Source organism: Chiloscyllium punctatum, chromosome 26, assembly GCF_047496795.1.
Source record: "Chiloscyllium punctatum isolate Juve2018m chromosome 26, sChiPun1.3, whole genome shotgun sequence".
In the NCBI taxonomy this organism is placed as follows: Eukaryota; Metazoa; Chordata; class Chondrichthyes; order Orectolobiformes; family Hemiscylliidae; genus Chiloscyllium; species Chiloscyllium punctatum.
Genome location: NC_092764.1, coordinates 70837239 through 70981417, shown reverse-complemented (window position 1 = coordinate 70981417; position 144179 = coordinate 70837239). Strand labels below are relative to the sequence as shown.

Below are 144179 nucleotides of genomic sequence, written 5' to 3'. Positions count from 1 at the left end.
GGGTCCCCAATGCTGTGAGGCAGCAGTGCTAACCTGCTGCATTTGCTAACCAAATGGGGCATCAAACTTTTGATTCAGAAGTTAGAGTGCTAACTGATCCAAACTAAGCATAATTACATCACATTTAAACTCTTGCTGTGTGTGTATCTGTACTTGCTCAAATCAGCACGTGTACTTCTTTTAAAAAGTAGGAATATTGGAAATGCTCTCGTTGAATGGGCAAACAATTCATGGGGCTGATGGCCTCCTGTTTCTATGCGATCTGGATTTTGAAATCATAGGAGTGATATTGTTAATAAATGCATTAAAGGCTCCAAATAACATTTCTTAATCTCCAAATTTAACCAGTGTGTTACACAACTATGAGGTTATCATGCAAATATTTATCCACATGGTCATAGATTTGGTATTAAAATGTCGCTTAATGTGATTTCAACTTGCATTGTAAGAAAGAAAATGTTAGCTTCTGAAAAGAATATGCAGCCTAATATTTGTGCTGTGATTCCTACTAACTTCACTTCACTTCATCACGAAAATGTGTTGTTTCCCGATCCAAATGCTCACAGGTATTATTTAAAATTGGGCTATTGAACATAAAAATGAGAGATGACTGGTACACCCCCTTCTCAACCGTCCCTGACCTGTTTCCCCGAAAATAGGTGAGGGGGCGCCAAAGTTGGCAGCCGACTTTCCAATTTTTTGTAAAAGAAACTAATGGGTAGATTGAGCTGTTAACAAGTCAGTTGATTCATAGAGTCATGGAGTTGTACAGCACGGAAACAGGCTCTTCTGTCCAATTTTCATGGACACAACAAGATGCCTTTAAAATGTTGTAATTGTACCAGTCTCCACTACTTCCTCTGGCAGCTCATTCCAAACACATACCACCCTCTGCATGAAAAGATTGCCCTTGAGTCCCTTTTAAATCTTGCCCCTCTCAACTTAAACCTAGGTGTTCTAGTTTTCGACTCCCCAACCCTAGGCAAAAAACCCTGACTATTCACCCTGTCCATGCCCCTCATGATTTTATAAACCTCTATAAGGTCACCCCTCAGCCTCTAAGGCTTTAGAGAAAGTAGCCCCAGTCTATTCAGTCTCTCCCTGTAACCCAAACCCTTGGACCATGGCAACATCCTTGTAAATCTTTATTGAACCCTTTCAAATTTAACAACATCTTTCCTCTTGCTGGGAGAACAGAATTGAACACAGTATTCCAAACTCAAATATTGTGGTTGGCATGAGCGCACAGGTGGGAGTTTGAAGGCCTTTTTTTTGTAACCCAAATGAGTATAAGAGAGTAATGGTGGGTACATCCTTTGTTGCATATCCTATGTCTGTCCAGTCACCCCTCCAAACTGTCATACCTCCCCAACACTTCTTCACTTCCGACCTGACCACCAAAACCCACCTCACCCCTCCACCCAGCTCCCCATCCATCCCTGACCTCGCTCTCCCTGAGAGTGATATTGGTGTTATTGCAGAACTGCAGAGTTCTGATGCTGCTGGCGTTTTTGAATATTGCAATATACCTTACTCCTAACATGCGTAAACACTGCAAAAACATTTTGACTTGAATATGACAGGACTTGTTAACATGTCGCTAGACAACATAATTCACTTGACCCAGTTGTAACAGTCTTAATATTTACAAAGTCAGGTAAACAGTCAGAGAGCAAAACATTTCCAGATGGAACATGCAATAGATCTACATTTCTGTATAGAAGATAAGGTGCCTCATTACGTTATCCATACCCTTGATGTACTGTATACATTCTTTGTAAAGTACACAGTCCAAGGAGTTTGACTATTTCTAGCCTCTCGGTTTACTGTGCTGAAAGGTCCTCAGCAGCATCCTTTCCTCATTGCATCATTGTTGTACTTACCTTAGGACCTCCTAACTATATCCCCAGCACCTTCAGGTAATCTGACCTGACAGTGAAGTAGACAAAGGATTAGTCTACCCAGTTCCCAAAGAATATTGTCATTCTTGCCTTGATTCATCTTGACACCTGAAAATCGACTCCACTACCCCGGAGAGTCAGCCCTCATACGCTCATAACCTTCCCGATGGGTTCAGCAAAAGGTTATATACGACGCGGGACAGGAGAGAGGGCAGCCCTCGGAACACTTCAACTCCAGGGCATCGATGTCGATTTCACCAGTTTCCTCATTTCCCCTCCCCCCACCTTACCCCAGTTCCAACCTTCCAACTCAACAATGTCCTCATGACCCGTCCTACCTGTCAATCTCCCTTCCCACCTATCTGCTCCACCCTCCCCTCTGACCTATTACCTCCAACCCCACCCCATTCACCTATTGTACTCTTTGCTACCTTTCCCCGCCACTTATCTCTCCACCCTGGAGGCTCCCTGCCTCTATTCCTGATGAAGGGCTTTTGTACGAAACGTCCATGCCGACCATATATCCCAACCCAATCTAGTCCCACCTGCCAGCACCTGCCCCATATCCCTCCAAGCCCTTCCTATTCATATACCCATCCTAATGCCTTTTAAATGTTGTAATTGTACCAGCCTCCACCACTTCCTCTGGCAGCTCATTCCATACTCGTATCACCCTCTGTGTGAAAATGTTGCCCCTTAGGTCTCTATCATATCTTTCCCCTCTCACCCTAAACCTATGCCCTCTCGTTCTGGACTCCCTGACCTTAGGGAAAAGACTTTGTCCATTTACCCTATCCATGCCCCTCATAATTTTGTAAACTTCTATAAGGTCACCCCTCAGCTTCCGACGCTCCAGGGGAAAAAGCCCCAGCCTATTCAACCTCTCCCTGTAGCTCAAATCCTCCAACCCTGGCAATATCCTTGTAAATCTTTTCTTAACCCTTTCAAGTTTCACAACATCTTTCCGATAGTAAGGAGACCAGTAAAGTGAAAAGTTTACAAGTTGCCACGGATTCTTAAATTAGCAAAATTAGAAAAATGAAGAAATAAAAACACCAGCACTAGGTTAAAAATACAAAAACAGAGGAATAATTTTAAAAATAGAAATAAAATGTTCAGAATTACAGTGCTTCCATCCTGGTCTCCAGACTGCACCAGGGACTTACCTCCGGTCTGCAATGGGGACTCACTGTCCAAGGTAAGTTGAAAGGGAAAAGCAATAGAACAAGCAAAAAGAGAAAAAAGAAAAATAACAGACGGAGGCGATGAGCTCCAGCTATCTTGAATCTTGAACAACGTAGAACAACACAGCACAACACAGGCCCTTTGGCCCTCGATGTTGTGCTGACCTTTTATCCTACTCTAAAATCAAACTAACCTACATACCCCTCATTTTACTATCATCCATGTGCCTATCCAAGAGACGCTTAAATGTCTGTAATGTATCTGACTCTACTATCACTGCTGGCAGTGCAATCCACACACCAACCACTGACATCTTCCGTAAACCTTTCCCCAATCACCTTAAAATTGTACGCCCTCATGATAGCCATTTCCAACCCGGGAAAAAGTGTCTAGCTATCCACACTATCTATGCCTCTCATCATCTTGTACCCCTCTATCAAGTCACCTTTCATCCTTCTTCACTCCAGTTAGAAATGCCCTAGCTCTCTCAACCTTTCTTCATAAGACATGCCTCCAGTCCAGGCAGCATCCTGGTAAATCTCCTCTGCGCCCTGTCTAAAGCCTCCTTTCCTATAATGAGGTGACCAGAATTGAGCACAATATTCCAAGTGTAGTCTAACCATGGTTTTATAGAGCTGCAGCATAACCTCACGGCTCTTAAACTCAATCCCCTGCTACTGAAAGCCAACACACTATAAGGCTTCTTAACAACCCTATCAACAGTGAGGGATCTATGGACATGGATCCCAAGATCCCTCTCTTCCTCCACACTGCCAAGAATCCTGCCTTTAACCCTGTAATATGCATTCAAATTTGACATTCCAAAATGAATCCCTTCACCCTTTTCCAGGTTGAACTCCATTTGCCACTTATCAGCCCAGCTCTGCATCCTGTCAATGTCCCGTTGCAATGTACACAGCCCTCCACACTATCCACAACTCCACCAACCTTCGTGTCATCTTCAAACTTACTCAATCACCCTTCTACTTCCTCATCCAAGTTACTTATAAAAATCACAAAGAGCAGAGTTCCCAGAACAGATGCCTGCGTAACATCACTGGTCACCGAGCTCCAGGCTGAATACTTTCCATCTACTACCACCCTCTATCCTCTATGGGCAGCCAATTCTGTATCCAGTCAGCCAAATTTCCCTGTATCCATGCCTCCTTACTTTCTGAATGAGCCTACCATGGGGAACCTTATCAAATACTTTGCTAAAATCCATCAATACCACATCCACTGCTCTATCTTCATCAATATAGTTTGTCACATCCTCAAAGAAATCAGTAAGGCTTGTGAGGCATGAGAGTAGCCATGCTGACTATCTCTTATCAAACTATGCTTTTCCAAATAATCATAAATCCTCTCTCTCAGAATCCTCTCCAATAATTTGCCCACCGATGACAAAAGACTGACTGATCTGTAATTCCCAGAGTTATCCCTATTCCCTTTCTTGAGCAAGGGAATAACATTTGCCACCCTCCAATAATCTGGTACTACCCTAGTGGACAGGGAGGACACAAAGATCATCGCCAAAGGTGCAGAAATCTCTTCCCTCCCTTCCCATAGTAACCTTGGGTATATCCCATTTGGCCCAGGGGACTTAACTATCCATGTTTTTCAAAATTTGCAGCACATCCTCCTTCTTAACATCAACCTATTTGAGCATATCAGCCTGTTTCACGCTGTCTTCACAAACAATAATGGCCCTCTCACTCTGAATACTGAAGTGAAGTATTCATTAAGGACATGCCCTACCTCCTCTAATTCCAGGCACAAGTTCCCTCCGCTATCCCTGATCAGTCCTACCCTCACTCTGGCCACCCTCTTGATCCTCTTGTTCCTCATGTAAGTGTAGAACACCTTGGGGTTTCCTGTCAGTGTGTACATGACAGAAGTTGATAGCTTTCTAGACACCAAGTGTTATGGGATTGTGTGGGGAAAATGGTGCTGAGGCTGAATTGCTCACACCCTATCATGTTGCTTGTAAATGGAAGAGAAGAGGTGAAAGACAAAGAGCGAGGGGGTTGAAAATTATTAGAGGAAAGGGAGTAGTGAAGAGCGAAATGGGAAATGAAAGGATGGAGACCAATACGGCAGAGAGAAGAGGACAATGTAAAAAACAGAAACGTAGGGAGGCATCAAAAGAGGCAAGCAAGATTGAGAAAAGGAACACAGAGGCTCAGGAACCAGACAGAAGACAATGGGGTTCTCTTACCTTGAACAAACAAGGAATTTCATCATGACAGAGAGTTACAGCGAGAACCCTCTGTTATGAAGGTCCAACATGCTTCAATAAAGCAGGCATGTTGTCCCAATGGAGCAGGGACTCTGACCAGAGACAGTGAATCCCTGCTAAACATTGACTGACTTAATGTTATTTTGCCTTAATGTAGGCAATATAGTACTGTCAAGATAGTGTCTTCTTTCACATTGTTACTTGTTCTGTGGCTTATGATGCACCTGTTGTCTTTCCTACACTACTTCTGCTCCCGCTGCCTAGTGCCGAAGTTCCTGTTTCTCCATTACTCCCAGCTCCATTGCAACCACCGGGGATTTCAGCTGCCGTCCCGCTCCACCATGCCTGCTAGACTTGCACCTACTCCTGCCCTTACCCTCACGCTCCACCTCCCAGCTCCAGGTCCCACCCTATGCTTTTGCTGGTTGGTATAAATAATCCTGATATTTCAGCTACGACTTGCACAAATCGCCTTCTGCACTGGCTAGAGCTGCTCAATTCATGGTACTGCATTGTCCTTTCAAACATTTCACTCTGTATTGTACTTTATAACTTATGTCATTTATAATTGGTTTTATTTTGAAAGTTATTTCAACTAGGAATGCACAGTCCTGCTACAGTGTGGTACAATAATTCAACTTATACCATTGTGTTCCTGGTGAGACATGTCTGAAGGAACTTTACTTCGGCTTTAACATTGATTTTTATGGAAATCTATGATTCACTTAAAAGTTGTTGTTCACTTAAAGGGATGCAACCAAAATTTTCTGTTGTTCTATTGTCCACTAGAGCTCTAGAGCATTTCTGTTCATTGGGTCACAACACATATTGACCACTTTGTCTAAGCATCCATTCTTAGATAGTGCACACGTTCCACTGCGTAGCAGTACTGGAGGGAATAAATATTGATGTTATTGGCTAGGGTATTGATTAAGTGGACCACTTTGTCCTAAATGGTGTCAAAGTTCTAAATTTGTTAGAGCTGCACTCATCTGACAAGTGGAGTGTATTTCATCACAAACCCAACTCGTGCATTTTAAGTGTTGGAAAGTTTATGATAAGTCAGGAGGTGACTTATTTGAACAAAGAAAATTACAGCCCAGAAACAGGCCCTCTGGCTCTCCAAGCCTGTGCCAACCCATATCCTCTATTTAAATCTGCCGCCTATTTTCTAAGGATCTGTGTCCCTTTGCTCCCTACATCTCTATGGAAAAAGTGAGGACTGCAGATGCTGAAGATCAGAGCTGAAAAATGTGTTGCTGGAAAAGCGCAGCAGGTCAGGCAGCATCCAAGGAGCAGGAGAATCGACGTTTCAGGCATCAGCCCTTCCTCATGCCCGAAACGTCGATTCTCCTGCCCCTTGGATGCTGTCTGACCTGCTGCGCTTTTCCAGCAATACATTTTCAGCTCCCTACGTCTCTATGCCTGTCTAAAAGGCAGATCTAGGCTTCCCACCTCTGAGGTGCTTCTGTAGGCACAGCATTCGCATGACTGACCCAGGTATGTTTCTGGTCAATGATGTCCTCCAAGTTTCGAGATCTTCATTGCCTGGCAATTACATTCTTTATCACTTAGCAGCCCAAGTTTGATTCAAAGACAAACTTCACAGCAGCTCTTTTGATATTGTGTTTCATGGTAACAGGTTTGACTTGACCTCTATGTCAATCATTCTGTTTTATTCCAACTTTACTCTTTCTTCAGCTTATTTTCAGAGAACTGCAGACAACAGCTTTCTGGGTTTTAATTAAACACAAAGTGCTCATTTATTACAGAATGAACCAAGCTCCAACTATCGGCTTTGAAGCAGACGTGGGCAGCCGCACAACGCACCACTTCATGTACCCAGAGAGTGCAAAAAATCTCGCACCAAATGTCAGCTTTGTTTTGGTTCCCTTTAAAACTTTGGACCTCCTGTGGATCACCAGCGCCTTGTCAATGGGGGAGATCAGATTGTAAGTACAGCTCAAAACTATCTGACTGCCTTTTCCCTCCACATACTTATACTCGCTGTAGGAAAAATGTTGTGAAACTTGAAAGTGTTCAAAAAAGATTTATAAGGATGTTGCCGGGGTTGGAGGGTTTGAGCTATAGGGAGAGGCTGAATAGGCTGGGGCTGTTTTCCCATGAGCATCAGAGGCTGAAGGATGACCTTGGAGAGGTTTATAAAACCATGAGGGGTATGGTTAGGGTGAATATTCAAGATCTTTTCCCCAGGGTAGGAGAGTCCAAAATTAGAGGCCATAGGTTTAGGGTGAGTGGAGAAAGCTATAAAAGAGACCTGAAGAGCAACTTTTTCATGCAGAGGGTGGTGTATGTAATGAGCTGCTAAAGGAAGTGGTGGAAGCTGGTATAATTACAACATTTAAAGGGTACCTAGATGGGTATATGAATAGGAAGGGTTAAGGGGGACATGGTCCAAATGTTGGCAAACGGGACTAGATTAATTTAGGATAGGTTGGCATGGACAGTTGGACCAAAGGGTCTGTTTCCATGCTGTACAACTCTATGACTGCATGACATGTTACTGAACCTAATTGACCTCTTATGATCAAAGATCTCCAAAGCAACTTATACCGCAGCCAACAATGGATGTGGACTATAATGGGGTACATCTCAAATCCTAAGGAAAACATAGCTCCAGTTTGGAGGATGAAGATGTAGAACTAGCACTGTTTATTAACTCTGGTTATCAAGGTTGTGAATGTTAATGGTATTGGTAAAATCTAGGAATAGTGGTCAAAGAGACAATATAATTCCAGGAATAATGATATGTGCTTTTGTTTCAGTGGGTATTCAACACATTACAGTTGAGACTATCACCGATCTCCAAATAGATGTTCCCAGTATAACTACCAATCTGTTAAACCTATTAGTTTTGACTGTATTGATGGATTTATTCAGAATTTGTGTGTAGTGGGTGGGAGGGCCAACTGATGTTGTCACCTTGAGCTACAGCAAACTCTGTTCTAACCCTCACTCGTTGTGGGTATACATTTCCAACAGTCAAAATGGACAGCTTAGTTTGAAAGGGCTGTTAACCTACTAGCAAATATTCTTGCACCAAGAATTTATTTTTAAGTTACATGTTTGAATCTTCTTATCTTGACTTAACAGTTTTACAAGGTAGATTGCCCAAAACAGGCAGAAACTTCATTAAAATGTTGACCTGGAATTCGCAGTAATGTAATCGGGTTTCTGTGTGTCAAAGAGTACAATGAAAGAGGAAATGATGGAGTAGGTGACTTGTGCCATGTTATAATTTCCAGAACCTTCTGTGTCCCTTCCCTCTCACCTTTGGCTAAAATGGGTAATTCTAATAGATGGAGGCAATAGCAATCCTGAATTAATGCTACTACTCTGCCGTTTTGAACAAAATAATAAACCCTTAGTGATTTGCCAGCAGCCTGATTTATCGCTGTAAAACTGTCCTCCGTTATACATATTTTCAACGTTCAAATAAATGATTTATAATCAGCCTGAGCCACAAGATTTGAGCCAGCAGCATTGTACCTCTGCAGTGCTCATTGTGCGCTTGAAAGAACAATTTAAAATGTTAATGTTTGCTTTATCCAAAGACATTAGCAACCCTCTCTTTGATTTTTGGTACATGAGTGAGACTAATGGGCACAGCCCTGAGCCAGTTGATCGATGCTGAATTTGCAGCAGCTAGGAAGGTTCTTTCAAGGTGATCAGATCAAAAACACCATACAGTACTCCTTTCTTTAGGAGGTGGAGGTGAGTACTGCAGATGCTGGAGATTAGAGTGGTGCTGGAAAAGCACAGCAGGTCAGGCAGCATCTGAGGAGCAGGAAAATTGACGTTTCGGGCAAAAGCCCTTCATCAGGAATGATGAGGGATTTTGCCCGAAACATCGATTTTCCTGCTCCTCGGATGCAGCCTGAACTGCTGTGCTCTTCCAGCACCAGTCTAATCTTGACTCATTTCTTTAGTAGTCATTCCTGTTATAATTGATGGGTTCTGGCAGTTGTCAAGTATCAGGAACTCCAATAATAAACAATGTACACTTCTGATTGCTACGTCTTTTGTTTCCAGTAGTCCTGACGTAGAAACTTAACAGGGACTGGATAAATTATTTACTTTCGTATGGCAGGAAATCTGGGGCAACACAATGTCTCAGTGGTTAGCACTGCTGCCACACAGCACCAGGGACCTGGGTTCAATTGTAGCCTCAGGCAACTGTCTGTGAGGACAATAGACAATAGGTCCAGGAGTAGGCCATTCTGCCCTTCAAGCCTGCACCACCACTCAATATGATCATGGCTGATCATCCTTAGTCAGTATCCTGTTCCTGCCTTATCTCCATAACTCTTGATTCCACTTTCTTTGAGAGCTCTATCCAACTCTTTCTTAAATGAATCCAGAGACTGGGCCTCCACTGCCCTCTGGGGCAGAGCATTCCACACAGCCACCACTCTCTGGGTGAAGAGGTTTCTCCTCATCTCTGTCCTAAATGGTCTACCCCGTATTTTTAAGCTGTGTCCTCTGGTTTGGCACTCACCCATCAGCGGAAACATGTTTCCTGCCTCCAGAGCGTCCAATCCTTTAATAATCTTATATGTCTCAATCAGATCCTCTCTCAGTCTTCTAAACTCAAGGGTATATAAACCCAGTCGCTCCAGTCTTTCAGCATAAGGTAGTCCTGCCATACTAGGAATTGACCTCGTGAACCTATGCTGCACTCCCTCAATAATCAGAATGTCTTTCCTCAAATTTGGAGACCAGAACTGCACACAGTACCCCAGGTGTGGTCTCACCAGGGCCCTGTACAGCTGCAGAAGGACCTCTTTGCTTCTATAGGTAAAAACAATGACTGCAGATGCTGGAAACCAGATTCTGGATTAGTGGTGCTGGAAGAGCACAGCAGTTCAGGCAGCTTCCAAGACCCAGCTTCTATACTCAATCCCTCTTGTTAGGAAGGCCAGCATGCTATTAGCCTTCTTCACTACCTACTGTACCTGCATGCTTACCTTCATTGACTGGTGTACAAGAACACCCAGATCTCTCTGTACTGCCCCTTTACCTAAATTGATTCCATTGAGGTAGTAATCTGCCTTCCTGTTCTTGCCACCAAAGTTATCCACATTAAACTGCATCTGCCATTCATCTGATCACTCACCTAACCTGTCCAGGTCACCCTGTAACCTCCTAACATCCTCCTCACATTTCACCCTGCCACCCAGCTTAGTATCATCAGCAAATTTGCAAATATTACTAATACCATCTTCTATATCATTAATATATATTGTAAAAAGCTGCAGTCCCAGTACTGATCCCTGCGGTACCCCACTGGTCACTGCCTGCCATTCCAAAATGGGGCCGTTTATCACTACTCTTTGTTTCCTATCAGCCAACCAACTTTCAATCCAAGTTAGTACTTTGCCCCCAATACCATGCGCCCTAATTTTGCTCACTAACCTCCTATGTGGGACATTATCAAAAGCTTTCTGAAAGTCCAGGTACACTACATCTACTGGATCTCCCTCATCCATCTTCAGAGTTACATCCTCAAAAAATTCAAGAAGATTAGTCAAACATGATTTCCCCTTCATAAATCCATGCTGACTCTGACCTATCCTGTTACTACTATCCAGATGTGTCGTAATTTCATCCTTTATAATAGACTCCAGCATCTTTCCCACCACTGAGGTCAGACTAACTGGTCTATAATTTCCTGCTTTCTCTCTCCCACCTTTCTTGAAAAGTGGTACAACATTAGCCACCCTCCAATCCGCAGGAACTGATCCCAAATCTATCGAACTCTGGAAAATAATCACCAACGCATCCACGATTTCTTGAGCCACCTCCTTCAGTACCGTGGGATGTAGACCATCAGGCCCTGGGGACTTATCAACCTCCAGACCTAACAGTCTCTCCAACACCAATTCCTGGCAAATATAAATTCCCTTAAGTTCAGGTCCTTCAGCCACTGTTACCTCAGGGAGATTGCTTGTGTCTTCCCCAGTGAACACAGATCTGAAGTACCAATTTAATTCTTCTGCCATCTCATTGTTCCCTATAATATATTCCCCTGTTTCTGTCTTCAAGGGCCCAATTTTAGTCTTAACTTTTTTTTTTGCCTTTCACGTACCGAAAAAAGCTCTTACTATCCTCCTTTATATTTTTGGCCAGTTTACCTTCGTACCTCATTTTTTCTCTGTGTATTTCCTTCTGAGTAATCCTCTGTTGTTCTTTAAAAGCTTCCCAGTCCTCCGTTTTCCCACTTATCTCTGCAATGTTATACTTTTTCTCTTTTAACTTTATATGTTTCTTAACTTCCCTCGTCAGCCACGGCCACCCTTGCCTCCTCCTCAGATCTTTCTTCCTTTTGGAATGAACTGACCCTGCATCTTCTGCATTATACACAGAAATATCTGCCATTGTTCCTCCACTGTCATCCCTGCTAAGGTATTGCACCATTGAACTTTGGCCAGCTCCTCCCTCATAGCTCCATAGTTCAACTTTATTCAACAGAAATATTGTCATTTCCAATTGTACCCTCTCCCTCTCAAATTGCAGATTGAAGCTTAATGTATTATGGTCACTACTTCCCAATGGCTCCTTCACTTCAAGGTCCCTGATCAATTCTGGTTCATTGCACAATACCAGATCCAGAATTGCCTTCTCCCTGGTAGGCTGTAGCACCAGCTGTTCTAAGAATCCATCTCGGAGGCACTCCACAAAGTCTCTTTCTTGAGGTACAATACCATCCTGATTCTCCTGGTCTACCTGCATGTTGAAATCCCCCATAACAACTGTAGTGACATCTTTGCGACAGGCCAATTTCAGCTCCTGATTCAACTTACATCCGACATCCAGACTACTGTTTGGGGGCCTGTAGATGACTCCCAAGAGGGTTTTTTTACCCTTAGTATTTTGCAGCTCTATCCACACTGACTCTACATCCCCTGATTCTAGGTCCCCCCGCGCAAGGGACTGAATATCATCCCTTACCAACATGGCCACCCCACCTCCTCTGCCTGTCAGTCTGTCCTTACGATAGCACGTGTAGCCTTGAATATTCATTTCCCAGGCCCTATCCACTTGAAGCCATGTCTCAGTTATCCCCAAATTATCGTAGCTGCCAATTTCCAAAAGAGCCTCAAGCTCATCCATCTTATGTCTAATGCTTCGTGCATTCATGTATAGTATTTTTAATTTGTTACTGTCCTCACCCTTCCCATCAACTCCTATTTCACTCAACCTTACAGCATGATCCCTTTTTGAGTTTTCTGCTTCATTGATACAGTTGTCTTTCTTGACTTCCCTTGTTCTAACTTTCCCTTCAATTTCCTTCTTAAACATCCAGTTTGTCCCCTCGCCTCCCCCCGCCCCCCGCTACTTAGTTTAAATGTAGCTGAGTTGTAGTAGCAAACCTGCCTGCCAGAATGCTGGTCCCCACCTATTAAGATGCAAACTGTCTCTCTTGTATAATTTATGCTTACCACAAAATATACCCCAGTGATCCAAGAGTTTAAATCCTTGCTTCCTGCACCAGTTCCCCAGCCACAGGTTCAAGTCCATTATCTCCCTGTTTCTGGCCACACCAGCCCGAGGAACTGGAAGCAAACCAGAGATAGCCATCCTGGACGTCCTGCTTTTCAGCCTTCTTCCTCGTTCTCCGAAGTCCCACTGTAATACGTTCCTCCTCTTCTTCCCAACATCATTTGTGCCGACATGTACCACCACCTCTGGCTCTTCACCTTTGTCCTGTACATTCTCCCTGTATCTGTGTGGGTTTCCTCCGGGTGCTCTGGTTTTGTCCTACAGTCCAAAGATGTCCCGGTTAGGTAGATTGGCCATGCTAAATTGTGCATAATATTCATGGATGTGAAGTTTAGTGGGTTTGCCAGGGGAAATGTAGGGTTTTGGGGATAGGCCGAGGGGGGGGGGGGCTGGTGGGAGTGCTCTTCAGAGGGTCAGTGTGGATGCGATGGGCCAACTAGCCTGCTTCCATACTCTAGGGATTCTATGATCTGCGTTCTGATTGAGCATCCATGGATTTGCTGGTTGTCTCCCTTTATTTAGCTGGGCTTCCCTGGATCTCGGTTTCCATTCAGTTTTATTCTGGCATTATTAACATGAAACAATTCTCAACATCAGACTCCTCTTCAGGAAACCTTCTGTCCTGAAAGGCTGTCCACCCATTATGGGAGGACACAGACCTTAAATGGTGGTTGTCTGAAAATCATTCGCAAAGATTGGGAGGGCAGGCAAGGGAGAGGTCTTTGGCCACTTCAGCGACATTGCCCCCTGGTGACAGAACTGGACTCCCAGAAGTGGGTGGTGCTCTCAGGTGTGGGTAAGAACCCTCAATGGCACAACCTGAAGAAGGAATAGCAGTACATCAGCAAACAGGGCATTGCCAGAGGGCTAGCACCATGGATATGCCAGCAAGGGAGGATAAGATACACTGACCACTGATGAAGGCGAGTGAATGTGTCTGCCGTGCCAACAACCTTCTCGCTCTGTTCAGTGTCACCTCCCACTGATGCACTTACAAAATTGGCCAGTAGTTGATTGAACAGCAGCAGTTCAAGACAGCAGCTTATTACCACCTTCTCAAGGGCAACTCGGGACTACCAATAAGTACTGGGACAACCAGCGACTCTATCATTTAAGAGAGAATAGCATAAGAGTTGAAAAAAAGGGTACACTGAAACACGTTCATTGCTGCCTATCCTTGACCTCTCAACAATCCAGCAGTTTCAGTCTCGAAAGTTGCATCTGACCCAACACACAGAGCCCCTTGAGGGCATGAGTTCCAAATTCCTGTCGTCATCTGTGTGCAAAAAAGTGTGATTCCTTATTTCACTCCTGAATGGCTTTGCTCTAAATTTAAGAAACTGTCCCCTTGTCGGCCTAACTAACCTATCAAATCCTTTTTTATCACTCATACTCCTTGAGATTTCAATCTCAGTGGAAGAGAGGCCAAGTTTGCACAACCTGTCTTCATAATGTAACCTCTTAGCAAGCCTGCACAGCCTTCCCTTGATATAACCACCAAACAGAATGCAGACACCCAGATGTGATCTGACAAGGTGTTACATAATTGCGTCGTCACTTGCTCAATCGGTAAAGACCAGTATTCCATTTGACTCTTTGATTGCCCTTAGCTTCCAAATCTCTCTGGACTTCCACAGTTTCCAGCTTCTGACCACTGCAAAAATATTCCTGCTTGCCTCTTTCAGGTCCAAAGTGGACAGCCTCACACTTTGCCACATTAGAAGCCCTGACCTGCTTATTTTTGCACCTTCTAAAATGCCCACGTGACCGGTGTGTGACTTTGCCTGCAGTGTTTTTGATGTTTCTCACTGGATTGGGTTCACAAAGCATCTTGCAAGCCATGCTGCCTAGCACCAAGAGTGTGGATGCAAGGGTGGGCCAGTTAGAACGATACAGCAACCCAGATCCTGATTTAATTTAAATCCCAAATAATCTAAATATTGTCAACAAATGTAAAGTAACAGAAAATCACATCAAAGGCATATTCTGTTGTTACAACTTCTTAATAGTTTCTTTCAATCATTCTTGAATTCATGTTACCTCCTGAGCTGAAGCCATTTTAAGTTTTTCAAACCCATCCTAGTATTTATAATGGCTACAGCTGTCATAACAAAACCTTCCAGATACATTGCCTGAAACTGTTGGAACTGATCCTATGTGAAAGCAGACAGGTTATCAGTCAGTAAATGGGAGCAAATTGTTTTCAACCTTTGTTCCAATCAAGTTGGTTAAATTAGGGCTTGTACCAACTAGACCTGTGTGTTGATTTAAATCACAATAGCATGGTGGCTCAGTGGTTAGCACTACTGCCTCACAGCGCCAGGAACCTCTTTGAATCCAGCCTCAGGTGACTATCTGTGTGGAGAATGCATGTTCTCCCCCTTGTCTGCGTGGGTTTCCTCCAGGTGCTCCAGTTTCCTCCCACAGTCCAAAGATGTGCGGGTTAGGTGAACTGGCCATGCTGAGTTTCTGGACTAAGAGTCCAGTGATAATAACATTAGACCATTGCCTCCCCAATAAGTACTATGATATATATCAACAATTAAACAGTGCTGGTCAATATAACAGTCAATTTACTTGGCAGGACAGATCCCAGGACGAATGAGCCGCATTAAAAACACATCAACATTACAATGTAGCATCTAGTATGGATGGTTGAATGCCTCAAAAAAATTTACACTTACTTTTCAGAATGTTCACGAATCATCAGATGTCCCCCAGTGGTCATAAGTTCTCTTCTTTCTGGGGTTTACTAAACCCACACTAGCACATGAAAATAATATGTGGTGACCCTCAGGTTAAACCACCACCAGTCACATCTCTCTAATGAGAGAGCAGCCCTATGGTCTGGTAAGACTATGGCGACATTACCTGTTTTAGTATTCATTGTTTCTCTACAGAATATATACTGCTGAATAAACATGGAAGTGATATGACTTTGCATGGAGGGTCTGAGGAGCAAGTTGGAGTGAGCCGAAGACATGGGTTGGCCTGGCGGGTTGAACAGCCATTTGGGTTGGGTGTGGAGTGACATAGGCAAGATCTTTTGAAGTTATCAATTTACGGTCCTCAGAGGGACCATAACCTCAGAGGGACAATGATCCACAAGTCTTGAAGAAGGAGTGGCACTGTGGCTCAGTGGTTGACTGACAGCGCCAGGGAGCCAGGTTCAATTCCTGCCTTGGACAACTGCCTGTGTGGAGCTTGCACATTCTCCCCCGTCGGCATGGGTTTCCTCTGGGTGCTCCGGTTTCCTCCCACAATCCAAAGATGTGCAGGTTAGGTGAATTGGCCATGCTAAATTGCCCATAGTGTTCAGGGATATGTAGGTTAGGTGTATTAGTCTGGGTAAACGTAGAGCATAGGGGAATGGATCTGGTGGGTTACTCTTAGGCCTGTTTCTACACTGTGGGGATTCTATAAGCTGAGCTGAAAATGTGTTGCTGGAAAAGCGCAGCAGGTCGGGCAGCATCCAAGGAGCAGGCGAATCGACGTTTCGGGCATGAGCCCTTCTTCAGGAAAGCCCTTCATTCCTGAAGAAGGGCTCATGCCCGAAACATCGATTCTCCTGCTCCTTGGATGCTGCCTGACCTGCTGCGCTTTTCCAGCAACACATTTTCAGCTCTGATCTCCAGCATCTTGCAGTCCTCACTTTCTCCTCGAAGATTCTATAAGCTGACCCAAACTCCAAGACTCAGTGGGGGTGGGGCAAGGTTGGCTAGGAGATGCCTGCTGTTGCACTGGTGCCAGCCAAGTGGGCAATGAGGGTGTAAGTCCATTGGTGAAAAGTGGGAATGCTGAGAATGGGGGTTGGAAATTCCAGAAATTCCAGAAGCAGATCCCATCCACTATTTCTTAAAGGTCCATGGAGTCGATTTGAATCAGCTGAGTATCTCAGTTCATTCTCAGGGAAATCACTTGGAAACATTGACAGGAGGAGGGAACAAGAAAGGTTGCCATGTTTGAAAAGCAGGAATGAAAACCTATAGGAAGGCAAGAACTCGGAGTGGGAGTTATCATCTCAGCCTCAACTCCATTTTTCTGTCTGCTCTCCATAACCCTTTAATCCATTACTAATGAAAAATATGTCCACCTCCTCCTTAAATTTATTCAGTATCAGAGAATCCACCGCATTCTGGGTAGTGAATTCCACAGATTCATGAGTCTTTAGGAGAAGTAATTTTTCATCATCTGTTTTAATCTGCCACCCTTTAGCCTAAAACTGTGACCTCTCATTCTGGATTCCTCCAGACGACGAAACATCAGTCTAATTCGTCAACCCCACTTTAGCATCATGTATACCTCAACTAGATCTCCTCTCATCTTTCGAAACTCTAGCGAGTATGCCGAAACTGCTCAATCTCTCCTCATTAGATTCTGGAATTAACCCAGTGAATAAAGCACCGATCTGCACTTATTCAACTGGCAAAGCAATGCCCAGTATTGACATGAATCCAGAAGGTGACTGACCCTGATCTAGTGAGTTACCTGAATCAGCCAGGCCTGGAGCTAAAATATTTTTATAGATCCTGTTCCTGAGGAACATTCCAATTATTTCTGCAAAGTCAGGGAATGCCTTCATTGATCTCAGTTGGAAGGTTAATAATCTTTCTTTACTTCCCAGATGGTGGAAGTTCTTCGGTCTTCACTGCCAGTGGTCTGTCAGATACCATATATATTTTTTTAAAACTTATTGTGATTTCTTTAACAGGCACCTCATATTCTACAGCACTCACCGTATAAAAATATTTTGGTCTCTCAATTTGAACTGAATGCAGTCTTTTTTTTATGAGCACCATCAATCTCAGTATCACTCCAAGAACTTTAATTACATTATACCATAGCATGACAGCAATCAGCCACCGCTTCCCGTTCCATTACAGCACAATTTATTGTCCCCGTGCTAAAAGGGGATGTGAATAATTTATACAGTTAACTGCGTGCTTTAAAACTGAGCCGAATGATGAAATTGGCAGCACTGGGTCTGAAAAGATCGGAACGACATCTGGTCAAGATAACATTCAGCTCCTCAGCAATCACAGCAGAACTATTTAAAGCAGGGGGCAAAAGAATGGACACTCCATGAGTGGTACCAACCCCTTCTTTCTCAAGAAAATAAGGCTGAAAAGAAACCATGCAGCTGTTAAGAGCCTGTCTTTTTTAGTTTTTGCTTTTTAAAACTCTGGACTGAGCTGAGAAAGAACTGTTGTAAAAACCAGACTGGCTGTATTTTTGGAGAGCGACCCCCTAATGCACATATTGGGTAAAACAACTATTTAAATAGGAAATAATTGAACTTGCAGTTGCAAATTCAGTTGGGAGCTAAGGGATTGTGCAGACAAACAGTACAGAGGAGAAGGTTTTGCTGCAGTTGTACAAAGCCCTGGGTTAAATCACATTGGAGTACAGGCTACCATTATTAGCACTGCACCTTTGAAAGGATATATTAACTTTACAATTCATGCACCGCAAATACACCAGAGTGTTACCCAGGCTCCAGGTATTAGCTGGAAAGTTAAGTTGACAAAAACTAGACTGAAAACAAAAAATACTGGAGATCACAGTGGGTCAAACAACATCCATGGAGGGAAAGCAAGCTAACGTTTCGAGTCTGGATGACACTTCGTCAGAACTGCTAGACTCATCCAGACTCGAAACATTAGCTTGCTTTCTGCCCATGAATGCTGCCTGACCCACTCTGATCTCCAGCATTTTTTATTTTCAATACAGATCCCAACATCTGAAGTAATTAGCTCTTCCATAAACTAGACTTGTACTCACTGGAATAAAGAGGTTTGAGGAGCAACTTAATTAAGAATGTTTAGTCTTCAAATGGATGTAGGTTTGCTTGCTAAGCTGGAAGGTTCATTTTCCGACGTTCCATCATCATACTAGATAACATCATCATTGAGCCTCCAGATGAAGCACTGGTGGCATGGCCCGCTTTCCATTTATGTGTTTAGGTTTCCTTGGGTTGGTCATGTCATTTCCTGTGGTGATGTCATTTCCTGTTCTTTTTCTCAGGGGGTGGTAAATGGGATCCAAGTCAATGTGTTTGTCGAGAGTTCCAGTTGGAATGTCATGCTTCTAGGAATTCTCATGCGTGTCTCTGTTTGGCCATGCCACCAGTGGTTGGAAAGCAGGCTGTACCACCAGTACTTCATCCGGAGACTCACTGATGATGCTGCCTAGTATGGTGATTAAACATCTGAAAACTAACCTTCCAGCTCAGCGAGCAAACCTACATCCAGAATCGCAATCTGAGCTAAAAATCTTCTCAAAACTCACTGACTTCAAATGGAATTATTGTGATAGCTAGGCAATATTATTTTTCTTTATGTCAAGAACATTGGGACCTTAAAATTCAAGCTCAGGCATTAGGAGCTACTTCTTCAGTCAGAATGAAAGAAGTGTAAAACTCTGCTCCAGAAAAAGCATTGGACACTAACTAGTTAATCAAAATTTAATCTGAGATTTTTGCCCACCAGTTTTATTTAATGGATCTGAAGCCAAGATAAATGGACTTAGGTATCTATCAATCATGATCTCTTTGAATGGCTGTCCAGGTTCAGGAGCTGAATGGCACATTTACGTTTCTATATTTTGCCAGCAACAACTTAGTGCCTTCAGTATAACGATACCTCACAGTATTTCAGTTCTGAGTTAGCAAAACAAATTCGACACTGAGTTAAACAACAAAAGCAGATTTTAAAGAGTGTGCTATGGGAGAAAAGAGGTGCAGAGATTTAGGAGGAAATTGCAATCTAAGATGTGGACCACCTAAAGCACAGCTACCAACAGTGAGTGAAAGAAATCAGGGGCGTGCAAGGGACCACTGTTGGAGATGCACAAGATCACAGAGAGTTGTGGGCTGGTGAAGATTACACAAATGGGGAGGAACAAAGGCATGGAGGGATTTGAAAATTATATGGAGCAAGGAAACCCAGGATTAATGGATTGGACAGCATTTAAACCTTAACATGTTATTCTTCCAGAACAGAGAACAAATGGCCAATTCATTTCACCTTTGTTAACCTAGAGCATTTAGATTCTATCAGCATTAAAGGCAAAAGCGCCTTAAGTAAGTCTCTTAGGAGCAGCGTCTTTATCCATACTGTGGTAACAAATGCTTCATTCATTAGCTGAGGTCAATAGCAAATAAACATTTTCTAGAAAGCAGGCTAAGAACTGCAGTTGCTGGAAATCTGAAAGTAACACAGCGAATGCTGGCAAAACTTAGCAGGTCTGGCAGCATCTGTGACGAGAGAATCAGAATTAATGTTTCAGGTCTCGAATAACTCTTCTTCAGAATTCTGGGTTCAGGGCTGTAAAGAAGAGTCATACTAGACTTGAAATGTTTCTGTCTCCACAGATGCAGCCAGACCTGCTGAGTCTCTCCAGCACTTTCTGTGTGTATTTAAGGAGAAACTGGTTTAGCTACAGGGTGGGAGGAGTAAAAACACTAACATGGGTCTGTTAGGCTGAATGGCCTTCGAAACTGTAGATTCTATTCAATTCTATGTATGTAATTAAACCGAAAGTGGCCTTGCCAGACCATTAAATATTATGTGCGATGTCATTATCTTTATTCTTATTATCTCTGAATACATGGACTAGTTTAGTCTCACTTAGAAACATAGAGATGTACAGCAGGGAAACAGACTGTGGTCCAATTCATCCATGCCGATCAGATATCCTAAGTTAATCTAGTCCCATTTGCTAGCATTTTGCCCATATCCCTGTAAACCCTTCCTATTCATGTACCCATCCAGATGCCTTTTAAATGTTGTAATTGTACCAGTCTCCACCACCTCCTCTGGCTGCTCTTTCCATACACGCACCACCTTCTGCGTGAACAAGTTGCCTCTTAGGTCCCTTTTAACTCTTTCCCCTCTCACATTAAACCTATGCGTTCTAGTTTTGTAGCCCCCTACCCTGGGAAAAAGACCTTGGCTATTCACCCCATCAATGCCCCTCATGATTTTATAAACCTCTATAAGATCATCCCCTCAGTTTCCAACACTCCAGGAAAATTAGCCCCAGCCTCTCCCTCTAGCTCAACTTTTAATAAGTACGGTCACAATAATATTACCACAAAAACGTTTCTGTTACACATGGGTGAAAATTAAATGACACTCTTCAGTTTGGTTTTTCAACATGCAACTTGATGGACAGATGCCACATCCAATGTAGTACTCAGTCACGGTCCCAGAGCCTTTAAGCCTGGCAGAAGTTGGGGAGTTGCAATATGAAGCAACAAATCGGCCAGGGATTCTGCTGCTGCTTATTGCTTCTGGAAAGTGCTGGTGTGTATATTTTAAAATCACAGCAGGATTGTGATGCTAACACAATCAAATGATCAATTGTCCAACATCTTCTATAATTCCTGACCACTTAAATAAACTACTTGAGGACTCTTACCTATACAGATTTTGTGCCTTGAGTAGATGTAGAATGTAAAAGGACAGTTTTTTCTTATTCATTCACAGGCTGTAGGCATCGCTGGCTGGGCCAGCATATATGGCCCATCCCACAGTTAAACGTCAACCACATTGGAGTCACATGGAGGACAGGCCAACTAAGGGCGATAGTTTTCTTCCCTAAAGGCTGTTCGTGAACCAGATGGCCATTTCCAAAAATCAGCAACGATTTCATGACCACCGGTAGACTCTTAACTCCAAATTTTTATTAGATTCAAATTCCACCATCTGCCATGGTGGGAATCAAACCCAGGTCCCCATGACATTACCTGGGTCTCTGGATTAATCATCTAGCAATAATATCATTAGGCCATGACCTCCCCTCAGTATGTTACAGGTGTCTGTGTAAAGATCCTGACTCCCATGGATATTGTTCTCTCTCGCACGATCCAAAAGAGCCCACGGCATAATTAGAATTAAAGTATAATACTTAAAACTTAAATTCAAACTTCATGTTCCTTCAGATTCCTGCATATTCAGTTTAAGTGCCTCAATTCTACATTGTATGTATGCCGGTTGCATATTGATGAATATCAGTTAATGATACAAAATTGACATATTCAGCAGATTAGTTTAGCTGCCTAGCATCAGACATCTGCCTTGTACACAGTCTTTTCCTTTGCCAATTTGTGAACATGAGCAATAAGTGACTTTACAGAAACGCAGCCACAGATCCCAGCTTGTAGATTTGTCGGCTGCTGCACCCATGGAGATGTCGCGATTAGACTCATTGGTCCATGCATCGGGGATGGGGATAAGGAGGGATAGCACTGCACCAACATGATGAAGGGCTCCAGCCCGAAATGTCGATTCTCCTGCTCCTTGGATGCTGCCTGACCTGCTGTGCTTTTCCAGCAACACACTCTCGACTCTGATCTCCAGCATCCGCAGACCTCACTTTCTCCCTGCACCAACATCAGTCAGTCGACATTCATAGACAGAGGTGCAATGGTAGTGTTCCTGCCTCTGAGCCAGAAGACTGAGGTTCAAGTTCTGCCAGCTCCAGAGGTGTGTCAGAGCAGGTCCCCAAACATTGGTTAAAAATGCTCACACTCACAGAGAAGAAATGACCACTTCCTGCTCTTGTGGGAGTAAGCTTCTGGATGGGAGAACAAGCGATCAAATCAGGGAAGAATTCTTTCCATCGTAATGTCTAAATACCGGTTGGTCACAAAGAAAGGATTTGCCTTGTATTTTCGTAAGAATGTTAACTTTCCAGAATGCTTGTCTGAAAATTCCCTCAAATTCTAGGCTGAATGATCCAAAATAATTCAAGTGCTGTGTGTCAAGGTTTTAATTGTAATTAGTGGCTTTCATACGAGCTCTCAGACAGGTATGTTTCCCCTCAGGGCACTCCATGACCATCCTGCTCGTTTTCTCAGGCTGAGAGTTTCATTAGGAGCTGCAAACCATCCATTCCGTCCATTTCACTGGGAGCGATAATATTTTGGCACCTGTACACTGCCCTCCCTTAGTGACCAGGGTTTCACAGATCAGAATAGCAGTTTCCATCTGCAGTCAGTGAAGTATCAGAGATGCGGCAGTTCCAGTAGAACAGTTCAAACAACATTCAGAGCTGAAGTAGACTTTACTAAAGATCTAATCTTCAGAAATTCAGCATTAGCTTCCCTTGACCTTAATGTGTCTCTTTTCTTCACAGCACTTACGCACCTGTCAAACAGTTTCTACGGGTGGATAAAGACAAGGTGAGTGAAAGTGGGTTTACATTGGTATTGACTGACAAGGAGATTTGGTGCAGCTAGGTTGATTATTACAAGGGCTTGAGGCTCCAAACTTCATTTGAATGGTTGCTGCAGCCAAGAAAGATTTGGGACAATTATTACCGTCCTCTCGTCCCATCCAGGCTTTAGGAAAGGAGAGGGACACTACGAACACTGTGGTTAAGGAGGAGGAATATGTAATATTGAATGGGATAAACAGAGTGAGAGAGAATATATTCGGGGGTTTAACATCTTTGAAAACGCATAAATTGCCGGGGCCTAATGAAATGCATTCCAGGCTGTTAAAAGCAGCAAGGGAAGAAATAATTCAAGCTCTGACAGTACTTTCCACCCCTCTCTGGCAGAAGGTGTGGTGCCAGAGGACCCTTACATTGCACTAATGTTTATAAATGCACAAGTGAAAGATGGTCCATTGAGACGTTCGACCTAGTCAGAAAATGATTGGAAAAAGTTCTGAGTCATGATATTAATTTAGAAAGACCTAAACTACTCAAGAACAGTTGCCTGGGTTTGTAAAGGGAAGGTCGTGTCTTGACTCACCTGACAGAATTTTTGAGGAAGTCTCACATGGGGTTTGGTAAGGGTCCTCTGACAATGCATGGATTTCAGTAAGGATTTTGTCAAAGTCCCCACATGGGAATGGTGTGAGCCATGGCATCCCAAGGCAATTGACAATTTTGATCAAAAATCAATTGCAGGAAGCACGTTTTGGTAAGTTACAGTGGGCTCAGTACTGGATCTCTTCCCTTTTGTGTCATGAATCAATGATTTAGCCTTAAATGGAGAGTGCCTGATTGAAAAGTTTGCAGGCGTTTATAACGAAATTTAGATTTGTGGTTGATTGAGTGTGAACCGCAGCAAGATGTGAATCAGGTGAACAGAACAGAACTGTGGACAATGGAATTCAGTCCAGAGATTTGCAAGTATTTCAGGAGATTTGACAAGATAAGGATACCCCAGATTGCTAAGTGTGGTAGAGCAACAGAGGTCCCTGGGATCCACCGATTCCTTAAGAAAGCAGTACAGATTAGTGGCTAAGGATACAGACAGAGTACTTTTATAAGGCAAGTCATTGAACGTAGGGAGCAACAAGGTTGTGTCAAACACAAATTAGACCACAGCTAGAGTACTGCCTGTAACTCCAGTCACCACATTACTGGAAGGACCTGGTTGAAAGAGAAAAGTTACAGAGGAGATTTACAAATCTCTGGCCTGGTCTGGAAACTTAGAGACATGAGGAAAGATTGGACAGGTTGGAGTTGTTTTCTTTGGGACAGAGGTAGCTGAGAAGAGATTTAACTGAGATGTACGAAGTTAATGGGTCTAAGTAAAATGGAGAGGAAGAATTTATTTCTGTTTGCAGAAGCCAGTTACAGAGCCTCAGATTTCATGTTCTTGGCAGGAGGATTAGAGAAAAGGCTGAGGAGAAATATTTTCACCCAGAGTGCAGTGGAGCCCTGGAACTCTCTGCCTGAGAAAGTGGAAATGCAATTGAGAAACGTGAAACAAGAAGGCTGTGTACCAAGAGGGGGAAAGAGGGATTAGGCAATAGCATTGACAAGATGGGCTGAACGGTCTCCTTGCATGTCTTAAATTTCCAATTATTCTAACCTGACTCAGCAAGTAATGGTTAAGTCTGTGTTTGAATTTCGATTTATTCGAGTTTTAGCCAATTAGCATTTTGGGGCACAGTCTACAAGTGAAGAATATACTAATGGAATAAATAAATCTATTTGTTTTATAAAGTTTGATCTGCTCCTTTTCCTTACCTTGGAGATCCAGCATGGAATGTGTGGAACAATTTCATCAGTCAAAGGGAAGCTCCTGATCTTTTTAAAGTATTTCCAGGAAAGGCTTTTTTCCTCTGGCAGCCCTTGCGCATCTTGCGCTTTGTTTTTCATACAATTAGACTGACCCAGATTTAAACAGAGATTTCCAAAGTCAAAAGGACATTATTAACTCACTGAACCATCCTGTGCCCTGGCCAATATCATTTTACCATTGAGTGCTAAACTGCTAACGGAGTAACTCATCCACACTGCCCAACAGCGTAGGAGAGTAGAATATAGACATTGAGCCCATTGAGATTGCTCCACTATTATGTACAATAGAGGCTCATCAGACACTTCAAGGTCTTTTACTCATGCTGCCACCATAATCCTTTACACCACAAATCATCAATATCTAATTTAAGCATGCTCAAAGTCTGAGCTTCACACAGCCCTCTGGGATAATGAACTCCCTCTGCTTAAAAACAATTTCTCCACATCTCAGACCTAAGTGGTTTCCCCCTTATTCTTAAATTGTTGCCCCGATGCTAGGCTCCCCAAGTAAGAGGGAGACCTCATCTGCAACCATTCAGTCTATCCTTGTAAAACCATTTTGCAGGTTTCAGTGAGATCGCCTGCCATTCCTCAAGACTCTGGATACCAGCCCAGTTTACCTAATCTCCCTTCATAGGTCAGTCCCACCATCTCGGGAACAAGTTTCGTGAACTTTAGTTGCATTCTGTCTGTGGCAATAATACGTTTCCTCAGATAAGGAGACCAGCACTGCACACGGTACTCCAGGTGCCCTTTAACTCAGCTCCTACATAATTGAAGCAACATTTCATGACTCAAACCCTCTTGCAATAAAGGCTTAAATTCTGTTAGTCTCCTGAAGAGCTTGCTGCTCTGGCATGTTAGCTTTCAGTGAGTTATCGACAAGGATCCAGGTCTGTTTGTACATCGACACTTTCCAACCTCTTACCATTTAATAGATCCACTGTACATCTGTTTCTCCACATTTTTCCACATTGTATTCCGTCGGCTGCATTCTTGCCTATTCACTAGCCTTGTCCAAACCGTCCTGAAAATGTCTTACACCTTCCTTGGAACACACATTCCTGGTTGGCTTTGAATCATCTGCAGGCGTGTCGATCCATAATGCAAGTTTAATGCCAAAGCGACAAGTGGAAAATCAACCTTATTTTACCTTCGTCCCAGCTCAGTGAGAACGCCTAGACGGCACCAATCTGAATTTCCCTACTCCCTTCACAAATCAAGATCCTAGCAACCTCTCTGAAAAAGTCCCTATTTGCTGTAGGCCCACCAGCTGTAAAAACTGAGGTGAACACGTCAAAACTTATTTCATATAGGCCTAGCACAGAGAAAACTTTCATCACATTATCTTCGGCTGCCTTGAAATTCTGCTGCTCTTGATGTTAATGACCTGTGTTTAATTCTCTGTTGTACCACTACTTCCCAATACGAGAAGATCATTAGTAAATGGCTTAGTGAATCCCAACAGCCTGAAGATTAGGTTTTATGGGGAGGCAATGGTGAGGTGATGTTATCACTGGACTATTAATCAAGCGACCCGGGGACCTGGGTTCAAATCCTGCCATGGCAGATGGTAGAATTTGAATTCAATAAAAAAATCTGGAATCAAACAATTACTAGGCATGGGCAATAAATGCTAGCCTAGCCAGTGATACCCACATCCAGTGAATGAATAAAAACCGCATATGATAAAAATACTGGGAAGTGCACTGCTCAGTGTAACACAAAGCTGTTTAAAACAATGATTCATCCCCAGTTTGAAGCCGAATTCAGTATGTAGCAGTTTGGCCTCCGCACCAGCCAGTCCTGGGTTGAAAGCTGGCTAGGATTCATAGAATCATGCAGTACTGATGAGGCCCTTCAACCCGCTGAGTCTGTTCCGCAAGAAGTGCACTGAATCTACACTGGTCCTACTTTTCCATAGCTATCAAGTGCTCATGCAAATACTTTTTAAAGTTTGAGAGGTTACCTGCCTTAACTACATTCTTAGGCAGTGCATTCCATATACTCACCACCCTCTGGGTGAAAAAATGTCATTGGTGATGCAGGATGTAAGTGGTCTGCCTGTGTGACCACCAGCTGATGGCAGCACTGGGTTCATGCATGACACTGTCTGGATGAGTACATCGAGTGATCTGGTATTAAACTGGTTAAATATTGTTGTTTAAGGTCTGACCTTTAACCTTTGTTAATTAAACTTGTTAAAGACAGTGGTTTAAAGTCTGACCTCTAATCTACACTCAGGTACAAATCTACAACCCAGCATTCTTCAAGTATATCCATGACAAGTGGACAGAGCATCATGGGAGATATCCATCAACGGGAATGCTGGTCCTGTTTTTTGCTCTCCACATCTGTGATGAGGTAAGAGCCATAGCTTGAGGCAGGAACAATACTTTCAATTAAAAGGCCAGGTTGAAGAGTCAAAGGCACAACAAAAGTGGATGTTGACAGAGAGAGAGGACAACTTTAATCATTCTCTTTACTGAATGCTGTCACTCATTAACTGCATGGCTCACGCCTCTGAATAGTACTGAATGGAGATGTATAAAACTAATTATGTTGAGAAATTGACATGAGATCGTGATAAAGTGGATTTTAAAAAGACTGGAGATTGGTCAAAGAAGGAAAAGCTGAGACAGGTAAGAAGCTCCATGGTCCGAAGTCTTGGGAAGAATTAAAGGTGGAGGGATGGGTCTGTAAGTTAAAGAATAGAGTTCTGTTAGAGTCTTCAAAGAAAAGTGGCTCATAGAATAGATGTTGCTTGACTTTAAATTTCCAAAATTCCCTAGATTTGGGAAAGATCCCATTAGATAAGAATACAATGAAAGTAACTCCTTTATTCAAAAGGGCAGAAGACAGAAAGCAGGAAACTACAGGCCATTTAGCTTAACAGCTGTCAGAAGGAATTTTCCTAAGAAAGCATTAATAAATAAATATAGCTCGGTCTTAGATCCATTCGAGGTAATCAGGCAGGGTCATAGGATCCCAATAGTGTGGAAGCACGCCATTTGGCCCTCTGAGTTCACAGCAACCCTCCAAAGAGCATCCCACTCAGACCCTGTAACCCTGCATTCCCCAGGGCTAATCCAGCTAGGCTCCACACTACGAGACAATTTAGTATGGCAAATCCACCTGACCTGCACATCTTTGTCCTGTATGAGGAAACCAGAACATCCAGAGGAAACCTGCGCAGACACGGAGGAAGTGCATACTCCACACAGTCGCCTGAGGTTGGAATCGAACCCACTTCCCTGGTACTATGTGGCATCAGTGCTAACCACTAAGCCACTGTTTCATAGAAATGTACAGCATGGAAACAGACCCTTCGGTCCAACCTGTCCATGCTGATCAGATTCCCAACCCAATCTCATTCCATCTGCCAGCACCTGGCCCATGTCCCTCCAAACCCTTCCTGTTCATATACCCATCCAGATGCCTTTTAAATGTTGCAATTGTACCAGCCTCCACTGGCAGCCCGTTCCACACATGTACCACCCTGCATGAAAAGGTTGGCCCTTATGTCTCTTTTATACCTTTATACTCTCACCCTAAACCTATGCCCTCTGGTTCTGGACTCCATGACCCGAGGGAAAAGACCTTGTCTATTTATCCTATCCATGCTCCTCAGCCTCTGATGCTCCAGGGAAAACAGCCCCAGCCTGTTCAGCCTCTCCCTGTAGCTCAAATCCTCCATTCCTGGCAACATCCTTGTAAATCTTTTCTGAACCCTTTCAAGTTTCACAATGTTCTTCCGATAGGAAGGAGACCAGAACTGCGTGCAATATTCCACAAGTGGCCTAACCAATGTCCTGTACAGCCGCAACATGACCTCCCAACCCCTGTACTCAATACTCTGACCAATAAAGGAAAGCATACCAAACACCTTCTTCACTATCCTATCTACCTGCAACTCCACTTTCAAAGAGCTATGAATCTGCACTCCAAGGTCTCTGTTCAGCAACACACCCTAGGACCTTACTGTTAAGTTTATAATGCTTGCTAAGATTTGCTTTTCCAAAACACAGCACCTCGCATTTATCTGAATTAAATTCCATCTGCCACTTCTCAGCCCCTTGGCCCATCTGATCAAGATCCTGTTGTAATCCGAGGTAACCTTCTTCACTGTCCAGTACACCTCCAATTTTGGTGTCATCTGCAAACTTACTAACTATACCTGTTTTGTTCACATCCAAATCATTTATATAAATGACAAAAAGTAGTGGACCCAGCACCGATCCTTGTGGCACTCCACTGGTCACAGGCCTCCAGTCTAAAAAACAACCCTCCACTACCACCCTCTGTCTTCTACCTTTGAGCCAGTTCTGTATCCAAATGGCTAGTTCTCCCTGTATTCCATGAGATCTAACTTTGCTGACCAGTCTCCCATGGGGAACCTTGTCAAACACCTTACTGAAGCCCATATAGATCATGTATACCGCTCTGCCCTCATCAATTCTCTTTGTTACTTCTTCAAAAAACTCAATCAAGTTTGTGAGACATGATTTCCCACTCACAAAGCCATCTTGACTATCCCTGAATAGTCCTTGCCTTTTCACATACATGTAAATCCCATCCCTCAGGATTCCCTCCAACAACTTGCACACCACTGACGTCAAGTTCACAGGTCTATAGTTCCCTGGCTTGTTCTTACCATCTTTCTTATATAATGGCACCACATTAGCCAACCTCCAGTCTTCCAGCACCTCACCTGTGACTATCAATAATACAAATATCTCAGCAAGAGGCCCAGCAATCCCTTCCCTAGCTTCCCACATTGTTCTTGGGTATTCCTGATCAAGTCCTAGGGATTTATCCATTTTTATGTGTTTCAAGACATCCAACACTTCCTGTAATATAGACATTTTTTCAAGATGTCACCATCTATTTCCCTACATTCTTTATTTTCCATGTTCTTTTCCATAGTAAACACCGATGCAAAATACTCTTTTATTATCTGCCCCATCGCCTGCGGCTCCACACAATGGCCACCTTGCTGATCTTTGAGAGGCCCTATTCTCTCCCGAGTTACCCTTTTGTCCTTAATGTATTTGTAAAAACCATTTGGATTCTCTTTACATCTGTTTGCCAAGGCTATCTCATGTCCCCTTTTTGCCGTCCTGATTTCCTTCTTAAGTATACTTCTACTGCCTTTATAAGGATTCACTCAATCTATCCTGTCTATTCCTTCTTTTTCTTAACCAAAACCTCGATTTCTTTAGTCATCCAGCATTCCCTATGCCTTACCACCCTTTCCTTTCACACTAACAGGAATATACAGTGGGCGGCATGGGTTCAATTCCCACCTCAGGTGACTGTGTGGAATTTGCACGTTCTCCCCGTGTCTGCGTGGGTTTCCTCCGGGTGCTCCGCTTTCTTCCCACAGTCCCAAGTTAGGTGAATTGGCCACGCTAAATTGCCTAGTGTTAGGTGTAGGGGAATGGATCTGGGTGGGTTGCTCTTCGGAGGGTCAGTGTGGACTTGTTGGGCCGAAGGGCCTGTTTCCACACGGGTAAGTAATCAAATCTAATCTAATACTGTCTCTGGATTCTCGTTATCTAATTTCTGAAGGCTTCCCATTTTCCAGCCATCCCTTTACCTGCGAACATCAACACAATCAACTTTTGAAAGTTCTTGCTTAATACCATCAAAATTGACCTTTTTCCAATTTAGAACTTCAACTTTTAGATCTGGTCTATCCATTTCCATCGCTAGCCCCAAAGTGCTCCCCCACTGACACCTTAGTCACCTGCCCTGCCTTATTTCCCAAGAGTAGGTCAAGTTTTGCACCTTCTCTAGTACATACATCAGAAAATTTTCTTGTACACACTTAACAAATTCCTGTCCATCTAAGCACTTAACAATATGGCAGTCTATGTTTGGAAAGTTAAAATCTCCTATCATAACCACTGTATTATTCTTACAGATAACTGAGATCTCCTTACAAATTTGTTCCTGAATTTCCCTCTGACTTTTAGGGGGTCTACAATACAATCCCAATAAGGTGATCATCCCTTTCTTATTTCTCAGTTCACCCTGGACATATTTCCAGGAATATCTCCCTCACCACAGCTGTAATGCTATCCCTTATCAAAACAACACTCCCCTCCTCTCTTGCCCTCCTTTTCTATCCTTCCCATAGTATTTGTATCCTGGAACATTAAACTGCCAGTCCTGCCCATCCCTGAGCCATGTTTCTGTAATTGCTATGATACCCCAGTCCCATGTTCCTAACCATGCCCTGAGTTCATCTGCCTTCCCTGTTAAGTCTCTTATGTTGAAATAAGTGCAGTTTAATTTATAAGTCCTACGTTCTTCTCTACATTGTCCCTGCCTGCCCTGACTGTTTGACTCGCTTCTTTTATCAATGTGCCAGTCTCAGATTGATTTCTTTCCTCACTACCTCCCCGGGTTCCACCGCCCCCCCCCCCGTACTAGTTTAAATCCTTCCGAGCAGCTGTAGCAAATCTCCCTGCCAGTCTATTAGTCCCGTTCCATTTAGGTGCAATCCATCCTTCTTGTACAGGTCGCTTCTAACCGAGAAGAGATTGCAATGATCCAAAAATGTGAATCCTTCTCCTATACACCAGCTCCTCAGCCATGCATTCATCTGCTGTATCGTCCTATTCCTACCCTCACTAGCTCGTAGCACCAGGAGTAATCCAGATATTACTGCTCTCGAGGACCTCCTTTTTAAATTCCTGCCTAACTCTCTAATCTCCCTTCAGAACCTCAACCTTTTCCCTTCCTATGTCATTGGTTCCAATGTGTGCAATGACCTCCTGCTGAGCCTTTTCCCCCTTGAGAACATTCTGCACCCTCTCTGAGACATCCTTGATCCTGGCACCAGGAAGGAAACACACCATTTTTCGCTGCTGGTCGCAGAAACGTTTGTCTGTGCCTTGGACTAGAGAGTACCCTCACACAATCAATCTCTTGGAACCCGATCTACCCTTCGTTGCTTTAGAGCAGATCTCAATACCAGAAACTTGGCTGTTCGTGCTACAGTCCCCTGAGAATCTATCACCACCTACATTTTCCAAAACAGCATACTTGTTTTAAATGGGGATAGCCACAGAAGACTCCTGCACTACCTGCCTACCTCTCTTACCTTCCCTGGAGTTAACCCATCTATGTGACCATATCTGCGACTTCTTTCCCTTCCTGTAACTGCCTTTCACCACACCCCTTACTCTTGTAAACTCCTCATTGCCTCTAACTGTCACTGCAACTGTTCCATTCGATCTAATAGGATTCGCAACCAAGGCCATTTATTGGAGATATAATCCTCAGTAACACGTAAACTCTCCCTAAACTCAAAATTCAGACAAGAAGGGCATATCACTCTATTCAGGGCCATTTTTGCTTCCTCCAATCTGCAGATCCAGAAAATAGCACCGTCTTATTCCTCTACAAAACACTGCTCCAGGCTAACTTACTACTTACCGCTTATATTTTCTCTCTCTCTCCCTCTCTCCCCATCTGTCTGCCTGCCTGTCTCTCTCTCCTGCACAGACCATGTGCTGCCTTTGTCTGTTGCTTTCCCTTTGATAAGTGCTGTTGTTTTGACTCCAAAGTTCCAAAACAATGTAACAGAATATAAAACACTAATTGCTGCTCCTGGAATTCGAACAAATCACCTCCAATACCTCAAAAATGGAGCAGCCTGTTACAGCAGAAATTTTTCCCGTCCTCCATCTTGGATTACCCAGAATCCTCATCCAAAGTCAATGTGGTCCTGTGAATGGAAGATCATGTTTAACTCATCAATGGATTTCTTTGAGGAAGGAGCATGTATTACTGTGGATAAAAAGGAAATAATAGATGAACTTTATTTAGATTTCCAGAAGACATTTGCTGAAGTGCCAAATCAAACGTTACTGTGCAAAGTAAATACTCAGGGTGTAGGGATGACGTGTTGTCATAAGTAGAAGATTGAATGACTAACAGGAAGCACAGAATAGGCATAAATGAGTCTTTTTCCCATTGGCAAAATGTGATGAGTGATGTGCCACAGACCTCAACTATTTACAATTTATACAAGTGAAGGGATGGAAGGCATGGTTTTCATATTTGCAGGTGACACAAGATAAATATGAAAGTAAGACATGAAGAGGACATAAGGTAGCTACACAAATATACAGAGTGGTTAAATGAGTGATCAAAGACTTGGCAAATGGACTATAGTGTAGGAAAATGTGAAACTGTCCATTTTGGCAAGAAGAGTTAAAAATAAATTTATTACCTCAGTGGCAAGAGACTTTAGACCTCTGTGATACAGAAATCTGGGTTTCTTCATTCAAGAATTATAAAATGTTAGTTTGCAGAGACAGCAGTTAATAGAATATTGTCAGCTATTTTGATGAGAAGTGAATATGAAAGGAGGACGGTTATGCTTTAATAATACAGAGCATTGGTAAGACCACATCTGGGGGTACTGTGCAAATATCGATCTCCTTATTTCAGGGTATAGATCCATTGGAAGCAGTGCAGAGAAGGTTTACCAGACTAATCCTTACAATAGGTAACTTGTCATATGAGGAAAGGTTGGACAGGTATGGCTTGTATCCGCAGGAGTTTAAAAGAGCATTGATTGAAACATAGAAGATTTTGAGGGGTCTTGGCAGGGTAAATGTCATTGAGTCATACAGCATGGAGACAGGCCCTCCAACCCAACTTGTCCATGCCGATCAGGTTTCTTAAACTGAGCTGGTTCCATTTGCCTGCATTTGGCCTATAGTCCCTCTAGACCTGTCCTATTCACAGAAACAATGTTGTCACTTATGGGAGAATCTAGAACTAGGGATCTAGCTGAGACTTGTCCCACTTAAAACACTGATAAGGTGAAATGTTTTCTGTCAGCGAATCATAGTACTTTGGGACTGTGTCCCTGGGAATGTAATGGAAAGAAAGTCTTTGAACATCTTTAAGACAGAGGTTGATAGGTTCTTGCTAAGCAAAGGGGTGAATGTTTATCAGGTGAAATGTGAATTTGAGGTTACAATGGCTTACTGCTGCTCTGGAAACCAAACTCAGAAATGGACCTTTGACTTGATCTATAGTTTAAATGCTGAGAAGTGTCAGGCTGCAGGGCCAGAAAGTGATCCTCCCATGGGCTATGGCATTTGGGAGCCCTGCAGCAGCCTCTGGGCTCCAGTGCCTGCCAAAGGCATCATGGAGACTGTGCTAATAAGCTGATGTGTGAAATACAAGCAGGTTTGGGTCACATAAGGAAGATCATTGTTAGAGTTACAGAGATGTATAGCATGTAAACAGACCCTTTGGTCCAACTTGTCCATGCCGACCAGATATCCCAACCCAATCTGGTCCCACCTGCCAGCACCCGGCCCATATCCCTCCAAACCCTTCCTATTCATATACACATCCAGATACCTTTTAAATGTTGCCATTGTATCAGCTTCCACCATATCCTCTAGCAGCTCATTCCATACACGTACCACCCTCTGCGTGAAAAAGTTGCCCCGTAGGTCTCTTCTATATCTTTCCCCTCTCACCCTAAACCATCTAATGGTTGTTTTATCACATTCATATGGAGTTGCAGGGTGGTGAAGATGGCATTTGGCATGCTTGCCTTCATTGGTAAGAGCACTGCGTTTCGGAGTTGGGACGTAATGGTGTAGCTCTACAGGACATTGCTGAGGCCACTTTTGGAACACTGCATACAATTCTGATCTCCCTTCTATAGGAAGGATGTTGTCAAACTTGAGAAAGTTTGCAGGAAAGATTTGCAAGGATGTACCAGATCTTGAGGATCTGAGTTAAAGAGAGAAGCTGAATAGGCTGGGGCTTTTCTCCCTGGAGTGTCAGAGATTGAGGGATGATCTTATAGAGGTTTATAGAATCATGAGGAACAGTCATGGTCTTTTCCTGAGGGTAGGTGAGTCCAAAACTAGAGGGCGTACGTTTAAGATGAGAGGGGGGAGATTCAAAAAGAGGTAACCTTTTCATTTATAGGGTGGTGCATGTATGGAATGAGCTGCCAGAGGATGTGGTGGAGATTGGTACAATTACAACATTATAAGGCATTTAGATGGGTACATAAATAGGAAGGGTTTAGAGAGACATGGGCCAAATGGCTGGCAAATGAGACTAGGCCAGATCGGGATGTGTGGTCAGCATAGATGGGTTGGACTAAGAATCTGTTTCCATGTTGTATGAGTACGTGTTCACCACTAATAATTCATTTTTTTATTGACATTTTCTGTGTAACTCTTTCTATCTGTTAATATTGTTGATCAGCACAATTTCCACATGCACGGACAGATTTGCACTGTATGTCTGATCTCAGGTGATAATTAGCATAACAATATAATTGCCGCAACTTGGTCTCTGTGTCAGGCCTATGTATTTATAACAGGTGTAGATATAGACAAAGACTCCAAAGGTAAGTCTGTTTCAAAAAGGGTTGTTGACCCCACACCTTATAATGAATAAAACATAGTGCCCGATAACCATGTCATGGTAGCAATTCCAGTTGATCGGTTTCACCAAAGAATGTACAACATGGCCAGTCTGTGCACCATTTAACAGGAACAGATTGGATCCTGCCTAGAAATAGCACACAAAACCATGTGTGTTAGTGGGAATAAGCCCGCACCATGCAGCAGAATTCAGGAGAATCTGAATGTTCTTTTAGCCCATGTGTATTGATCTCTAATCCCACAAATATTATAGTTGACCAGTTAAGGCCGTTTAGACTCTCATCTAGAATGACCAAGTCAGTAATGCAAAATTATCTTATTTTGCTAAGTCTGTCTTATAGTGTAAGGATAGATAAATTCTGGATGGACAGAGACACCAAAGCACAGAATTGTTACTGTTAAAAGCAGATCTAGCATTTAAAGGGATAGCGACCACTTCCATCACACATAGCACGACAGTGGGTCCAAAGTGGTAGGGGCGTGGAATGCCCTGCCTGCAACAGTAGGAGACCTGCCAACATTAAGGGCATTTGAATGGTCATTGTATAAATATATGGATGATAATGGAATAGTGTAGATTACATGGGCTTCAGATGGGCTTCACAGGTCAGCACAACATCGAGGGCCACTGCGCTGTAATGTTCTTTGTTCTATGATATGGTCCTGAGACCTGTGGATCTGGAAGAGGTTGAATTCCATCAAGCATGGTTCTCCCACTTTCACAAAGAATAACCCAAGTTCTTTACCCACCCTGACTGTTCGTCCTGGCTTATTCAAGTGGGATTGGATGGTGTGCAGACAGTTAACATGGAAACGTAGAACAGTACAACATAGGAACAGGCCCTTCAGTTCACCATGCCCATCCCAGCCACAATGCTATTCTAAACTAATCCCATGTGCCGACACATGCTGCATATACCTTTATTCTCTGCCTGTTGATGTGCCTGACTAAATGCCTCTTAAACGTTGCTATTATATCTGCTTCTATCACCCTCTCTGGCAGCATGTTCCAGGCACCTACCACCCTCTTTGTGAAAATACCTGCCTCACACATCTCCTTTAGATTCCCACCTCTCACCTTAAACCTATGGCTCTAATATTTGACATTTCCACCTTGGGAAAAAGACTCTGATTATCCAGCCTATCCACATCCTCATAATTTTATAAACTTCCATCAGGTCGCCCCTCAGCCTCCAACATTCCAGCAAAAGCAGTCCAAGTTTGTCCAACCTCTCCTTATAGCTAATACACTGCAATCCAGGTAACATCCTGGTAAACCACTTTTTGCTTCCTCTCCAAAGCTCCACATCCTTCCTATGGTGTGGTAATCAGAACTGCACACAATACTCGGAATGTGGCTCAACTAAAGTCTTATACAGCTGCAAATGACTTGTCAACTTTTATAGCCAATGTCTCGACTGTTGAAGGCAAGCATGCCTATGACCTTCTTTACCACTTTATCCACTTGTGTTGTCACTTTCAGGGAGCTATGGACTTGCACCCCAAGATCTCTTCGTATATCAATGCTGCTCAGGGCCCTGCCATTTACTGTATATTTTCATCTTGCATTTGAACGCCCAAAATCACCTCACACTTATCCAGATTAAACTCCATCTGTAATTTCTCCGTTCAGCTTTCTGACTGATTTATATCCTGCTTTATTCTCTGATAACCTTCTTCACTACCTACAACTCCACCAATTTTTGTGACATCTACAAACTTACTTATCAGACCACCTGCATTTTCATTCAGATCATTGATATATATTACAAACAATAGAGGACCTCTGGTCAAACCCCACCCCCCCATAACTACTCAATGGCCAAGCCAATTTTGTGTCTAACTTACTGACCTACCATGGATCCATGTGACTTAATCTTCTGGATTAGCCTACCCTGTGGGACCTCATCAAAAGCTTTAGCAAAGTCCACATAGACAGCATCTACAGCCCTATCCTCATCAATCATTTCTATCACTTCCTCAAAAAGCTCAATCAAGTTTATGAGAAAAGATCTCCCCCACACAAAGCCAAGCTAAACCCATCCCTAATAAGTCCAATCTTTTCCAAACGCGAGTAAATCCTGCCCCTGAGAATCTTCTCCAATAATTTCAGTGACATTGATGCAAGGCTCATTGGCCTATAATTTTCTACATCATTTCTATTACCCTTCTTAAACAAAAGATCAACATTGGCTATTCTCCAGTCTTCTAGGACATCACCTGTGACAGAGATTGGTTTGGTAGGTTGGAGAGATTCCTTGAGGTTCTAGGGGTTAAAAATCAAATGGGGTAAGGAGTATATTGATTCCTTTTGCATTTTCTTCCACAGGTGAATGTGTATGGATTTGGTGCTGATAGCAGAGGGAATTGGCACCACTACTGGGAGAACAATAGATATGCTGGAGAATTTCGAAAGACTGGAGTGCACGATGCAGATTTTGAGGCAAAGATAATAAATTTACTCGAAGAAGCTGGAAAAATCAAAGTTTTCCGAGGAAACTGAAGAAAAAAAGCCTAATTATGCAGTTGAATTTTAGTTTTAAAAGAGAGGGGGTATGGACTTCACAACAACTTGCCTGTTTCTTCTCGCCACGTGGAGATGTGACAGAATTACCCCGTAATTACATAACAGACATTTTTTAAAAATCAAAATCAAGCAGAATTCTGGAATAGAAAAGACAGAACAGCTGCTAATTTAGTATTACCTTCAAACCTTCACCAAATCATTTCATTGGATCATTCCAAGATGGCTGACCAGCACCCTGGTGGCTGATGGGTACATAGCTCAACTCACATTGGGCAAATTTAGATTTTTCCAAGGACAATTTTAATATTTGAATTGTGGAGTCAAGTCAGGAACGTATGTGATGACTATATTACCCACATATAGGGTAATGATAGGGTCTGGGGATAAAGGGGAAGGCATGCATGTTTTGAAGTGAGTTCTGTCTTTTGGTTAACCCGCTGTTGGAATTGTTTCATCAGAAAGTTACTGAAGCCACTTTTTACTGAGATTCAGACAAGTGGAGCTTGTCACTTGGAGGCAAGACCAGTGTGCGTTAGAATGCAACCAGAAGCAAACCAGTGGCTTAGCTGCTGTCAGTTTTAAATAAAACCCAGCACAGCCTTCGTCATTGCACAACAGCCGAGAGCAGTTCCCTGCAACTTGCGTTTGAGTCTCCTTTGATAAGGAAACGTGTGATACCAGATTCATCTGCTTGGAGTTTGGTGTCTAAGAGGGGATAGACATTTAGAAAACAGCACTGCAGAGAGACGGGGTGCAAATCTATTTTAACATTGTTTTCCCAGGATCCCTTAACCATAATGATGCCATCTTGGTTGTTACCTAGTAACCCTCTAATATACAGTTCCAGAAATGGAATTTTTATGTTATGTTTACTTTCCTGTGACTTTGGGTTAGCATAAAGTTTGAGGCTTGATTTCTGCCTCCACAAGATTTGCAACATAACAAAAGCTCTGAGCCCAGTGACACAAGATTGATGCAGAGAGTCCTGGCTGTAGACAGTTCCCAAGAGCTGGAGAGCTGATTGGCAGCTTCCTTTAGTAATACTGGGAGCAACACGGTTCGTGAGGGCTGGACATACACCTGTCTCTATAATGCTTCTATCAATTGCAGGCACTGGCCCTGAGATTCGCAATCTGAAAATCGGCGGCCACCCAAAAAGGACAAAGATCCATAAGGCTGAACCCCATCCTCTTTGCAGATGTGACTCAGACAGAGCAAAGGGTACACGTGGAGGGAGCATTATCTCCAACCCAAATATTAAACCACTTGAACTTTCCAGTCAGACATATGAAGAACAGGTAGAACATTACCGTCTCCAAAGCACAAGGAAAGCAGTATTATAGCTGTCACGTAGGCTTCCTGTGTCTCTTTAAAAAAATCAAACATTAAGGAACTACTGTAGAATTTTTATTTGTTTTCCCCATTGAATAATAAAACACAAAACCCATTCTTCCTCAATTACTAACTTGAAGAAGCAATGGCAGACAAAAACAAATTGAAGTCTTTCTTTGTGTCTGTTGTATTTTGATACTTTAGCTCTGTTATCCTTGAATCTGTCACATCCCTTTTAACTGGAAAAGGGATCCCCTGTGATAATGGCTGTGACTCAGAAGTTGTTGAGAGAGCCCCCACCCCCCCCCCCCCCCCCCCCCCTTCACCAAACCATCATCTCCCAGATCATACACAACCTCATCACCTCAGGAGATCTCCCACCCACAGCTTCCAACCTCATAGTCCGGGAACCCCGCACCGCCTTCCCAAGATCCATAAGCCTGACCACCCTGACCCATTGTCTCAGTCTGCTCCTGCCCCAGCGAACTCATCTCCACCGACCTCAGTACTGTCCCATCCCCCCCCCAATCGAGGAACTCCCACCATACGTTCAAGATACCACTCATGCCCTCCACCTCCTCCAAGACTTCCGTTTCCCCAGCCCCCAATGCCTCATCTTCACCATGGATATCCAATCCCTCTACACCTCCATTTACCATGACCAGGGCCTCCAAGCCCTCCGTTTTTTCCTCTCCCGACGTCCCCAACAGTACCCTTCCACTGACACTCAATCATTAGGCTGAACTGGTCCTCACCTGTAACAATTTCTCCTTTGAATCCTCACACTTCCTCCAGACGAAAGGGATAGCCATGGGAACCCACATGGGCCCCAGCTATGCCTGTCTCTTTGTCGGCCATGTAGAACAGTCCATCTTCCATAATTACACTGGCACCATTCCCACCTCTTCCTCCGCTACATCGATGACTGCATCGGTGCCATCTTGTACTCCCGCAAGGAGGTTGAGTAGTTCAGCAACTTCACCAACACATTCCACCCCGACCTTAAATTCACCTGGACCATCTCTGACACCTCCGTTCCCTTCCTGGACCTCTCCATCTACATCAATGACAACCGACTTGACACTGACAATTTTTACAAACCCACTGACTCCCACAGCTGCCTGGATTACACCTCTTCCCACCCTACCTCCTGCAAAAATGCCACCCCGTATTCCCAATTTCTCTGCCTCCGCCGGATCTGCTCCCATGAGGACCAGTTCCACCCCAGAACACACCAGATGGCCTCCTTCTTTAAAGACCGCAATTTCCCTTCCCATGTGGTTGAAGATGCCCTCCAACGCATCTCATCCACATCCTGCACCTCTGTCCTCAAACCCCACCCCTCCAACCGTAACAAGGACAGAACTCCGCCCCCCCCCCCCCCCCCCACCCCGGTGCTCACCTTCCATCCTACCAAACTTTGCATAAACCACATCATCCGCCAACATTTCTGCCACCTCCCAAACGGACCCCACCACCAGGGATATATTTCCACTCCTTTCCGCTTTCCGTAAAGACCGTTCCCTCTATGACTACCTGGTCAGGTCCATGCCTCCCAACAACCCACTCTCCTGTCCTGGCACTGCAGGAATTGCAAAACCTGTGGTCACACCTCCTCCCTCACCTCTATCCAAGGCCCTAAAGGAGCCTTCCACATCCATCAAAGTTTCACCTGCACATCCACCAACATCATTTATTGTATCCGTTGCTCCCGATGCGGTCTCCTCTACATTGGGGAAACTGGACACCTCCTAGCAGAGCGCTTTAGGGAACATCTCCGGGACGCCTGCACCAATCAACTCCACCACCCTGTGGTCCAACATTTCAACTCCCCCTCCCACTCTGCCGAGGACATGCAGGTCCTGGGCCTCCTTCACCGCCGCTCCCTCACCACTCGGCGCCTGGAGGAAGAACGCCTCATCTTCCGCCTTGGGACCCTCCAATCCATGTCATCAATGTGGACTTCACCAGTTTCCTCATTTCCCCTCCCCCCCCCACCTTACCCCAGTTCCAACCTTCCAGCTCAGCACCACCCTCATGACCTGTCCTACCTGCCAATCTCCCTTCCCACCTATCTGCTCCACCCTCATCTCTGACCTATCACCTCCAACCCCAACCCCATCCACCCCTTGTACTCTCAGCTACCTCTCCCCAGCCCCTCCCCCTCCCATTTATCTCTCCAACCCCGAGGCTTCCTGCCTTCATTCACGGTGAAGGGTTTTTGCCTGAAACGTTGGTTTTTCCTGTTCCTCGGATACTGCCTGACCTGCTGTGCTTTTCCAGCACCACTCTAATCTAAACGTCAATGTGACACCAGATTTCAGAAGAAATTTGTCCATCAGTCAGACCTTTTTTTTAATGATTAGATGATTCCCTTCAGCCCAACAAGTTCACACTGACCCTCCAAAGAGTAACCCTCCCAGACCCACTTGCCTACATTTACCCCTGACTAATGCACCTAACCCTACGGGCAATTTAGCTGACCTGTACATCTTTGGATTGTGAGAGGAAACCAGCACAGACACGGGAGGAATGTGCAAACTCCATACAGTCAGTTGCCCGAGTCAGGAAACGAACCCGGGTCCCTGATGCTGTGAGGCAGCAGTGCTAACCACTGAGCCACCGTGCTGCCCCTTTCAGTGTCTTTCCTTCATATTGTATGGTGCTGCTGTTGGGCAGCCTGGCTTGGAGCAGTGTTAGTACTGGATAAACAGCAGTAGAGATATCCACAGTTACACATAGGGCACTCTGGAGGGCACTGCTCGGTCTTGGAATCCATTTGGCAGAGATTGAGGGGGTCAGCGGGGAGGGCTTTGACCAGCCCATTCACGGATGTCCGACCAGAACCAAATATCTATCAATGAACATACAGGTTCAAACACAGTGGATATATCTAAATGTTGATGTTGCAACTGTAGTGGTGGTTTGGATGGTAGTCTTCAACGGTAGTCGTGCACCCTGTCCAGGGTTGTTGGTATTGAATGTGTTCCAATCTCAAAGCATGGCTCCAGGCACTGAGAGCACACTCCAGTACCTCAGTGCTGTAGGCTGGAGCACATCTCTTCGCAATGCTGCTATGGGGACACTGTACCTTAAGGGACAGGCGCCCAACTCATGGTTGGACCAGACTGCATCTCAGGACTCCTCGCTTAGTGCTCACTGACGTTGCACCTTCTTTGGGTGCTGTCAGTATTTTGGCCTTCTCCTCCCTTTTTGCATTTTGCCCCCTCTCAGGCTGAGCCTAAAGGCTCCCAATCCCCTCCTGCTGTGCCTCGCTTTTCTAACACCATCACAAAGCAAAGCAGCTCAGTGTCAGCAGCCATCAGGCATGTGGGCACGTTGCTGTATAGTTTTGTGCCATGCCAACCTCACACAAACACCATGAGCTGACTATGTACAGACCAAACGCACTGTATGTACTTTAACCTATGTCTCAAAGTCTGCTCCTCAATTGAGTCGAGGGTGAGAAAGCCTTCTGTTTTGGGGGGAGGGTGTGTCTCAATATGAGAAGGCAAGGGCAGCAGCTGCTATCCGTCCAGGGGCTTGGACACAGTCAGTCGGCCACTTAGGGGGTCAGGATCCACTATCAGAACAGTCAGTCCCATAGGGTAACGAGTCCAGGGAGTCACAGGAAGTCAGTCGGGGAGCTGCACAGAGATCAGATAAGGGCCCACTCACTCGTGGCTGTCTTTCCAAATTGAGGGATTGGGCCATAGCCTGTCCCTGGGGGAGGGAGTAGTTATCAGGGGTCACTGCTGTGGGAGGGGACTGGGATTGGAAGCAGCACTCTGCGATGTGGAAGTTTTGAAGGAGGAGGGTGGAGGAGACGATAGAGGGTGGGAGGGAAAGGGGAAACGTGGAGGGGGAGGGTGTCACCGTCAGTCAGCACCATCCAGATTTCTATGGGGGCTCAGGGTTATTAAGACCGGATGCTGTAAAAGTGAAATGCTGGTGAAGAAGAGTCACGTTAAGTGGAAACGTTAGCTGTCGTGTCTCATTCCATGCAGCACCTGAAGTTGTTTCCTTCTGTCCTAATCTAAATCACAACGGGAGCCATAACACCCAGAAAAAAGGAGGGTGGAGCGCGGTGGTAAATGTTTCATTCTGTCAGCAGGAGGATGGGGCTGCACTTTTGTCTTTGAGGTGAGGCAGAAGCAGTAAACGACCCCCCCCACCCCGACTCCAGGAGAAAGGCAGCCATGACCACACAACACTAATTTGTGGAATAAAAGTCCTGCTCCCCCCACCCCATCTTCACCCACAAGCTCTCTTGACTACATCAAGCAACATTCTGAATCGATCCTGCTCAAGGCTGTGAGGGACAAGCTGTGATCTGGGAGAAAAGGAGCACTGCAGATGCTAGAGATCAGAGTCGAGAGTGTGGTGCTGGAAAAGCACAGCAGGTCAGGCAGCATTCAAGGAGCAGGAGAATCGACAGTTCGGGCATAAGCCCTTCATCAGGAAAGATCCACCCTTGTGGCTGAAGTAACCATCCCTTTCCAAGTTCCCTCACCCTGCAGGTGGTGCATGAACTGCCCAGTTCATCTTAGACCCTCAAACAGTATGTAGCACTCAGGATGGTGAGCCTTCACTCTTGTAGTTGCAGACATTTGCTGACATAGCAGAGGATGAAAAATGACCGTACATTTACAAATGTGATAGCATGTTTACAATGGATGTGTACCTGTGCCACCTATTTTCCTCAGATAGCCACCTTCCTTTCCCTTTCACTATGTCTAGGGTATAGTCCCAGGGTTCATAGCTGGGCTGGAGGGAGCCTGACCCCTAGTGGACCTTCAGGGTTTTGGTCAGGTGACCAGACAGTGTTTGTTCCTGGAGGGCCCAGATGTTTTGAGTTGTGTCCTGCCAGAAAAAGGTTCAACTTGTGCTTGGCTTGAGGTCCCACAAGGCTAAGAGTGACAAGCAGGGTGACCATAAGAAATAGGAACAGGAGTAGGCAATTCAGCCCATTGAGCCTGTTCCACTGTTCAATAGGATCATGACTGATCTGATATTTGTGCATTTTCCCCATAACTCTTGATTCCCCCACTAATCAAGGATTATCTCCGCCTTAAAGAAGAGCCCTGCAGCCACAGCTGTCTGTGGCAAGGAGTTCCAAAGGCTCTCAACCCTTAGAGAGAAGAAATTCCTCTTCATCTCAGTCAAAAAATTGTACCCCTTTATTCTGAGACAGTGCCCTCCAGTCCTAGACTCTCCCATGAGAAGAAACATCCTCTCAGCATTTACCCTGTCAGGCCCCTTAAGAATCTTAAATGTTTCAATGAGATCACCTCTCGATCTCCTGAACTTCAGTGAGCAGGATCCCAACCTGTTTAACCTGTGCGAGAATCTCTCCGTACCAGGGATCATCCTAGCCCTAGCAAGCCTTCTCTGAACTGCCTCCGGTGAAACGATATCTTTGCTTAAATAAGGGGACCGTAACTGCTCACAGTACTCCTGATGTGTGGTCTCACCAGCACCTTGTACACCTAATAAGTCTTCTCTACTCTTATACTCCAACCCTGCAAGGACTAAGATTTGAGAGAAGACTGTAGGTGGTTCTTCCTTCGGCTGACCGTAGTCCTCTCCGTTGGGCAAGGATCCTCTCTTTGTGGGATGGTGAGTGAGTGGGGAGATTAACGTCAGGAATCCCACCAGCCTTCTCGGCTTATTCAGCCCTATCATGGGTCACTTCCGACTGGCATGAGGGAAAGGGGGGAATTGAATGAAATGAGAGTACCGCTGTCAGGGTGGCACAGGAGTATTTTTAGCAGTGGGCATGCCATGCTGCCAGGGTGCTATGTTAGCTACAGCATTACCACTGTAACTCCTCGCTCAGAATAAGAGAGCACTTTGGGAGCCAGCCAGGGAACTGGTAATTGACTCAAAAGCAAGTGTGGGCAATGGGTGACTGGTTAATGGTCATCCCAACGTTTTCTCCAATCAGCAATCACATCACTGTCACCTCAGACCTCACTTTATGACAAGAGCTTTGTTTATATTCCCTGTCTCAAATGTGTTTGTTGGACTATGGGAGGGCCGCAGACAATGAGTGGGGTTTTTGCCACCTGGACAGGACTGCTCTGCATTGTGTTTAATTCAACTTGTCCTTAGTCTCTGTATTGACCTTGGACAGTCAGCACCATCAAATAGTTTCTAGAGTTAGTGCAGTAGCAATAATTTTCCTGACAGCTAGAATGTAGGGCTCCTAGTACATCACATAAAGGACCATAATCAAAAGCTCTTCCACCTGGGATTCTTGGAGATCAAGGATTTTATTTTGTAGATCATTCACCCAACAAGTTCCCAAAGTTGAGCCACTTAATGCTATAAAGTTTATATGATGAGAATGGAATGAGGTTTGAGATGCCATTGGAAGATGTGAAGATTTCCTGTCCTCCCAATGTGTAATACACTCTCTGTTATAAAGATGATTTATTTTTATTCATTAATGGGATGAGGGCAACACTGGCCAAGTCCAGCATTTATTACCTGTCCCTAATTGTCCAGAGGACAGTTAAGAGTCAACCACATTGTTATGGGTCTGGAGTCACATTTAGGCTTGGCAGTTTCCTTCCCTCAAGGACACTATTGATCCAGATGAGGTTTTTCCAGCAATCAGTAATGGATTTTATTGATTTGATTTGCACTTTATTGTCATGTCTACTCAAGTACAGAAATGCAAGAGTACAGTGAAGCATTTTCAATATTGCCACAGTGCCATCTTAGGTACAAGTATCTAGATACAAAAACTTAAGTTAAAAGTTAAACCTTACAGTCCTTCTCAGTATTAAGTCTTTCTTAAGTGCTTAGCCACGCTGGGACCACACCTTTAACAAGGGCTCAATCTCCTCCGCTTTGACACACTTGCCTTGCGCTGGCTCAAGCTCCCCTGCTCTCGTAACTGTTTTAGATGTCGGGGAACTTCCATGGCCATGTTAGACTCATTCTGGGATTTCAGGTCCTGGGATTACCTTCTGTCCCCGCGCACTGGGCATTGGGAACTCCCCAAGAGTCCTGATTCAGGCCACCAATTGCTGCCTCACACTGGACATCTAGCCAACCACAAATTCAAACAAGCCAATAAGACGGCTGCTGCTCTCCAGAAGGTAAGTCGGTAAAAAAGATCTAAAAACAGAAAAAGCAAACGAGAAGAGAGAAGGGGAAGAGCAGACTAGCCTATACCACCACCATCGCGCAGAGATTAAATTCAAATTCCGCCATCCACCATGGTAGGGATTTGTACCCAGATCCCCAGGACATTACCTGGGTCTCTGGATTAACAGTCCAGTGATGATTCCATTAGGCCATCAAATCCCCCAGCACATGGCTGAGGAGATCCGTCCCAAAACCAAAGGTGAGCATTCAACCAAAGGTGTAGATAGTGATGTCTACACTGTATTGACAACATCAGTGAACAGTTTATCTGTTGGACACTTACTAGTGACTTCTTTTTCTTTCGGAATGTGCTTACAGTGCCAGTGCAGAAACTGGAAATGATTTGTTTACCACACTAGCCCACCCCCAGCAGGCTCAGGGTTCGACTCTAACAAGTAGAAAACCTAAGCACTCAGTTGTGAGTATACCTACTTCTGTGTGGACCAGATACTGAATCATAACCCACTCTCAAGAAATGAGTCAATAATTTACAAAACAGTACAGCTGAGAAATAAGCCCTTCAGCCTACCATGATCATGTCAACAATGATGCCATTCTAAACTAATCCCATCTGGCTGCACATGGTCCATATCTCTCTGTTCCCTCTCTGATCATGTGTTTGTCTAAGTGCCTCTGAAACTTTGCTATCATATCTGCTTCAACCATCTCCCCTGGCAGTTACTATCCACTCTATCCATATGTCTCATAATTGTATATACTTCTTTCAGATCACCCCACAGCCTCTGGTGTTCTAGCGAAAACAATCCAAGTTTGTCTAACCTCTCCTTATAACTAATACACTCCAATCCAGGCAACATCCTGGTAGACCTCTTCTGCACCTCTCTGAAGCCTCCACATCCTTCCTATAGTGTGGTGACCAGACAGTATGCCAAATGTGGCCTGACCAAAGTCTGTATAGTTGCAACATGACTTGCCAAGTATTATACTCAGAGTCCTGACTGATGAAGGCAAGCATGCCGTATGCCTTTTCTCTTACCACCTTATCCACTTGTATTGCCACTTTCAGGGAACTATGGGCTTGGACCCCACAATATTGATGCACCCAAGGGTCCAGCCATTTACTGTACACTCTCCTCTTTCACGTGACCATGCAAAATGCATTATCTCACATTTGTCTGGAGTAAGTTCCATCTGCATTTCTCCAGCCAACTATCCAACTGATCTGTGTCCTGCTGTATCTTTTCATGGTCATGTTTACTGTCCACAACTCCTCAAATTTTTATGTCATCTGTAAATTTACTAATCAGGCCACCTACGTTTTCAACCAAATCATTGATATATATTACAAACAGTAGAGGTCCCAGCACTGATCCTTGTGGAACTAGTCGCAGTCGTGTAGTCAGAAAAATGCCCCTCCACGACTTCCCTCTCTCTTCTATAGGCCAGGCTGATTTTAAACTCATAGAACATATCTTGTATGCAACTTGCCAACTTAGCATGGATTCCATGTGATTTAACATTCTGGTCCAGCCAACTCTGAGGGCCCTTGTCAAAAGTCCATGGAGACAACATCCACTTTCCTGGCTTCATCAATCTTCTTCATCACTTCCTCAAAAAACTCAGTCAAGTTTGCGAGATAAGATCTCCCCGACACAAAGCCATGCTGATAATGTCCATTCTTTTCCAAATGCGAGTAAATCCTTTCCCGAAGAATCGTGTCCAATATTTTCCCTACCACTGATGTAAAACTCATCAGTCTATAATTTCCTGGATTATCCCTGTTGCCCTTCTTGAACAAAGGATCAACATTCTCCAGTCTTCTGGGCCCTAAAGAAGATACAAAGATTTCTGTCAAGGCCCCAGAAATCTTCTCCCTTGTTACCTTCAGTATCCTGGGATACATCCCATCAGGCCCTGGGGACTTGCCTACCTTATGATTTCCAAGGCACCCAGCAGCTCACCCTTTTTAACATTGACATGCCTTAGAGTGTCAACAAACAGCTGTAAAGACCTATTGTTATCCATGTTCTTCTCCTTGGTAAATACTGATATGAGTTATTCATTACGGACCTCATCCACTTCCTCTGGCTTCACACATAAATTCCTTCTCTCATGCTTGAGTGGACCTACCCTCCCCTTGTTACCTTCTTACTCTTAATAATGTTATAAGAACGTAAAGATGTAAGAACTAGGAGCAGGAGTAGGTGTCCGGCCCTTTGAGCCTGATCTGCCATTCAAAAAAGGCACGGTGGGGGGGATCCAAGATGGCGGCGACCCAGCAAGTCTGAGTCTATAGTGCTCCTCCCAAGACTTGGGCAAAGTGGGTCACCCACCCCCCCCACCACACTCACCAAATCATTTAAAATAGTTATTTAATTTAATTAGTTGCTTAGTATTAAATTTAAACAATCTAATCTTTAGTAAAAATGACTAAAGGGAAGGGAGCCCGCAGCTCTCAGCAAGCAGGACCCCCTCCCCCACCCTCTCCAGCTGCAGCAGAGGCGTCCACAGCTTCCCCGGGGGATATACCTACGGTGGCGAGCCTCGTGGAAATCATCTCCAAACTGGATGTGAAGATCAACGCTTTCATTGAAGAATCCCGAAGTCGATGGGACTCACTCTCGGCCGCGCTGCAAAAGCACGACCGAGACATTAAACAAATCGAGCGCCGAGTCAGAGGGGCGGAGCTAAAGGCCGCGACCTCCGAAACTACAGCGCAATCGGCCGTGGATCGGGTCCGGACTCTCGAACACCAAGTCCGGACCTTAGAAAATCACATTGGTGACCTCGATAATCGAGGTCGTCGAAAACATATTCGTTTGCTGGGCCTTCCCGAACTGGAAGAGGAAGGCCAGCTTACAGCGTTTCTCGAGCAGTGGCTGCCACAGCTTTTAAATCTGGAGGCTGGATCAGGCCAGGTAAGGGTAGAATGGGCCGACCGGGTCGCAATACGCGGGCCCGGCTCGAACCAGCGCCCTCGCCCGTTCCTGTTCTGACTGCAGAGCTATAGGGAGAGGCAGATACTCCTAGAAGCCTCTAGAAATCTTGGAAAAGACCCCCAAGTCATGATCTATAAAGGATCCAAGATCATGTTATTCCAGGACTTTTCCCCAGCTCTGGTCCGAAAGAGGAAGGCATTCGATGAGGCGAATAAGTGTTTAAGGGACTTCAATATTCAGTACTCCTTACGCTACCCTGCAACGCTACGCTTTACCCATGAAGGATCCGTGTATAACTTTGGATCACCAGAAAAGGCTAAGGAATTCTTGGACTCTCTTAGATAAACTGTAAGAGATAATGGATGTTGGTTTACCTTTCCCCCCACTTTGGTTTATATCCCCCCCTTTTTCTTTTTCCTTACCTTACTGTTTAATATTATCTTGGGGGGTGGGGAGAGGAATTTATTTATTTGTTCTCTGTTTAACGATTTTCTCCTCCCCTTGGGGTTGTTTTTTTATTATTATTATTCTATGTATGTATGTGAGTATGTATATATATATGTGTATATATATATGTATGTGTATGCTATTATATATATACATAAGCCGGGGGATTTAGTTAATGTTGGTGGGGGGAGGTGGTTACCTTATTCTATTTTACCTCTGTCTCTAGGAGAGGGATTGTTTCTCCCTTGTTATTTTGTATTATTATATTTAATTATTATTTGTTGAGGTTGTAATTTTATAGTTATATATGTTTATACATGGTATTAACATTACCAAATATATCCAGGTGTGGGTGGGGGGGGGGGTTGGGGGTAGGGTGCTCACTGTTAACTTTAGCTTTGTATTATATCTGAATTCTCCTCATTTTATTGAGGAGCGCCTGGGTCAAGGGTGGGGCATTGGTTGGGAGAGGATACGATGGACCTTTGGAAAGGAAGTGACACCCCCTGGGAACAAGGGGGAAAATCTCCATTTAAATACGTTTTTTTTTATTATTTCGAAATAGATTTTTATTATACTGTTGTGAGTGTATTAGAGAGCCTTTATTTTTGTGAATTTTATATGCTGTATGCTCGGGATGTTCTGGATAGGGTTTCCCCTCCCGAGGGGTCTCAGATTTGCCCAGATGATTATGGTTGATCAGTTGGTTAAATGGTGCACCTGGAATGTCAAGGGGAGTAATTCGCCAGTCAAAAGGAAAAAAATATTATCAAATCTTAAGAAAGAAAGAGTTGAGATAGCTCTCCTACAGGAGACACACCTGTTGGATAAAGAACACTTGAAACTACGACAGGGTAGATTTGATCAGGCCTTTTTTTCTTCTTTTAGCTCAAAAAGCAGAGGAGTTGTTATTCTTGTTTGGAAGAATTTCCCTTTCAAAATCCTAAATCAGATAAAAGACGAATCTGGACGATATATTCTGTTTAAAGCCCTTATAAATGGAGAGAAATATGGGATCTTAAATTTGTATTGCCCCCCAGCTCATCCTTTTAAATTTATAATGGAAGCCTTCTCAAAATTGATGGCTCTTGGTGCCCGTCATACAATTATAGGGGGAGATTTTAATTGTATTATGGATCCGGAAATAGATAGGATTCCCAAGAGTACTGCAGGAGTATCTCCCAGATCTAGACAATTGGTGGATCTGAACAAAGACTTAGGGTTAGGAGATGTCTTCATCCTCAGGGCAGAGATTTTTCTTTTTACTTCAATCCACATAAATGTCATACCAGAATTGATATGTTTTTTGCCCCCTCGATTTTTTAAAATTCCATATCATCCTGTAAAATAGGTAGTATAGCAATTTCCGACCACGCTGCTGTATATATGGAAACTAAGGCGAGGAACAATGGGATATCCCCTCGGCATTGGCGTATGGACCCCTTTCTGATGAAAGACAGTAAATTTGTAAAGTACTTCTCTCAAGAATTTAAAACATTTTTAGAAATTAATTCAGGTACGACGAGCAACCCATCAATGATGTGGGAGACCATCAAAGCTTACGTGCGAGGTTTGATCATCTCCTACTCAGCAACCCAGAAAAAATTGAAGGGAGAACAATAGCATCTGCTCGAAGCTCGCTTAAAAGCGGCTGAAACAGCATACACTGATAGACCTTCTATTATTAAATTGCAAAGGATTACGGCTCTTAGGACAGCTCTAAACACTACGCTTACTCAAACGGCTAAGAGGGAAATATTATTTGCAAAACAAAGGTTATATGAATATGGCGACAAACCGGGTAGATACTTAGCATTTCTTGCAAAGAAAAAAAAGGCCCCTCAGACTATTACATCTATCAAGGAAAGTACGGGTATTTTGACTCATGATCATAAAAAAGATTAATGCGATCTTTAGAGAATTTTATTCTGAGTTATATAAATCGCAGGATTGTGAAGATAGGACTAGGAGGATGCAGTCATTTTTAAAAAATTTGACCTTTCCGGGCCTAACTCCGGAACAGGTATCGGTCCTAAATGCTCCTCTAACAGTCCAAGAAATACTTGACGCAATCAGGCACCTTCAGAGCGGTAAGGCACCTGGCCCAGATGGTTTTCAAGCTGAATTCTATAAAGAATTTACAGGAATATTGGCTGGTCCACTTATGGACATGTATAACTATGCATATAGTCAGGGCTGTCTCCCACCTTCACTGAAAGAGGCAAATATCTCTCTTATCCTTAAAAAAGGAAAGGATCCAGAAGATTGTACGTCATACAGACCAATATCCTTGCTAAATGTAGATTTTAAAATCCTTTCCAAAAAGTTAGCATTGAGACTAGAAAGGGTACTGCCACATATCATAAAGGAGGATCAGACAGGGTTTGTTAAGGGCCGTGGATCATCCAATAATATTAGAAGGGTTTTGAATGTGATTCAAGCCTGTCATCAGGGAAAGATACCAGGAGTAGTAGTTTCATTAGACGTGGAAAAGGCATTTGATAGGGTTGAATGGTCATATTTGTTTTACGCATTGCAAAGGTTTGGCATTGGAAAGGTGTTTACCAATGGGTCTCAACATTGTATAGTGATCCCAAAGCAGTTGTGGTTACCAATGGATTATGTTCAGATCGCTTCAGTGTGGGTAGGGGCTGCCATCAGGGATGTCCTCTCTCGCCATTGTTATTTACGCTAATAATTGAACCACTAGCAGAAACTATACGAGCTGATCCTAATATAACGGCCCCGAGGATTGGTACAGGTAAACATAAAATTACCCTTTATGCAGATGATGTTCTTCTATTCCTCAGTAATCCTCTGATATCCGTACCTCGCTTAATCCAAGTTATTAATACATTTAGCGCATTCTCAGGCTATAAAATTAATTTCTCAAAATCGGAGGCTATGCCAATGGGTGGCCTTGCTTTGATACCCCACTTCGTGGATGTATCCCTTTTTCCCTTTCGTTGGTCCCTGGAGGGTTTCTTATATTTAGGCATTTTTATTACCCCTGTATTTGGTCAGTTATACAAGGCTAACTTTGTGCATTTACTGGAAAGGATAAGGCAGGACCTCCAGCGATGGGGAGACCTTCCAATTTCCTGGCTGGGTAGAATAGCACTAATTAAAATGAATGTCCTGCTCCGTCTCCTATATCCTATGAGAATGCTTCCGGTGATGCTGCCGAGGCTGGCACTACGTAAATTATATAGCTGGTTGGGTTCCTTTATCTGGAATCATAGACGGCCCCTCATTAAGCTGAAGAAGCCACAGCTTCCACAGGCAAAGGGAGGATTGGACTTCCCAGATTTTAGGAAATACCAGTTAAGTTCCCTAATAAGTTACATAGCTGATTGGGTCTTGTTTGACCAACAATCAATCTGGCTGGACATCGAGGCTTCTCAAGTAAAATACCCACTTAGAATAACCCACTTAAAATAATACCCACTTAAAATAATGTAAGCTTTTATTTTCAGACAGGAGGAAAATCATTACGGATCACTATAAAAACCCTATAATACTAAATACAATTAAAGCTTGGAATATAATGTGGCAAAATGAGGGTAATTCACATAAAACATCCCCCTATGCACCGATAGTGGGAGCATGGGGATTCCAACCGGGGTTTACAGATGCCACTTTTAAACTCTGGAGATCCAGGGGTATCTCATGTCTAAGGGACCTATTTAAGGAAGGGGTCCTGATGTCTTTTGAACAGCTGCATCAGAAATTCGGATTACATTATGGAGACCTCTATCGATACTTCCAAATTCGAGACTATATACAGAAGAAGACTACGTTATTAGATAGTCTTTATAAATCAGGTAGAGAATGTAGAGTACTTCGACCGATGGGGGTATCTTCCGTCAGCACTATTTATCATTTACTACATGATGAAGTATCGGGAGATATGGACAATCTGCTTAAAACATGGGATCAGGATTTGGGACTAGAAATCTCTATAGAAACGTGGAATGACATTTGGGAAAACAGAAGAGTCACCATCTGTAACAGAACCCAGGCTATCCAGCTGAAGATACTTCATAGGGCCCATATAGCACCAGATCAATTGGCAAAATCTAAGACAGGAGCATCTCCAATGTGTCCCAAATGTAAAATAGAGGTGGATACTCTTGTACATTGCCTATGGACCTGTCATAAGATCTGTAGATACTGGACTAAAGTAGCAAGTACCCTGACAGAAATTTAAGGAACGGAAATTAAAGTGGACCCCGTATCTCTCCTTTTGGGCTTTTCGAGCTTTCCCTCCCTGGACATGTACGGGAAGAGACTATTTTCTATTCTCTCTTTCTGTGCAAGGAAAAATATTTTGGTGAACTAGGTGGCTGAGGGCCCCCCTGGACTTTCAAATTGGCACAGATTAATTATGGAATGTATTCCCCTTGACTTCCTTACAAATATGGTGCACCGAAAGACTGAATTAGTTTATAAAATTTGTTTATAAAATATAAACTATAGTGGGAGCATAGTGGGAAAGAGGTCTCCATTAGGTAATCCGAATTTCTGACGCAGCTGTTTATAAAATATATCTGTATACGAATACAGATATTTCGGCTATCCTAACAAGGGCTTTTATTTAATTGAGATTACGAACCTGGCTGGTCCAGGGCCCCTTGGGAGAGGAATCCTGCACGAATATGGGTTTTGTTACATTTGATGTTAACACATTCCGAGCATGTATCTCACTACCCAATTTCTATGTTATCCGGTTTTTTTTCTTTCTTTCTCATATTCGAATAATGTAAGAGACTTAAATATACACTCTGGTTAGTTGTAGGTTAGATTAGTAGTTAGTTTTTTTGTTTTTTTTCTTTCTCAGTATTTTTTTTTGTTAAATTTTGGTATTATATATTTAAGATTCAATTGTATATCAATGTTTGTACTTGAGAGTTTTGTTTATTTTTGTAAACTTGTAAGAATGTTAAATTTCTAATAAAAATATCTATTAAAAAAAAGGCACCGTGGCACAGTGGTTAGCACTGCTGCCTCACAGCGCCAGAGACCTGGGCTCAATTCCCGCCTCAGGCGACTCTCTGTGTAGAGTTTGCACATTCTCCCGTGTCTGCGTGGGTTTCCTCCAGGTGCTCCGGTTTCCTCCCACAGTCCAAAAATGTGCAGGTTAGGTGATTTGGCCACGCTAAATTGCCCGTAGTGTTAGGTGAAGGGGTAAATGTAGGGGAATGGGTCTGGGTGGGTTGCTCTTTGGAGGGTCGATGTGGACTTGTTGGGCCGAAGGGTGTGTTTCCACAATGTAATGTAATCTAATCTAATAAGATCATGGCTGATCTTTTCATGGACTCAACTCCACTTACCCACATTCTCACTGTATCCCTTAATCCCTTTACTGTTCAAAAAACTCTTCTTTAGTTTTAAAAGCATTTACTGAAGTAGCATCAACTACTTCCCTGGGCAAAGAATTCCATTGATTAACAACCCTCTGGGTGAAGAAATTCCTTCTAGTTTAGTCCCTAAATCTGCTCCCCCTACTCTTGAGGCCATGCCCTCTCGTCCTAGTCTCACCCACCAGTGGGAACATCCTCTCTGCTTCTATCTTATCCATTCCCTTCATAATTTACATGATTCTAAAAGATCCCCCCTCATTCTTTTAAATTCCAATGAATATCATCCCAGTCTACTCAGTCTCTCCTCATAAGCCAACCCCCTCAACTCTGGAACCAACCTAGTGAACCTCCTCTGCACCCCCTCCAGTGCCAGTACATCCTTTCTCCAGTAAGGAGACTCGATCTGCACACACTACTTCAGGGGTAGCCTCACCAGCACCTTGTACAGCAGCTACATAACCTCTCTGCTTTTAAACTCAACCTCTTTAGCAATGAAGGACACAATTCCATTTGCCTTGCTAACTACTTGTTGAACCTGCAGACCAACCTTCTGTGATTCATGCACAAGGACACTCAGGTCCCTCTGTACAGCAGCCTGCTGTAACTTTTTACCATTCAAGCAATAACCTATTTTGTTGTTACTCCTACCAAAATCGTTGACTTCACATTTATTAACATTGTATTCCATCTGCCAGACCCTTGCCCACTCACTCAATGTATCTATGTTCCTCTGCAAAGTTTCACAGTCCTCTGCACACTTTGCTCTGCCACTCATCTTAGTGTGATCTGCAAACTTTTGACACACTACACATAGTCCCCAAACCCAAATCATCGATATAAATTGTAAATAGTTGCGATCCTAACACCAATTCCTGAGGCACACCACTAGTTACTGATTGCCAACTAGAATAGCATTCATTTATCCCCACTCTTTGCTTCCTGATTGGGAGATGTCGATGTTGGACTGGGATGCACAAAGTTAAAAATCACACAACACTAGGTTTATTTGGAAGCACAGCTTTTGGAGCGCTGCTCCTTTATCATCATAATTCTGTATCTTACGATCTTATACTCCACAACCACCTGATGAAGGAGCAGCGCTCCGAAAGCTAGTGCTTCCAATTACACCTGTTGGACTATAACCTGGTGTTGTGTGATTTTTATCTTTGCTTCCTGTTCGTCAACCAATTCTCTGTCCATGCTAATACTTTACCCATAATGCCATGCATCCTTATCTTATGCAGCAGCCTCTTGTGTGGTACCTTGTCAAAGGCCTTTGGTAAATCTAGGTACACCACATCCACTGGGTCCCTGTTGTCTACTGTGCTCATAATGTCTTCAAAGCATCCCAAAAGATTTGTTGAGCATGACCTGCCCTTCATGAATCCATGCTGCGTCTGCCTAATGGGACAATTTCTCTCGAGATACCTTGCTATTTCTTCCTTGATAATAGACTCAAGCATCTTCCCCAGTGCAGAGGTTAAGCAAACCGGTCTATAATTCCCCATCTTTTGTCTACCTCCCTTTTTAAACAGTGACATCACATTTGCTGTTTTCCAATCTGCTGGGACTGCCACAGAAACCAGCGAATTTTGGAAAATTCCACCAGTGCATCTGTTTTTTCTACTGCCAATTCTTTTAGTATTCTGGGATGCTCAGGGCCAGGAGACTTATCTATCCTTAGCTCCATTAGCTTGCCCAAGACTAGCTCTTCCGTAATAATAATTGTTTCCAGGTCCTCACCTATCTTCTTCTCTTCGTCACTTACTGGCATGGTATTAGTGTCCTCTACTGTGAAGACTGACACAAAGTGCCTGTTCAATGCCTCAGCCATTTCATCATATCCCATACCTAACTGCTCCTTCTCATCCTCTAAAGGACCAACATTCACTTTAGCCACTCTTCTTCACTGTATGTATTTATACAAATGTTTGCTATTTGTCTTTATAATCTGTGCTAGGTTTTTCTCATACTCCATCTTACTTTTCCTTACAGCTATTTTTGCGGCTTTCTGTTGACCTTCAAAGATTTCCCAATCTTCTAGATTCGTGCTGATCTTGGCCATTTTGTATGCCTTCTCTTTCAATTTGATAGCCTGCTTTATTTCCTTAGACCACCCAGGGCAGATTACCCCTTTTCTTACAGTCCCTCCTTTTCTCTGGAATATACTTTTGCTGAGTACTTTGAGAAATTTCCTTGACGGTCCTCCACTTCTTATCTTCTGTCCCACCATAAAATCCTTGTTTCCAGTCTACTTTAGCCAACTCCTCCCTCATTCTATTGTAGACCCCCTTGTTTAAGCACAGGACTCTGGTATTAGATTTTATCTTCACACTCTCCATCTGTATTCTAAATTCAACTACTGTGATCGCTCCTTCCAAGAGGATCCTTAACTATGAGGTCATTAATTATTCCTGTCTCATTACACAGGACCAGATCTAAGATAGCTTCCTGTCTCGTTGGTTCCTATACATACTGTTCAAGAAAACTATCGCGGATACACTCAAAGAGCTCCTTCTCAAAGGTTACCCTGACTGAGCTGGTTCGACCAATCTATGTGTAGATTAAAATCCCCCATGATAATTGCCATACTATTTTTGCAGACATTAGTTATTCCCTTGTTTATTGCCCGTCCCAATGTGATATTATTATTTGGTGGCCTATTGACTACGCCGATCAGTGACGTTTTCTTCTTAGAATTCCTAATTTCCACCCAAATGGATTCAACCTCATGCTCCATAGAACTTATATCATCTCTCAGCACCAACCCTGATATTGTCCTTGAACATCAGAGCTGCACCACCTTCCTTGCATTCCTGTTTGTCTTTCCGAATAGTCTGGTATCCCCGGATATTTAACTCCCAGTCATGACCATCCTGTGACCATGTCTCCCTGATGGCTACCAAATCATATTCATTCGCGATGATTTGTGCCATTAACTCATCAACCTTGTTATGAATGCTACAAGCATTCAGGTAAAGTGACTTTATGCTAACTTCCTTAACGTCATGATTCACAACATCTCTAATATCTCCTGAGTTACCCTTCCTTTTTGCTTCTTTCATAGTCTGCCTTGAACTTAAACCCTCATGCTAACCTGCAGCTTAATTTTTCATTTATCACCATACTTCCTGTCACCTTCCCTTTCCCTTCCTCCTCGACTCTCAAGTTTCAAGTCCTAGTGATGACCCTATTTATCCTTTTCGCTAGAACACTGGTTCCAGATCGGTTCAGGTGGAGACCGTCCCATCAGTACAGATCACCCGGTCCCAAAACTGATTCCAATGCCCCATGAAATGGACGCCTATTTCCCACAACACTCCCTTAGCCACATGTTTACTTCCCTAATTTCCTTATCCCTAAGCCAATTTGCACGTGGCTCAGGCAGTAATCCAGAGATTATGAAACAACTTCAATTTTGTTCCTAGTGCTTGATAATTCCCGAACAGGTCCTCCATTTTACCCTTGCCTATGTTGTTAGTCCCAATGTGGACCACAACAACTGGATCTTCCCCCTCCCGCTCCAATATACTTTCAAGCTGGTCAGAGATGTCTCGCACCCTGGCACCGGGCAGGCAACACACCATGCGAGACTCCCGATCCGGCTTACACAGGATACTATCTGTCCCCCTAATTATAGAATCCCCTATAACTACCACCTGTCTTTTTGCTCCCCCCTCTGGAATGACTTTCTGCACCATGGTGCCATGGTCAGCTGGCGCATCCTCCCCACAACCCTTTTCCGCATCCACACAGGGAGCAAGAATCTCATACCTGCTCCATAAGGTCAAAGCCTGAGGCTCCTGCACTCCTGAACTCAGGATCCCCCTCACTTGCGACCACATCCTGATGCTGTCCCAGATCGCAAACTGAATTTGAATTACTTAATCTACCAGGTTTGTCTTGCAAGGATGCCTCCTCTCTCTACAAGAATCTCAGTGCACCTATTGTACTCTATGCTACTTTCTCCCCACCCCCACCCCCCTCTCATTTATCTCTCCTCTCTGCAGGCACCCTGCCTCTATTCCTGATGAAGGGCTTTTGCCCGAAACATCGATTTTCCTGCTCCTCGGATGCTGCCTGACCTGCTGTGCTTTTCCAGCATCGCTCTGTGGGCGGCACAGTGGCTAGCACTGCTGCCTCACAGCGCCAGAGACCCGGGTTCAATTCCCGCCTCCGGCAAATGTCTGTGTGGAGTTTGCACATTCTCCCTGTGTCTGCGTGGGTTTGCTCCAGGTGCTCTGGTTTTCTCCCACAGCCCAAAGATGTGCAGGTCAGGTGAATGGGCCATGCAAAATTGCCCATAGTGTTAGGTGAAGGGGTAAATGTAGAGGAATGGATCTGGGTGGGTTGCTCTTCGGAGGGTCGGTGTGGACTTGTTGGGCCGAAGGGCCTGTTTCCACACTGTAAGTAATCTAATCTAATCTCTACCAGGTTTGACTGCCTCCTGAAACAAAGCGTCCAGGTAACTCTTCCCCCTCCTGGATGTGCCGCAGTGTTTGAAGCTCAGATTCCAGATCATCAACTCTGATCCGGAGTTCTTCCAGCAACCAACACTTGCTGCAGACGTGGCCCCTGCCATTCCCAATGGGATCAGCCAGCTCCCACATCATAAAATGTGTTGGACATTCTACTTAATTCTTAATCCTACTAGACTTAAGTGAAGCTATATGTTTCAGATTTATTTCAGCATTTTAACAACTTCTAGACATCCCAGGGTTGAGAACCCCCAGCTGCAGCCAGGAAGTGCTTTTCTCTAGCATTGTTTGTGGGCCAGGAGGAGCAGAAGTGTTTCCTTAGCTCAGCTCTCCTGAGCTAATGTGGCAAGATCTATCTCCCTCTCTGCAAGCTTCTCTTGTGTTATTCCCATGCAATCTCACTCGTCCATTCTCTCATGTGGTCCCTACTGCACCTCACCAGTCCCCAACCCAACATAAAGTCATGGAGTCCTGCAGCACAGAGACAGGCCCTTTACCCAAACCTGTCCATGCCGACCAAAATGTCCTTCCCTGCACTTGGCCCATATCCTTCTAAACCTTTCCTATCCATATATTTGTCCAAATGCCTTTTAAATATTGTTAATGTACCTGCCTCAAACACTTCCGCTGGCAGCTCATTCCATATGCGTACCACCCTCTGCGTAAAACAGTTGCCCCTCAGGTTCCCTTTTATTCTTTCCCCTTTAACCTTAAACTGATGACCTCTGGTCCTCAACTTCTCAACCCTGGGAAACAGACTGAGGACATGCACCCTATCAATGCTTCTCATGATCTCATACACCTCTCTATAAGGTACACTCTCAGTCTCCTACGCTCTAAAGAAAAGAGTTCTAGCTTGTCCAACCTCTCCCTATAACTCAGACAATTGAGTCCTGGCAATATGCTTGTAAATGTTTTCTGTACTCTAGTAACATCTCAACCTAGTTTAGAAACCACAACACTGCAATGGCCAGGAATCGAACCTGGGTCAGCTGCTTGGAAGGCAGCTATGCTCACCACTATACCACCATCACCCATGTTTTAACTCAACATCTCAACCTGACCACCAGAAAATGGAAGACAAATTTCAACAAAGGCCTGTTTTTAAATTTAGCAGGACTTCTGTGCTCCTAATGTTTCCAGGTTTCCCTGCTTCCCCTTGCTGCTTCCCCTTTGGTTTCAGAGCCTGAAAGCATCTTAAGTACAAAGAGTTCTTTCCAGTCCCACCATCAGGCAGACTGAAAGCCCTGTATTAAATGGTTGAGTTACCATCCTGTGGTTTCCCCCAACTCCTCCACACCGTGAATGCTGGGAAGGGAGTGACTTCACAATGGCCTGTGATTTCCTCTGGACCATTCCCTGATTTTAACCCAGCGTGGGCAAGAGTGGTCTGATGCCCATTCCACGTCCCATTTAATCGTATCGCCACTTAAAGTAAAATCAAAGGTGATGTAAAGCACATCTCTTTCTCAAGGCAGCCCCACTCCTGCCTCCAAAGGATGTCGCTAGGGTTGGAGGATTTGAGCTACAGGGAGAGGCTGAATAGGCTAGGGTTGTTTTCCCTGGAGCGTTGGGGGCTGAGGGGTGACCTTATAGAGGTTTATAAAACCATAAGGGGGCATGGATAGGGTAAATAGACAAGGTCTTTTCCCCAGGGTGGGGGAGTCCAAAACTAAAGGGCATAGGTTTAGGGTGAGAGGGGAAAGATATAAAAGTGACCTAAGGGGCAACTTTTTCACGTAGAGGGTGGTACGTGTATGGAATGAGCTGCCAGAGAAAGTGGTGGAGGCTGGTACAATTATAACATTTAAAAGGCATTTGGATGGCTACATGAATAGGAAGAGTTTAGAGGGATATAGGCCAAATGCTGGCAAATGGGACCAGATCTATTTGGGATATTTGGTCAGCATGGATGGGTTGGACCGAAGGGTCTGTTTGCTGTGCTGTACATCTCTATGACTCTATAACAGTGGCCAGCACAGTTGTTTGGTTGCATCTCAAACACAAAACTTGCTTTGAAAGTTTCCAAGCACCCTCTGACTGCTTTCCAGCTCCTGTAGTTGCTGATGAAATTTTGAAATGTGCGGTTTAATTGCTGATACTATAAGTGGCCAAATTGAATAGCTCACTCCAAGTTATTCACTGTATTATCAACAACTTCAATCCTCAATTCATTTCTCTACAGACGGATTACGGTCTGCTTGAGTTTTACCATTAAAGTGTGAATTCCGTCCTGGAGTCTGAAATTTCCACTGCAGAAGTAAAATGAATGCCACAATCTCATTATAATAGCCTCGTGTCGGAATCAGCATTCATTTCCTTACTGAATGTAATCATGCCCAAAGTTACCTTTGTTTCAAATCAATAATCGTTTTTATTTAGCACAAAGAATCAACATGGAGAAAATGCAATCTGTCAAGAGGACAGAAATGGGCTTCATTTTCATTTGAAAGCAATTAATAGACAGTGGGCAATTGGTCCCTTTCATCTGTTCATTCTACAGACCGTGTACAATCCATTGCTCTCCTGATTTACTTCACCTCCTCAAGGAAGGTCCGACAAAGTTTTGCTCTTCTTTCTTTGCCCAGCCGACTGTCATAAACGCAGGTTATGGACCCAACCAGACGTACTGCGTCAAACCACATCGTGTAGATTGGTCAGTCAGCGAGATCCCAGGGCTGATGAGACCATGACCATCGACCTTAATGGGCCCAGCCCCCACAACGTTGGGTTACTATGGAGACTTCCCACTGAATGCCCACTGACGCCGCGGCTCAGTGAGAAGCTCTGAGCAAATTCAGCCTCCACCAACGGTCCTTCCACAGAGGTATCCCTCCCAGTGGGACCACAGTCCAGGAAATCTGGACATTCTGAAAATCCCGATGAGCCTTACAGGTGGATGAGGCATCCAAACTGGGGAAGCCTTTGTCGGAAAACAAACAGAGAAAGGCTTATTTTGCACCTTTCACTATCCCACAGCAGCGCATGGGGCTGGAAGTCCAATGAAGTAATTTCAAAGTATTGCCACTGTCATTGTGAATACCTGAATACATTTGAGAGGCTGGGAGAGAGACAGCGTCGATAGGAAGGACAGGTCCTGTTGGTGGAAAAGTTGAACGCCAGAGGACACTGATCTCAGAGAACCGAAGGTGATGGGAGAAAAGTCCTTTCAATTGCAGGAAGTGTTACAATCTGGAATGCACTGCCTGGGGATGTGGTGGAGGCAGGTTCAATCCATGAGCCCACAAGATATAGGAGCAGAATTAGCCATTCAGCCCATTGAGTCTGCTATGCCATTTAACCGTGGCTGCGAATGTTTCTCAACTCCATTCTCCTGCCATCTCCCCGTAACCCTTGAGCCCCTTACTCATCAAGAACCCACCTATCTCGGTCTTAAAGACACTCAATGACTTGGCCTCCACAGTCCTCTTTGGCAATGAAAGGATTTTGAATGCTTGAGAGGAGAAAAGGGGCAATGGTTAAAGGACAGATGAGTAGAAGTAGCAGGATTGCTCTTGCAAAGAGCTAGCAAAGTGGCAATGGGACGAATGGCCTCCTTCCATTCTGCAATAATAGAGGAAATGCAGCAAGCAATTTGCACACTCCCACATGCAACAATGATTAATCCCTGTCAGCGATGGTGGTTGACAGGTAAATATTGGAGAGGATTTATGGATGAAAACCTATGATTTTCAACACAGCCATGAGACGATGGTTAAAGCAAGAGATCTGCAATATTTCACAATCTTCGGCCTGCTGTCATATTGAAGATGTGACAGATTTCACCACTGAGAGCTGACTGAGAGACTGAGAGACTTGGCAACTAATGTGGGTAACCTAATAGGCCTGGGGCCACTAACGTGTGGTCATGAGGACACCACAGACCCCTTAAAATGGAGCAACTTACTCAGCCTACTTCAGGGGACTGTTTAGAGTCACTCCCATCGCTATGGGTCTGGGGTCACCTGTAGACCAGACCAGGTGAGGACTGAAGATGTCCTTTCCCAAGGAACATCGGGGAACCAACTTGGTCATTACGACAAGTCACACAAAAAAACACTTTGGAAAGGTTTTCACTCCTTGAACACCCATTGTGCGGCTGATGACTACTTGTGCAGCTATGTGAATACTCTGGGGGTAATTATCATGCCTTAAACTTAGGGCACTCACAGGGGACAAATCTCATTTCACTCCCAGCTGGTCAATGGGTAACAAGGGCTCCCCGGTATGTAGGTGATGGATGATGTCCAGAAGGCAATTGTGGTCTTGGGCAAAGTGAGGCACACCATAGGGAGGACCATCTGTCTGCTCAAGACATATCCCATTGGCTGGCACAAAGCAGAACCCCCCCCCCCCCCCCCGATGATTATCAAAGTTTGGTTTGGATCCGGGAGCTGGGAGAGTCAGAGAGACCATAGGAGACATTTGAATGGAGACATTTCTCAGTCTAGAAACCAGCTTCTGCCCAGGCATCCAAATGTCTCACCTCTGACTGGGAGGTGTCATAGAGATGTACAGTACAGAAATAGACCCTTCGGTCCAACCCGTCCACGCCGACCAGATATCCCAACCCAATCTCGTCCCATTTGTCAGCACTTGGCCCATAACCCTCTTACCCCCTCCTAGTCATATACCCATCCAGATCCCTTTTAAATGTTGTAATTGTACCAGCCTCCACCACTTCCTCTCCATATACACAACGCCCTCTGCGTGAAAAAGTCGCCCCTTAAGTCCCTTTTATATCTTTCCCCTCTCAACCTAAACCTATGCCCTCTCATTCTGGACTCCCCCACCTCAGGGAAAAGACTTTGTCTATTTATCCTATCCATGCCCCTCATGATTTTATAAACCTCTATAAAGATCACCCCTCAGTCTCCGATGCTCCAGGGAAAACAGTCACGGGCCATGGATACCCCCATCTGTCCAGGGATCCATGACACATGTCATAGGTTTGATAAAGAGCAGCTGAACAACACAATACCCGCCAGCATTGGCCCATTTGGGTCTATAGAGATTTTTCAGGTTTGTTTCCGGGTTGCTGGTCATGGAGCACCCCATCATTCCCATCATTCAGTGGGAGGCAGGAACTTCAATAATGCATACATGGCCAATACCGCATGGCAGTTCTTCCCTGACCTCCAGATGGCCTGGCTGTTAAGGGGGACCTCTGTCCTGTGGCAGGAATCTCACCTGTTGCCACCTTACTGGAAGGGGGTAGAGGAAGAATCATTGTCACCACCAGGAGTGCTCGGTGTTGACCGTTTGCCAAGGTGGGATCAAAATGGGGCCTGCTCTCATTAATGGGCTTCTCCCATCTCTCCTGTTGGTAGTGCCCACTCCAGGCAGCTCAGAAATACAACCAGGTAAGGCACGTTGGCAGCAGCTGGCACTAATTGAATCCATGGTCCCTCTCAGATCACCATCCTCACACACCTCTCTGAAAGCTCGGCAGGTATTTACACACCTCCAGCCTCTCCCCAAACAATAACTCCAGAAGCTCTCTGTCTGCTTGAGACTCAGCATCATCACAAACCCTCCCCCCCCCAACCTCTCAGCGTCTGCCAGCTGATCGGGCAGCACTCCTACCCCTTGGTGCCACCCTTCTGCCTGATGGACACAAACCCAACAAAAAGGCAGAGCAAGGCCTGTTGGCACACCCATCCTCTTCCTCAGAGATTCACCTCTAAGCCAATGTCTTCTCGAGCCACTGGGTGGCCAATGGAGGGTCTGGGACAAGATGATGAACATTAACAATGGGAAAGGACATCGAGTGTTGGAGGGATATGGGCCGGGTACTGGCAGGTGGGACTAGATTGGGTTGGGATATCTGATCGGCAATGGACGGGTTGGACCAAAGGGTCTGTTTCCATGCTGTACATCTCTACGACTCTATGAGTGAAAGTGGACGTGTTTCAAACACATTCGTGGCTCAAATGTGGCATTCTCCAGTTATTACACCACACGTGCTCATCTCATCATCAATGGGAGGGGTTCTCTATCATTCTCACCACCAAACCCGCCATTATTCCAGCTTCTCCCCGGCAACCATCCAGCGCCCTCTGCTGATCAGATCTAGGACATTCCCCCTGGGTCTGGCTCAGCCCTGACCTATCGATGCTGTTCTGGAGCCTCTCCTCCTGGGGACAGGATTTGATGAGCTCTATATCTGGATGGACCAGCCCATCAGCATTATTTCTGGTCCTCTAGCACTGCACATTGTGGCACTTAGAATCCCTGCAGTGCAGTAAGAGGCCATTCAGCCCACTGAGTCGACACCGACCCTCCAAAGAGCATCCTACCCAGACCCTGGCCTTATCCCCATAAGCCCACATTTCCCATGGCTAACAGACCAAGCCTGCACACTAAGGGGCGATTTAGAGCACCAAAAGAAAGCCCATGCAGACATGGGGAGAAAGTGCAAACTCCACACAGATGGTCACCCGAGGGTGGAATCGAACCCAGGTCCCCAGTGTAGTGAGGCAGCAGTGCTGACAACTGAGCCACTGTACCACCCTTCTGCTTACCTGGTAAACATCCCAGGCATCTTGCCTAAGGCCACCAGAGCATCATGTGGTGTCAAGATTCCCTTGGTTAGCAGTGTGGGTGTGCAGGGCCCAATACATCCCTATCACTGTGGAGACCGCAATGGAAACCTTGCTGCATTTGTGTGGCAACAGGGACAGGCAGCTGCCTCACTCACCCTTCCAGAATAGAGAAGCTTTTCTGTGCATCGCAGTCAGGAGCTGCCCACGATTCTCCAATCACTGACCACTTCTGTCATCTCCTCAGGGCATCCTCTATCAATTGGGGAACTATCTGTCTGTGTAGAGTTTGCACATTCTCCCCGTGTCTGTGTGGGTTTCCTCCTGGTGTTCCAGCTTCCTCCCACAGTCCAAAGATGTGCAGGTTAGGTGGATTGGCCGTTTTAAATTGCCCATGTTGTTCATGGATGATTAGGTTAAATGAATTTGCCAGGGTAAACGTAGAATAATAGTGGAATGGGTCTGGGTGGGTTACTCTTCGGAGGGTCAGTGTGGCCTTGTTGGACCAAATGGCCTGTTCTACACTGTAGGGATTCTATGATTCTATCCTCTCACCAGCCTGTGGGACTGACAGTCTACAGCAAGGGGTCAGCATTAAACCACATGGCTGCCAGTCTCTATTTTTCAGCATTTGCTGATGGAGGGAGGTTCCTACCAGAAGGAGGAACTCTTGCCTACTGCTGTCTTTCCACTGACCTCCAGTAGCTTCCAGGTTGATGCTGACTGAAGCCACAGACCGAGATAACTGACCCCTTATTCCAAGATTGTAACTTCTCTCAACCAGCAAAATAAAACCTGTCGCTAGCCCCCCCCCCACCCCCCAAAGTTAGGAGTTTTACGTGTTTCAATTCTATTCTCCAAACCATCAGGGAGTACAAACCCAGTCTACTTCATCTCTCCTCATAACAATCCCCTCATTTTGGAACCAATCTAGTAAACTTTTGTTACTCTCACCCAAAGGCCTTTCTTATTTACGGAGACCGGGCCTGCATGCGATCAATTTAATTTCAATTTCCCTTCTAGTTATTGCTAATTAGAGAAATATATATTTGTACACAATGGAGGGGGAGGGGGCAACGGAGTCATTCCTATAATGAACAGACCATCCCTAGTGTCAGTTTTATGTCAATTGCCCAGTTCAATGTCCTCGTTCACACGGTACGGGATATTCACTGGGCCATTTTTACTCCCAGAGAGTCTTCGCCTAAGTAATTACATTTTTCTTTATATCCAATCTTTTTGTCCATGTCTAATTTCATAATTAATCCTGAAATCTCTCATTACTGCCTAAACTCAGAAAAGCTAATCTCCCCCAGGAAAATTTCAAGAATGTATTTAATCTCTTCATTAATCCGAACCTTGTATCAGCAATTACTCTTTGCAGCAATCTTTTTAATCCTGTGATAGATCCTAGAGACCGCGAAGGGCTTCGGGCCTACTTTTCTCTCAATTCCCGATTGGAGTAGATCCAACATTGCCATGTGAGGCTGGGATAATGCCGTACTGAGACAGGGTCCTTCATGGGATTGTTCAAGTCAGCAGGACAGGGGAGAATTTCCGTCACTGAGTGTTTAACTGACAACTGAATTTCAAAACTAAGGGAAACTTCTGTGGCACTGGGGAGGGGAGGTAGTGGTTATGTCACCCACTGATACAACAGGGACTTTGGAACTGGGTGTGGGACAGGCTGAAAGTGACACAAATCATAAAATTAACATTAAAAAAAGGAGCAGGAGGAGGCCATTCAGCCCTTCATCACGATCATGGATGATTGTCCAACTCGATAGACTAATCCTGCTTTCACCTTTGATCCCATTCGCCCCATGTGCTATATCCAGCTGCCTCTTGAACACATTGAATATTTTGGCATCAACTACTTCCCGTGGTAAGGAATTCCACAGGCTCATTGCCGTTTGGGTGAAGAAATGTCTCCTCATCTCCGTCCTGAATGGTCCAGCCCGAATCCACAGACTGTGACCCCTGGTTCTCAACACACCCATCAACAGGAACATCCTCCCTGCATCTACCCTGTGTATTCCTGTTAGAATTTTAAAAGTCTCTATGAGAATCCCCCCTTACCCATCTGAACTCCAGCGAAAACACTCCTACGCTAGTCAGTCAGTCAGTCAGTCAATCCCTCCTCGTGCGTCAGTCCCGCCATCCCTGTAATCAGCCTGGGAAACCTCTGCTGCACTCCCTCGAGAGCAAGAGTATCCTTCCCCAGAGAAAGGAGACCGAACCTGCACAGAATTAACCATTTTGGTCTTGGCTCAAGAAGTACACAAGAGGTGCTTGAAGACTCCAAAAGCAAAGTAGTACTTTTCATTGCAGTATTTAACATCGACATAGAATAGCGGGGGGAGGGGAGGGGGGGTTTTGGTTGCATAGAAAATTGTGGAAACACCTAAAGGGGGAGGGCTCAGCAGAGGTTATTACAGTTTCTACAACAAGTAATAGGGTAGAAAGTATGGAAAGGGTCAGGAATATAATTTCAGGTACAACAGAATAAGGGGACAGCTATGGAAAGGAGTGGTGATTGGTGAATGCAGGACTGAAGGTTTAGATTAGATTACATACAGTGTGGAAACAGGCCCTTCGGCCCAACAAACCCACACCGACCCGCCAAAGCGCAACCCACCCAGACCCATTCCCCTACATTTACCCCTTCACCTAACACTACGGGCAATTTAGCATGGCCAATTCGCCTAACCTGCACATTTTTGGTCTGTGGGAGGAAACCGGAGCACCCGGAGGAAACCCACGCAGACACGGGGAGAACATGCAAACTCCACACAGTCAGTCGCCAGAGCGGGAATTGAACCCAGGTTTCTGGTGCTGTGAGGCAGCAGTGCTAACCACTGTGCCACTGTGCTGCCCATGTAGTATACAAAACTAGGTAAATGAGCTTGTAGTACAGGTTGAAATTGGTGAGTATGATGTTGTGGGCATCACAAAGATCTGGCTGCAGGGGGATCTGGGCTGGGAAATAAATATCCAAGGATATGTCTTCCATTGAAAGGGCAAATGTAAGCAAATGGGACCAGTTCAGTTTGGGAAACGTGGTCAGCATGGACGGGTTGGACCGAAGGGTCTGTTGCAACACCTGATGCGATAAATGATAAATGACAGCATCTATTGCATCAAGATAAATTCAGGGCTGGACAGTTCGCGAATCATAATTGAAGGCATAAGGAGGAATGCAATTCGCACTGAACCCCTCCATCGTTTAAACATAACCTTTGAACATAATTGTTTTAAAAAAAATCAACTCATATGAGAATGAAATCTTGAAAAGGGAAGGGAAGTTGTGATTAAATATGAATTTCCAGGTGGAATTACCAACCCTGCTTTGACATTTTCACGGAGTTTTGATTGTGCGGCATTTCTGGCGTTCACCATTGTTGGTCCTTCTGTGCCTCAGTCTTACATTAATCACAAAGAGCTCGGAACTAATTGTTATGTCGATATATCTCCTGAGGTGACCTGCTTGCTGTTATGCTGCAGTCACATGCTGAGCTGTCAGTGGATGTAACCACATAGAGAGCAGAGAGTCAATGGAGTTCTGTATATGGAGTCTGCAGGGAGATTATTTCAAACCTGTGGGTTACTAATGCTCAGGAACACTGAGCAAATTATGGGACTATTTTTAACAGCGAGATGAATAATGGAATGCATAAATGATAAAAGAGCACAAAGGATTATGTTTAAATAAGAACTCATTGTGATGAACCGTAATGAGAAAGACCATTTCTACAATGACACCACCACCAGCAGCTATTTTGAACTAACCTTTTCATCCAGTTTTATACCTTTAAACAATACGTATACCAGTTAGAAAACTAATAAATCAAAATGAAGCCTGATTCAATTCAGACATGTTCAAGCACCACAACAGAGATTCAGTTACGTGGAGCTGAGGCTTAGTGCTCAGAGAAAACCCACACTTCCCTGACTCATTAACCACATTGCATCTCTACGACCATCATAGAAAACCTCCCTTCCTCCCCTTCCTCCCCTTCCTCCCCCAGGACATATTTAACTCCCACTCCCTGCCCCAGTTGGTGTTTCTCTCTGTCTCAGTTTATGTGTGTCTCTCTGGTCTAGGTTGTGTCTGCCTGTCTGGCCCTGTCTCCTTTTCTGTATGATTATATCCATTCGGCCCATCAAGCTTGCTCTGCCCTTTAGAGTTAGAATTACAGTGTAGAAACAGGCCCTTGGGCCCAACAAGTCCACACTGACCCTCTGAGGAGTAACCCACCCAGACCCATTCCCCTACCCTATATTTACCCCTGACTAATGCACCTAATCTAAACATTCCTGAACACTATGGGCAATTCAGCATGGCCAATCCACCTGACCTGCACATCTTTGGATTGTGGGATGAAACCGGAGCACCCGGAGGAAACCCACACAGACACGGGGAGAATGTGCAAACTCCACACAGAGAGTCGCCTGGGACTGGAATCGAACCTGAGTCTCTGGTGCTCTGAGGCAGCAGTGCTAACCACTGAGCCACCGTGCCACCCTTAAATCATGGTTGATATATTTCTCAAATCCCATTATCGTACCTTCTCCCCAAACTCTTGATCCCCTTACTCATTCAAGAACCTCTCTCTCTATCTCTATCTCGATCTCTGTCTCTGTCTTAAATACACTCAATGGCTTGGCCACCACAGCATTCTGTGGCAATGAGGTCCACAGATTCCCCATTCTTTGGCTGAAGAAACTCCTCTTCATCTCAATTCCCCATGATAGACTGGTGAGCAAGGTTAGATCTCATGGAATGCAGGGAGAACTAGCCATTTGGATACAGAACTGGCTCAAAGGTAGAAGACAGAGGGTGGTGGTGGAGGGTTGTTTTTCAGACTGGAGGCATGTGACCATTGGAGTGCCACAAGGATCAGTGCTAGGTCCTCTACTTTTTGTCATTTACATAAATGATTTGGATGCGAGCATAAGAGGTACAGTTATAAGTTTGCAGATGACACCAAAATTGGAGGTGTAGTGGACAGCAAAGAGGGTTACCTCAGATTACAACAGGATCTGGACCAGATGGGCCAATGGGCTGAGAAGTGGCAGATGGAGTTTAATTCAGATAAATGTGAGGTGCTGCATTTTGGGAAAGCAAATCTTAGCAGGACTTATACACTTAATGGTAAGGTCCTAGGAAGTGTTACTGAACAAAGAGACCTTGGAGTGCAGGCTCATAGCTCCTTGAAAGTGGATTAGATTGCTTACAGTGTGGAAACAGGCCCTTCGGCCCAACAAGTCCACACCGACCCACCGAAGCGCAACCCATACCCCTACATTTAACCTTACCTAACACTACGGGCAATTTAGCATGGCCAATTCACCTGACCTGCAGGTCTTTGGACTGTGGGAGGAAACTGGAACACCTGGAGGAAACCCACGCAGACACGGGGAGAATGTGCAAACTCCACACAGTCAGTCGCCTGAGGTGGGAATTGAACCCGGGTCTCTGGCGCTGTGAGGCTCAGCACTGTGCCACCTTGCCGCCCACCCGTGGAGTCACAGGTAGATAGGATAGTGAAGAAGGCGTTTGGTATGCTTTCCTTTATTGGTCAGAGTATTGAGTACAGGAATTGGGAGGTCATGTTGCGGCCATACAGGACATTGGTTAGGCCACTTTTGAAATATTGCATGCAATTCTGGTCTCCTTCCTATCAGAAAGATGTGAAACTTGAAAGGGTTCAGAAAAGATTTACAAGGATGTTGCCAGGGTTGGAGGATTTGAGCTATAGGGAGAGGCTGAATAGGCTGGGGCTGTTTTCCCTGGAGTGTCGGAGGCTGAGGAGTGACCTTATAGAGGTTTATAAAATTATGGGGGGCTTGGATAGGATAAATAGACAAAGTCTTTTCCCTGAGGTCGGGGAGTCCAGAACTAGAGGGCATAGGTTTAGGGTGAGAGGGGAAAGATATAAAAGAGACCTAAGGGGCAACTTTTTCATGCAGAGGGTGGTACGTGTATGGAATGAGCTGCCAGAGGATGTGGTGGAGGCTGGTACAATTGCAACATTTAAGAGGCATTTGGATGAGTATACGAATAGGAAGAGATTGGAGGGATATGGGCCGGGTGCTGACAGGTGGGGCTAGATTGGGTTGGGATATCTGGTCAGCGTGGACAGGTTGGACTGAGGGTCTATTTTCATGCTGAACATCTCTATGACTCAGTTCTAAAGGGTCATCCCTTCACCCGATGTCTTTGGGTCCTAGTCTTTCCTACTGGTGCAAATATCTTCTTCCTGACCATTCTATCTCTCAGTATTCTGTAAGTTTCAATCAGATTCCCCCCCCCCTCCCCCCCCCCCACCATCTTTCTGAACTCCATCAAGTACAGACCCAGAATCCTCAACCATTTCTCGTATGACAAGCCCTTCATCCCCACGATCAGTCTTGTAAACCTCCTCCGATATCAACACATCCTTCCTTAGATACGGGGCCCCATAACTGCCCACAATATTCCAAATGCAGTCTGACTGAAGCCTTATACCGCCTCAGCAGGACATCCCTGCTCTTGTATTCTAGCCCTCTCGAAATGAATGCTAACATTGAATTTGCCTTCCTAACTGTCACTGAACCTGCATGTTAACTTTAAGAGAATCCTGAACTAGAATGGGGTTGAGAAACATTCCTGAAGAAGGGCTTATGCCCGAAACGTCGATTCTCCTGCTCTTTGGATGCTGCCTGACCTGCTGCGCTTTTCCAGCAACACATTTTCAGTTCAGTTGAGAAACATATCAGCCATAATTGAATGGTAGAGCAAGCCTGATCGGCCAAATAGCCTAAATCTCTCCTATATCTTATCAACTTATGGTCACATCCTTGACCCCCACCCCTTGCCTACTATTCATTATAGAGTCATAGAGATGTTCAGCATAGAAACAGACCCTTCAGTCCAACTTGTCCATGCTGACCAGATATCCCAACCTAATCTAGTCCTATTTGTCAGCCCTTAGCCCATATCCCTCTGAACCTTTCCTATTCTTATACCCATCCAGGTGCCTTTTAAATGTTGTAATTGTACCAGCCTCCATCACTTCCTCTGGCAGCTCATTCCATACACATACCACCCTCTGAGTTTTCTTGGAGTTTAGTCAAAGGTCATTAGGATTAATGGAGAACAGACAATACATCCTATTTTACAACAGAAAAACAAATTTTGGTGAAAATGTCTGGGGGAAAGTTACTATCCAGTCAAAGCAACAGCTGTATATAATATCCTTAGGAACATGACCAAAATCAATGGTTAGAAAATATTGCTACTAGTTACATATTTGCCTAATTTTGACTTAATGCACATCCTTAGATTTAAATCCATGTTAATAATAATTCAGCTCAGTTTACTGAAAGACCAAAAGCAAAGCTGAATGAAATACAAAAGATAAAATTATGAAAGAAGTGAGTTCAGGGTGTGGGCACACAATGTGGTTCCCACAATCACTTCTGGAGGCCTCAGGCTTTATAAACAGAGCTATTCCTGAGGGCAATCTTTACAGAACCACCATAGAAAGCATCCTATCGCAGTGTGGTATGGCAACTGCTCTGTCCAAGACCACCAAAAACTACAGAGAGTCGTGAACACAGCCCAGTCCATCATTTAAACCATCCATTGGCTCCATTTCCCACTGCCTTGGGAAAACAACCAACATAATCAAATGATCCCTCTTACCCCAGTTATAATCTCTTCCACCCTCTTCCATTGGCCAAGAGATATAGAAGTTTAAATACACATACCAACTGATTCAAGGACAGCTTCTTCCCCGCTGTTAACAGACTTTTGGATGGATCTCTTAAATATTAACATTGATTTCTCTCTCTGCAGTTGTAACACTGTATTCTGCAATCTGTTCTGTTACCTTGATATACCTCAAATGATACGATCTACCTAAACAGCACGCAAAATAACACTTTTCACAATATCTCGGTACACGTGAAAACAATAAATCAACCAACCAATCAGCAGCTCCTTTCAAAGCCTAAGATGGGTCTGACCAATCTCTGTGGTCACATTGTCTGGAGGACCCAGCTGCCTAGATGAAAGGTTGAATCATGAAGTGGATCTGGAAGAGGCCATTTGCTGCATCATAACCATGCTAGCTCTTTGAGAGTGCAATACGATTAAACCCCCGTCCTGCACCCATCGCTCATACCTCTTCAAACATTCATCCTGTTCCCTTCTGAACGGATTGACTGAACCTGCTTTCCCTGCCCTCTCATGCAGCACGTTTGTTGGCTGACTTCACCGTGTGTCCATCTCAGTGTCAATCGATGGAAACAGTGTCTACGTATTAACTCGTGGTTTTTGAAACGGTGAAAGCAATGCAGCCCTCCAGCGGCAATTTGCAATTCTAACGTTTATGAAACATCTCAAAATGTCCCAGGTGACCCTGGAAGCTGGGATGCAATTTGACAGAGAAACAGGGAGAGGGATATTAGACACAGACGAAACAAATAAAGAGGCATTGGGTGGCGGTGGAGGAGGGGGTGGGGGGGGGTGGGGTGGTTCCACAGCCTGGGGAAGAGGCCTCCATATGATGCCATGATTCAGGATGAGACCACTCGGCCCCTTGAGCCTGCTGTTGCACCATCCAGTAGGGTTATAGCTGATCCAATAGTAACCTCGAATCCTAACTGCCCTGATAATCTTTCACCTTCTCCTCCCCCATTTACCAATAACCTAAAGTAATTCGCCTCATACCCGTTTTAAGTGAGTGACCCTCATTTCTAAACGGTGACCCCTAAATTCTCCCATACATCTTCGCCACGCCCACTGTGTCAACACCCCTTCAGGATTTGAATTATTTTTTATTTTGCCTTTATTGTCACGTGTACTCAAGAGAGGAGTACAGTGGAATGTATACAATGTCGCTACCCAAGGTGCCACCTTAGGTACAAGTACCTAGGTACTGAATAATAAGAACAAGGTGGAAGGAAAGAACAAAGTTAAAAGTTAAACATTGCAGTGATTATTGTATTAGTTTCAATCAAGTCACCACTCAGAGTCACACAGCATGGAAACAAAAGCTTTGATCCAACTCATCCGTCAACCAGATATCCTAATGTGTCCTAGTCCCATTTGCCAGCATTTGGCCCATATCCCTCTCAACCCTTCCTATTCATATACCCATCTAGTTTCCTTTTAAATGCTGTAATTGTACCAGCCTCCATCACTTCTTCTGGCAGCTCATTCCACACACATAACCCTCTGCGTGAAAAAGTTGTCTCTTAGGTCCCTTTTAAATCTTTCCCCCTCTACCTTAAACCTATGTTTTGGACCCCCCGAACATGGGAAAACTACTTTGGCAAATCACCCTATTCATGCCCCTCATGACTTTATAAACCTCTAGAAGGTCACCCTTCAGTCTTTGATACGCCAGGGAAAAAAAATGCCCCAGTCTATTCAGCCTCTTCCCATAGCTCAAACTCTCCAGACGCGGCAACATCCTTGTAAATCTTTCTGCACTCTCTCAAATTTAACAACATCCTTTCTATGGATGGGTGACCAGAATTGTAAATAGTATTTCAAAAATGGCCTCACCGAGTATCCTATACAGCCACAACATGAGTCCCAACTCCTATACTCAAAGTTATGACCAGTGAATACGAGCATGCCAGATGCCTTGTTCAACATCCTGTCTACCTGTTACACCACTGTCAAGGAACAATGCACCTGCACCCCTAGATGTCTTTGTCAACACTCCCCAGGACCCTACCATTTCCTGTATATGTCCTGCCCTGATACGCCTTACCAAAATAGGCCAGAAGGCCATTTGGTTCAAGGCCAATTAGGGACAAGCATCAAATGATGGTCATGCCAGTGATACTATACCCCACTCAAGAAATAGGGCAGAAGGTATCAAGAATCTTATGTCCGTTTCACATCCCGAAAGATCCATATCTGATTTCCCAACGAGCTACATGTGGCTGGTGACTGACCTGCTGAATTATGTTGAAATTTTCACCCATTTGGTTTAAATGGCTAGTTAGTGAGAATGCAGGTATCCATTACTCAAACCCAGTTAACTTAAGGCATCAATAAAAAACAGAGCAATGGTTTATTGATTGTGCCTGGACCGTTGGGCCGGCTGAGGACTTCCCAGGCTGAGGAATTAAATGAAGATTCTGACAATGGCTCCACTTTCGAAACACAGACAATGATCCACTATCTGCAGCAAGGCACTGCCATCTGGTGGCTATCACATGGAAGGGCCGATCATTACAGTCTGAGCAAATTATGGGTTATCCGATTGTTAGATTTAAGCAGTTTGTTTAGAGAATGTGCTTAAGAGGCGAGGAGTATTCCCTCACACTCCAGACTTGCAATTTGGATAGAATTCTGGGAGTCAGGAGGCCAGTTATTTCCGCTGTATTCCTAACCTCCAGCCTGCTCTTGTATCCACTTGGTTTGATGTCGGGTCAATGGCTCATCTCCACTTCCCCCCCCCTCCCCCCGCCAGTGTTGTGTATAAATCCTCTATGTGAGGGATTGGGTTTTTATCCAGCTGTGAAAAGCGGTTTAATGTTTCTTTAAAATCCCCAAAAAGGCGACCCAACCCATTAGGCTACACAATCGGTATGACCGGTGCTGCCCATTCCGCTAAATGGACTGGTTTGATGCTTCCTTCACTTTCCTACCTCCTGATTTCTGGCTCTATTTTTGTCTGCAGGACAAATGGCACTGGGCGGGCCTTGCAGAATTGTGGAATTGCTTCCTGGTCAACACGCAAGGTGACCTTGGCTCCTTTGATAGCCCCTAGACCTTCCTGAAAACCTTCTGGGTATTTCATTAGGACTTCACTCAGGCAGCCATTTTCTAATCAAAAAATGTTGAGCCAATCGAGGTGAATCTCCTGCAACCGATTTCGCCCCATCAAGCTTGAGCCCAGGTCTTTTATTACAATCACTGGTAACTGAACCAGCCACTTCTCCTTTGAGACCGAAACCAAAGTTGCATCCTTAATCTGTAAAGTTTCCCCAGTATAGGTTACTCAGTCTAGCCAATGTCTTACTCAAACTTAAGGGTTGGAGTCCAGAGCAAACTTTGTGAAAGACTGGTTCTGCAATTACCAATACAATGTTGACCTCTTAGAACCGAGTGACTGTTAAATCAGACGTTAATTTTCATTGGTTCTGATTTGGATGTTGCTAAGCAATTTAACTGTTCCAGACCAGATGTAGGGCACTGCCCAGGTTGTGCATTCTAGGTCAAAACAACGACTGCAGATGCTGGAAACCAGATTCTGGATTAGTGGTGCTGGAAAAGCACAGCAGTTCAGGCAGCATCTGAGGGGCAGTAAAATCGACGTTTTGGGCAAAAGCCCTTCATCAGGAATACAGACAGAGTGCCTGAAGGGTGGAGAGATTGTGCATTCTCCTGGGTACCCGCCTCGGAGTTCTCTTACTCAGTTTAGGTCCAGTGGAACTGTTTTGCTGTCTCAAGTCCTCATAACAACAGCAACTACAATGGCTTGCTGGCCCGGATCTTGAAGAAAGTTTTAAGCATTTGGCTGAGGCTTGGCTTTGTATTGCTGTGGGGGCTGACCTAGAGTCCCTCTGTACAGGATGTGTCTTGAGTAAGGCTCTGCAATTGCCTTCACTCAAATGGCATTCCTCAAGCTCAGTCAGACTGATCAAGGTGTCCACTTCCATTGGAATACCCTGCAACTCATGTGTTCGATTTGCCTCATTTTCCAATAATAAAGCCAGTTGAAGCACCTTTTCTAAGTCCAGCTGGGCTTCAGCTATTAGGTGCTTTTGCATGGTTACATCATTAATTCCACATACCAAATGATCATCTTATTAAGGGTTAAACCAACTGCACATGCTTCTACCAGTCATCTTAACTGAGTCAAAAATCCCAAAATGGCTTCCCCTCATTCTTGAACTGCTGAGTAAAACTGATAGCATCTCAGAATCAGAGGAGGGATGGGGTTGTAATATTCCTTAACTAAATCTGTGAAATCTTAGAGTCACAGAGAGTACAGCATGGAAACAGACCCTTTGGTCCAACCTGTCCATGCCGACCAGATATCCTAACCCAATCTAGTCACACCTGCCAGCACCCGGCCCATATCCCTCCAAACCCTTCCTATTCATACACCCATCCAAATGCCTCTTAAATGTTGCAATTGTATCAGCCTCCACCACATCCTCTGGCAGCTCATTCCATTCACATACCACCCTCTGCGTGAAAACGTTGCCCCTTAGGTCTCTTTTATATCTTTCCCCTCTCACCCTAAACCTATGCCCTCTAGTTCTGGACTCCCCGATCCCAGGGAAAAGACTTTGTCTATTTATCCTATCCATGTCCCTCATAATTTTGTAAACCTCTATAAGGTCACCCCTCAGCCTCTGACGCTCCAGGGAAAACAGGCCCAGCCTATTCAGCCTCTCCCTGTAGCTCAAATCCTCCAACCCTGGCAACATCCTTGTAAATCTTTTCTGAACCCTTTCAAGTTTCACAACATCTTTCTTATAGGAAGGAGACCAGAATTGCACGCAATATTCTAACAGTGGCCTAACCAATGTCCTGTACAGCCACAACATGACCTCCCAACTCCTGTACGCAATACTCTGACCAATAAAGGAAAGCATACCAAACGCCTTCTTCAATATCCTATCTACCTGCAACTTTCAAGAAGCTATGAACCTGCACTTCAAGGTCTCTTTGTTCAGCAACACTCCCTAGGACCTTACCATTAAGTGTATAAGTCCTGCTAAGATTTGCTTTCCCAAAATGCAGCACCTCGCATTTATCTGAATTAAACTCCATCTGCCACTTCTCAGCCCATTGGCCCATCTGGTCCAGATCCTGGTGTAATCTGAGGTAACCCTCTTTGCTGTCCACTACACCTCCAATTTTGGTGTCATCTGCAAACTTATAACTGTACCTCTTATGCTCGCATCCAAATTATTTATGTAAATGACAAAAGGTAGAGGACCCAGCACCGATCCTTGTGGCACTCCACTGGTCACAGGCCTCCAGTCTGAAAAACAACCCTCCACTACCACCATCCTCTGTCTTCTACCTTTGAGCCAGTTCTGTATCCAAATGGCTAGTTCTCCCTTTATTCCATGAAATCTAACCTTGCTAACCAATCTCCCATGGGGAACCTTGTTGAACGCCTTACTGAAGTCCATCTAGATCACATCTACCGCTCTGCCCTCATCAATCTTCTTTGTTACTTCTTCAAAAAACTCAATCAAGTTTGTGAGACATGATTTCCCACGCACAAAGCCATGTTGACTATACTGAATCAGTCCTTGCCTTTCCAAATACATGTACATCCTGTCCCTCAGGATTCCCTCCAACAACTTGCCCACCACCAAGGTCAGGCTCACTGGTCTATAGTTCCCTGGCTTGTCTTTACCACTCTTCTTAAACAGTGGCACCACGTTTGCCAACCTCCAGTCTTCCGGCACCTCATCTGTGACTATCGATGATACAAATATCTCAGCAAGAGGCCCAGCAATCACTTCTCTAGCTTCCCACAGAGTTCTCGGGTACACCTGATCAGGTCCTGGGGGATTTATCCACCTTTAACCATTTCAAGACATTCAGCACTTCCTCCTCTGTAATCTGGACATTTTGCAAGATGTCACCATCTATTTCCCGACAGTCTATAACTTCCAAATCCTTTTCTACAGTAAATACTGATGCAAAATATTCATTTAGTATCTCCCAGTGTTTTATAGAGGAATAAGACGGTGTTATTTTCTGGGTCTGTAGATTGTGAAGGAGCAAAAATGGCCTTTGCAGTGATATGTACCTCTTGTCAGATGTGGGAGTTTAAAGAGAGTTTAAGGGTTATTGTGGATTACATCTGCTATAAATGCTGTTGGATGCGAATCTTATCAGATCGAGTGGATTGGTTGGAGAGACAGATAGAAGCGATGAGGAATTTGCAACAGCAACAGTATGTGATGGATGGCAGTTATAGGATGGGGGGAAAGTCTCAGATACTGTCACATAGATGGGTTAACTCCAGGAAGTGTAAGAGAGGTCAGCACCTAGGGCAGGAGTCTTTTGTGGCTATACCCATTTCAAACAGGTATGCTGTTTTGGAAAATGTAGGGGGTGATGGATTCTCAGGGGAACGTAGCACAAACAGCCAAGTTTCTGGTATTGCGACTGGCTCTAATGCAACGAGGGGTACGTCAGCTTCCAAGACATCAATTGTGTTAGAGTATTCTGTAGTCCGAGGTACAGACAGACGTTTCTGTGGCCAGCAGAGAAAAAGCAGAATGGTGTGTTGTTTCCTTGGTGCCAGGATCAAGGATGTCTCAGAGAGGGTGCAGAATGTTCTCACGGGGAAGAGGGGCCAGCAGGAGGTCATTGTTCACATTGGAACCAACAACATAGGAAGGGAAAAGGTTGAGATTCTGAAGGGAGATTACAGAGAATTAGGCAGAAATTTAAAAAGGAGGTCCTCAAGGGTGCAGACATGACTGCCCAGCTGGTTCAGTGCGCTACGTGCTTGATGTGGGAGGTCAACGACTCTGGTGTGTCTGGCTCGTATAAGTGTGAAAAGTGTGTGCACATTCAGCTATTGACTGAGCATATTGCAGCGCTGATGAAAGAACTTGAGGACGTTAGGCTCATCCGAGAGAACGAGATCTTTCTGGACAAGACCTTCAGCGAGGTGATTATACCGACCATACCAGAAGAGAGCAGACGATGAGGAAGGCAGAGAGGAGACAGGTGCAAGAGACCCCGGGAGAAGTACCTGTCAGGAACAAGTTGAAGCTTTTGGAAACAGTAGAGACTGATGACACTGCCAGTTCGCAAGGTGGCCAGGTCTGTCAATCAAAAGTTGGCGCAGAGGCAGAGTGGAAGAGTCGGACATCGCACAGAGCTGTGGTAATAGGGGACTCCATCGTGAGAGGAACTGACCGGGGTTTTTGTAGCAGCAGACGGGATTTAAGGATGGTGTGTTGCCTTCCTGGAGCCAGGGTGAAAGACATCACGGACAGAGTGCAGGAAATCCTCAAGGACGAGGGTGAAGAGCCAGAGGTGGTGGTACATGTCGGCACAAATGATGTCGGGAAGAAGAGGAGGAACATACTACAGCGGGACTTCGGAGAACTTGGAAGAAGGCTGAAAAGTAGGATGTCCAAAGTGGTTATCTCCGGTTTGCTTCCAGTTCCTCGGGCTGGTGAGGCCAGAAACAGGGAGATAATGGACTTGAACGTGTGGCTGGGGAACTGGTGCAGGAAGCAAGGATTTAAACTCTTGGATCACTGGGGTATATTTTGTGGTAAGCATAAATTCTACAAGAGAGACGGTTTGCACCTTAATAGGTGAGGGACCAGCATTCTGGCAGGTCTTTTACTGCAACACCGCTACATTTAAACTAAGTAGCAGGGGCGGGGGGAGGGGACTATCAATGAGGCAGAAAACTCGGAAAGGGATCATGCTGTAAGGTTGAGTGAAATAGGAGTTGATGGGAAGGGTGAGGGCAGTAACAAATTATAAATACTATACATGAATGCACGAAGCATTAGACATAAGATGGATGAGCTTGAGGCTCTTTTGGAAATTGGCAGATATGATATTGTGGGGATAACTGAGACGTGGCTTCAAGTGGACAGGATCTGGGAAATGAATATTCAAGGCTACACGTGCTATCGTAAGGACAGACTGACGGGCAGAGGGGGTGGGGTGGCCTTGTTGGTAAGGGATGATATTCAGTCCCTTGCGTGGGGGGACCAAAAGTCAGGGGACGTAGAGTCAGTGTGGATAGAGCTGCAAAATACTAAGGGTAAAAAGACCCTCTTGGGAGTCATCTACAAGCCCCCAAACAGTAATCTGGATGTCGGATGTAAGTTGAATCAGGAGCTGAAATTGGCCTGTCGCAAAGATGTTATTACAGTTGTTATGGGGGATTTTAACATGCAGGTAGACTGGGAGAATCAGGATGGTATTGGACCTCAAGAAAGAGACTTTGCGGAGTGCCTCCGAGATGGATTCTTAGAGCAGCTGATGCTGGAGCCGACCAGGGAGAATGCAATTCTGGATCTGGTATTGTGCAACGAACCAGAATTGGTCAGAGACCTTGAAGTGAAGGAGCCATTGGGAAGTAGTGACCATAATACATTAAGCTTCAATCTGCAATTTGAGAGGGAGAGGGTACAGTTGGAAGTGACAGTACTTCTGTTGAATAAAGGGAACTATGGAGCTATGAGGGAGGAGCTGGCCAAAGTTCAATGGTGCAATACCTTAGCAGGGAGGACCGTGGAGGAACAATGGCGGATATTTCTGAGTATAATGCAGAAGTTGCAGGGTCAGTTCATTCCTAAAAGGAAGAAAGATCCCAGGAGGATGCATGGGTGGCTGTGGCTGATGAGGGAAGTTAAGAAACATATACAGTTAAAAGAGAAAAAGTATAACATAGCAAAGATAAGTGGGAAAACTGAGGACTGGGAAGCTTTTAAAGAGCAACAGAAGATTAGTAAGAAGGAAATACGCAGAGGGAAAATGAGGTACGAAGGTAAACTGGCCAATAATATAAAGGAGGATAGTAAAAGCTTTTTTAGGTATGTGCAAGGCAAAAAAATGGTTAGGACTAAAATTGGGCACTTGAAGACAGAAACGGGGGATATATTACGGGGAACAAAGAAATGGCAGAAGTATTAAATGGGTACTTCAGATCTGTGTTCACTGGGGAAGACACAAGCAATCTCCCTGAGGTAACAGTGGCTGAAGGACCTGAACTTACGGGAATTTATATTTGCCAAGAGTTGGTGTTGGAGAGACTGTTAGGTCTGGAGGTTGATAAGTCCCCAGGGCCTGATGGTCTACATCCCAGGGTACTGAAGGAGGTGGCTCAAGAAATCGTGGAAGCGTTGGTGACTATTTTTCAGAGTTCGATAGATTCAGGGTCGGTTCCTGAGGATTGGAGGGTGGCTAATATTATACCACTTTTCAAGAAAGGTGGGAGAGAGAAAGCAGGAAATTATAGACCAGTTAGTCTGACCTCAGTGGTGGGAAAGATACTGGAGTCTATTATAAAGGACGAAATTACGGCACATCTGGATAGTAGTAACAGGATAGGACAGAGTGAGCATGGATTTATGAAGGGGAAATCATGCTTGACTAATCTTCTTGAATTTTTTGAGGATGTAACTCTGAAGATGGACGAGGGAGATCCAGTAGATGTAGTGTACCTGGACTTTCAGAAAGCTTTTGATTAAGTCCCACACAGGAGGTTCGTGAGTAAAATTAGGGTGCATGGAACTGGGGGCAAAGTACTAACTTGGATTGAAAGTTGGTTGGCTGATACGAAACAAAGGGAAGTGATAAATGGCTCCATTTCAGAATGGCAGGCAGTGACCAGTGGGGTACCGCAGGGATCTGTGCTGGGACCGCAGCTTTTTACAATATATATTAATGATATAGAAGATGGTATCAGCAATAACATTAGCAAATTTGTTGATGATACAAAGCTGGGTGGTAGGGTGAAATGTGATGAGGATGTTAGGAGATTACAGGGTGACCTGGAAAAGTTAGGTGAGTAGGCAGATGCAGTTTAATGTGGATAAATGTATGGTTATTCACTTTGGTGGCAAGAACAGGAAGGCAGATTACTACCTCAATGGAATCAATTTAGGTAAAGGGGCAGTACAGAGAGATCTGGGTGTTCTTGTACATCAGTCAATGAAGGCAAGCATGCAGGTACAGCAGGTAGTGAAGAAGGCTAATTGCATGCTGGCCTTCATAACAAGAGGAATTGAGTATAGAAGCAAAGAGGTGCTTCTGCAGCTGAACAGGGCCCTGGTGAGACCACACCTGGAGTACTGTGTGCAGTTCTGGTCTCCAAATTTGAGGAAAGACATTCTGGCTATTGAGGGAATGCAGCGTAGGTTCACAAGATCAATTCCTGGAATGACGGGATTACCTTACACTGAAAGACTGAAGCGATTGGGCTTGTATACTCTTGAGTTTAGAAGACTGAAAGGGGATCTGATTGGGACATATAAGATTATGAAAGGATTGGACACTCTGGCAGCAGGAAACATGTTTCCACTGATGGGCGAGTGCCGAACCAGAGGACACAGCTTAAAAATACGGGGTAGACCATTTAGGACAGAGATGAGGAGAAACTTCTTCACCCAGAGAGTGGTGGCTGTGTGGAATGCTCTGCCCCAGTGGAGGCCCAGTCTCTGGATTCATTTAAGAAAGAGTTGGATAGAGCTCTCAAGGATAGTGGAATCAAGGGTTATGGAGATAAGGCAGGAAGAGGATACTGATTAGGAATGATCAGCCATGATCATATTGAATGGCATTGCAGACTTGAAGGGCTGAATGGCCTACTCCTGCACCTATTGTCTATTGTCATAATATCTGGATTACTCCCAGTGCTACGAGCTAGTGAGGGCAGAAATAGGAGGATAGAGCAGATAAATGAATGGCTGAGGAGAAGGATTCACATTTTTGGATCATTGGAGTCTCTTTTGGGGTAGAAGTGACCTGTACAAGAGGGATGGATTGCACACTCTTGAAATGTTTTAGCATCTGGTGTCTCAGGGAAAGTCAGTCTCCTATTAACTGAAAGAGCTGTGGGTCCACAAGCTGTGAGGAGAATTACTCATTGCTTTTCATCTGCTCCAATGTCATTTGCCTGCAAAACAAAATGCATTCTTTCCACATTCTGGGCACAGTCTTCGCTAGCAGGATCGAATGAGTCAGGCTTCCCAAATAATGGCATGATGCCAGGAATGCTTACCCCAACTCAAAGATAACAGCTGCGAGTGAATTTCTTCAGGACCGTGCTTTTCTCTCGTCACCACCGAAATAATTCCACAGAAGCCTGTATCCCGTCACCAATTATTTACACCTGAGAGGCCTTGACACTAATCCAGCTACCTCCGAGTGAACAGAACCTCTGACACTCCTGTTCCTTTCTTTTTCACTTTTTTTTGCGGTAGTGCTTATTTTTCCCCCAGCAGCCATGTTGTGTGTGTGCAGGTGTGGGACACAGTGAAAGACACAAGGTGCACGAATCTTTATTCAAATTTCCACCACCAGGAAGAAAGGAAACACCCGAGTGGCCAGTGACAAGCAGTGCCCTTCACATCAAAGGGCGATGCTGTGTGATCAAACAGTGAAGGGGAGGGCACGGCTTAAATCAAAATAGAGTTGGAGGGGGAAATAATGCACTCCACTCCCTGAACAACTCCAGGGTGTCGGTGGACACCCCGTGCTCCTTCTCCAAGGACACCCGGGCTCTAACGTAACCCCGGAAGAGGGGCAGGCAGTCGGCCCTAACGACCCCCTCCACGGCCCGCTGCCTGGACCTGTTGATGGCCAGTTTGGCCAAGCCCAGGAGCAGACCCACGAGGAGGTCTTCAGACCTGCCCTCCCTCCTCCGTACCAGGTGCCCAAATACCAGGAGCATGGGACTGAAGTACAACCAAAAGCAGAGGAGGAGGTTTTTAAGAAAATTAAAAAGGGAGTGCAAACGCCCACACCCAATATACACGTGGTCCCCAAAATAGAGTTGGAGGGGGAAATAATGCACTCCACTCCCTGTGGCACCCACCTCTCCCTGAACAACTCCAGGGTGTTAGTGGACACACTCCTGTTCCTTTTTTTTTCAATCAAAGGGCAATGCTGTGTGATCACACTCCTTTTTTTTCTTTTTTCTTAACCCCCACACTACCGCCTAAGTGCGGTAGTGCTTATTTTTTCCCCAGCACCCATGGTGTGTGTGTGTGTGCAGGTGTGAGACACAGTGAAAGACACAAGGTGCACGAATCTTTATTCAATTTCCACAACCAGGAAGAAAGGAAAACAGCCGAGTGGCCAGTGACAAGCACCGCCCTTCACATCAAAGGGCAATGCTGTGTGATCAAACAGTGAAGGGGAGGGCAGGGAATAAATTAACAAAAAAAAGAGTTGGAGAGGGAAATAATGCACTCCACTCCCTGCGGCGCCCACCTCTCCCTGAACAACTCCAGTGAGTTGGTGGAAACACTCCTGTTCCTCTTTTTTTTTTCCTTTTTTTTATTATTTTATTTTTCTTTTTTTTTTACTGCCCTTCACATCAAATGAAGCTTTTTTTTTTCTTTACACCCCCACACTACCGCCTAAGTGCGGTAGTGCTTATTTTATACCCAGCACCCATGGTGTGTGTGTGCACAGGTGTAAAACACAGTGAAGGACACAAAGTGCACGAATCTTTATTCAATTTCCACCACCAGGAAGATAGGAAAAACACCCGAGTGGCCAGTGACAAGCACTGCCCTTCACGTCAAAGGGCAATGCTGTGTGATCAAACAGTGAAGGGGAGGGCAGGGACTAAATTTAAAAAAAGAGTTGGAGAGGGAAATAATGCACTCCACTCCCTGCGGCGCCCACCTCTCCCTGAACAACTCCAGGGAGTTGGTGGAAACACTCCTGTTCCTCTCTATCAGCCAGGCTCCCTGATTGGCCCAGGTTAAGAGCCCCAATCAGGGATCTCTGAAGTCCACCTGACTGACCTCATTACAATCACTATAACCACCACCTTTTCAAGGGCAACTAGAGATGGGCAACAAAATACTAGCTTAGCCTGCATACCCTCATCCTGTGAATAAATAAAAGCATTCCACAGCAGGCAGCTTCTTCAAAAAAAAACTCCAATACCCCTCATTAAAATTGATTTCCTTTTCACAAAACCACGTTGTTTACCTGATCAGCTTGATCCTTCAAACTTCTGGTCATAACATTTTAATTAGAGTTCTACAAGTTCCCTAGGACAGATGTTAAGCTAACTGACCTGTGGTTTCCTGCTTTCTGTCTCCCTCCCTGCTTTTATTAAATAAAGACATTACATTTTATGTTTTCCAATCTAATGCAACCTTCCCTGAAATTAGGGAGTCTCAGAACATTAAAACCAATGCGTCAATTATCTCATGAGTAATTTCTTTTAAGATGCTGGGATAAAGTCCATCAGGACTAGGGACTTGTCTGCCTGCAGCATTAGCAATTTACTCAGGTGATAGGAACCTTCTCAATTTTCCCCCTATCAACTTCCAGGTTTACATTTATTTCTGGGATGTTGCTTGTATCCTTCATGGGGAAGATTAATGCAAAATACCTGCTCATTTCATCAGCCATCTTTTATTAATTCCCCAGTCACACTTTCCATCATACCAACAGTCATTTTATTAACTCATTTTTATTTCCTCAAATATCTCTAAACACTTATCTTTCCCTCACACTCTCATTTTGCCACCTTGTTAAGCTTTTAGTTATTTTTTCCTTTATCTATATTTTATACAATCTTATGACCTGTCAGCCATCGTTGTGCAATTATCAGGTTTTTTTCTGTCATTTTTAACACCTTTAGTTAACCAGGGATGGTGTATCTTCCCTTTATAATTTTTCTTACTTGTTGTATTCAGAAATACCCTCTTAAATGTCTGCCCTGTGTCCCTATTGACCTATTGCTTAATCTAATTTCCATTTCACTTTAACTAGCTAATTCTTCATATCCTCCTGTGTTTAATTCAGTATAAAATACTAGTCTTGTACCCACTCTTCTGTCCCTCAACTGAAAGTAAAATTATATTATGATCACTGCTATTGAAGAGCACTTGCACTATGAGATAATTAACTAATCCTACCTCTCTGCACAGTGGAGTACTGCTTCTCACTGGTTGCCTCCACAATAATCAGTTCTAAGAAACTACACTGAAAAAGTTTTCTACCAAGTCCTCATCTAGGCTACTTTTGAGTATTTGATTTTTCCTTTCAGTATGTATTCCTCATGATTATCACCATAACGTTTTGTTAAGCTCCAATAATATTTTCTTTTATATTCCATCCTACTCTGGGATTACATTAGGGGAATCAGTGCACCACTTATGCAGGTGACTTCTCGCCTTAAATGTTTCCAATCTCTACCGAAAATGTTTGCACATACCGGTTTCCAGGACTTAAGCCACCCCATTACTTTTGTGTTAAGAGAGTCATTTATTAACAGAATCACCCTTCCACCTTTCCTCAGTTCTTCATAAATGTCATGTACTCTTCAGGATTCAGGTACAAATCCATGTCATTCTGCAACCAGGTCTCTGTGATGGCTATCAGATTATTCATTCCTATTTATGCTATCAGTTCATCTGTTTTATTTTGAATGCTACCTGCATTCAGATACAGAGCCTTTGGCTTTATCCTTTTATAATTTTTGTAATCTCTAGCCTTATTTGTTGAATTACTTCTTGATTTAGAGTTATACACCATGGAAACATACCTTTTGGTTAAACTAATCCATGCCAACCATATTCCCAAACTAAACCAGTCCCACTACCCTGCGTTTGGCCCATATTTCTCCAAACTTTCCTGTTCATGCACTTAGCCAAAGGTCTTTTAAATGTTGTAACTGCACCAGCATCCACCACTTCCTCTGGCAGTTCATTCCACACAAGAATCACTTTCTGTACAAATAAGTTGCTCCAGCGTTATTTTTAAAACTTTCTTCTCTCTCCTTTAAAATATGCCTCCTAGTTTTGAATTCCCACGCTGTAGAGAACAGACCCTTGGCTATTCACCTTATCTATACCCCTCATGATTTGAAAAACCTCTATAAGGTCACCCCTCAACCTCCAATGCTCCAGTGGACAAGTGTCACAAACCTATTCAGCCTTTCTTTATATCTCAAACCCTCCATTCCTGGCAACATCCTGGTAAACCTTTTCTGCACCCTCTCCAATTTAACAATATCCTTCCTTTAGCAGGTTGACTAGCACTGCAAACAGTACTCCAGAAGAGGCCGCCCCAACCTCAACATGATGCTCCAACTCAAACTCAAAAGTCTGAGTAATGAAGGCAAGCGGGCTAAACATATTCTCAACCACTCTGTTTACATGTGATGCAAATTTCAAAGGATTACTTGCCTGAACCCATAGGTCTCTCTGTTCAACAATAATACCCAAGGCTCTACCATTAATTGTACAAGTCTTGCCTTTGTTTGTTTTACCAAAACTTACCAAAAGTACTCACTATCCATCCTGCCCCCACAGTCCTTTATCATTTCTCACATGAATACTTTTGCTTCCTTGCCTTATCTCTACTATTTAATTTACATCTTTACAACTTTGATCTCTCCTCCCGCCCCCAGTTCTTACTGCTTCATGAACATTGGAAATAGGAGCACAAATAAATTAGTCAGCCTGTTGGGTTGGCTTAGTCAATCAGTGAATCATGACCAATCTGAACTCTACATTCACACCTATCCTGGCAACTTCCAAGATGGCGCTGCAGCATGACACTTCCGATGGAGCTCGTCCACTCTGTCCGATTTTTCTTTCTTTTCTCTTTTGTGTGTTTTTCTGTCTCTCTTCTTAGCAACACCCTGAACTCCTGGCCTCAGCACACACTCAGACTCTCGACCTCAGTGTGGACCTGGCAAGGCGTCCTCTTGGCCTGGCGGATGGTGTTTTGACCCGGCATGGCGATCTCTCGGCCTGTCGAGGTGGTCACTTGACTTGGTGTGGTGGTTCTCCAGTCCGGCATGTTGCAGTGGTCCTTCGACAGCCCATGGCAGTCTTTTGGCCCAGTGTGGACTTGTGGCCTTGAGGTGTTTCCAGAGTGGTCTCCCAGTCTTGAGAATCTCGCGGTAAAACTTGGCATGGTCTGAAGTCAAGGCCTGGTACAGATCAGAGGCTAGGTGCCAGCATGGACTGTTGTTCTGAACTTTCTTATTTCTCTAATTTATTCCTATGATCTGTAATACTTGACTTCTTATTTAACTAATTATCTTTTCCTTAAGAACGTGCACTGAAAAATCTGTACCTAGGTATCTTGTAGCTAAGATGGCACCATAATTGGCAACTTGTAAATTTTTCACTGTACAGTAGAACCTTCGTATCCTGTCACTGTGGTTTCAGTTGGCCACGGTGTACCATGGCCCTAAAGTATTACATGGAACATTCCAGAAATAGTTCCGGGGGCTGCCATTTAAATGATAAGGTTTGCTACTGTCCGTGGTTTCGGTCATCCGTGGTAGGTCTTGAAATGTATCACCTGTGGATTGGGGGGGGGGGGGCACCTGCACTCATTTGAGTACGTGACAATAAAGCTAATTCAATTCAACCATTGATCTCCCTGCCCTGATTGAATTTATCTACCTCTGCCTTAAAAATAGTTAAAAGGCAATTACCTCACATCCACTGCTTTCTGAACCAGAGATTTCCAAAGCTGCATGGAAAAAAAGTTTCCCCCTATCACTGTACTATAAGGGACACTCCTCGTTTTAAAACTGTGCACTCTTGTTCTGGACTGACCCACATCTTTTCCACATACTCCTTGTCAATAGAATAAAATAGAAGAACTGTACATTCTGGATACCTGGAAAAAATATCCGCAGAAATTGCTGGATAAACTAAGCAGGTCTGGCAGCATCTGTGGAGAGAAAGCGGAGTTAAAGTTAAGTCATAGAGTAATAGAAACATACAGCACAGAAACTATGCTGACCTGATATCCTAACCTAATTTAGTCCCATTTGCCTGCACATAGCCCATATCCCTCTAAACCCTTCCTATTCACGTACTCATTCAGACGCCTTTTTAAAGTTGTAATTGTGCCAGCCTCCATCTTCAGGCAGCTCATTCCATACACACACCACCCTCTGCGTAAACAAGTTACCCCTTAGGTCCCTCTTAAATCTTTCCCATCTCACCCTACACCTATGACCTCTAGTTCTGGATTCCCCCACCCGAGGGAAAAGAAGTTGGCTCGTGACCCTTTTTCAGAACTGCTCCTTGTCAAGTCTATTCAGGATCTTCAATCAAATCAGATTTTCAGCACCTTCAATGAATTACATCTCAATTTTGCAGGCAAATTGAAAATTACATTCACAGCCTTCACAGTTTAATTTGCCAAACCTAACCACACTTACATCCCTCAAGCTGTAAGTTAATTGTTTAATGCTCTCCTTTCCTTGTGCGCATCGGAATTTGCTATTCACAAACTGAGCTCCACCCTCATGAGCACAATAAACTGTGGGGAGAAAGGAAACTACTGCAAATATTAAGCCGATGAGATAACACCGTTTTATCAGCTGAACATTTCCAGTATTCCACAGTTTTAATTTCGATTTCCACATTCACAAGTGTGTTTTAATTTCGGATTTCCACGTCCGCACCCCTAGCAGAGGCACTGACGGGAAGAGGCGCTAACAAAACGCAATCTGTTGCAGTGATTGCTGGACCGCAGCTTCTCCCTCACCCTCCCTGGGAACTGGTTCAGCTTTGATTGACAGCTCTCTCCCGGGGACCCGGGGGGGGCCGGGCTGGCAGTCACGTGGCCTCGGGTTGCATCAGCCGCGAGGGGGCGGGGACTGCTCGGCCGGACTGACGTGCGTCTGGACCAATCGGAGGGCGGAACGGCGGCGCGGCCGCCGGGGTCTGACCAATCGGAGTGGCGAGGGGGCGGGGTTGAGAGCCGGCAGCGGCGGTGAGGGAGGTGTTGAGGGTCGGTGCGGGAGCCGGGTGAGTGAAGGGAGGGAGAGAGAGTGGGTCTTTCGTGCTCGGTTACCGAATCTAACCTGCTTTAATTTGTTTTTGTTCCCTGACCATTTAGCGAGAATATTTCCGGTGGAGTTTGATGCCGGTGAGTTGTGGCCTCATGCTCCCAGTGTGAGGCGGCTTTGCGGCCCATCATTTCCAGCAGGAGAGAGAGAGAGAGAGAGGCACTTTCTGCAAGGGACGAGGTCGTGGTGCTACAAGGACATTAACAAAAAAAAACTATGCATCGCTGGAAAGAGAGTTATATTGTCCAAGTTTTATTTTCCCCTTTTTTTCTGTTATCAGGATAGATTCCAGGAGGATCACAACACACACACACACAGAGTTGTGAGCTTGAAATTTGACATTCTTGCGTTTGTCCTGACCAGCCCAGGACTAAAGCATCTGACAACGTGTCTGTCAATTAGGCGAGGTTTAAGATATGTACCTGTGCGATGGCTGCATGCATGTCTGTGGGAAATAAATGTTGGTGTCTGCATATTACAGAAGAGGTCAAACCATAAAGGTAGATCAATCTCTGGGGTTTGATCGAGTGCATCCCAGGACATTGTGGGAAACTAGGGAGGACATTGTGGGGCCCCAGGAAGGGATATTTGTCTCATCTGCAGCCAAAGATGTGTTGCTGGAGGACTGGAAGGTGGCTAACGTTGTGCTTCCATTTAAGAAAGGCTGCAAGGAGCAGCCTAAGAACTGTAGACCGGTGAGTCTGATCTTGGTTGTGTGTAAGCTGTTGGAGAGGACTCTGAGAGACACGATTTACGTGCATTCGGAAAGGCAAAGTCGGTTTAGGGATAGTCAGCACGGCTTGATTGAGTTGGATGTGGCCAAGAAGATAGATGAGGGTAGAATAGTAGACATCTACACGGACTTTAGTGAGGCCTTCAGCAAGGTTCTGCATGATAGACGAGTCAGTAAAGTTAGATAACATAATTCGGGGCCAACTTGCCAATTGCGTACAAAATTGGCTTGATGGTAGAAAACAGAGGGTGGTGTTGGAGGGTTGTTTTTTTGGATTGAAGGCCTGTGACCATTAGTGTTCCACTTTCCACTTTGGTTTGTCATTTATATAAATTATTTGGTTGAGAATATTGGAAGCATGGTTAGTAAGTTTGCGGATGATGTCAATATTGGTGATATAGTAGATAGTGAGGAAGATTATCTAAGATTACAAAGGAATCTTGATCAGTTGGGCCAATGGACCGAGGATTGGCAGATGATGTTCATTTTAGATAATTGAAAGGTGTTGCATTTAGGTAGGACGAACAAGGGCAGGACTTACACACTTAGAGACAGAGGGGTTCAAGTACATATTTCATTGAAATGTGTGTCACAGGTACTGGATTAGTGGTGCTGGAAGAGCACAGCAGTTCAGGCAGCATCCGAGGAGCAGTAAAATCGACGTTTCACAGGTGTGTCACAGATAGACAAACTGGTAAAGAAGGCGTTTGGCATGCTTAGCTTAATTGCTCAGACCAGAGTATAGGAGTTGGGATGTCATGTTGCAGTTGTACAGGATGTTGGTGAGGCCACTTTTGGAATACTGTGTACAGTTCTGGTTGCCCTGCTGTGTGAGGATTATTATTAAATTGGAGTGGGTGCAGAAAAGATGTTACTGACACTGGAGGGTTTCAGTTATATGGAGAGGCTGGATAAGTTGGGACTTTTTTCACAGAGTGTAGGAAGTTGAAGGGTGACCTTAAAGGTTTGTAAAATCATGAGGGGCATAGATAAAGTGAATAGCCAAAATCTTTTTCCTAAGGTTGGGGAGTTCAAAACTAGAAGGCATAATTTTAAGGTGAGAGTTGAAAGATTTAAAAGGGATTGGAGGGGCAGTTTTTTCATGCAAGGTGGTTTGCATTTGGAATGAAGAGAAAGTGTTAGATGTCGGTACAGTTACAACATTTAAAAGACTTTTGGACAGGTACTTGAATAAGAAAGGTTAGAGGGATATGGGCGAAACGCAGGCAAATGGGTCTATTTTGGTTTGGGAAACCTGGTTGGCATGGACGAGTTGGGCCGAAGAGTGTGTTTCCGTGCTGTGTGACTCTGGCCAGTGTTGTCCACCCTCCCCCCTTGCCAGGTTCACTAGGTCCTGGATGCAAATCCTATTCCAGAGATTTTCATAATCAAGGCAGGCTACACTTCCAGTACAGTCTTGAGGATATTGTTAGGGAGGTTCTCCCTGGCCGACCCAATGAGCAACACTGCTACAAAAACAGGACATCTGGTCTTTTACTTTATAGAATGGTCACAGCAGAAGAGGAGGCTATCTGGTACATTGTCAGTGCCAACTCTCTAAGACAAATGCAGCTAGTCTCATTCCCCTTTTACATTGGAGACTCTTGCCACATAGCTTCACTGATTCCACAAACCTTCCGAAAATTGAACTGATTACAGCTGACGTAAAGGCTTGCTAGCCTACTCGCAACTTGTCAGGCTGATAGAACCTGTCAGAAGGGATGGAGATGATCAAGGTAGATCGGAGAAGTAAAGGAATGTAGCAGCCTGTCTCTGTGAAATTAAGCCTGATATAGCCTGCTGTGTGGAAGCAACAATAAAGGAGTTCTAGATGAAGTAAAGAATGCTGTCAAGATAGGAGGTCAGTTGATGCTAGTGAAATTATGGATGGCTCGCTCCAATGGCGAGCACAGAAGGTCTACAAATTCTATTGGATAGAATGAACAAGGTTGTGATAGTTTAAGGAATGTGGAATAATATATTTTAAAAAAAGAGTATAATGAAGAATGGAAGAAACTGTAGTAGAAAGGCACATTTCCCCTTATCTGTGTGGGTTGCCTCTGGGAGCTCTGGTTTCCTCCCACAATCCAAAGATGTGCAGGTCAGGTGAATTGGCCATGCTAAATTGCTCGCAGTGTTAGGGCATTAGTCAGAGGGAAATGGGTCTGGGTGGGTTACTCTTCGGAGGGTCAGTTTGGACTGGTTGGGCTGAAGGGCCTGTTTCCACACTGTAGGGAAATGAATCGAATCGAGAAAAAGGTGCAGTCCAGGGGATGTAGACACTGGAGCAGTAATTCAGAGGCCCAGGCTAATGTTCTGAGAACGTAGTTTCAAATGCCATCATGACAACTGGAGGAATTTAAAATTAGTAAATAAATCTGGAGTTAAATGTTAGTCTTAGTGACAATGACCATAACAATTATCACCAACTGCTGTTTAAAAATTCATCTGCTTCAGTTTAGGAAATTTGGTGTCCTTCACTGATCTGCCTACAATGAGGTAGCTGACTCTTGATTTCTGAAATGGCCTCACAAACCTATCAGTTCAAGGGCATTGGGGGTGGGGTTGGGCAACAAATGCTGACCTTGCTAGTGATACCTATAACAGGTATCCCCCTGCTTTTCGAAAGTTCACTTTATGCCACTTCATTTTTACGAAAGACCTACATTAATACCAGTTTTCACTAACTGAAAGAAACCCGAAGAGGATTTTACGAAGAAAGGTGAAATTTTTCCAGTATAAATGAATGCTTGTTCGCTCTACGCCATTTCGGCTTATGGAAGATTTCATAGGAACGCTCTGCTTTCAGGTAGCGGGCGTTACCTGTACTCCGAATAGAAAAAGCGAATCACCATTTATGCACCATTTAAGGAAGTAGGTTCGTTTTCAAACATTTCGTCACCATACCAGGTAACATCTTCAGTGAGCCTCCGGCCAAATCTTCACAAAACTCGCTATGCACCATTTAAGTTAGAAAATGGTTGTAATCATAAATAAGTCGAAGAAAGAAAATCAATTGCGAACACTGCTTTTTCTTTCAGTGTGAAGAGTTACTTGGCATAGGGATAAATGGAGATCTTAAAAGAATTGTCAGGATTGTGATTTGAAGCGTTGCAGTATTCTGAGATGTGAGTATTTGTTGGTGGAGGTGATTGAAAGGTTAATGAGATGTAGAGCAAGAAGGAGAAGAGTGATGATAGACACTTAAAGATGAAAATGGAGGGGTGTGTCTGTCTCCAACAAGCGATTGAAAAGGATGTGCAAGGCTTGAAAGCATGGAGAAATGAGCAGAGGATTGACTGTTGGACAGATCACCACTACCATCTCATTGTTAATGTTGGGTTACTCCTGCTGCTTTTCCTATGTTGAAACCAAGGGCAAAACTGTGATGAAAGTTAATAACCTTATTATTTGAGAATGTAAATTCAAAAATGGAGGTAAATTGATTTTGTTTTGGTTTTTAGGGCTGTGTCTTTGGGGTTTGGAAGATATTTGAAGCAGTGAGCCAATGGCTTTCTAAGAAGTCGTTTTATGACGGCAAGCTACCTGGCATTTTCAGTTTCAGTTGGAGCAGGACATTACTAATATTAATCGTAATTTTTGCCTGTCTGTCAGAATCGGGCAGTGGCCAGTTTTCTTGTAAGTCATCCAGCAGTGTGGTGCCTGGAAGAGCTGGTTTAGGGAAGTAAATCAGAGCCTACTAAAATCGAAAAGCCTTCGAATATTTCAAGTTGCATTAAGGCTCAGCAGACTCTCAAGTGAAATGAGGAGAAAAACTAAAGTGTTACTTGAAAGGTACGCTGGCAGGAGAGAAAAGCTTCAAAAGCAACACATCTAACTCCTGTACTCGTTTCTGTCAGACCCTCTAGATTATTTCCAAAATGGATTCCACACTGAATGCTGGACAGGTTCGCCAGAAGTTCATTGACTTCTTCAAGCGTTATAACCACGAGTATGTCCACTCCTCAGCGACTATCCCTCTCGACGATCCCACGCTTCTGTTTGCCAATGCTGGCATGAATCAGGTAGGTTTACCAGTTTGCCAGATTCGGGTGAAGTCCTTCATCTCTAAAGTATGACTGTGCATAATTTAGTAATTTAGAAAATTCTAACTATTAGCAAGAAACATCAACTAGGACTTAGTTTGTATCTATCTAGACACGTCCACTTTGCCATTTCACAGTTCCATATGTATAGGTCTGGATGAAGAAGGCCCTTCAGCCCATTTTATCACTTCCTAGATTATCAACCTAATCATCTTTGGGTGATCCCTGATTGACAGTTGGTCTCCCATGTGGACTTCAGTTTTGCATGTTAGCAAATCACATCTAAATTTGTTTTAATTTTATTTTAATTAATAAAATGTTTAGCAAATGTGAAAGAGGTCAAGCCATCCGTAATATCACAGTCCCCATGTCTATTATGTGCAGAACAGCAGGGCACTATTGGATAATCTGGAAGGATATGGGTAGGCAGTGTCACTTGAATAATGGAAACTAATTTATAAACCTATTGCACTGCGAGAATGGTTACATCAGTGAATGGACCACAAACAGAAACTAGATGCAAGATACTAGAAATGCACACTGGTAAGGATCTGTGAAGAGAAAAGGCTGGTGTGGTATATTGGGTGCGTACCCTTGGCCAGAGTTTTCTGATTAACTGTGGTATCTGAAACCTTGCTCTTCTCTGTACGTTTACAACATTTTCAGTTCATGTTTGATTCCCAACATTGGCAGTTTTCCTTTTTCTTGTTCAACTTGAGGCTGGTAGTGAAGGTTAGGGCTGTTGACTCCCAGTTAGTAATCTTGTATAAGCAGGTAACAAGTGGTGTGCAATAGTAGTGTGGGATGATTGGCTAATGTGTCTCTTCCATCTTGTAGAGGAGTGATTAGACTCTCAATGATGCTGTGACTCAAGGCAGTTTACATCTCACCATGTAGGGAATCTCTGATGTAAACCCCAAAATTGTCGGATTTTCCACCTATCATTTGTCATCTTCACCAAAATAAACTGGTAGCTTAGTAGTATGAAATTGGTATGTGAGGATTTAATCTTGAATCTTGCTATTGTTGTTGTGTTACCATAGTCCTACCTTACCATAGGGGCTGCTCTCCCATTAGAGAGAAGTAAATGATGGTGATTTAACCTGAGGGCCAGCAGACCTCAGCAAGGGAAGAGGTTGAGAAGGACAGTCCTTCATGGTAACCTCAAACCGGTGAGGGGAATTGAACCCAAGCTGCTGGCACCATACTGCTCTGTAAACCAACCATCCCTCCAACTGAGTTAAATGAATTCCTGGTACTGTATGAAACCAGTTTGTCAAGAAATATTCGCCGGCTGCATAATTATGAGAAAGGATCAAAGAGATATATTCTTGTCTTAGCCACTTAAGATGCTATTTCAGCTGTAGTTTGTCCTTTCTAGGACACTGCTTGGATTGTGGTCTCCCAAATTGCTGAGGTTAATGGGAATTACCCAGCTTTGGAGATGGTTTTCTTTCATAAATATGGCTGTCGATGCTTTGGACTGGCTCGGAGTGCAATCTGAGTGTGAACAGGGTTATCTTACAGGAGTGAAGAGAGATTTGCCCAATGTATTAAACGCAATCTCAAATTCATTGTTTTTGTGAAAGTCCTGAAAGCAAGCCGTTAAAAAAATTGGGACATTCGCATTCAGGACCAAGTGCTGTTGCAAAAGTCAGGCTTATGATTGGATTTAAGCTCTCTGAAATCAGAGAATGTTGGTGGAGAATTGCTGGGCTGAAGACTGTGGGGAAATAGTGTTAACAGACAAAAGGACAACTTCTCTTTCTTCCTTTGGCTTGTTCCCAGGACATACACATAAGCCAGTTGATTGGTACTGGAACGTTTCACTATGTCTCCCCTATAGCTCAGGTGCCCGTTTGGAGTTACAATGGAAACATCAGCCAGGAAACCTGTGAATACCATCTCCCTCTTTTGAACAGGATCATTGCCTGTGGATCCTGTCTCTACTGCTTTTCCTTAACCTGGGGAGAAAGGGTATTTCTCAGCAAAGTTCAGGCATGTCTGATATAAATCAGACGTGGTGCAGAGTTTCTATTGCAGAGCTCATTTACCTCCAGGGATACCACACAATTGCATATCAACTCATGAATGTAGGTCCTCCCTGCAAATTTTGCTTCTTAGTAGTACAGTTTGCTTATTGTTGATGTGATCTGCACTGTGAATATGCAGGAGCTAATGTTGTAGCATGCATGAGATGCACAAACCTAGCCAGGGGAAAATTGAGTGCCTTCATCCTAGAGTGTAATGTGCAGAGATTGCTGCTGAAGGTAGGGACAAGGGAGTTTTCTGCTTTGAAAAATAATTTGTGGTTCCACTTATCTAGTGAGTAAAGGTATTGCCCACACAGGTCAAGACTTGTAAATTTGGTTTCCGTTTGTTGACTGATTTGCAACTGAGGAAGCAGCGAGGTTTCTATATTTGGGTTCATCTCTCCTGGAGGGGAATGTGGAAATCGGGCCAGGTTCCCCTCTGACTGGTGTAGCATGGTGTGTGTACTTAAACATGTCTTAATATGTGGCAGTCTGGTGAGGGTGAGATCAGATGGGACTGTGATTTTAACCTGTATGTTTAACATTTGTGGTACACCCCCTTGCTTGACAATTCGCTATATTGGAGGATTGGCAGCTACAGAATTCTAGAGAGTGTCATTCGCATGTGTGTGTTTTTAGAACCATTTTCTAATGAGTGACCTATCTTTTCCTTTACAGTTCAAACCGATTTTTCTGAACACTATTGACCCATCCCACCCAATGGCAAAACTAACAAGAGCTGCAAACACTCAGAAATGTATCCGTGCAGGAGGGAAACACAATGATCTGGATGATGTCGGCAAGGATGTTTACCATCACACCTTCTTTGAGATGTTGGGTTCTTGGTCCTTTGGTGACTATTTCAAGGTAGGTAGAGTGGTTTTCTGAGGAACTGCCCTCGGTTAATTTAAAGAGTGAAAAATGGTGAGAAATGGCTGAAGCCTAACGATTAATGCCGGTCTCTGATTTTAGAATTAAAGAACCATACTGTACAGAAGAGACCCTTCAGCCCATCAAGTCTGCGCACACACAACTACACTGCATTTATGTTGGTCCCACTTTCCAGCACTTGGCCCATAGACTTGAATATTATGACATTTCAAGTCCTCATCCAAGTAGACAATAGGTGCAGGAGTAGGCCATTCGGCCCTTCACCACCATTCGTTACGATCAGGCCTGATCATCCACAATCAGTATCCTGTTCCTCCCTTATCCCCATAACTCTTGATTCCATTATTTTTAAGAGCTCTATCCATCTCTTTGTTGAAAATATCCAGAGACTTGGGAGTGCGGTCTGGGACAGAGCATTCCATATGTCCACCACTCTCCGGTGAAGAAGTTTCTCTTCAACTCTGTTTTAAATGGCCTACCCCTTATTTTTAAACTGTGTCCTCTGGTTCTGGACTCACCCATCAGCGGAAACATGCTTCCTGCCTCCAGAGTGTCCAATCCTTTATTAATCTTATACATCTCAATCAGATCCTCTCTCATCCTTCTAAACTCAAGTGTAAACAAGCCCAGCCGCTCCAATCTTTCAACAGTACTTTTTAAATTTTCCGGTTTCCCATCTCTATTACCCTCCCAGGCAGTACATTGCAGATTCCCACCACCCTGGGGGTGTAAATGTTTCTTTCTCAATTTCCCTCTAAACCTCCCCACCCTTCACCTTAAAATTATGTCCCCTTGTTATTGATGTTTTAACTATGGGGTACAGCTGCTCTCTGTACATCCTGTCCGTGTCATTCATTACCTTACAAAAACCTCAATCAGGTCCTCTCTCAGCCTTCGCTGCTGTAAAGGAAACAGCCCAAGCTTACCCAGACTTTCTTCATAGCTGAAATACTGCATCCCAGAACCCAGAAACCTAGCTGCATCCTTGTGAATCTCATCTGCACCTACTCCAGTCCAATCACTTCCTTCCTCTAGGGTGGTGACCAGACTGCACACGGTACTTCAGCTGTGGCTTAACCAAAGATTTGTATAGCTCCGGCATAACCTCCCTGCTCTTATAATCTTCTGATAAAGGCAAGTGTCCTATATGCCTCCTTAACTACCCTGTCCTGCTGCCTTCAGAGATCTGAGGACAAGTACCCCAAGATCCTGCTCTTCCTCTGATTTCATGGTGTCTAGCCATTCATTGAATACTCTCTTGTCTAGTTATCTCTCCCAAAGTGCATCCCTCACATTTTTCAGGGTTTAGTTTGACAGAGGCTATGGCATGGCGATGGAGAATGTAGACTAATACATTTTGGGGATTGTATCATTTGAGTAAAATATAGACTGGATTCCAAAAGGGCCACGTAGAAAGATCTCCAGTCCCCACTGTACAGCAGAATATTCTGACAGGTTTACAGGGCGCTGCACCTTTAACAGGGTTATGTTGTCCTTGGCGTTTTATTCGGAGAGATCAGAAAAGACGCAGTCTCTGAAAAGTCCAAGTTTGAAGGGCCAGTTTGAGTATAGCTAACAATATTGCCTCATGCAAAAGGCTTTTAAGTTTTAAAAAAAAGTACAATGAAAGAGGAGTGGCCAGTTCTCCCAGCTCAGTTTTTCTCTGAAAGCAGCCGGGCAGTTGTAGAAGCTGCTAGACCCCCATGAGGCAGGTCCATGCTGATCCTCCCTTTCTCTGACATCTCTCCCTGTAAGACCCTGTGTTTGATCTTTCCTCTTGTGCCAAGGGGTGTGTGTGGGGATTGTCGCAAGTATTTAGAACAGCATCGTTAAATTGGGATAATCTGTCAGGTTTTCGGATAGGTTAAGTTAATCTGTGTTCTGTTTTCTTTTGTGTTTCATTCAGTAATCTGGCAAATAAATTCTGTTTTGTTTAAAACTAAATGTTTTGACTAACTGCAGCCCTCCTGGAATGTCTGCGTTACACCTGCTTAAAACAGCCAGCAAAGTTAGAGTCTAGGCCACTTCCTTGAAATGTTTTGAGGGGCTCTGGTCTGGTCCATAACAAGGGGGTGAGAGAGCAAGCCACACCCCCCCAGTACTACCAGCCCCTTACCTTGCAAGGCAACTGAAAGATGAGCTTACCCTTTAACTGCACGTGGTGTCATTAAGGAATGTGTCTGTTATGTGAGACAATTTGGTTAACCTCCTAGGTATAGTTCAAAGAACCCAAGGATCGGAATGTTAAAATATATATAACTTATAATAATGCAAAGTATTAGTCATCTTGGAGCAAGTCACTAAGATCATAGCTATGTCATTTGCTGGGAGACAACCTACCTGGTTCTTGAGAAGATTTCCAGTTCGGGCTGTGGAATTGTTCGCCAAGCCGGTGTGCTTTTCTGCAAACGTTCCATCGCCTTGCTCGGTGACATCATCAGTGCATCTTTGATAAGGTGTTGGTGGTCTTTCCCACCTGGTATTTATATGTCTCTGTTTGTTGGTACTTCCTGTTCTGTATCTAGGATATAATGTGTCTTCTCATTAAGTTCCAGTTGGAGTGCCACGCTTCGAGGAATTCTCTGGCGTGTCTCTGTTGTATGTAGATGACACCTTTGTCGTCATTAAATGTACACAACTGGAAGATACTCACTACCATATCCTCACCAAGTAAAGTTCACTCAAGAAGAGGAAAACTACAGCAGACTCCCCTTCATGGACGTATTAGTGGAATGCACATCTACCGGGGAACTCCAGACGAGAGTGTACAGGAAGAACACCCATACTGACCAGATACTGAATTATAACACCAACCACTCCAGCGCACACACACGCAGCTGCATTAGGATACATTTAAACGGACAAGGGCACATTGTAGCAACCCAGAATTCCAGAAGGCACAACAGGGATGCCTGTTCAAAGGATTTCAACAAAACAGGTACCCCAAGACCACTATCCTTCAGTACATACAAGACACACCCAAAGAAGAAAACACTACAGACCAGACATGATAGCAACTATACCATATATCAAAGACATATCAGATAACTACCTGACTACTGAGACCCTTGGGAATCTTAGTGGCCCACAAACCATAAACGCCTTCCATCAGATCCTCACAAAGGTTAAAGATCTGATACCCACATCCAACAGGACGAATATTCTTTGCAGAGTATCTTGTGGATACTGAAAAACCCACACTACATCGGACAAACAGGAAGGAAGCTGAGCATATGAATGTCAGCTTGCTAGCGCCAGATATGACCAGCACACTCTCATTTCCAACCACTTGGACAACAAAGGACACAAATTCAATTGGGGCAATGTAGCTATTGTAGCACAGGCAAAAAGAGACACGCCAGAGAGTTCCTTGAAGCCTGGCACTCCAACTGGAACTCAGTCAATAGACACATTGAACAGGACCCCATATGCAAACCACTCAGTTACAGAACCGGAACTCCAACAAAGAGACATATAAATACCATGTGGGACAGACCACCACCACCTTATCAAAGGCGCACTGATGATGTCACCTAGCGAGGTGACAGAATGTTTGCGGAGAAACATACTGGCTCAGCGACCAAATGCACAACTTCACCCTACCCAGTCTCCTGTGTAATTTGGGGGTTAACTTATTCAGGTGTAGACAACCATCTTCACTCCCATTCCTGTATATGTGCCCCCTTTGATTGATTGATTGAAATTTGCCCTTTCTCTGGATTTGTTTCTCAAGTACAACCCATGTTCCCATTTTGTTCGCACTAATAGGAAGTTAGTTTGATGAAACCGGAACCTCACTTGCAGTGATCCAGATTCTGTGGGCTGAGTTTTTGTTTTGACTTTGATTGTGTAGGCATTGGCATGCGAGATGGCCTTGGAACTGCTGACAAAAGAATTCGGGATCCCCATCGAAAGGCTGTATGTGACTTATTTTGGAGGGAATGAGAAAGCAGGGCTGGAACCAGATCTTGAATGCAAGCAAATCTGGCTAAATCTGGGGTGAGATTTTATTTATTTCTCCTGATATCGCCTTTCCATCAGTGAGAGTTCAGTTCTGTTCTGTGTGTCGCTGTACATCTATCAGCTTACCCATATAGCTAAGCATTTTATTCTGAGGAATGAACTATCATTGCTGGGGGGGGGGGCTGATCCCTGTTACGAGCTTGAACTGGGTATCGAATTTACAGCTCCCCTGGCTGAGGTTGGATAACTCAGCATAGATCTGGGAATTACTTTTCAGTTTTCCTAGTCTGGATTAGAATAGAATTATAGAATCCCTACAGTGTGGAAACAGGCCCTTTGGCACAACAAGTTCATACCAACTCTCTGAAGAGTAGCCCATCCAAACCCATTCCCCTACCCTATTATCCTATATTTACCCCTAACTAATGCACCTAACCTACACATCCCTGAACACCACGGGCAATTTAGCATGGCCAATTCACCCTAACCTGCACATCTTTGGACTGTGGGAGGAAACCGGAGCACCCGGAGGAAACCCACGCAGACACGGGGAGAATGTGCAAACTCCACACAGATACTTGCCCGAGGCTGGAATCGAACTAGGTGCCTGGCGCTGTGAGGCAGAGTGCTAACCACTAGACCACCACGCCGCCCCTACTACTACCATTCTCTGGTCATTTGTGGGGATGTAACATTTGCCAGATGTTTCTGAATAGAATATGGGGAAAAGAAAATGCCTGTTCAGTAGTAAAATATTTAAGTGGAGAAAAGTTACTTCTGGTCTTGAACTGCACAGAACATAAATTAGAATTAGTAATAAATTAGTACAATTAGATTGTAAATATCATTGATTGCATCTTTCTGTGCAGAGTGGCTGAGGAACGGATTCTGCCAGGAAGCATGAAGGACAACTTCTGGGAAATGGGTGATACTGGACCTTGTGGTCCCTGCAGTGAGATGCATTATGATCGTATTGGAGACCGTGACGCTGCTCATCTGGTCAATATGGATGACCCTAACGTTCTGGAGGTCTGGAACCTTGTATTCATTCAGTTCAACAGGTAACTTGGCTGTCGTTCAGCACTGCATCAAAACCTTGTACTGTGCCAGGACTTGGCTCAACATTATGAAGAAAAATCAATGCTGCCATTTTACTTGGAAGTGATTCATTTTGCTTTTAAACTGTGCTTTTATATACTCGATTAATTGAGGTGCTTTCTGGCAGTGGTACTTTGCCTTACACTGTGCTACATGGAGTTAGATCTCTTTTACTTAGTGTCAAGTGGTAAACTTGACTGTTACTTGTCTTTCTTTAAAAAGGTTTATATAGTATTTACAAATCATCTTTCTGCACTACAGAAGGTCCCTAACCACTTCAAAGCAAGTTTCACAGTTGCAATGTAGGGAAACAGCATAGTGAGCTCCCACAGTCTCCCACAGTGACTAAATAATCATCAGTTTTTGTGATGTTAATAAATATTTGCTAGTACGCTGAGGATAGGTCATCCCTTTTTTCAAAATAGGAACATTAATGCCTACCTGAGGCTTTTGTCAAATGAGTCCTCAACAGGACAGCATTTCCAACAGTGGGTTAACGCACTGGCATGTAAACTTTGACTCTTGTGTCAAATCTTGGACTGGGACTTGAACCCACAACCATGACTGAGGTGAATTTGCTACCATCAGAGCTACAGTTGGCTGACTCATTCTGATGCAGCTGAATGCTTACCAGCTCATTCACTTGCCTGTGAGAAATCTCTCTGATATTGTTGAGACATCCTTGGGAATTGAACACTGAGTTAGGAATGACAGGGCACCATTGGATATTGGAGCCTTAGTTTCCTCTATCTGTACCACATATTGAACTGATGTAAAATTTTACAGCAGCATGTATAATGTTCCTCATTGTGTCTCATTGCACTGATGTGATACTTCTGATCAAACAGCATCGGTCATTTTTCCCCTTGAGCCTGTTCCACCATTTAGTGAGATCATGGCTGATTTGTGAATTAATTATAAAAAATCAGCCTTAATCTCTTATCTCTAAATAGGTTTAATTAACAAAATGCTATCTATTTCTGTTTCACATTTAACAATTGATCCAGACTTAGTTGTCATTTGTGAAAATGTTCCAAGCTTCTATCACCAAGTACATTTTGAAATGTTTCCGCATTTCTCTTACTCCTGTCGTGTCTGGCACGCATTTTTAGGATGTGTCCCCTTGCCCTAGATTCCACAGCCAGTGGAAGTAAATTCCCTTTACCTTATTTGTTGTCCTTATTAGCTTGAAAACTTTGACTAAATCACTCTTTAATCTTCTAAGTTCCAGGGAGTACAACCCTTCTGTGTGTTATCACTTTGTTGCCAGGACTCCAAGGGTTCATTTGCATGCTGCACTCCATCCAAAATCTCCAAACCCTTCGAAAGATATGTTGGCCATATCTCATATCCGTATCTCGGTATCTCCAAATGGCTTAACCAAGGTTTTGTATAGCTCAAGCATGACTTCTGCCCTTAGTATTATAGCCATTCATCAGTTGTTTTGATCAGTCATGATGTGTATGCCTGGATCCCACATCTTTTTAGCCTTCACTGCTCCTGGCTTTTCACCATTTAGAAACTACCTTTTCTATTTGTGTTTTACCTGCAGTTGGATGACCTCCCATTTATCAGAGTTAAAATCCGTGTATCAATTTATTTACTCTGTCACTACCTCCTCATAATGTTATATTTCCATTTATGCTGCTTACAGTCTGCTTACCTTAATGCCATTGACAAACCTTAATTGCTTCTTTGCTTTCACCACTCCAGAGAAATTGATGGCAGTCTGAAACCTCTGGCAAAGAAGAGTATTGATACAGGAATGGGTTTGGAACGGCTTGTGTCGATCCTGCAGCAAAAGATGTCAAACTATGACACTGATCTGTTTCAGCCTTACTTCAAAGCCATCCAAAAGGTAAATTGTTCAAGTAATTTATCTACTGCAGGATCAGGTAATGGTGCCTTTCACTCTGTTTTTTATCTGAATTTAAATGGGTTTTGTGTTCAGGATTTCATACACTAATACTGCATTGAAAGAAATCATCAGCTTTTTTTTGAAAAACGCAACAGATGTGTTCAGGTTAGTGTGACTGTAATGACCTTGTGAAAAACCTGGGTGTTAGGAAATTAATCTTTCTTCTCAACCAGTGGTTGTGACAAGTGAGACTAAAGCTCTCAATACTCTTCATCTGGATTTGCAGACTTGGCAACTTAGAGTCATAGAGATGTACAGCATGGAAACAGACCCTTCGGTCCAACTTGTTCATGCTGACCAGATATCCCAATCCAATCTAGTCCCACCTGCCAACACCCAACCCATATCCCTCCAAACCCTTCCAATTCATATACCCATCCAGATATCTTATAAATGCTGCAATTGTACTACCCTCCACCACTTCCTCTGGTAGCTCATTCCATACACGTACCACCCTCTGCGTGAAAAAGTTGCCCCTTAGGTCCCTTTTAAATCTTTCCCCTCTCACCTTAAACCAATGCCCTCTGGTTCTGGACTCCCCACCCCCAGGAAAAAAAACTTTGTCTATTTATCCTATCCATGCCCCTAATGATTTTATAAATCTCTTTGAGGTCAGCCCTCAGCCTCCAACGCTCCAGGGAAAACAGCCCCAGCCTATTCAACCTTTGTCTATAGCTCAAATCCTCCAACCCTGACAACATCCTTGTAAATCTTTTCTGAACCTTTTCAAGTTTCACAACATCTTTCTGATAGGAAGGAGACCAGAACTGACGGAGGTAATGTCACCCTGAGAAATCCCTGTACCTTACCCTGTGCTGGATTTAAAGCAAGAGCTACTTTTCAACATCCGTCTCTGTTTTGAGGCTTCCTCATGAGTCATGTTATTTGAATGAAGTATCCCCTGATATCAGAAAGTCAGGAGTCCAGGGCTGACTCCCAAAGAGCAACACCACTCGCTGCTCTTGCAAAATATAATAAGGAACAACAGTTCAGATGTGCATATTACCTTAATAGAGAAGGCGTCTCTGACAATTCACTGTTATTGAAATCCATCATGTGCTGCCTGGTTTGGAAGCAACGTATTCAGTTCTTCATTCATAAATTTTAGGGCACTGGAGCCAGGCCATACACTGGGAAGGTGGGCTCTGAGGATGTTGACGGAATAGACATGGCGTACAGAGTGCTGGCAGATCATGCAAGGACCATAACAATTGCTTTGTCTGATGGAGGCAGACCTGACAACACTGGTAGAGGGTGAGTTTGAAAACATAAGGAAATTGCGCATTTGAATGCACCCACTTTGACATTGCGTCAGTCTCTGCAAGTGATGACAAACTATTTCATTGCTGTGTTGCTCGACACAGACCTGGTCCCCAGTTCTTGGCCTTGTCTCAGCTCGGACATGGCTGTTCAGCGCTCAAGCCGTTTCCAATTCTAAGTTGGCAGATGCTGGCTTATCCTTCTCGCCACTTATTAATTGCTGCAAACTGATATCTTTGATCCTACAAACCATTAATTGAATCACCGGCCGCTAAAATAGTCTTTAAATGTTTGCGACCAGTATGTAAAGCTGACCACCCAGTTATTGGTTTTATTCTTTCACAGGATGTAGTTGGTACTGATGAGAACAATTTTTATTGACTTCCCTTAAGGTGGTGGTGAACTGCTGCAGTCCTTGTGTTAAACATGGACCTCCTGTGTGATATAAAATCATATTCAAACATTTTGCCTGATTTACCGATTTTAGACCTGAATTTGTTTGTAAAATATTTGATTCTCTGGAAGAACTCTACATTGAGAAACCATTTTTTGAGCAATTTGACTAGAAATTCTTCATCCATCAGCAGATACACGGGTGAAAATGTTCTCGATTAAAAAATAGCTTTACACTCAATACAAATAAGATTACTTTGGAATGAGTTATCGGGAGCTTGCATTATCTTTTTCCCATTTTAATGATTTGAGAGTGCAGATTAAAAGCATAAAAAGCTCAAGAACTGAAGGCCATTCAGTCCTGTAGGGCTTCTGTCTTGCCCTTGTTCTTCATAGCCCTGCAAATATTTCCCCTTTTAGCTTTTTGAACTCCCTTTTGAAAATTATTCTTCATCATCCTTTTGGCAATGCATTCTAAATCATAACATTCATGCCCTCATCGCTACTAGATTTTATTTTTGTTGTCAATTACTGTGTCTCTTTTGGATACCTATTCTTCAGTCACTGGAAACAATTTCTTAGTCACGCTATCGTGGTTTTGAGGACCTCTGTCAAATCTCCCTGTAACCTTCTTGGCTCTGAGGAGAACAACCCCAGTTTCTCTCGTTTCATCTAAAACCTTTTTGTTTTTGATGCCATCCTCAGAAATCTTTCCAAGGCTTGATATCCCCGTTAAATTGTGCTGGCCAGAATTGCTTCATTTGGGACCTAGCCAGTGTTTCAAAGATTCATACAGCGCAGAAAAGGCCCATCTGCTCATTGAGTCTGCCCTGGCATAACTACCACTAAAATTGTGCTTATCCCAGTTTCTTACACTTGAGCCATATCCTTGACATTTATGATAATTGAAGGGCTCATCCGAATATTTTTCAGAATTTGTAAAGTTTCTGGCCTCTTCCACCTTCCCAGGCAGTGCATTCCAGATTCCCACCGCCCGCTGAGTGAAAAAAGGTTTTTCCCAAATTCTCTCTGAATCTCCTCCCCGGCTCTAGAATTATGGCCTCTCGTGATTGACTCCTCAACAAAGGGGAGTCACGCTGTTCACCCTGCCCGTACCCCTCATAATCTTGTACACATCAATCATATCGTCAAAAATGTTGTATAGCACAGAAGCAGTGGGGGAAGAGGGTGTTTAATGCTCATGGGTTGCTGGGGGAAGGGGCAAGCAAATCAAACACCTTCCTCACCACCCTGCGACTCCACTTTCAAGGAACTATGAACCTGCACCCCAAGATCTGTTTGGCATCACTCCCCAGGACCCTAGCATTAAGTATATAAGTCCTGCCCTGATTTGCCTTATCAAAATGCAACACCTCACATTAATGTAAACTAAACTCCACCTGCCACTTATTGACCCATCTGATCAAAGTCTTTTGTACTCAAGAAAACAATCCAAGCCTATCTAATCTCTTATAGAGTCACAGAGATGTACAGCATGGAAACAGATCCTTTGGTCCAACTCGTTCATGCCAGTCAGATATCCTATATTAATATAATCCCATTTGTCAGTATTTGGCCCATGTCCCTCTAAATCCTTCCTCTTCCTCCAGATACCTTGTAAATGTTGTTATTGAACCAGCCACCACCACTTCCTCTGGCAGCTCATTCCATACACGCACCACCCTCTGCATAAAATGGTTGCCCCTATGGGTCCCTTTAAAATCTTTCTGCTCTCACCTTAAACCTCTGCCCTCTGGTTTTGGACTCCCCCACCCCAGAGAAAAGACTTTGGCTTTTCACCCTATTCATGCACAACACTGACAATTCCTCCCTCCTAGGGAACATCCTGATGAACCTCCTCTGTACCCTCTTCAGTGCTATCACCGTGTTTTCTAACAGCTTAACAAATATAGAATCAAGTGTCCAGGCCTTGACCAATCAAAGACGCTGGATAATTGCCTCAAGTACTTAGAGATCCCGTAAAATCTAGGACTGTTGGTTACCTGATCAAGAGGATGGGGGTGTGCTAGAGGTGGATGTCATCAGTCTACATATGAAAACTAACATTGTGCTTCTGCCTGGTCACTAAGGGACAAAATGTACGTGGGAGGGAGAGTCAGATCCATCTGGAAGCCACCTTTGAATTCTCTGACCTTTACGGATAAGGTTTTCTTGTAGATACCAGTCTTAAGCGTCTTTTGTCATTGAAAACTTCCTAAATCCATGACAGCTGACATTCAGTGTTGCATTTCCTATTGGGTCGAGCTATAAATTTTAAGGTATCAATGCCACTTTGTCTGGAATTTCTTTTGCTGCACCTCAACAATTTGAGGATTCACACCTTAGAATCGTAGATTCATTGTTACCGTGGGGATATGAATAATTTCAAGCTGTTTGTGAAAACAAATACCAGACGTGTTTGCAATTTGAGAATGTACATTTAATAAGTAAGAAAAAGTTTACAATTTTTATATTAGATTAAACGTGTTTGCTTTCTTTCATCTCTTCCACGACCTCTTAAGCTCATTTGCTTTATTGCAAGGTCACAGAGAAATTATGTTTTGCAATTCCTTCATGACTGTGTTCCATTTTTAAGATGATGTAAGGTAATTTCTCTGTAAACAAATCAACAGCAAATTATTCCCCGATACAAGACCAAGGACCAAGATATAGTCCTCTGGATGTTGAGTGTTTTGTGCTGCAAAAATATGGTAGCGATGGGAGTGCTTTAACAGAGTTGAGGAAAGGTAACCTCAAACTAGAGTTCCAGCTTCTAGTTTCCCACTCCCTGTCTTGCTGTCTCCTCCCTTCCTGCAAATGCCTGAAGAGAACATGCCAGGGTTTGCACATGAAGAGTAGCTCCTCGGTACGGGGCCAGTTGCTGACCCTCCCAACACACAACTCTTACTGTGCAGCAGGGACGCAAAACTCTGAAAAGGAAGATAAGTGGAATCGAAAAACACTCTTTGATGGAATGTGAGCAGCATGGAGGGGTCAAATTGAAAAGTATTTAAAAGTTCCCGGGCCGTTATTTCATTACACACCTCTGGAGTTTATCAGCAGTCTTGTAGAAGCACGCAGCTATGAACCTCTGCTCGCCAGATTGGATCGATCTATTCTTAATCCAGATGTCCTGACTTGGTTTGGCTGGTTTGCTCTTTCCGTACAAACTCAAAACTGTTTTCCTCCCGTCCTTTCAAAACAGCAATCTGGGTGCCACATTCAGATTGAGAGGGTTTATTTTTGCCTCATTGTTATAATGTCTGCTACCAAAGGGGTGTCACGAGGGGAAGCAGGTAAACACTCAAGTAGGCGGACTTAGACTTTCTTTATCTGTATTTGTTGTAGAATCTGGAACAGTTAGCGAGTTTTGCCATGCTCCTGCACAAGTTGGTATTAAAGAACCAATGGTATTAAAGATCTTTTCCTGTGCAGGTATGTTTTGAGGAGGGTTTTACGAAGAGCAGTGCGATACTCTCACGAGAAGCTGAACGCCTCAAAGGGTTTCTTTGCATCCCTGGTTGATGTTGTGGTGGAATCTTTGGTACGTATGTTACACCCTTAGCCCTCACTGTAATTTGCTGGGGACCTTACAAAAGATTTCACTTGGAGAATGAAAACACAGAGTGCTGGGGGAACAGCTGCACTTCCCTGAGTGCATGAAGAGGAAAGGGAGGTCAGTGTTTTGCAGATGCACTCCCCTGTCAAACAGACTGCATCTGAAATAATGACCTCTTCCTTTTCAGCCACTTTGTTTTTCCTGCATTTGCTTCAGGTTTTCAATATTTGTGGGATTTTTTAAAGTACCTTCAGATTTCTGGGTATCTCTTAGCCCAGATTGTCAACAAGGGCGACCTGACACATGCCTGGTACTGCATGCGCGGAAGAGTAGATTACCCTGGGTTATTCCAGGGCCACTTATAGAGTCATACAGACGTACAGCATGGAAACAGACCCTTTGGTCCAACCCGTCCATGCTGACCAGATATCCCAATCCAATCTAGTCCCACCTGCCAACACCCGGCCCATATCTCTCTCAACCCTTCCTGTTCATATACCCATCCAAATGCCTCTTAAATGTTGCAATTGTACCAGCCTCCACCACTTCCTCTGGCAGCTTATTCCATACACGGACCACCCTCTGTGTGAAAAAGTTGCCCCTTAGGTCTCTTTTATGTCTTTCCCCTCTCACCCTAAACCTATGCCGTCTAGTTCTGGGCTCCCTGACCTCGGGGAAAAGACTTTGTCTATTTATCCTATCCATGCCCCTCATAATTTTGTAAACCTCTATAAAGTCACCCTCAGCCTCCAACGCTCCAGGGAAAACAGCCCCAGCTTGGTCAGCCTCTCTCTATAGCTCACATCCTCCAAGCCTGGCAACATTCTTGTAAATCTTTTCTGAACCCTTTCAAATTTCACAACATCTTTCCTATAGGAAGGAGACCAGAATTGCACACAATATTCCAACAGTGGCCTAACCAATGACCTGTAAAGCTGCAACATGACCTCCCAACTCCTGTACTCAATACTCTGACCAACAAAGGAAAGCATACCTAATGCCTTCTTCACTATCCTATCTACCTGCGACTCCACTTTCAAGGAGCTGTGAACCTGCACTCCAAGGTCTCTTTGTTCAGCCTTCCTGGGACTGATTGCAAGTGCTGTTGTTAAACAACTCTAGACAGTTCCCTCATTTCTCCCTGACTGAGAGGACAATGCAAGAGGGAAGAGAAGAGATATAAAAGCAGTGAATTAATTGTCATTTCAGATTGTGGTTACTTTCATTTCATGTCTAGAGACCATTGTTCCAGTGTGCTTGATATGGGCATCAGCTAAAAATTATTTTGACTGTGTTTTCCTCAGAATCTAGTCACCTGTCTGATGTTTGACACCCAGTCGCATTTTGTTACAACCAGTTTTAAAATGCTGGCTGCTTTTTTGAACTGGGGGATTGGCAAGTAAAAGTCTGCAAAGTTCCCCAAATAACAGCAATTAAACATGGAGATGAGCAATTTGTGAAAGATGGTAGTGTTTTCTGCACTTGTACAGAATTCTATCATTCAAATATTATAATAAAGTAACACGGGAAGTTGAATAGGTGCATTAAATTGAAATGATGCAGGAAAGCTTATTGTTTGCTCTTCAGGGAGCTGCATTCCCAGAGCTAAAGAAAGACCCAGATATGGTGAAGGATATTATTAATGATGAAGAGGAGCAGTTTTTAAAGACACTGAACAGAGGCCGTCGTATCTTAGAGAGGAAGATCCAGAGTTTGGGGGAAAATAAAAGAATTCCAGGTTTGTAAAGAAATTTAATAAGTATTTATGTCTTGGTTTCTGAGTGGAGTATCTTGGTTTCTCTATTACTGGGAGGTTTCAGGGCTTTTGTATGTTCTCCCATCCCTCACTGAGGCATCGTGTTCCCAATGATGACTCATCTATCTGAGCACCGACAACGAGGGTCTGGAGAGCTATTCATGAGCAGTTTTAATAGAGTAGATACAGAAGAACACTTTTCATAGGCGGGCAGATATATATTTTTATTTATAAACTCTCCATTCTTTTTAACAGCTCCCTTGGATATCTGCATTGCTCTAATTCTGGCTTCATGTGCATCCCTAATTTTAATCTTTCCATCATTGGTGGCCATGTCCACCAAGCTATCAAGGTCCAAATTACCAAACACCCATCTCCCCTTCTGTCTCTCTCTGTGTCTGTCTCTCTCTGTGTCTGTCTCTCTCTGTGTCTGTCTCTCTCTCTCTTCCCCCCCCCCCCACCCTTTTTTCTTGTCTCACCCCTTTTCTCTTTTTTTTTGCTCTTTTTCCCCCATTTTTCTCTCTTTCTGTTTCCCCTTTTCCCTGTCTCCCAATATCCCTTTTTTCACTCTCACCCTTGTTTCCCCCCCCCCCTCTTTGCACTCTGTCTCTCTCTCCCTTTTTCTCTTTCTCTCTCTCTATCTCACATGCGCGTGCTCTCTCTCTCCCTCCCACAGTGGTAAACCTCCTGTGAAGTGCTCTAAGGTATTCTGCTGTGTTGTTTTAGAGCCAGTGCTCAGCTCCAGGCAGGTCCTTCGGGGTGGAAGGGACAGGAGAAAATCAAACGGACCATCAGAAGCAAAAGAAACTGGCAGTGAAAGCATTTGACACCTGTAACTTGATAAATCAACCTTAATCTGAATTTGTCTATGATTTGTGTGCTGAGAGTTACTTTTACTGATGCAGTAATATTTTTTAATTGACGTACAGTTTGAACTTAGGACTTGGGAGTGGGCTGATCTGAACATTGTGTCAAATCGCTTTCCTGTCTGCACCGCATAACCTTTGATTCCTTTATCAGTCAAAAATCTGACTTGCTGAGCCTGGAATAAATTCAGTGTTCCTGTCTGTACTGCTTTCTGTGAAGGAGAACTCCTCATTTTACTGACCCTTTGAGTGAAACAGTTTCCCCACATCTCCACCTTAAAACGAAAATCCACTATCTAAAACTGTGCCTGTAGTTCCATTCTCTCCATAAGAGGATGGCCCCTATCAGCATCCACCCTGTCACGTTTCCTCAGGATCCTGTAAACGCTTCAATAAGATCACTTCCCACTCTGCAACATTCCTATGGATGTAGGCCAATCTGAATCATAGAATCCCTGCAGTGTGGAAACAGGCACTTCGGCCCAGCAAGTCCACACCAACTCTCTGAAGAGTAATTCACCCTGACCCATTCCTCTACTCTATTATCCTATATTTACCTCTGACTAATGCACCTAACCTACACATCCCCAGGCACTATGGGTAATTTAGCGTGGCCTATTCACCTAACCTGCACATCTTTGGATTGTGGGAGGAAACCGGAACACCCGGAAGAAACCCACGGGGATGATGTGCAAACTCCACGCAGACGGTCGCCCGAGGCTGGAATCGAACCTGGGTCCCTGGCACTGTGAGGCAGCAGTGCTAACCACTGAGCAACCGTGCTGCCCAATTTAGATAAGCCTTTCACTCCAGGACTGAGCCAAGTGAGCATTCTCTGAAATTCTTTTAATACAATTGTCTCTACTTTCAAACTTTCAAATAAGAAAACCAGAACTGTGCACAGTACTGTAAGTGTGGTCTCGCTGCAGGAGAGCTCCCCCACTTTTACATTCGGTTGTTTACGTTTGAAACACCAGCATTTCATTCTTCACTTGCTGTAGCTGTCTGCTCATGTTTTGACCTCATGATCCAGAGGCCTCTTAGATCACTATGGATCAGTTGAAATAGATAGATGTGCAGGTTTCCAATCATTACGTAAAGCTTACCTCAATCTAGGAAGGCATGGGCAATACATTTATCTGTATTTATGCCTCAGCGAACCTGTGTGAAGATAATCTCCCATCTCAGATGTTCACCCCTCATCTTTGCTGGAAAATACTAACTGATGGATGTCTGCTTAAACCATATCCAGTCATAGTCGTTACTTTCAGGAGAGAGAGGGGAAGGGGAAAGGACGTATTTCCAATCCACATTAGAACAAATTAAAATAAAAGTAACATTTTGATGCTTTCTGCTCAGGCATTGATTTAATACAATTATGTGACTGCTTTTTCCAGGTGACACTGCTTGGCTGCTTTATGATACCTATGGTTTCCCTGTGGATTTAACTGGACTGATTGCTGAAGAGAAGGGACTCAGTGTGGACCTGGAGGGCTTTGAGAATGAGAAGAAGGCTGCTCAAGTGAGTTGGTGCATGCACCTGGGTCATGTCTCACTGTGAAATGATGGGTGGCTGCTGTCATTGAGAGATCGCAGAGCTTTCTTCTGGATGTGTTGGAAATCTGTTTATATACCACTATTTCTTGCAGCATTGATAGTTGGTGAGAGTGCTGCTGGAAAAGCACAGCAGGTCAGGCAGCATCAGAGGAGAAGGAGAAGCGACGTTTCGGACATAGGCCTTATGCTGGAAACATTGATTCTCCTGCTGCTCAGATGCTGCCTGACCTGTGCTTTTCCAGCATCACACTCTCGAGTTTGATCTCCAGCATCTGTAGTGCTCACTTCCTCCTGGTCTACTGATACTTTAATACGAGAGGGAATATTCCCAGCAGGCCCTACTGTGCACAGACAAAACATAGAACAATACAGCACAGAACAGGCCCTTCAGCTGTCAATGTTGTGCCAACCTGTGAACTACTCTCAGCTCATCCCCTTACACTATCCCATCATCATCCATGTGCTTATCCAAGGATTGTTTAAATCTCCCTAATGTGGCTGAGTTAACTACATTGGCAGGCAGGGCATTCCATGTCCTCACCAGTCTGAGTAAAGAACCTGCCTCTGATATCTGTCTTAAATCTATCACCCCTCAATTTGTAGTTATGCCCCCTTGTACAAGCTGACGTTATCATCCTAGGAAAATGACTTTCACTGTCTACCCTATCTAATCCTGTGATCGTCTTGTATGTCTCTACCAAACCCACTCTTAGCCACCTTCATTGCACTGAGAATAGACGCGAGTCTCTCAGCCTTTCCTCATAATAGGAAACACTTTGCCTATAGTCAGGTAACATGCAGGCCACTCCCCTTTAGTGCAGTCACTGAGACAGGTGTTTGGTCTTGGAGGGGCACACAATCTCCACTGCTTGGCTGGAGCCCTCTGGGCCTAGTCACAATAGACTGATTTACAGATTTTAATGTCATCTCTGATTTAAGTGGCGTGGTCCCTTTTGATTTTTATCGGCGTGATGTGTTTTAGTTTGCTATCTGTTAGTTTGGTTGTACCCTATGTTCCATCACAGTGTTGGTAAATTAGTTAGTAGTTCAGGTTGTAAGTTTGCTCACTGAGCTGGTGGGTTTGTTTTCAGATGTTTCGTCACCATGCTGGGTAACATCATCGGAGTGAGCCTCCGGTGAAGCACTGGTGTCCTGTCCCGCTTTCTATTTATCTGTCTTGGTCTGTTGCGGTGGGTGATATCACTTCAGGTTCTTTTTCTGAGACGTTGGGAAATGGGGTCCAAATTGATCTGTTTGTTAATGGAGTTTGAATACCAGGCCTCTAGGAATTCTCATGCGTGTCTTTGTTTATTGCAGTTTATAATTAGTAGTTATATAGTAGAGTACTTGTGGGTACAGATTCTTAGCTGGATTCTTAGATTCCCTACAGTATGGAAACAGACCCTTTGGCCTAACAAGTCCACACTGACCCTCCGAAGAATAACCCACCCAGACCCATTCCCGTGACCTATATTTACCCCTGACTAATGTACCTAACACTATGGGCAATTTAGCGTGGGCAATTTAGCATGGCCAATTCACCTGACCTGCACGTCTTTGGACTGTGGGAGGAAACCAGAGCACCCGGTGGAAACCTACGCAGACACGAAGACAATGTGCAAATTCCACACAGACAGTCACCCGAGGCAGGAATCGAACCTAGGACCTGGCGCTGAGAGGCAGCAGTGCTAACCACTGAGCCACTGGTTTTGATTTTGTCACAAGCCAATGTGCGTTTGGACACTCGGCAAAATAAAAGTTTTTGAGGGTCAGGAGTCTTGAGTTTGCAACAGAAAGACTGTGAATCTAGGCTGATTTAACCCATCTGGTTGCTCCTCCCAAATATTGTATCTGTGTGCTCTCATCATGTTGTGTTGTATTCTTTTGAGTTGTTTAATAAATTAATACCTAAGTATAGTTTAGAAATACTTTTAGATGGGTGTAGAAGATCCCATAGCACTATTTCAGAGAAAATCAAGGGACTTCCCTGTGGTGTGCTGGTCATTTGTGGGGAGGTAATGGCCGAGAGGTATTACTTCAGTGACAAAGAAAAACTGCAGGTGCTGGAATTGAAAGTAGACAAGCAGGAGACTGGAGGATCACAGCAAGTCAGGCAGCATCAGGAGCTGGAATCGCCTGAAGAAGAGTGATACCTGAACTGTTGACCTCTCCAGCTCCTGATGCTGCTGTGTTCCTCCAGCCACCTGCTTGGCCACCAGTGGTATTATAAGGCAGCCTATTAATCCAGAAACCCAGGTCATGTTCTGGGGACCTGGGTTCAAATCCCACTACGGCAGATGATGGAACTTGAATTCAACAAAAATCTGGAATAAAGAGTCCAATAGTGACCATGAAACTATTGTCAATTGTTCTAAAAAAAACCATCTGGTTCGCTGAGGTAGGAAACTACCATCCTTACCTGGTCTGGCCTACATGTGACTCCAGACCCACAGCAATGTGGTTGTCTCTTGGGGATGGCCAATAAATACTGGCCTAGCCAGTGATGCCCACATCCCGTGAATGAATGAAAAACAAACTCAACATTGCTTAAACAGATTATCTAGTAATTAACACATTGCTGTTTATGACACACTGCTGTGTTTCCCAAAGTGACCACATTTCAGCAGTACTACCATTCTAACCCAGCCTTTGGTCAACTCTTGATATCTCAGCGTTAAATTTTGTTCGGCAGTGCCCCTGTGAAATACCTTGGGGTATTTTACCACAATCATGGTACTTTATAAATGAGTTGTAACCCAAAGTGGATTGAAAAAAACCCAAAATGGACGTAAAGAGCAGCTTCTTTTCAAATATTCTAGGTTGTAAAGGGTACACTGAGTTGAGTGTGCAAATGGAAGAAACTCTGGAATCCCCATAAAAGACAATAGCAGAGCAAGCTTTATGTAACAGCCATTCTTTTCATTATTCCCTGGTAAGGTGTGGCCAGGGTCGAAGTGAAAACTATGAAAGTTGGAGCCAAAACTTGAGGTTGTTGAATAAAATATTCTGGATGATACCTTTTTCCCAGTTTTCACAAAGGAAAACATGAGCAAGGTTTACTCTTGAAGGAGAGATAGCGAAATAAAGTCAGTGAGTAAATGAGATGGAAGCTGAAGACTGACCACGTGGTCCATCTTCAAAGTTAAACCTTAAGAGACTGTGCTCTGTTCCCAATACAGAAAAGGGCTAGGAAGAGAACTTGCCAAGCGCTGATAGCCCATTACAGGAAATCTCTGAAAACACTGCAGAGAATTAGGAGTGAGGCTAATTTGGTTTCCCTATTGAGTTATACAACAGGCCACTCAAGATCCATTCACTCTAAATTAGTGGAGTTAATTATCAGAAGTAAAGTTAATTTTCTGTTTAACAATAATCCAGTCTGCATGAATGCATAAAGGATAGGTCCTGTCCACCCAATTTGCTTGATCTCTTCAAGGAAGTGACAAGCCACAGCACTGTAAAGAATTGTAAAAGTCTTGTTTATCCAGTTCCCACTAGAATGGTAATTGGGCACATGGTGGAGCCAGTAATCAACCTTTCGATCAGCATTGTCCTTTGTTGAGAAAGGCGCTGCTTGTCACTGCCTACTCTGGTGTTTCATTTCTTCCTGGTGGGGGAAAATAAATAAAGGTTTCTGCACTCATTCTTCACTGTGTCCTACATCTGCACACACACGACATGAATGCTGGGGAAAAATAAGCAGTGCAGCTGGTGAGCGGTAGTGTGGGGGTTTATATAAAAAAAACATTACCATGAGATTAGAATCTCTTCAGTTCAGGTGACTGACTCTGAGCTGGCTGGCCACAGCCAGTAGACTGTGGGGGCAAAAAAAAAGATGAAACAAAAATAAAAGCAAATTCCCGGGGATAATGGCAATCTGAAATAAAAACAAAGTGCTGGAGAAACTCAGCAGGTCTGGCAGGTCTCTGGTGGGGGAAGTAAAATTGACATTTCGAGTACGACTCTTTCAGAACTTCAGATTCTCTCTCTCCACAGATGCTGCTTCACCTGATGAGTTTCTCCAGCACTTTGTTTTTAAGTTTAACCAACCCGTCAAACTGCTTGAAGACTTATAAAAAAGGAAACTTTAAAAAAAAATTTTTGCTCTTCTTTTTTAAGTTTTTGAATTTGATTTGTCTGCGTGACTAATTTTTGTTTTAAATTCACAGCTGAAGTCTCAGGGTAAGGGTATGGGTGATGATGACCACATCATGCTCGATGTCAATGCAATTGATGAGTTGCGTGCCAAGGGCTTTGAGGCCACTGATGACTCACCAAAATACAACTACACGTCAGATGACAATGGAAACTATGGTAAGTTCAGCATTATTGCTATGACTTGGAAAGCATGTTTATACATGGAGGAAGTGGGATTTAACATTCCTTTTGTGGGCTTGGGTGGGAGGTTAAAATCAATTCTATTTCTGCAGGTCACCATGTATTAGGAAACAGCAGCTACTGGAGTATTGGTTTTCCCTTCCATGAGAATCCTGAGCCTAGTTATGTTTCCACTATTTACCTCAATTGAAGCACAGTTTGTGTAATATAGACTAGGCACCAACACTAGGACCTTTCTGATCTGTGCATTATTTGGTTGGATTTATTTAGCCATAATGGTAGTGTCATGCAGATTTAATTTGGCCTTGTATCTTTGAAATCTCCAGTGGTGCAGTCCAACCACTCGGTGTATTTGGCTTTCCTTAATAAAACAAAATGTCTTTGAGGGAGGGGCCGCCCCAGTGGAATTTGGGAATTGAGTGAAAGTGATAAAACAACTGCTGGAAATACGGAACAAAAATTGAAATTACGAGAGAACCTCAGCAGGTCTGGTGGTATTTTGTGGAGTGAAAGCAGATTTAATGTTTCAAGTCCAGTGACCAAGTTCTGAAGAAGGGTTGTTGGATTAGAAATGGAACCTCTACTTTCTCTCCACAAATGCTGCCAGACCTGCTGACGGTCCGGCCTAGACTGGTTGTGAAGTGCTTGCACAAATTAGACGTTCTGTAAGCCACTTCTGAAGAGCACATGTCTGTAGCTCAAATTTGGCCCCTGTTTAGAAGGCCTGGCCACAGAGGGTTGCCTGAAATGGAATGTTGCTGTGAGGTCCCACAGTGATCCACTGTTAGGACAGAGAAACCCAACACCATCGGCATGATGCCAAAAGAGTTCTTAAAGATGAAACTCCATGCTCATATCAACACAGGCATTTCATTCCTTGCCACAAGTTGTAAAGCAAGCAAGTTGAAACGTGTTGTGTTCTGTTTCCAACTTACTTCAGCACTGTTGCCAGCTGGCATTGTGAATTAGTAGGTCCCTCAAAAAGTCACTAAATTGAGTTCCTTAGACAGGACTTGCATTTACATGCAGGATCTCCTTAATTTGACATCTGCTTGACCTCCTCCAAGACACTTTAGGAAAATTATTCCCTCCCTAAGGGCATTGTGGGTCTACCTACAGCACGTGGACTTGCACACGATTCAAGAAGGCAGCTCACCACCACCTCAAGGGCAGCTAGGGAAGGGAATAAATGTTGGCCAGACCGCAACAACCAGGTTCCATAAGTGAATAAAAGAAAATTGACCCCGCCTCTCGATGGGTCAGTCGAAACACCTTTTTATTCACTATACCTCTTGACATCATCATTTTCTAAAGATCGATCCATTTCCTTACTTTGTCCTGGCATGAGATGTGGGCATTACTGGCAAGGCTGCATTTCTTTATCCATCCCTGTAGGCCCTGGCATTGAAAAGCTAGCTTGGTTGTTGGATTGATTCTGGGAATAAGTGGGGTGCAGTTGGACAGGCTGGGTCTGTTTCTGGAGAGAGAGCACTGACTTTATTGAAGTTTATACGATCCTGATTGGCCTTGGCAAGGCCGACATGGGACCCATGTTTTCTCTTACGGGTGAGTCCAGCACTTTGGGTGGGGGGGGGGGTGCTTCTGAGTTGTGCGATTTCGGAATACTGTGCCTCCATCGGCATTAGTGACAGGGTCGTTAAGTATTTTCAAGGCAGGGATTGATTATTGTCAGGTGGGGAATCAGAGGTTATTGGGAATGGCTGAGACTGGGGAATTCGGAACACAAAAACAAAGTCATGATTGGTGGAGCGGACCCGAGGGACCAAATGGTCTACCTTTTGCTCCTATATCTCATGTTTGTGCCACTTATTATTCTCTTGGATATGATGTTCTGTGCAATGCTCTGGTTATGCTGTGACACTGAATTAAGTCAGCAGTGTCTGACACACTGTCAGTTTCACCTGAATACGTGTACCAGATATCAAAGCTTCAGCCGCTTCTAGCTTCTTCATTTTTAATTTGCTCCCCCTCAAAGTGACAGCTTACATCTATAAAAGGAAGTTTGAGCTCTATGTTTGGATCCTTTCCCTTCAAAACCTAGTGTAGAGAAAGCCTTGTTGGTGACTGTCAGAGATAGGGTGGCTAGTGTTCTAACTTAGAGAACAGTGGAGCAGGGTGCCTACATGCAGTCTGGATTGAGTATTTGCAAAGGGGAAACCAACATGGAACATATGATAACCAGCATGGAGTGGTAATCGCTCACATTTTGCTAAAGGAAACTCCTTTTGGTGAGTTTATCTGAATGTCACCACTGATGGCCTTTTACAGGTTACTGAACAGATGCTTCTGACTTTCTATGCAGTGTTTGAATCCATTGAGGCCACAGTGAAAGTGATCCGCAGGGAGAAAACCTTCATGGAGCAAGTACAGACGGGCCAGGATTGCGGCCTGCTGCTGGATCGCACGTGCTTCTATGCCGAGCAAGGTGGTCAGATTTACGATGAAGGCTACCTGATAAAAGCAGACGACAGCAGTGAAGATGTAAGGGATTTTGATTTCCTGTTTCACTTACAGCTAGATAGAATCGTAGAATCCCTACAATGTGGAAACAGGCCATTCAGCCCAACAGGTCCACACCGACCCTCCGAAGAGTAACCCACCCAGACCCATTCCCCTACCCTATTAATCTTCATTTCCCCTATAGAAGGCACCTAGCCTACACGTCCCTGAACACATCGGGCAATTTAGCATGGCCATTTCACCTAACCTGCACATCTTTGGATTGTGGGGGGAAACCGGAGCACCCAGAGGAAACCCACGCAGATAGTGGAACCAAGTTCATCGTGGGCTAATGGAGCCTTCCTGACTAAATTATGGTATTGTACAACTCCTCTGAACAGTAAATACACAGTCCTCCATTACTTGAAATATGTGTAATGCCAAGTTAACACAGATGTTCTCCTGGTTTCTTAAGGGACTCGAACGATTACTGCATTGACCTACGCAGACCAAGCACCATAGTTCAATCCATACAAGTGTAGTCTTTCACAGGAAGCACTAAGCAGAGTTCAAAGGTCAGTTGTCATGCCCAAATCTTTATCCAGCTGATCAGCTAGTTCAGCACAACCTGAGAACTGAATTCATGATTATGTACATTTTTTCTCTCTTCCCCTTTATCCTATGCCCATTGCGTGGTTCATTAGATTGCAGTCACCCTCTGAATATAGCTAATACACACCTGTGAGATTTGAATTCTGAATTTCAGCAGGCTTTTGAACATTGCATTACAGCCTGTTATACTTCCACCTGCCACTCCTTCCTACGGGCACATGTACATGGATTATACAAAGTCCGTAAGAGCATAAACTCCTTCAATACCTACACTAGCTCATTTTTCTTTGGATTCACTAGGCATGCTGGCACTTAAATGTACTTTTCTGAATCTGATTCACTCTAATTCCTTCCACAGAAAACTGAGTTCTCGGTTAAAAACGTACAGGTACGAGGTGGCTATGTCCTCCATATTGGAACGGTTTATGGACAGCTGAAAGTAGGGGATAGAGTTCGTCTGTTCATTGATGAGGTAATGCCCTTTCATTAGATTTAAAATCTCGTAGTTTAATCTTTATTTCTCAATTAGCAGTGAACGTGAAAGCCAAATAGTGACTCGTGTCCCACTTAACTAAGATGTGAATTCCATACCACGTCAATCTATGGCTGGAACTTACTCTAAAATCTTCCAATGACATAACTGCAGAACTGATATGGCACAAAAAGAGGCCGTTGTGTGTCACTAGCTCTCCATGTAGCATCCCACTTAGTGCCATTTCCCTGCATTCTCCCATAAACCTTCACATTCCTCCTTTTCGGAAAACTCTAATCATTACTTGACTGCCATGATTGAACTTACTTTCAACATACTGTCACGCAGCGTGTTCCAGATCCTAACCGCGTGCTGTGTGAAGAGGTTTTTCCTTGTGCCAAACCTTTTGCCAATAGTTTTACGTCTGTGTTCTCCCCTTCACGAAACCTTTTCCCTGTCGCCCCTTTCGAGAGCCCTCATGGTTTTTGAGTACCTGTGTTGAATCTCCTTTCAGCCTTGTCTTTTTTTCAAGCAGAGCAGGCCAAACCTGTTAGAAAATGAAATTCCTCAATGTCGTCTGCACTTTCTTCAGTGCCTTCAGATCTTTCCTAAAGCGTATCGCCTAGAACAGGATGCTCTTGCTGAACTGGTGCTTTACACGGGCTCAACGTGAGAATTCTCCAGCTTTGTCGTTTATTTTTCCATCCAGGCCAAGAGGCGATCTGTCATGAGTAATCACACTAGTACCCACATGCTGAACTTTGCTCTGCGGTCTGTGCTGGGTGAAGCAGACCAGCGAGGTTCTCTGGTGGCACCAGACAGGCTGCGTTTCGATTTCACAGCTAAAGGTGCCATGAGCACTCAGCAGATCAAAACAACTGAAGAGATCACATGCAAAATGATTCAAGAAGCTAAGGTAAAGTACTCAGCATTTACAATCTCACCAGTTCAATTTTAAAAAGTTAAACTTGGTGGTTTTAACTCTTTGTGTCAGAAAACTGAGGAGGCTGAGGGGTGACCTTATAAAATCATGAGGGGCATGGACAGGATAAATAGACAAGGACTTTTCCCTGGGGTTAGGGAGTCCAGATTTAGAGGGCAATGGTTTAGGGTGAGAGGGGAAAGATATAAAAGAGACCTAAGGGGCAACTTTTTCACACAGTGAGTGGTGAGTGTATGGAATGAGCTGCCAGAGGAAGTGGTGAAGGCTGGTACAATTACAACATTTAAAAGGCATCTGGATGGATATATGAATAGGAAGAATTTAGAGGGCTGTGCGGCAAGTGCTGGCAAATAGGACTCGAATAGGTTAGGATATCTGATCGGCTTGGACAAGTTAGACCGAAGGGTCTGTTTCTGTGCCATACATCTCTATGACTCTAATTAGGGGATGTTTAGCACTTCTCATTTGGAGTCGATGGCCTGTTGCTCATTCTGAGCTGGACCATGTTTGTGCTTTTTAAATTCATTTTTTGCAAGCCAGGTGTGGAATACCGGGTATGCAGTTATATCATGGAGCAACTGCGTGTATGAAAAAGCAAGCTGATGAAGAAATTATAACGTGCGTTAACGTGATGAGGCATTATTCATTCTGACACTGAGCTTCTGACTCGTGTCTGAGCAGCATAAACCTACTCATTGTGATTGCTTTTTTTTAAAAAAGGTATCAAGTGATGCAGAGATTAACCCACTGCCTTTTTGGCCCTCGGTCCAGATTTCAAAAGCAGCTTAGGCTGATGAGGTGAATGAAATGATGAGCCACTATCTGCTGTCTGTAAAGGCTTTACACCAAACGTGTCTGAATAGTACAAAACAAAGAACCGCAGCTGCTGAAGATCTGAAACAAAAGCAGGAATTCCTGGAGCAGCTCTGCCAGCATCTGTGGAGAGAAAGAGCAGGAAAATAGACGTTTTGGGCAAAAGCCCTTCATCAGGCTCATTCCTGATGAAGGGCTTTTGCCCGAAATGTGGATTTTCCTGCTTCTCAGATGCTGCCTGACCTGCTGTGCATTTCCAGCACCACTCTAATCTACAGTCCTCACTTGCACCCTCTGTGGAGAGAAAGCAGAGTTAACATCTTGAGTCCCGCTTTCTCTCCACAGATGCTGACAGACCTACTGAGTTTCTCCAGTGATTCATGTGTATGTGTTTGAATAATCTTGTTTCCTCTTCACAAAACTGCCATTAAATAGTCATCTGCAGGCAGAGAAGCCAAGGGTGGGGTTGGTGGAGAAAATAAACAAATGGCATGCTACAGCTGGAGTGGGTGGGCTGTCACTGGAGAAGTGACAGAATAAGGAGAACTTGTGGTAATTACTGTACCTGACCTGGTGAGTCCACCTCCTTGAGCAGAGGGAGTTCTGTTTCCCACCTCTAACATCCCTCACTTCGAGGGGCACAAAGTTGTTTCGTTATCCCACATTGAAATTCCGCGAGAACTGAATTTAAGCCACTAACTCTTCAGCTTGCACTTGAAATTCTGAATAATTGATGTACTTCCTTGTAGCCGATTTATGCCAAGGATGCAGCCCTTGCTGCAGCAAAAGCCATCCAGGGTCTTCGTGCTGTATTTGATGAGACATACCCTGACCCAGTGCGAGTGGTGTCTGTGGGCATCCCAGTGGAGGATATGTTGGCTGACCCATCAGGACCAGCAGGCTCGATCACTTCAGTCGAATTCTGCGGCGGAACGTGAGTGCATTGCCTGAAGTACAGGGCAAAAGAGGATTTCACAGGGCTAAAAGAACTCTGTGGCGGGGTCGATCAAGGTGAAAATGTATCTAACTGAATTGTTTGTTTAAATCTTTCACTTTGCTGTCTGCAGGGAAGCACAGGACAGATACAGCTACAATATTGAAGGAGAGTAGAATTGCTAGGCGGAGGTGGGTACTGCAGATGCTGGAGATTAAAGTCAAGATTAGGATGGCGCTGTAAAAGCACAACAGGTCAGGCAGCATCCTAGGAGCAGGAAAATCGACATTATGGGCAAAAGCTCTTCATCAGGAGAGTAGAATTGCTGTCAATGCACTGTCTGGGCTCGCAAAGAGCAGCTACTAATTCTTTTTGGTGAAGGTGTTAAGCAAAACCTCTTCTACTATGAAAAGTCACAGTTGGGACAGCATGGAAAGAGGCATCCATACACTTCTTAGAAGAGCGATCTGATCTTTCCCATTCCCCTGATCTATCCCTGTACACCTGCAGGTTTACTTCTACCAAGTTCCACCCAATTGCCTTTTGAAATCGTTGATTGCCTGTGCTTCCACTAGTTTTTCTTACCTTCCACCTCCCTATATCTCTTGCCTAAACCTTAAATCAATGTCCTTGCGTGATCAGATCATGGGAACAGTTCTCTTCTCTACCATACCTTAATCTTTCAATGGTCCAAACAGAACGCTCTCAACATCTTCAACCTTGTCACGATATTCTTTCATCCCTTGAGCTACCCTGGTAAATCTGCTCCGTGCACTCTCTAAGGCTGTTGCATCTTTCCCAAAATGTGGTGACCAGAGCTGTTCTGATTAACACTCTGTAATTCCGACTCCCATTTCAGTTTGCATTATTTTAATATGACCAAGGATGTGCTCAGCCGTCTCCTGGCCTTGCAGTGCAAGGAGTTGTTTTGATGGGATTTTGTCTTTGCAAAAGCCTCAATCTGTAGGGCGTGAAGAATTGGCTTTTAAAATTGAAAATGCATTTTCTTCTGATTTTAATACACTGTCTTCTCCCAGCAATTTTGGTGGCATTCGCCAATGATTAAAACTCCTTGATTTTGTTCCTGATTCTGTCTAGCCTGCGTTCCACAGAACATTTTTGTTTGGTGCAAACTTTCGCGTTCCCTTCCAATGTTGCATCACAAGATGGGTGCGGCCTGGAAGTCTGCTGTCCACCAAAGTCAGAACCTTGGTGGATATTTCCTAATAGTGTGAATAGTGGTTCCACTCTTTTGAGAACCTGTTGAAATTGTTGTTGCTTTGTTGAACGATGTTGTTAATGCCACAACCACTTAACTGGGAAGATTGTGCCGATGGTGGTGCTAGACTGGCCTATTTGCCTGCTGACTGACTGCTTCACATCAAAGGCAATTTGCATCTGGTTTCATCAGTAACAGTCTATATTTCTATTTGTTATAACTTTAACAATTGATAGAAAAACAACAAGGGATTGCTAATCAATTACTATGTGACTTAAACAATACTCAAAGAACACCACAGCATAGGAACAGGCCCTTTGGCCCTCCAAGCCTGTGCCACCACATTTTGCCCTTCCATACTAAAACTGTCTTCACTTACAGGATCTGTATCCCTCTATTCCCTTCCTATTGATGCACTCATCCAGGTGCTTCTTGAATGCTACTATTGTGTCTGGCAATGTGTTCCAGGTACTCATCACTCTGTGTGTGTGTGAAAAAAATGGCTTCACACATCTCTTGTAAACTTTCCCCTTCACACCTTAAACCAGTGTCTCCTGGTAATTGACCCCTCCACCCTGGGAAAAAGCCTCATACTTATCACTCTACCCATACCATTCACACTCTTATTAACTTCTGTCTATTAACCTAACAGACGTTCCAGTGAAGAAAACCCCAGTCTAGCCAATCTTTCTTCATCGCTAAAATCCCCCACACCAGGTAACATCCTTGTAAACCTTTTCTGTACCCTCTCCAAAGCATCCACATCCTTCTGGTAGTGTGGTGTCCAGAACTATACGCAATATTCCAAGAGTGGCCTAACTGTGAAACCCTTTTTAAAAACCTTTAAATAGACAGACATTCAGGAATAAAACAACAAAAGACAGACTTTTTGACATATACATACGGGTGGAAAAAAAGCACAACGTTTTGAAGATCAGAACATGAGCTTGCGTTAAATTATCCCTGACAATTCCTTTTGATTTCAGCACTGACAATGCCCTGTATATAATCTGTAAAGCAATGATCATTCTTCACTTTGATGGTTGAATCTGTGGAAGTAGGACCTTTCTTGTTAGAATTCATTCTTTTAAGTGTTTTTTTTAGTCTCTTCATTCATACTGGGAGAAGAGGGGGGTTGGGAAGAGGGAGAGAGAGGTCTTTGTCAGCTCTAGAGATTGCTACTGCCCTGCACCTATAGATTTAACGCGTTTTGCTACTGAACCAATCTGGGAGCTGTTGTCAGGCAGTTTTTCCTCAACTCCAAAGCTCTTGATGCCGATCTCAGTAATATAGCAATCTCACGCTTCAACACCAACATTGCATGGCTAAATTGTGCACCATTTGATTTCCATTTCACAGCATCCTCTTGGTATTTCAGCGAAATAGCAATGTTTAACCTCTATTCTAGTTTATAGTTCAAAAAGGGGAAAACAACCTGTCAAACTTGTGAAACACAGACAGTTAGTACTTGTTTGATTGCTTGATGTTTTGACTGCAGAGCTTAGGGACAAGAGGCTATGTCCCGCTGAGTTCCTTCCCTTGTGCTAATTATCTTGCTTTTATTGCAGGCACTTACAGAACTCTGTCCATGCCGGACCTTTTGTGATTGTATCAGAAGAAGCCATTGCTAAGGGCATCAGGAGAATAGTGGCAGTCACAGGCTCTGAAGCCCAAAAGGTCAGTGGGCGTGCTTGACAAATTTTGACCCTTAGGCAGCTGGAAGCTCTGGGGGATTTGGGTGTCCTTTTGGCAGAATGACTCTTGGTTTACTGTGTTTTGTTTTATCTAAGCTCTTAAAAAAAAATGTTTTCTGCTTCCCTGGTGTTGCCAGTACAAGCTCTACCATTATGGTAATAAGCCTAAAGGGCCATATCTTCTGACAGTGAGCTGACGAGTAAGCGTTCTGCCCACTGTCTAAATGAGCCACGGCTCAGGGTTCCCCTGCATGGGCCCTCCAAATTGCCTGAGGCTCTCACTTGAAGGAGAGAATAGGATCTATAAACAGCACCCTGGGTTACTGAGAAGACAATTCAGCCAAGGTTCCTGATTCTTGTCACTGACCAGTGATCTCTGCTGAAAATGGACTTTCCTGGGTGCCAGGCGAAGGTAGGATTACATTCAGCTATGAGGTAATGCCTGGGATGGCTGGATTATATATTCACACTCATTGTCTAAACTTGTACAGAAGGAATGGCCTTTGGGCAAAGTACTAGTGTGCTGCTGATCCTCATAAAGCTGTAGCTCATGATAGCCAACGATCTGAGGAGGGTGTTCCAACACAGTGTAAACCCTCCTGCTTAATTTAAACCAGCAACACAGAAAAGATTTATCCCATGATAAAAGATAATCTGTAAAACTTTGAGAGGCCAAGAACTATTTAAAGTAAAAATTAATGACTTTATTTCTTAAAGTATAACATAGAATAATTAAATAACAACTATTTATTACAACTCCTTTCTCTAACCTATCTTTTACTTTCCTCTGTACAATACTGGTCCAATGAAACACCCAATTAAGATTTACAAAACAAAACTTCATATCTCAAAACCAGGTAGCTTTTGGTTTTTCTCTGTATTCCTGTCTTCTCTTTGGGGATTCTGCTTCACAGCTTAGAATGATAAAGGTACCTTTTAGAGAGCTATTTTTCAGGCAGTCTTTATATGCTGGTGGCTTAGCAGTTCTCCTCCCAACTGTTCAGTTTTCACTGATCTTATACCCCCAAAGGATTGTGTCATTGGTTTTTAAGATTGTCAATATAGTCAATTCAAACAATTGGAATTTGGTACTTTTTGGGATATAATTTGAATTGATTGGCCAAATTTGAATTTGTTTTTGTCTCAGGCAACCAGCTAATTGAGTTGTTCGACCAAATGTTACATTATTTTTTTTTCAGAACACTTGGTGCTGTCAGGTAGTTCTACTAGCTTTTAGCTTGCTTAAAGGTATAGTACACCAACATGTACATAAAAAGAAGGATAATTATTGACCTTTTAAAAACATTGATGAAGGCACGAGTCTCTCGAAAAAACAACTAGTCTTTACATCCCTTTTGTGTGTCATACATGTTGCACTGTTTGTTGTGCACTTTTAGAATTTCTCATAACTACTGTTTCTCATGCTGTTCTTTGTCTCCAGTGGTATTTAATTTACATGCTCATTCATCTATATAAGTGTTGTCTCCAGTACACACCACTCCTCTCAATCCATGCTGCTTGCATCTTTTGCAGACATTCCAAGTGTGCTCCCGTTTCATTCAGGTTTTTTGCTTGCTAGCTTACGTCCTGGTATTCTTATATGCTCACTGAGTCTTTTGGAGAATTTCCTTTTGTGCATTTATCACATGCCAATGTTCTGTCTCTTCCTCCTCCTTTCTCCCACACATTTTAGTTGTGGCTGTGTTTGCGCATCTCAGGTTGATGCCAGTCAGTGGAGCTGTACTTGGATGTACAACGAATATTGCACGCCTTGAATGTGACTTGAACGCCATTGTCTTTTTTTTTTAGGCACTAAGAAAGGCAGACGCTCTACAGAATTTTCTTGTTCAACTAGAATCAAAGGTCCAAATCCAGACAGCTCCCAGTAAAGAGATCCAGAAAGAGATTGCAGATCTCACAGAGGTAAATGAGAAATACAAAATCGAGAATTCTGCATACTCTATAATTTAATATATTCTAAAGGCTGATAGAGTCACAAATAAATTTTACAAATTATATGTGAACGAGTGAGTGCTACTTCAGGACTAGGCCTCTGGATTGGCCAGCAGCGGTGGAATCCCTGGAGTTATTTAGAATGGTATCATTGAGAGGGAAGTGGTCGTGTCTTTATGGAGTTGGATGAATCTTCCTCCGTTTCTGTGACTGTCTTTGGATTATTGGTCTCACTCATGTTCCTTTTTAATTTTTTTTTCTGGGACTTGGTCGTGAATTGCAGCATTGTTGGGATAATATTACATTAAAGCTGCCAAGCCTCAGTCTGCAGCTTGAAACAAAACCACTAGACCAAGGAATGATGGAATCAACAAAGATTAGACTGGAGTAAAATAACCCAAAGGAGAGGGCCCTGACAGTAATCTAAAGTAAATTGGATCAAGTGGAATGGGGCAAGGATGAAAGGCCTGAGAATGACCTCTGGAAGAAGGATTATTGAAACATCTAATTAGGAAAGCACTGTTTCAGACCAAAAGGTCCTAACACATTTTATAGATGAGATAGGAGAGAGTGTGACAGAAATCCAAAGATTCAAAGTGAGTTTAAGGAGAGACTTGAAAAGGTTTGTGGGGGTAATATAGCAAGCTGGAAAAGTTGTCAGAGTTAAATGCAGGAGTAACACTGAAGGCTGTCGTTTGACAGGATGAATTGGAAGAGCAGGGGGCATAAGAACCTTAGAATCCCTAATGTGTGAAAGCAGGCCATTTGACCCATTGGGTCAGCACTCACCCTCTGAAGAGCATTCCACCCCGGCCCAGTCCCCTTAATCCTGCATTTCCCATGGCTAATCCGTCCAGACTACACGTCCCTGAACAGTACGGGCAATTTAGCATGCCCCATCCACCTAACCTGACTGTGGGAGGAAACTGGAGCATCTGGAAGGAATCCACACAGACAATGGGTGAATGCACAAGCTCCACACAGATGGTCATCCGAGGGTGGAATTGAACCCAGATCCCTGGCGCTGTGGGGCAGCAGTGCTAACCACTGAGCTGGAAGACATTGCAGAGATTTGGGGATGGAAGTGAGGGAACTCCATTTCCCATGACAAAATTAGTTGAGGTTGACAAAGAGTGAGATATAAGATTTAGGACAGGATAAGGAATAGTCTGAGTTAAAAGTTACACAGAGTTGAACTTGGGATGGAGTCAGGAGATCTTTAGAAAAGTGAAATTGAAGGCAGCATGGGAGGGGTGTGGGTTATAGAGTGGTTGATGGAGTGTTGCTGATGGGTAATGTTTTGATGTAGACTTTAGCAGTAGGTTGACGGTAGGGAATTGAAGTACAGTTCAGTATTCAGGATGACGCTGAGGTTACAACACTGTCAGGCTGATTTTGGTTGGGTATCCAGGGAATGGAGTAAGGGAACTGGAGGCTAAAGAATGGTGTTTCCAACTGGGAACGTGGATTGTGACAGCTTTGGTTTCAAGACACTCAACTATGATCACTTTTGGCCCATTTGTTATCTGATATTGGACACCCCCATCAGAGAACGCTTACCTTTTTACCTCTGACTGACATGGAGGAAAAGCTTGAACTGGACAGACCAATCCCTTAAAAGTTAATGAGACATAAATCAAATTTCACTTTAGGTTTGTGAGTAGCTCAGTGGGTAAGTACAGGAGAGCACTGAGCCATGTAAACAGAAGGTGGGTCAGGTGGCTAATGAAGGCCTCTGCTCCCCTTAGCTCAATGAGAGGGAATAGCAACGCTTGAGAAACTCTGTGTGTGTTTGAGAATGAGGCAGGATTCCCCTGTCACACCAATATCAATGAAGAGTCTGCTGCAGTAATCTGAAGAATTTCAGTGGGTGTAATGGAGGGGTGGTTTCTAGTGTCTGGTACTGTCATCCATTAGCTCAAATGTACTCCAGAGAATTGCTGAAAGTTTTCTTAAAGTGCATAATGGAATAGCCCTGCCAACAACAACCTTTAACTTAAAAAAAACTGTTCTGAGGCACTTAACAAAAGTGTACCAGATTTTAAAGAAACATTTCTGAAACCAAGCTAAGCAAAGGTAAACTGGGTCAGAAGGTTAAATGCTTATTGAAGGAGGTATGTTTTAAGGAGCATCTATAAAGAGAGAGAGTGTGTGTGTGTGTGTGTGTGTGTGTGTGTGTGTGTGTGTGTGATGGAGGTATTTACAGAGAGTATGAGGGCCATGGAAGCTGAAAATAGCTCACTAAGTTGGAGAATTTAAAAGGAGGGTGACGCAACAGCACAGAACTTGGAGGAGTGCTGCGATCTGAAAGGCACGGAGAGCTGGAGGAGATGGAGAGGAGAAAGAGCGTGGAGATAACGCAGTAGAATGACTTGAGGGTCCTTTACAATAGCATGTAATCTCACGAGGATTTTCCTTGTGTCTGTTTAATTTCAGATGATTAGTGCTGCAGTCATTCCACAGTGGCACAAGGATGAGCTGAGGGACAAGCTGAAGTCACTAAAGAAGTTTATGGATGATCTGGATAGAGCTAGTAAAGCTGACTTGCTGAAGAAGGTGAGTGATCAAATCCAGGATGGTGTATGAGCTAATCCCTCTCTGAATAATATTTACTGAATCACTCCCAAACCTTCATAGAGAAACGACACTGAATGTTCATTTTATGGAAGCTCTAATGTTTCTCTTCATAAGTTTTTACTGAATGGTCTATCATGGAAAGCCATGAGATGAAGGATAGTACTGGAGGCAGTCTTTAGTGGTTTTGCAGTTATGTGAAGCATATTAACATTTATCTTTTATCTGGGCCGTATCAGTTTGTGAGTGTCTGTTTAAGTGAAATCCCAATTAATGTCCACCACCTGCTTATTATTAAACATGATTAATATACAATTCATACAATGTCATGGTGCAGAAGAAGGCAACTGACTGATGTATTTGCACCAGTTTTTAGTGTCATCCTTCTGTAATTCTGTATATTCAAATACCAATCTAATACCTTCTCAAATGCCACCATTAAATCTGCCTCTTCTGTACTTCTGCTCTCAGTTTATTGCTTCAAAGTGTTATATAATGCAGTCTCTGAAATTGTCCCCTGAAATTGTCTTGTGAATCAAGGAGAGCAAGGGTCCTCATCCCTATTCCTGGGGAAATCCCCAACAAGCCTTCCTTCAACCGGAAAGATCTCCATTTACTATTGCTTTCTGTTTCCTATCACTCAGGCAATACTTTAATCTACATTGCTGCTGTCCCCGAAATTCCATGAGTTGTAACTATGCCCAAAGGTCTGTTATATGACATTTTATCAAGTCCTTTTTGAAAGTTTACGTACACCACGTCACAGCGTTACCCTCTTCAAACCTCTGTTACCTCTTCAAACAGCTGTCGCAAGCTGCTTAAACGTGATTTTCCTTTAAGAAATCCATGCTGGCTCTCCCTAGCTAACCCACGTTTGTCCATGTGGCTATTAATTCAGTCTCGACCTTTTACTTCTGAAGTTTTGTCCCTACCTGTTAAACTAACAGGTTTGTAATTTCTGAACACTTCCTTGCATTGCTTTTCTGCAACGACATGCTGTTTGCAAGTCTCAGTCCTTTGGCACCAACACCAAGTCCTGAAATCCCATGAAAGACTGTTGCCAGTGCCTTTGTAATTTTCACTCTCTCCCGCTTCTATATCGTTGAATGCATCATAACTGGTCCAGCTGCCTTGCCAATTCTTTTAAGTACCAGCAGCTCATCGAGTACCACCTTATTATCAATTTTGAACACTCCTAGTGACTGAGTTTCTTCCTCTATCACCATTACCTGGGTAGCATTGGCTGCTTTGGAAAAGAGACGTGTATAATATTCATTTAATACCTCAGCCATGCCCTCACCTCCATGTGAAAATTCCCTTTTCAGTCTTTGATTGACTATGCTCCTTGTCTGATCATCCTTTGTGCCTGTGGAAGACTTTGGAATTCTGTGTGATTTTAGCTGCCGGTCCCTTTTCATTCTCCCTCTTCTCTTATTGGCTTTTTAACCCTGAACTTTGCTCAGGACCACTCACTCAATGCGTGCACTGTACCCCAGTGTTAGACACTGTCCCTACCAGTACTGTACCTCAGTGTTATACAGTGACAGACATATCCACACCATTACTGTAGCCCAGTGTTATACAGCAACAGACCTGTCCCCACCAGTACTGTAGCCCAGTGTGATAATAGGGATGCTGTTATATTACATGTCTATCTTGGCTCCATCTGGAGTTTCATAGATCTTGGAGAACTGCAGCAGGACCAATAATTGATTTCAAACCAAGGATGAGCATTTTAAAATGAAGGTGCTCCACTGGAAACCAATATACCACACAGGGACGATGGGTGGGTAGGAAGTGGTGAGAGTTAGGAAACAGGCAGAAGAGTTTTATGAACTAGAGTTCATTTGTGTATCTGTGGTATTCAGGCAGAGCAAGGTCAGAAAGAAGTGGAAGTAGGTGATGTAAGTGATGACACAAGGCTGGCAGAAGTAATAAAGACCAACTTATAAATTCCTTTTCGTTCAGCTCCCTTTCATTCTCCAAAGAACCTAGTTTTTAATATCTGTGTCTTTGTACTTGAATCTGTCGCTGTATTTGCCAGGATCACCTTCATATAATGAAGTACAATAGTCTGATCATTCATACAATTGGATTACGAGCAGGAGTAGGCTATTCAGCCCTTCAGGTTTTCTCTGCCACTCAACAGAATCATGGCTGATCTATGGCTGATCTAATTGAACCTCAAATCTTCATAGATGTAGGTTTGCTTGCTAAGCTGGACGGTTCATTTTCAGATGTTTTGTCACCACACGATGTAACATCTTCACTGATGTTACCTGATATGGTGACGAAGCGTCTGAAAATGAACCTTCCAGCTCAGCGAGCAAACCTACATCCAGAACCTAAACCTGAGCTACAAATCTTCTCAAAACTCACTCAAATCTTCATTCCCAATAACCTTGCATCCCTGTGCTTGACAAATCAGGGTCACAGGAGAAAGTGAGGACTGTGGATGCTGGAGATCAGAGCTGAAAATGTGTTGCTGGAAAAGCACAGCAGGTCAGGCAGCATCCAAGGAACAGGAGAATCGACGTTTCGGGCATGAGCCCTTCTTCAGGAATCCTGAATTCCTGAAGAAGGGCTCATGCCCGAAACGTCGATTCTCCTGTTCCTTGGATGCTGCCTGACCTGCTGTGCTTTTCCAGCAACACATTTTTCAAATCAGGGTCACAGAATTGTTATGATGCAGAACTATCAGGTATGTACCAGCACTCTGAGCATTTTAACTCAACCCTGTAATCTTCCACATTCTTCTGTTCAATGTCCTCTTGAAAGCTTCACTTGAACATGCCCCCACCACACTTTGAGGCAATGTATTCCAGACCTTAACTACTCATCGAGTGAAAATGTTTTTTCTCAGTTATTTTTGCAAAACCTTGCAAATCTATGCCCTTTCTTTCTTGATCCTATTATGAACAGGTACAGTTTCTGACCATCTGATCTATCTCGGCCCTTCGTGAGTTTTAACATGACACTGTTTGATTCTTAATCAGGTGAAAGTGAGTATTGCAGATGCTGGAGATCAGAGTCCGAGACGTTGATTTTCCTGCATTTCGGATGCTGCCTGATCTGCTGGAGCTTTTCCAGCGCCACTCTAATCTTGACCATTTGGTTTTTGTTGTGTTCCGGAGTGGGAACGATTTCTCTCCAACCGCTGAGTCCCGACACCTCGTGATTTTGAAAACATTGATCAGATCTCTTCTTGGCCTTCTACTCTCCGATAGAAACAGCTCCAACCTCCCCAGTCTTTCCTCGTGACTGAAGTTGAACAGCTGGAACCAGTCTCTGCATGCTCCCTACTGTACTCACAATATTCGCACAATGTGGCACCCAACACTATACACAATATTCCAGCTGAGGTCTAACCTAACCAATCCTGCCTTCAACATATTCAAGGGTTCTGCTTCCACCACCTTTTCAGGAAGAAAGTATCATCGACTCTCAACTCAGATTTGTTTCTTAGTTTTAAATGGTGATCTCTGAATTTTAAACAGTGATCCTTACTCCCAAGATTTTCCCACAAGAGGGATGCACCTCTCCACATCCACCCTGTCCAGCCCCCACAGGATGTTCTGTGTTTCAGTCAGGTTACTTCTTGCTGTTCTAAGCTCCATTGGATACAAGCTTAGCCTGTCCAACATTTTTTCATGAGACAACCCACTCATTCCAAGCATTCGTCTGGTAAACATTCTTGGAATGGTTCCCATTGCATTAATATTCTTCCTTGAATAAAATGAGTACTCTTGGACACATCTAGGGTGCCCTGTATCACTGAAGCATAACCTCCCTACTTCTGTGTTTAATTCCTCTTGAGGTAAATGCAGGGCAGCCCCTGTATCCACGAGTCTAGTTACCACAGTTTCACTTAACCATGCGCCCTGAACATATAAAAGGGAATGTTCCAGTACCAGGGACCAGGAGGCTGCAGAGATGGTACATTTCCCATTGAAAGAATGGGTTCGCTCCTATCCATGGTTTCAGCGTTCTGCGGTAGGTCCTGGAATGTATCCCCTGTGGGTATGGGGGGAACTACTATTCCATTAGCTTACCACGTTATTTACATATCTTAACCTGTTGCAATTCATGCACAAGGACACAACGATTCCTTTGCATCTCAGCTATCTCTCATCATTTGGACAGTGTGTTTTCAGGTGTTGTTATTTGTATTTGTTCATTACTTTGACAGGTACGGGAGAAGACTAAGCAGTTCATAGATACTAATCCAAACCAACCTCTGGTTGTCATGGAAATGGAAGCAGGAGCACCAGCCAAGGTGAGGAAAGCATTCTGAACAGTATTCGCAGTGGTGTTTAATTGCTGCTTGATTTGAGAGTGGATAGTAGCTTGTCTGACCTCTTGTGTTGTGCTGTTCCCAACAGGCGCTGAATGAAGCCCTCAAGCTGTTTAAGGCGCACTCCCCTCAGACAGCAGCAATGCTGTTTGCAGTGGACAGTGATGCAGGAACAATCACGTGCTTGTGTCAAGTGCCCCAGGTAAAGATAGTTATTTGAAAGCGACAAATTCACACACACAAGGCCAGCATCCCTTGTCTAGAGGGACTGATTGGATCTGACTTGCTCATTGTGCAAGTTTTCTTCAAAATGTTGGATGAGACATTTTCAATTGTTAATTAAAGTTATGATACACAATTTATGCGCTGTTCAGAGTTTCAGGACTGAAATTTAATCAAGGGGGTTCAAATCGGTTGTACATTGTAATGACAGACTGGCGTCTAATCAAGGAGTGCAAAATGTTCATACTGACAAGTGATTTGATAATGTGAATTATGAGAACAAATTGTGGTCAGTTTTTGTTATACATCTTGTGATCTGATTGAGCTCATCCCAAAGAATGCAGCTGTCCAGCTACCTGAGGTAGTAATTGAAAGAGCTGAAAGTCAAAGCAATATATTGATATTTCCCTCCTCTCCCTAACAGTAGTGCAATTGTCAATATTGATCCGAGTTGGGATAAAGGAAAATACAGCATCAAAAAATTGCGTCTATATAAAACATTCAAAGCTGCTACACAGGAGTATTATCAAAGATTTACACTGAGCTGTATACAGAGATATTAGGATTGGTAACGTGGGCTTACTCAGAAATACCATAAGACACAGGGGCTAAAGTAGGCCATTTGGCCAATCGAGTCTCTTCAACCATTGAATTCCACTTCCCTTTATTCCCTATAAACCTTAATTCTCATACTGAATAAAGGTCTGTCTATTTTAGCCTTGAATGTACTTAGTGACCCAAATTCAAAAGTTGTCTGTGGGAAAATAAGTCCTCATGAGGATTGACTACCTGTTGAAAGGGAAAACCAAATCCCCCTCATTCTCTGTCTTAAATGGATCACCCCTTTTTCTGAGATTGTCCCCTTTTGGTCCGAGACACTCCCAGGAGGGGAAAACAACCTATCTGCATTTATCTTGTCAAGTCCTCTTAGAATCTTATGTTTTAATAAGGTCAACTCTTATTTTTTCAAAACTCCAATGAGTACAAGACCAAACTACTCAACCTCTCCCCATGAGACAGTCCCTCCACACCTGAAAGCAGTCAAGTAAATCTTCTCTGGACTGCCTCTAATGCCAATATATCTTTCCTTACATAAGAGGATTGAAACTGTTCACAGTATTCCTTTTATACTCCCCTTTGAACTACAGGCCAGCTGTCCATTTGCCTTCTTTATTTCCTTTTGGACTTGGATACTACCTTTTGTGGCCCACGCTCGAAATCTCTTTGCACGAAACCTTTTTCCATTTAAATGATATTCAGCTTCTGCCAGTGTGTGTAACCTTGCATTTTCCCTCACTATATTCCATCTTCCAATTTGTTTGCCCACTAACTTAATCTGTCTACGTCACTCTGAAGACTCTTGTCATCCTCAATATTTTCCCCCTCATCTATTTTTGCATCATGTGCAAACCTGGGCATTCACTTCTGTCATCCAAGTTATTTCTGCATATTATAAATAGTTATGGTAAGATATAGCATTTAAACTTCTGGCACGCCACTAGAGTCACAGAGGTACAGCAAAGAAACAGACCCTTCAGTCCAACTCGTCCATGCCGACCAGATATCCCAACCCAATCTTGTCCCACCTGCCAGCACTTCGCCCATATCCATTCAAACCCTTCCTATTCATATACCCATCCAAATGCCTGTTAAAAGTTGTAATTGTACCAGCCTCCACCACTTCCTCTGGCAGCTCATTCCATACACGTACCACCCTCTGAGAGAAAACCTTGCCCCTTAGGTCTCTTATATATCTTTCCCCTTTCACCCTAAACCTATGCCCTCTAGTTCTAGACTCCCCCACCCTAGGGAAAAGACTTTGTCTATTTATCCTATGCACGCCCCTCATGATTTTATAATCCTCTATAAGAACACCCCTCAGCCTCCGACGCTCCGGGGAAAACAGCCCCAGCCTATTCAATCTCTCCCTACAGCTGAAATCCTCCAACCCTGGCAACATGTTTATAAATCTTTTCTGAACCCTTTCAAGTTTCACAACATCTTTCCAATAGGAAGGAGACCAGAATTGCACACAATATTCCAAAGTGGCCTAACCAATGCCCTGTTTACAGGTTGACATCCCAACATTGCCTCCTGAGCTACAACTCTTTGTCGTCTTTTGGTTAGCCAGTCATGTATCAGTGCTGCACCACATAAGTCAACATATGTGCCGTTTGAAAATCCAAAAACATTACGTCTACTTGTTCACCTTTATCTACTCATTACCCTTTGACAGAATTCTAATAAATTTGTCAGCTGTGGTTTCCTCTTAAAGATGCTGTGCTGACTTAATTATAAATTCCAGTATTTTCCTGGTGACAGACGTAAAGTTAACTAGCTTCAAGTTTAATTTCTTTCTCGTCTCCCTTTTTAAACAGAAGCTTCAACTTTCCAATCGTCTGGGACTTTTCCAGAATCGAAGGATTCTTCGAAGACTACCGCCAGGGCATCCACTATCTCTGTAGCTACTTCCCTAAAATCAAGGGATTTATTGGCCTTCCATCACATTATTTTCCCCAGTATTTTGCCTCTCATGATGGCAACTTGTTTTTATTCTCCCCCCAACCCTATGAATGTTCATTATTTAATGGGGTCAGTTTTAACAAGTAATGTGCAGAGAGGTATAGGGCAGCCATTGCAGTGTTACAGCAGCTGAAGGAATGACTGCCAATGGTGGAGCGACAAATGGTAGGGATTGGAGGAATGAGGTGAACTTGCTTAAGTCTAAATGTCGAGAGCAATGACATTTTGTTAATCTCCACCTGAAGATGCAAACTGTCGGCAGTAATGATTCCGTGTCCTTTGACACTTCATCCTTAGAATTATTCCTCATCTGTTAGTGCGTTTTGTTGGACTGTTGCACCGAAGGGGGGGGGGGGGGGTATCACATTCAAAACCAGTCCTGTCGTCACCTGGCCTGAACCCTTTCACCATACATGACCCAGCAACCACTGATCTGCAGTCAAGGGCGGTGTCTCTGGCTGAGTTTTACCTTCATTGATCATAAGGAGCTGATTTGAGTTGTATCCCACCCACGTGTTTCCTGAGACCGTAGGAATAAAAAACTTTGGAGCCTTCAGCGCTTTCTCTGGCTGTTCAGTAGCTGTTATGACACTGTAGTCTATCAGATACTAAACCTGTGGTCCGTACGTTGTGAAAAGCCCATCTTATAAGCAGCAGATTGCTGAGTTTTCACTGACTCTCCTTTTTTATGTCTAACCTTTTCAGGAGGTGGTGAGCAGGGGCCTGAAAGCCAGTGACTGGGTCAACCACATCTTGGACCAGCTGGACGGAAGGGGAGGAGGAAAGGACATGTCAGCTCAGGCCACGGGGAAGAATATCAACAGCCTGGACAAGGCACTGAAGCTGGCAACTGAGTTTGCAGAGCTTAAAATAGGAGACCTCAAAAACTAATCACCAACGTCACAGTTAGATGTGACTTGAAAGTCCGTCCATGGGGCTAGGACCCACCTACTCCATGGGTCTGGGGCCACCACTGCCGAGGGGGTCATGTTCCCCACTGACAGAAATGCTGTCTTGTAAATGCTAAGACCTTGAACTTCTGTCCCGCTAAGTCAGTAGAACATCTTAGTAATCAATGGTCTCTTAAAATCTTTAACTGTTGGAGAAAGGGACCGGCCATGAGAAAATCTGTGTTTGCCTATTTAAAATGGCTGTAATTCATTAAAAATATTTGCACCCATAAGCTTAAAATAATACTGGTCTCAGATTTGGAGTGTGCTATTTATTCTCAGATTCAGATCACCTGTTTCTTGTTCATTGTCTCATGTGATTATGCAGTCATTACTTAGTCATTTGTGACCATTGTTCAAGAGACTATAAACAATGAAACCTCTTCATTATATGAACTGGATATTGCGATCGTGCTAAAGACTCCACATCGACTTCTGTAAACCTCTACACTGTAGATTGATTCAGACTTTGGTGAAACACAACTAATTAGGAATTGATTTACTCAACATTGTGTGTGAACTAACATTTATTCTGGATATAGGTTTCCTCACTGAGCTGGAAGGTTTGTTTTCAGATGTTTTCTCACCTTACTAATTAGTGAGCCTCCAGCTGAAGCACTGGTGTTTTCGACCGCTTTCTATTTGTTTGGGTTTCCTTGGGTTGATGATGGCATGTCCTACAGTGATGTCATTTCCTGTTTTTCTCAGGGGGTGGTAAATGGAATCCAAGTCGATGTGTTTGTTGATAAGAGTTCTGGTGGAATGCCATGCTTCTAGGAATTCTCGTGTATGTCTCTGTTTGGCTTGTCCTAGGATGGATGTGTTGTCCCAGTCAAAGTGGTGTCCTTCCTCATCCGTATGTAAGGATACTAGTGAGAGTGGGTCACGTCATCTTGTGGCTAGTTAATGTTCATGTATCCCGGTACTAGTTTTCTGCCTGTTTGTCCACTGCAGTGTTTGCTACACTACACATAAAGACCCTACACAGACAACAAGCAAAACTAACGTCCTTTACAAAATACGTTGCAGTAACTGTAACAAACACTCCACTCTGTACATCATTGAGGTCTTGACATCTTTTCCCTTTGAATGGTGGGAGAGAAGAGTGGGGGGGGGGGGAGCGGTGTGGAGAACAGGAGAGAGAGAAGAGTGGGGGGGGAGAGGAGAAAAGGGTGGGGGGGGGGGAAGAGAAGAGTGCGATGGATCTTATGAAAGGGATTGAAGCTCAACTCTGGATCAAGCACAATACTGAAATAATCAAACTGGAGGAGATGGATGAAATCAGTGGCAAAGTTACAAATCGTAGCACGAACTGAAAGAGGACTTCACTCTTCCAATGTTGGAGAAATTCCAGGCTTGTGCAGGGCATCTGACAGCAGTAAGATGGTAGAGAGGAAACCATAGTGGAATATTGGACTCTCTTCCCCCTCATCACTCATGGATGATGCTAATAAAAAGATTTATATGTAAATGCAGGAAAGGCTGCATCCCAAAGGTGAGGATATGGTGGAGAACAGAGATTTATGGTAAAGTTGCTACACTCCAACAGACATAGTGCTACTGTCTTGTGGATATGAACATAGAAGGTATAGTTAGTAAGTTTGCTGATGACACCAAAATTGGAGGTGTAGTGGACAGCAAAGAAGGTTATCTCAGATTACAACAGGATCTTGTTCAGATGGGCCAATGGGCTGAGTGGCGGCAAATGGAGTTTAATTTAGATAAATGTAAGGTACTGCATTTTGTGAAAACAAATCTTTGCAGGACTTATACACTTAATGACAAGGTCCTCGGAAGTGTTGCTGAACAGAGAGACCTTGGAGTGCAGGTTCATAGTTCCTTGAAAGTAGAGTCGCAGGTAGATAGGACAGTGAAGAAGGCATTTGGTATGCTTTCCTTTATTGGTCAGAGCATTGAGTACAGGAGTTGGGAGGTCATGTTGCAGTTGTACAGGACATTGGTTAGGCCATCTTTGGAATATTGCATGCAATTCTGGTCTCCTTCCTGTTGGATGCTGTGAAACTTGAATGGGTTCAGAAAAGATTTGCAAGGATGTTGCCAGGGTTGGAAGATTTGAGGCTGAATAGGCTGGGGCTGTCTTTGGAATATCAAAAGGTGAGGGGTGGCCTTATAGAAGTTTATAAAATCATGAGGGGCATGGATACGATAAATAGACAGTCATTTTCTCTGGGGTTGGGGGGGGGGGGGGGGGGTTCCAGAGCTAAAGTCAGGTTTAGGGTGAGAGGGGAAAGATATAAAAGGGTCCTAAGAAGCAACCTTTTGGGGATGAACTGCTAGAGGAAGTGGTGGAAGCTGGTACAACTGCAACATTTAAAAGGCATCTGGATGGGTATATGAATAGGAAGGATTTAGAGGGATATGGGCCAAGTGCTGGCAAATGGGACTAGAGTAGACAGGGATATCTGGTCGGCATAGACAAGTTGGACCGAAGTGTCTGTTTCTGTGCTGTATACCTCTATGATC

The 144179-nt window shown here is 43.9% G+C and overlaps 2 protein-coding genes and 1 non-coding gene across 11 annotated transcripts in view; 2 read left to right on the top strand and 1 right to left on the bottom strand.

The window, feature by feature from the left end:
- Positions 1 to 39358, top strand: part of st3gal2 (ST3 beta-galactoside alpha-2,3-sialyltransferase 2) — a 325477-nt gene extending 286119 nt beyond the window's left edge. For all 7 annotated transcript variants that reach the window (XM_072547616.1, XM_072547615.1, XM_072547612.1 and 4 more), the window contains 4 exons: positions 7098 to 7277; positions 22990 to 23035; positions 27139 to 27258; positions 37666 to 39358. In XM_072547616.1, coding sequence (XP_072403717.1) covers positions 7098 to 7277; positions 22990 to 23035; positions 27139 to 27258; positions 37666 to 37839 — 520 coding nt within the window. In that variant the 3' untranslated portion in view covers positions 37840 to 39358. The remainder of the gene's footprint in view (positions 1 to 7097; positions 7278 to 22989; positions 23036 to 27138; positions 27259 to 37665) is intronic.
- Positions 39359 to 60503: 21145 nt separating this feature from the next.
- trnag-ucc (transfer RNA glycine (anticodon UCC)) lies at positions 60504 to 60575 on the bottom strand. Its single transcript has one exon. It is a non-coding gene; the product is annotated as a tRNA-Gly (tRNA).
- Positions 60576 to 91518: 30943 nt separating this feature from the next.
- Positions 91519 to 141950, top strand: aars1 (alanyl-tRNA synthetase 1). 3 transcript variants are annotated; one of them, XM_072547609.1, is made up of 21 exons: positions 91519 to 91580; positions 96215 to 96379; positions 99112 to 99300; positions 103178 to 103323; positions 104157 to 104348; positions 106099 to 106243; positions 107412 to 107557; positions 111392 to 111500; positions 113103 to 113253; positions 115535 to 115659; positions 119864 to 120008; positions 122356 to 122534; positions 123463 to 123576; positions 124286 to 124492; positions 126082 to 126266; positions 129054 to 129162; positions 130989 to 131102; positions 133569 to 133688; positions 137896 to 137982; positions 138089 to 138202; positions 141451 to 141950. In XM_072547609.1, exons 2-21 carry the CDS (start codon positions 96236 to 96238, stop codon positions 141634 to 141636), a joined length of 2907 nt encoding a protein of 968 aa, XP_072403710.1. In that variant the 5' UTR covers positions 91519 to 91580; positions 96215 to 96235; the 3' UTR covers positions 141637 to 141950. The 3 variants fall into 3 exon arrangements, with proteins under 3 accessions (XP_072403710.1, XP_072403708.1, XP_072403711.1); XM_072547607.1 differs by having other exon boundaries at positions 91575 to 91701; XM_072547610.1 differs by lacking the exon at positions 91519 to 91580 and adding an exon at positions 95464 to 95482.
- The last annotated feature ends 2229 nt before the right edge of the window (positions 141951 to 144179 follow it).

Bases quoted from the DNA above. Each gene is read 5' to 3' on its own strand.
- aars1 (XM_072547609.1), top strand. From the start codon at position 96,236: ATGGATTCCACACTGAATGCTGGACAGGTTCGCCAGAAGTTCATTGAC. The intron at 96,380-99,111 runs GTAGGTTTACCA...TTTCCTTTACAG, and splicing joins CCAATGCTGGCATGAATCAG to TTCAAACCGATTTTTCTGAA. The intron at 104,349-106,098 runs GTAACTTGGCTG...TCACCACTCCAG, and splicing joins GTATTCATTCAGTTCAACAG to AGAAATTGATGGCAGTCTGA.